This window comes from Cupressus sempervirens, chromosome 2, assembly GCF_028749045.1.
Source record: "Cupressus sempervirens isolate cs-2001-9-10 chromosome 2, ASM2874904v1, whole genome shotgun sequence".
Taxonomy (NCBI): domain Eukaryota; kingdom Viridiplantae; phylum Streptophyta; class Pinopsida; order Cupressales; family Cupressaceae; genus Cupressus; species Cupressus sempervirens.
Window position 1 is genome coordinate 287,229,176 of NC_143119.1, and position 144,179 is coordinate 287,373,354.

The window sequence follows — 144,179 nt, forward strand, 5'->3', positions numbered from 1 at the left end:
TGCAAACTTCTACAAGCCCTCAGGCTGGAAAGATCATAGCTCTGATACCACTGAAATGTCCCTTTACTGATTTTATATGAAATTTCAAGCCTCAAATCAGATCTTTAAAATCAAACAATCAATATTTCAAAGATCCACCAATTTCTCAATAAACCCCAAATCGGGTATGCCAGAAATATTGCCAAAAGCTTTACAGCTTCACCTATTATTAATAAATCTAAAAGTGGACATTTTTACAGAAATTTGAGCAGCATAACAGCTTATAAAATGAAATTTCCATATCTGTATAACATGCACACAATAGCTCCCAAACAGAGGACAAAAACAATGCTCATCGAGCTCCCGAAAATAGCACAAAATAGCTCGAAATCACAACAAAAACTTAATAATCTATCACAGAAGTATAATCATATCCAAATACATATATTAAAATCTATTTTAACACTTTAAAGTCTGATATGCAGCAGCAACCCAAACTGATATGAAATACTCAACCAGAAACACCAAACTCTTACAAAAAACACACCCGAAAACCCACAAATTTGCACTGTTCAACACAAAGGAAAACTCTGCATGAGCATGCACATGGAATGGCTTGAAACTCCCATCCTTAGCCTTCCTAAAAACCTGTAAACTCCCATTCTTGGGTCTCCTTCTCCACAGGTTTGGTAGCCTCTGAAGAATAACAAAGAAATGAGCAAAAATCAAGTTCTAGAATGAGCCCAAAATGCCTCCAAACTCCTTAAAAGAGGGCATAACCATAACTCATGTCCAAGAGGGGTTAATAAAACATATTTTAATAATAATTTTCATTTATTAGTCCATTAGCTTCCAAAGATTATCCCCTTTTTTTGAAACTTCACTTTTTTGGGCCTGCCTTCCTTAGAAAAGATTATTATTTTTTAATTATTTGAAAAGGGGACATGACAAGTCTGCACCTCTTTTATGCACATGTTGTCTACAACACAGGAGTTAGCAAACTAATTAAGCACATGGTGTCTACAACCTTGTCATTCTTATTCACTCATCTAGAATGTTGGATGAGGCTTGTGCTTAGTTGTTATGATGCTTATCTTACCTCCCAGTTCTTTCTAGAGACATTCTAGGTGCTTCCTGAGAGGTTTTTATATATAGGCACTCCTATTGTGTTTGCACATCATATACTAAATAGAGCAATGTAATAGGACATACTTTGAATAATTGATCATATCTATTTTTTGTCTACAGTTGTGCTTATGTTTGAGTTCTTAGTTCTGGATGAATTTTACCCTTAGGCAAATTCTTACATGGTATCAGAGCTATACCAAATTCTTACAAAAATCACTAAATCAAGTCATCCATTGGGAATATTATTTTTTAGAAATAGTGACTTTTGAGAGAACACGTCCACTCATATATAATCTCAAAATGGTTTATTAAGTTCCATATTATTAGAGAATAGCATTAACTAATTATATTGATTAAATTAACTTTACTTCCTTCTTAAGATTCTCATTCATGCATTCTCTTTTGAGCATCAACGAAGACTTCTAGCTTCACTTCACATTCAAGGGTTTCATCTTCTTTGTCTAGTACCTTTGTTTCTTTTGGATGAAGCCACATTAGTTTGATCGTTGACACAAGAGTTCTACCAATTTGGTGGGGGGCGGGGGCGGGGGCGGGGGGGGGGGGGGGGAGGGGCTATGGATTCTCAAGCCTCTATCATGGAGGGTTTGATTGTACTTATGGTTTTGAGAGAGTCTCTCAAGCCATATCATTTTTATTTTATTTTCATCTCTATTTGGAGTAGAGTTTTCTCTATTTCTCCATTTTATAGATATTTGATTGTGATTACCTCATCGGGCCTTATTGTCAAGACCCAAGTTTGCATTCAACATTGTAGTTCATTTGCTTTCTTTCTTGCACTATTTATAGCTAGAATGTTTATCATTTTAAGGAGTGTGTTAGAGTAAATTATTAATTTAATTATATTGATTAAATTAACTTTACTTTGTTCTAAAAAATTCTCATTCATGCATTGGTGGCATTCAATAATTATATTAATTATTTAATGTTTACCTCTTAGGGTTTCCCTATTAGGTTACTAGATATTCCATATTAAAATTGATCATTGCATACTTTATTAATTCATTTGATATGATAATATGATCTTTTATATTTTCAGAGTCCAAACTCTTGCTTTATTATTCCATTCTTCTAAGTAACATGTTATCTTTACATGCAGGTGATCTTGGCTTCATGGAGTTGGATTAACAACTTCTACAAATACTATTTCACTTTTATGTGTGCCTTTACAAATTATCTCTTCTTGGAAATACTCTTGTGATAAAACTTTCCTAAGTTCTTCAATCTTCCATTTCACTCACACATATTAATCTGACTTGGATATATGCCTCATTTTGAGTGAAAATAGTTTACATTTTCCTTGACAATTTTAAGAATAATTTTATCACTCCCACTAATGGGTTATCAAGGGCTAATTCTTTGGAGGAGAAATGAGATAATTGTTAGAATATTTAAAATAATTGAGAGGATGGGTGAATCAATTATCCTTGGGCCTAGATGTACCAATTCAACATTTACTATCTTTAAAAAAACTTTAAAAAACTCATTAAACAACTTGGTCCATATAGTAAATCATCAACAACTTAACATTCAATTCATTTCATTTATTAACTCTTTGTCTAGTATATGTATTGACCAATGGTAAAATTAACAATTGTAAAAATAGCATGCATAACATAACATTCACACAAGTAAATGACATCGGGACTTAATGTGGAAACCCAATTTGGAAAAAAAAAACTAGTAACATGCTACCAACTTTTCACTCTTCTTAATGAGCTCAATTAAGAGCCCAACATGTTAAAGGTTACAAAACACATTGTTAGGTGTGTTTTTAAAGGATTTAATCACCCTATTAGGAGTAGCCTGGTTAGAGGAATTTGGATTATTTTAGAATGTCACCTTGATTAAATGATTTACAGATGATTGTTAAGTCAACCTTGATTAAAGTATTTTGATTGCTGCAATGGTTAGAAAGTAACAATGGGTTTGATCTATAAAAAAATAACTCACTTTGCAAATTCAAATCTCCATTCGATGCATGTTGGTTCATTTACTAGCCTCAATCATGTTATCCTTCTTTGGTATTCTTAGAAACCCTTCCAGCAATCACACTTCACCAATCTTCTCACTTTTCCTCTACTACTATGTTCTTCATGGGTTCTCCATAAAAATCACCAATCATCAATGAACCAACCTTAGAAAATATCTCTTATGGCTCCTTAAATAAGTATCATTGATCTTTTGCCTCTTAAACATGACCATAGATCTTATGGTTAGGTTAGATCCATTGAAACAATCCATCATTTTGTCCTTCTACTCCTTTCTTGATAATTCTAGAAACATCTCTTTAAATCCTTGCCTTTGATCGCATAAAAAACTCTATTCTTGCATTAAATATACCAACTCATCAATTCCTATCTTCCACATGCTTTGACTAATCCAAAAATTTAACAATGTTGGCCTCAAACTTGATTCTTTCACAAACTATTACTTTTGCTGACACTCGACCATCATTGTGCTCTTCTTCTCGGTCATCACTAGATTGCTTGGCTTTCACTAGCTTGCTCGTAGTTCACTACTCTTGGTTGCTACTATAACTTTCTCGGCCATTACTATCACTCAGCTAACACTATTTACTCAGCTAACCTTTAAGTTCCTTAATCTTCTACTTCAATAGCCTTGTAAAACTGTCACTCGATCAAGCTTGGCATTTTACTCAAGTGCTTGTCTTCTCTTTTAGACAACAACTCAACTATCTTCCTCACTTCGTATAATGATTAAAGAACTCATTATTTTTTCAAGGACTAACTAATCAAGTACCCACTGTAATTCCATCATACTTACTCCTCATCACTCCTCAACTTCACTATTTCATCTAGTTATCTCTCATTTCAAATCATTTTCATCAATCAAATAGACATGACACTCAACACAGTTAGTTAATGTTTCTCCATTAGGTTTGACATCAATGACAACACACTAATTTTTCTAATTATAGTTCCCAATAATAACAAGGATATTATGAGAAATATGGAGGAAGGTTCGTTAAGGGTTCACTTCAATGATGCTTCAAAAGGCAATCTGGGTTGCAATGGAGTAGGGTGCGCAATATTATATGTAGACAACAATATTTTATCTCTAGGTGTGAATTCATTGCTATAAGGAATGAACAATGTTACAAAATGCTTGGCATCTTTATTTTCTCTATGAATGGCTAAGAAAAATGGTGAAAATAAAATTTATCTATTTGGTGATTCTCATATTGTGATCAATGAAATTATAAAGTGAAAGGTTGATACTTGGTTTCTAGGCAAGTATGTTAGAAGGATCCAAAGGCTTTTAGAGGTATTTGAGGATTTTCAAGTTAGCCACACAAGGCAGGAAGGAAATGCATTATCAGACAAGATGGCTAATGTTGCAGTTGATTTTCTAGAACATACAAAGATGGTGGAGGACTTTATATTGATTAACCTTTCATCCCTTTGAATTATGGTATTTAAATGATTTCCAATCCCTTTATTGGAAGTGATAGTACAATTATGAGGTAGAGATATTGGCAATTTGGGTATAGATGTAGAGGTATGCTAACATGTGCTAGCAATTTTAGACCATGGACAGTGATTACAATGATGAAATGGCATTAGTCCTTGTTGGTGTAAATATGTATTTACTATTTACACTTACTTAAGTTTACTTAGGTTAATGCATTATTTTATTATTTTATTTTGTGAGACACTTAGGAGTTTGTGTACCTTTTTGAGTTGTCATGTTGACAACACAAAAGTACGCAACTCTATTTTAGCACATGGTGTCTACAACACTGATTTGCGTGTTACACCCTTATAGGCTTATCCTCTCATCATCACACTTACTTCCATGTTTAAGGGAGGATAACCCATATCTAGTGGACATATGCCAAGTTGTATGACTTATCATGTAGCTGATTACGAGGCATTCTAGATGTATCTCAAAGCCCTTTATACACAAGCACTCCTAGTGTACTTTTACAATGCATATTGAATGAATATATCGTCATTTTGATCATACTCTCTCTTTTCGGTCTTTAGTTGTGCTTGTGTTTGAGTTCTTTATTCTTGGGTGGATTTTGCCCTAAGAAAAATCTTACATGGTATCAAAGCTTAGATATTTTCTCATCACATAGCCATTTGAGACCATTGTTGCTTTAGCACCTCAGCTTGAATTCGAAGTATTGCAAAAATTAGGAGCGTCTAGAGCCAGATTTGACCTCGCCATTGTGTTCGAAATGCTAAATCGGTGAAGACTGACTATAAACTCGGCTATCTTTGGCCAAAGTCGACCGTGAGGCAAAAAAAATTTGCAAATCGGCACCTGGAGGCCTCGATTTGCAATTTGGGTATGGTCATTTACAGATCTATTTTATTTATTTTTCAGATCTGTACTTTATTTCTCTATATTTTCAGATAGATTTTTTCAAAAAAAAAAATTCGTAGCCAACACAGAATTTTCTTTTTGCAGAATCGGGCTGTCAGATCCCAACCCTGTAGACAATTTATTATTTTTATCAAGCATGCCGAGTATCTCATTAAATTTGCGGGAATATTCCATTAGTGTATTACACATAAATCCACAGAAGCCATACTAGCAAACTGGTTGATTATTCCGACACTAAAAAGTGTTTTTTCGACCTGCTTGTTCTCAACCAACCCTTTGTTCAAACTTCCCACACGGTATAGCGACATCATGCGAACATATTTTGCATCTTCCATGCATCATCTCTTGGCACAAACACGTAGGCTTAATCTCCACATCAATAGCGACAACCAAGTCAAACAGCACCATGACAATTATTTTTCTAGCCTCCACATTTGCCACGTGGCCTCTGTAGGTCCTGCCATGTGGAACAACAGCTATGCCAATAGGAGTGACATCAGTGCCTACATGGATTGCCACGGTGGACACACAAATTTTAAATATTGAAATGTGCAAACTACACAACAGACACATCATCGATGCCACATCACATCCATACACCCAATCATCCTGACACATCAGCAGGGGGCCCAATTTTTTGCTGACATCAGCAGAGCATGAGTTTAAAATTGACGGTCATCTAACTGTCAAAACCTAGCCTTTTATAATTGTTGTGATGGTCATTTGACCATCAAATTTAAGCACATAGTTTTCCTGCTAGACTCCTCTCCAAGTTGCTTTTCGATTTGGCAACTTGACTTTGTGAGCCCATAACTTGGTCATCCAAACTCCGATTCAGGTGCAATTTTTTTTTAAATTGGGCAAAATTTCCTAAATTGTCTAGTGATGGTGTTATTTTCTAGTTTTGGTGCAAGGGTTTTTCAGAAATTGTAATTTTTGGCGATTGTACCTACATTTTGCAACTTCAAATGCTTCGTATGGGCACATCTGGTCACTTTTTCAAGTTCCCTTTTTTTGAAAGTGTGGTATTTTTGGTCTACTTTTTAGATCTATAGTCAGATTCTAGGGGTGTGTGGACAAAATTCTCAGTTTCATAACTAGGGCTTTTTTTGGATTGTAAAGCTTTGATTACTTTTCAGAATTGTTGTACATCTGAGCTATAGTGCTTAGTGATAGATTTAGGCCTCAAAAGGTAGTTGTAAAAGAAAAATTAGAAAGTCCACTTTGTTCATTTTGACAAATGGCCCATTGTACATGCACTACTTATAAAGTGCCAAAAGCATCTTTTTTTGGGGGTCTTTTGATTGAGTGAAAAGGGGGTGTGTGTACTGTGTTCTTGTGTCTCTCTGTTGTGCTCTTCTCATTTTTGCATCATGGGTTCATTTAAATGTCCACCTCTAACTTCATGCAATTATTCTACATGGAAAGATATTGCATGGAGTATATTAATGGAAAAAGGATAGTCTTTATGTTGATGGTACAATTACCAAACCTATTGATGCTAAAGAACTCGTTGAATGGAAAAGACAAGACCATCAAGCTTTAGGTGTTATTAGTAGTTGTGTACATAGAGATCTCTTCTTTCACATTACTAGTTGTACAGAATCCAAACCGGCTTAGGACAAACTTGAACCATTGTATGGTAAGGTGGATGAAGAAAAGGGATTTTAGATTGAGGATGATCTACTTCTCTTGGATCCAAAGAATTTTGACACAATTCAGGATTACATCACCAAAGCCAATGAGTATAGGCCACTACTTAAAGATTGTGGAAATCCCATGAAGGATGAAAAGTTGATTCATCACGTCCTAAAGAGGCTACCTTCAAAGTATGCTTCATTTTTTTTGAGTTTTAATACTCACAAGTTGACCATGGGAACTGCTTACCAGAAGCCTACATTTAATGCATTTGTAGAGATGTTGATTGTTCAACAATCTCACTTGATGGATTTAGGAATTCTCAAGTCATCAAAGACCAAAGCCTTGGGGGCTAGCGATGAGCACCAATCAAGTCAAGGAGGGAAAAACAACAACAACAAGATTCAATGGAAACATAAATCACAATCTGAGACACAACAATTCTCCTCACAACAAGGCAATTCTTCTTCCAAAAAGAAGGGAAGTAATGAAAAGAATGACAAACTTTTTTGTCCATACTACAAAAAGCCAAATCATGATGAGCATCATTGCAAAACTAAAAGAATCGATGAGTTAGAAAACTTACTTAGGAAGAACAAGATTCAAGTGCCAAGTACTTCAAAGGATTTAATTCCAACCTCTTCAAAGGGAAAAGGGCAAGCACTTATGGTAAACACAATTCTTCTTTGGAATGGATACTTAACTCAGGTGCCTCCTATCACATGGGTTCTTCAAAGGGAGACTTTTCTTCATTGAAGCAGTCAAAGGTACCACACATCTTCATGGAAGATGATACAAAAATGAAAGTTGAAGGGAAAGGACATGTGGAAATGGACAATGGAGAATTCAAAGATGTTCTCTACATTCCAAACCTTAGCTCCAATTTCCTCTCAGTTTACCAAATCACTCACCTTGGAGATGGTCACAAAGTTGAGTTCCTTCCAGATTCAGTGATGGTGCATAGTCTTAAAGATGATTCATTAGTTGCAGTGGGGAAAGTCAATCATGACAAGAGGCTTTATTCCTTCTCCCGCTTTGTTCCTAAGTCTCCTTCTCAAGCCTTGTTGACTGACTCTACTTCACACATCACACTATGGCATGAGCGGTTTGGTCACCTTACCTTTCGTCATCTACAACAACTTTGCTCAAAACACATGGTCAAAGGTCTACCTAACATCAACTTTTCTAAGGGATATTGTTCATCATATTCAGTGGATATGCATCTTAAAGAGAAGTATCATAAAGGGAAGTCTTCACGAGCTCTAGTTGTTCTCTAATTGGTTCACATGGTTTTAGCAAAACCCTCTACAATGACTTTAGTCAGCCAAGGCCACTACATCCTCACATTTGTTGATGACTTTTCAAGATTCACTTGGGTCTACTTCCTTCACCACAAGAATAAAGTGGTTCATAAGCTTCAAGCCTTCAAGACTCATGTCGAACACAAGTCAAGGAAAGCCATCAAGGTACTATGGGTGGACAATGAGAATAGATATGTAGACAGAAGACTTAGAGACTTTTGCAGACTTGAGGGGATTGATCTTCAAAATCCACCAGCATTCAGTCCACATAAGACATATGTTGCAGCTATGAGGATTAGGACTCTTAAAACCATGGCAAGTTGCATGATAAAAGCCAAGTCTCTTGATCCAACACTTGAAGTTGAAGCCATTAGCAATGCTACTCACATACTTAATAGGTCTCCTCATAATGCCTTAGATGGGAAGACTCCTTTTGAGGCATGGTGCAGTAGAAAACCAGTTATGAGTCACTTCAGAGTCTTCGGTTGTCCAACATGGGCAAACCTATCTTCCAGGGGTTGCAAGGCATCGGTGCCTAGGCCTTGTACTTTCATAGGATATGAAGACAATACTAAAGCTTACAAACTTATGGATCCAAAGACTCATGAGATTTTTGTGGAGAAGGATGTTCACTTTGAGGAAAGTTCACCAAACTTATCCTCTAATCCTCTTCGCACTTTATACATAGTGGAATCTGATAATGACACTAGCGATAATGCATTAATAAATTCAAACATGTGGGGTTCCATCGACAGTTGCAGTGAGAGGTCACATCATCAGTCACGTCCACATGCTTATATTGCCACAGTGAAAGGTCCAACACAACAAGGTACATGTCTTCCAGCTCTAGCTTCAATTGATGACTACATGGTAGACATTGTAGGTTTGTTCGTGGAGTCACACACCGTAGATTTGGGAGATAGCCTTGAGGACTTACATCTTCTCTTTGATGGAGATGATACTTCTACAGTTGTTGCAAGGGCTCACTCTGACCCTCATGTCCATTCTCTACATGATCAATCTTTACAGGTTGGCATGATTACGGATCCTTACGAACAAAAATTGTTAGAGGTCTCTTTGTCAATTGAGGAGACAGATGGTTTAGTGGAACAAGTTCAACAGACATCCTTACCAAATCTCCATTCATTCTTCTGAGCATAGTTGGAAGGGGCAAACACCAACATTAGCACAAGGATACTTGAGCAGGTTTCAAGGATAGCCTACATCTTTAGGATTGTACCTTTGCCTTTGTTTCTTCCAAAGGGGAGGAATGTCATTCTGCACTCTTGGACCAGCTTCTTCTTGGAGTGGCTTTCACTAACAAGCGCTTTTCATTTGTGGGGGAATTACCTTGTCTCTCTTCCTCTTCTGTCTTATGGGGGGGACTTTTTCCTCTTATGAGGTCTAGTTCTTCTCATCCTTCACTTTTGTATATACTAGATGTATGTCATAATGGGGGGGTCTTGATTACTCCATCCATCCATGCATCCCTTTTATCTCTCTTTTTGGGGGCGAGTTTTTCCCATGACGTTTTCCCTCTTTCTCTGCTTTATGAGAGACTGCATTTTCATTATGTACATGGGTACCTAACATGGCCTAGTAGTCGGGACCCATCATGCATTTCATCTTAGTTTTAAAAAGCTTAAGGGAATTCCCCTAAGTTGAACTTACGGGGGGGTGTTGGTGTAAATACATATTTACTATTTACACTTACTTAAGTTTACTTAGGTTAATGCATTATTTTATTATTTTATTTTGTGAGACACTTAGGAGTTTGTGTACCTTTTTGAGTTGTCATGTTGACAACACAGAAGTACGCAGCTCTATTTTAGCATGTGGTGTCTACAACGCTAATTTACGTGTTACACCCTTGTAGGCTTATCTTCTCATCATCGCACTTACATCCATGCTTAATGGAGGATAACCCATATCTAGTGGACATGTGCTTGGTTTTATGACTTATCATGTAGCTGATTACGAGGCATTCTAGATGTATCTTAGAGGCCTTTATATACAAACACTCCTAGTGTACTTTTACAATGCATATTGAATGAATATATTGTCATTTTGATCATACTCTCTCTTCCTAGTCTTTAGTTGTGCTTGTGTTTGAGTTTTTAGTTCCTGGGTGAATTTTTCCCTAAGGAAAATTCTTACATTCCTTATGATGCAAGGAAATTGAGAGAACTGTCTATATTTAGGAGAGTATTTAGAAGTCCTAGTGAGTCTTGGTTGCTGTCAAAAAATAGAGAGCGAGGAAAAATAAAAAGGGAAAGAATGGAAGCTAATTTTTATTTGATGACACAAAGAAAAAAAGACATTGGGATTCCATGGTGAATCACACCAAGGTAGTTAGGAGTGGTGTTCCATGTTGATGAGGAGGACTTTCTCCAAATTCTTTGTCAATTGTTTGGGAAGGAGCTCATTGGAGAGAACTTTTGTCCAAGGATGAATGTAGATATTTCATCCCTATTATGTACCCAAACCTTTCTATTAGCACTAGACGAAGAATAAGCAAAAAGGATGATTAAAATTAGTATTGAACATGAGTGGAATTTGGGCTTCCAAAGGTGGTTAAATTTAGTAGAAGTTAGGGCTGGCTTCCGCACAATGGAGAATTGTTAGAGGCACCTTGAAGAGTTGGTGGAGGGGGTGCAATTGTTCATTGTTTCTCAGTTGTGAGATGCTAATTTGGAAGCAAAATGGGGAGGTAAAGATGGCATGTATGGAGTTACTACATTTTATGGTGTGGCGGGAGGAAAACTAGCAGAGGATGGAGGAAGAGCAAAGAAGGAGAGGAAAATGACACCAAGCAAGTTGGAGAAAGGGATGTAGGAGTAATCCCAAAAGTGGTGTCACCTCATGTTCTAGGCAAAAAGAAGAGCAAGGTCAACACTATGGGTGTAATAATGGTCAACAAAACTAGGGAGGCAATGCTTAGCCACTGGGGTCACAATCAGTAAGCCCCTATATGATATCATGTTAGGCACCTATTTTCCTTAATAGGACCTATTTGTTTAAAGTAGTTTGAATTGATGTCTATGACCATTCTTGAAGGGTATTTTTTTTGTATGTTGCAATGTACAGATGTAAAGAGAAAATCAAAGCATTAAGGCCTTTGTTGTTGAAAATGTAAAAACTCTATGTAAATTTCTCTTTTGAAGTAATATAATAAAATATCACTTATAAAAAAATTTTTTTTTTTTATCACCAATTGGAGAATGCTCCTTATTATTTCATCTCTTCGCATGACACTTATTTTATATCATTTGCTTCTCTAGTGAAAGCCTCCTATCTCAACCCTTTTCTATTCATAGAAATATATCATATTCAAATTATCACCTTGTTTTATTTGTAAAAAAAAATGTCAAAAATATTTCACACAATAATTCCATGCAAACAGTTCTGCTATACCTATTAGAATATATACTCCACTGATATAAATGGTTGAGGGGGGGTTTGTGAATCAATTATCCAACTAATATCACAAATAACAACTTTAAACAATCTTTAACCATATGAGTAATATAAATTGAAACTATGACAAGATACTCATACACAATAACACTAGATATGTTAACTAGTGAAACCCTTGATCAGAGGGAAAACCTCAGTGGGGATGGTACCCACAAGATGATGTACTAATATAAATATTCCTCGTTAGAGGATAGACCATATTAGGAGTCTATTACAACATTTAGTACATATGAGTCCCTGTTAGGAGACTTTGAATCCCTGTTAAGAGTTGTGGAAAGTTGGACCCACTGTCCAAATGATTTTTGTAATATTCCTTGTAGAATAATAGAACTAAATTGTACTTCCTCTATCTCTGATTTATCAACCAAACTTTTGCTCGTTCAGATCTTGTAACCAGATCTTGCACATCTAATAATCCCTTGGATCGCTTGCACTCATTCAGAAAGCACTCTTTCAGAAAGCACTCTGCTTCTTTTCACATTTACACTTTAACACTGATCTTAATACATATCCTACTATTATAATTAAGGAAACCATCTTCCCTTTATACCATATCTTCATAATAATTCCTTGAATTAGCCTTGAGACTTTCCCAATTAATTAAAATAAGATAATTAATTTAATTACAATTACAATAACATTGTTGGCTTACAGTCTATACAAAACTTCACACGTGTGATATTAAGACTTGCGCACTCATTGACATCATCACCTAACTGTCCTCTATCACTTCCTGACTATGCATCACTTCATTACATCTGGGATGTAAGATAGACAACAATCATCAAGAACTGCTTCCTCAATACTTTTTCTCTAAATTGCTCTCTGTAAATTAGGTACAACTTCAGTACACCACTATCTTAGACTTTGCACACTTAAACATGTCATCAGTACATTGTGTTGTACATGTCCATAACTGTGCATGACCAAACAATCAAACCATTTTCCATACCATCAAGATCTCTATCTGCTATTCCATCAGTCTTTACAACAACAATGCTATGTTGACATCAATGACAAACATAGTCATGACTGCAACATATCAATACTCTCCAATGCTCAGGACACTCCCCCAATGTAGTGTCATCAACTTTCATGCTAACAATACCATCTTCTTATTTTGTTCCTTCTTGAATAAAATAATTTTATTTCTAGGAAATAATCTGTTATCTCATGTAAAACTTTCACCTTAAGGTGAAAATGTTTTCTATCCTTTTATTTTCCTTTTATTAAATTATTTTATTATCCACATAATAATTTTAGGGTTTTCTCATCTCTCCATCGAGAACACTTTGTAATATTGGGAAAATATTTCAAATGCCTCCCTGATCTTGGTTTCTCTATCAACAATCTACATCGATGCTGCTTTGAAATTTTCCAATTGTTATATTCCCATGTTGACATTTTTTTGCAGAGACCTTCAAATTAATTTACTTGGTTCACTTGTATAGGTTCTGCCAACGATTGTAACTTACACCAGCAAAATGCATTTATATGAAATCTTCTAAAGCCTTTACATCAAATTTTATCTTTATATGTCCTTTAGCCATGGAATCCCTAAGATGAAATCTAGTTGAAAGGTTCTTGTGAAGAAAATCAATTTTGGTGGATGTTATAATGATAATCATGAGCATTTGTTATAGATAGAGAAGAATTTCTAAACTTTGATTTACTTTTTGTTGACAAAACTAAAAGATATTTTGGGGATAATTATTTTTTGCATGTATTTCAAATATCATATCATGTTTCTACAAGGAATTATATTGAGAAATTCATGTATTGTATATACCATATGGTGTGTTTATTCAAGTTTCACATTGTGTTTGTTTATCCTTCTTAGATATTTGGGAGACATCGAACTATTTATTCTCCTTACTTCTATATATGTAATAATTTTGCTTCGTGAGGCCTTGTTTGTAAAATATTTACATACTTTTCCCACATACACCTTCTTTTCAAAATATTCCTATATTAGATAACTGAGAGGCATGGGAGGGAGGTGAATTAGTTACGTCGATTCATCCTACAGTCCCTTAAAATAATTTTAGTACCAACAAAACTTCACAAACATGAATAACAAACACTTAGTGTGCACATCCAACTTATCAGCTAACTGTTTCAACCAATTTACTTCAAAATATTAACTTATTATTCATTGCATAACCATTTATCAACAAAATAACTTAGTTATTACCTTGAAACTACTTACTTGTTACCGAGTTTCAATAATGTGTAAAACATGTAAAATAACTTGCAACATAAATAACATTCACACAATTAACACCAGAATTTTAACGTGGAAACCCTATAAAGAGAAAAACCACCTGGGGGCTGGCAAGCCAAAAAAATTCACTCTTTTGAAGTGAGCTCGACTAAGAGCCAACATTGTTACATGTTACATACACATTGTTGATGTGACCTTGTTAGAGGATTTTACCAAAAGATCATCTAGATCTTATTACTCCTTGATCTTGTCTAAAGAGTGGCTTGCTCTAAAGGACTTACAAACATCACTAATTGATTTTACCATGTAGGATTTCACAAAATTGTTAGGCTCACTCGATTTTTTGAGATTTTTCGCTACAATGATTAAAAAGTGATAGTAGAAGTGATTTGTTAAGTATTGAAACTACCTTTTCTTGTTTAGATCTATGTTCTTTGCTCTTTCTCCTTTTGATCTCTCAGTTGATTGATTCACACCTCCTCCAACTCTACTCTATGTTTTCCACTACTCTTCTTAGTTCACCTCACTCTATTCTCCTTCTTAATACTTTGTATTCACACATCAGTAGGTTTATAAACCACTAAATTCTTTCATCCTTCAATGTTGATACTCAACAATTATTAAATTTTCAACTCAACATCCATACACATCACTCAATTCACACTTCAAATATGTCCTAGTGCATTTGATCATATGCTCATTTGGACCTTTTCGCTTTCAATATTAGGAACTGATGTGGAATTTAGCAATTTTAAATATAGTTCCATACATACCTCTTTATTTAGTTTGTGATGGGGAAATCACCTAATCCACTGGATTGGGTGATCACTACTTCATCATTTGAACTGTTGCCTTAATTAGTTTTCTTCTTCCATATTTTATTCATCTGGTTTCTCACTTCTTCAACATTAACCTTTGCTTTGCCATTGTTTTCTTCATTATTGGATGTTGATGCTCAGTTCATACAATCTCTACTCAGGTGATTGATCTTCTAACAATTGAAACATACCAGACCAAAATTTCTCCAATTTCATGATCTTCCTTTGAGGTGTATCCTTTCACAACTTGTTGTAATGTGTCCATACTTTTCACATAATTGACAATTGGCCCAAGTATTGTAATAATTGTTTATTGCCTTGCCTATTTGCTTTGCCTCGACCTTTAGCTGTCCAACTATGTTTTTAATTAGATATGCAATCTTGTGCCTTATGACCATACTTCTAACACGTGTAACAATAACTTCCAAATCTAGATGTAGCATGTTTCGTACAAGTCTTAGATCTACATTCACGAGCTTGATGTCCATGTTTGTTGCAATTAAAATAGGTACCATTGAATTTAGGCTTAGGATTCAACTTACCAATTTTTCTCTTACAAACATTTGTTGTATGGCCTAGGTTTCCACAGAGATAGCATGTAGGCTTCTTATTCTTTGGTTTTGTGTTCCTTTTTCTACATGCTTTGATGATTCTCATTTCTCGATAGATGATATGAACTTGGTGTGGCCTAATATAGTAGTGTCATGAGGTCTTCATTGTGCTTTCAACTGTTCATCAAGTTATCTCAGAGTCTCTCCACATCTATTCATTCTTTCAATGGTTTCCTTTTCATCTCTTAACTCAGCTTTCAGTTAATTGTTCTCAGATCCCATATTTACAATCTCTACCACCTTCCTAGCAATCTCATGATCAACACTTAATAATTGATTAACCATATCAAATTGATTTCGAGTTAGCCTTTATACTTTATTGATCCTCTCATCGAGACTTGTAGCCATTTTCCTTTTGTATTCTTCAACCTTTTTCTTTTGTTCAATAACTTCACAAAGCCTTACTGGTTGTATTTCATGTTCTCTTTTCAGTACTCTTGCCTCTTCATTCAAGATGTTCTTCTTCTCCAATAGATCTGCTATTGTTGCACCAGTTTCACTAGATCTACCTTCATCACATAAGTCTTCAATGCTTTCTTCCTTGTATTGTCTATCATTTTGTTGTATTGTCATCTCCTTCCTTCTCTTCAGGGATTTCTTCATTTCCTCCTTTGTAGCCTTTCCTTGCACAAATATAAGTTGCAAATCAAGCTTTCGGTTCTCAATCACCTTTGCTAGTTCATAGGCTTCCATCTCCAAAATCTTTGACTCTCAAGTGGTTAGACTTCTTTCTTAGAGAACAAAGCTCTGATACCAATTGTTGGAAATCAAGTGGGAAAGTGAGATGTTGGGAGGGAGGTGGGGGTGGATAAGGATATATAAAACCTTTTCCATTTTAAACATAAATCACATTCAAACTTAATTCACTGCACATCATCATATATCAACATGTGATATCAGATCTAACATTTAATAACATGAATAACACATATAAACAATATATCAACACATAACACCAAATGTGGTAACACAAAAACCCTCCAAGGTGAAGGTACAATTGTGGTGGGGATGACACCCATATTCACTACAACAACAATAAAGCATGCCTATTAGGGCTATAAAGTTTGATCACTTTTGATGATCTACCCTGTGAGGGGTATGCTATGTCAAAAACTTACACGACTATTAAGTCTGCCTCAATTAAAGGATTTAAACATCATAATAAAGTGTGCACTCTATTAGGAGATTTACAATAGGCTTGTTAGGACCACTCTATTAAGAGATTCACATGATACAATTGTTAGAATGTAATCAATATCATGATCCTTCAGTTCACACTTGATTGTTGATGACAAATATTCTCCTCCCAATATGTAATCATCTCAATGTGACAGATATGCAATATCTCCTCTCTACATTGCTTGGTCACCTCGGTCCTTCAACCTCTAATTCACCTTCAACTATGCAATCTTCTTTCTAACAACTTCAACATCAACCAGATTTTGGCTTAAACCCTTCTTGGCCATCTAAATAAACTTCTAGATCTTGATCTATGATTAGGATTCATTCTTTTTGCTACTTAGACATTCCATTTTTCTAATTGGTTGATCTCATTGCATAGGGATTAATGAATCGTAGTTATAGGCCTTATTACCTCCATGATTACCTCCTCAATTATACAAACATGCTTCTATCTCAAAAAAATGTTTTACATATGAGTTTGTATCATTTCAAATTCAAATAAACAAATTGTGTTACTTGGTATATATATCTCTCGGTGCTCGACTTTGCTTGTTCTTTCATGTTGTCCCTCGACATGAACTTGACTCAGCTAAACTAAGTTTACCCTCTAAATTTCTCAGCAAATGTTACCTCTTGAATCAATCAACAACCACTTAAATGCTCAGAGAATATGGATTGCTCGATGACGCTTATGTGCACTCGACAACTCTAATTGCCTCGACACATACTGAACTTATTCATTTCTTTACTTGATAGCTCGACCTATATAGTGGCTTGGTCATAGTGATGATTGACCAACATTGCCTAGTAAATGACTAAGTATTTTGCACAAATAGACAAGTGCCTTTAGGTTAAAAACATTGGCGGTCTTTGCGATGAGCTTTGATAACATGGCACTTATTTATATTTGTATTGATTCCTTGTGCCTTGCATTACACTTGTTGCCTAGAAAATTTATCAAAGGAAATGTCAAACTCTATTTTCTATTTGTTAAAGTAGAGTAGGGTAAAGTGTAAATCATTATATGTTGTAAGCTCCATATTACACACCGTTGCAGGGAAAATAATTGCAAGACTATAAGCAAACTAGTCAGGAGCATTGATTTATCAATATGCTAAACTAACAAATCTATTTAACCCCACAAACAACATAAATGAAGGCATAATTATTATATATAAACTACAAAGATGAATGCATGCAAACCAATAATCCCTTCAAGCTTATGTTGCTTCTCTTTGTTTGTATGAAGTGTGCACTCAACTGTGATTTCAGAAGCACTTAGACTCCGAGCTTTGAGAAAATGATCAAAGATTAGGATTGTTAATGATTATGACGATAAAGTAATATAGATTTGATGCATAAATTCATGATGAAAATTTTCATAAGTTTGATATAGATTTGAGACAAATAGAGAGAAAGAGAGTGATCAAGATGAAGGAATGATGGTTGTTTATATAGAGAATCATGATTAAAATGGATGATCAAGATTAATCAAAGAAAATCAAGATCAATGGATAAGAAGCGATGAGACTGGATAAGATTTTAGTAAGTTTCCAATTTCTAATTGGAAAAACAAAGGATAAAATTTGAAGATATCTTCAATTTTTGGAGAGATATGTTTCCAAAAATTGAAAATGGAAAGACTTTTTTTTTCCTAATTATAAAGATTATTTGATTTTTTGGAAAAGTGATTTTCCAATTTGTGAGTATTTTTATTTTTTAGGATCGATAATTTTGTACAAATTAATTTTTTAGATATCAAAATAATTTGTTTTGATATGTACGAGGCCAAATCAAGGTTAATTATTGTTATTTTTTGTAATTAATTATTATGATTATTAGTTCAGCTCAAGTAGATTCAAACCCAAGACCTCCTAGATAAGAGGCTCACAATTTACCATTGTGTTGTAGACTCTTGCCTTAGATATTAAAAGAATTAATTGAATTAAAAATTCAATTCAATTAGGAAGATAGAATTAATTAAATTAATTAGAAATTGAAATTGAGGGAAATTGAGATTAAATTAAAATTTGAAATTAATTTGATTAAGAAGAATAAACTAGCTAATTTAAATAATTAATGTTTATTATTTAAATTATGGAATTTTAGAAATTTATTTTAATTAATCAACAAAGATAAATTAATTAAACATGATCAATTAAATAATATTAATTATTTAATTAATATTATAGAATGATTATATGATTTGAAAACTGGAATTTTAGAGGATGTAAGAAGATTACTTAACAATTAAAGAATCATTAATTGATAGAGGAAATAATTAGTAATTTAATGTTAAGTTACAAGCATGTTTAGTTTTTGGCATCTAGACACACTACTACAACTATCATCAATGCCATTTATGTACAGTGCAAGTCATTTCACTATCAACTTCAATGATCAGGGTGTTCTATTACTCGTAGAAGATACCTAATTGGAAGATCACTTACAATTTAATCAACTTGAGATAATTAATAATCTAAACAATTTTCAAATTGTTTAAAAATTCAAAGAATTTTCTACCAGATATAAGTGAAGGTTGAATATAGCAATGTGTTTTAAATTTTATTGTTAAGGGTTTCAATATTATTTTTGATTGATTGTGTGTTATAATTCTACTGAAAAACACATATATTAGAAAACCTTGCTAGTTTCTTTTAAAAAAATATCAGATGAGGAAAGGCAATAAGGCTTGCTCCTACTGCCTTAGTTAAGGTCTTTCAAAATTATGTTTTATTGTTTAATAGTGTTACTCTATGCTTTTGGGATAAACCTATGGACTTTGGAGGTGAATTTGTTTGAAGCATTTTGTCATTAAAATTAATCCAAGTTATTGATTTAGGTTTAAATTTTATTTTTCTTGGGGTACAAGTTTGGGTTGGTCTGTACACACATACTTGACAAAACACTATTATAAATCTTTATATACATGTTCAAAAAGAGAATTTGTATATATAAAAGGAAGAGTGATACTCTTAAATCTATGATTGTCAATAAAAGTGACTCAAAATTACAAATTCCAATGAATGTAGTTTCTTGAATATGATAGTGTATTGTGTACGAACCTTTAAATAAGAATACTCTTAACTACCTAACAATCACCATAAACTAGTAGCATTTGTTTGCCTTTGTGGTTCTATATAAATTTCCATATTTTGGAATGTGATTTCTAGTAGCCATGCTTTATAACTTCGAGACAAAACTTGATGTCTTGTAATGTCGAATACCAAGCTAAAGCATGAAAAAGACTAGTTGACCTCCAAGGTCCAATAATAACTTGTCATAGACTCAAAACATAATTTGTTAGTTGGGACAATGATCATGGACCTTTTAAGGGAAAATAGGAAAATGCAGATGCAGTATGAAAATAATTCTTTATATATTTACAAAAATAAGATACCTATGCAAGCCAACATCAAGCTTTCCACCTCTATATATATGAAAATCATTGTGTTCTATCCTCTTTATTATTTTTCAAATTTCTTTTTCCAAATGGCTATCTTCTATCTTATTTCTATCACGTGCAGAAAGGATATGTCCACAAAATAAAAATGCATGAGTTGTATCAACAGACAACAAAAGTTGTTTATTGCTTAATTGTTTAATACTTTGCTTGTATTATTCTTGAAGAAGTTACTCAAACTAAGATATGATTTGGTATAGATGTTAACTAGCAGTAATATTATTTTTCAAATAACTGGGAACTTGTATGAAGGATAATTCCTTTGTGAAACATAATACTAATATAAATATCCACTTTCACTCTCTCATCCTTGAGGTATTTGTCAAAGTCACCTTGTCTAAATTTGGATATTTTGATTGTCTAATTATTAAATATAACACTTTGACCCAGTAGCTCATCCCATTTTAAGATATGATATTTCTATTCTCTCGGTGTTCAAATGGTTTCTATTATAATTTTATATACAAGTGTTCTTTTCTTTTCTTCTTTGATTGCAACTCACCATCATTCACCCTTTACTTTCTGATGTTGTCAAAGTTTCTTTTCTCAAGCACTTTCTATTTTGGATAAAATTTTAAAATATCACTTGTAGTGAGAGTCTATAAGAACTACCCATCCAATGTTGCCGCACATTTACAATGTGGCCAACAACAACTAATTTTGTGCTCAAATCTCATTGGATTTGTATACTTTTCATCTTTCCTTGTATGTCAACATTTTATATCATATTTAGATGACTGCTATCAATATTTCATATTACATTCCTACCTTCTCCTATCTATAGTAGCAAAAACCTCTTCTTTTGTAGACATGCATCTTAAAAACATAATGTTGGGCCCAAGACAAATTGCTCCTATCGACTAATCATTGCACACACATAAACACACAACTTCTAGTCTTGCATTAGACACGACTTGATATGATATTGTGACATATGGTGTTTGAAGTGAATGTTATATAATGAAAGTAAATTGAACAAGGTCGAAGATATGAGCCTAGATGGACACAATTAGCTCTTCATTGGAACATGCTATCTCATCCCAATACTTATCTTCTACACAATTTTAATAAGTGATGTCACATCAATGCACCGATAAAAATTACTTAGGTTGGGGTCACTAAGTTGAGGTAATTGAGAATTTTTAGGAACATTTTAATGTGAGTATCTTGTTGTCCTACATTTTGTCACCACAAAATGTTGGTAACAACACGAAACTTTTCCAAGCTAGTTTTATGTTTCTCTAAGCTTGAATTTGATATTCATTTGATTAATATTGATCGATTGATCTATTTCAATTCGAATATCAAATTGTTTTATTGAAGGCCTTAGTTAAGTCATTTTTGTTTTGCTTTTTGTTGAGCCTTTGCTTGATTTTTGAAGCCTTCACAGTCCATTCTTTGACTTTGAGTTTTTGTTTGCTTGTTTTTGGTCCTTTGGATTTGCTCATGTCATGCCCTTCGATTTCCTCTTCGATTCAGTCTAACCTAGGGGTCAATCAGAGTTGTCAGTCAAGAGATATGGTCATTTTAGTGCCTCAAAAGTGAACATTTTAGGTGCAACAACACGAATTAAAATAATGATGTTATATTTTCATTTCGACATTCACTTTTTCAAAAATATAACATTTACTCATTTTTTGTTATGTTTTGAAGTTACTTTTCATTTAAAATTATAACTTAAAGTGACTATATGCACTTTAAGTTATAATTTTAAGTTGACTTACTTTTTAATTTTTCACTTAAAGTGACTATAGAACTATATAGTTATTTTTAAAATTTTTTATTTTTAAATCAAATACTTATATAAATGTCACTTTAACTTAATGTTTATGAATTATATTGATTAATATGATGCATAAATATTTTTTTTGACCCAAATTGTTGACATTTTTATAAAAATAAGTGAAATACATAACAAAATAGCATAAGTGGACTTTTTATATGCATATGCATGTAAAATTTTTATAAAAAGTGGAAACTTTTCATGCTATTGCACATAAAAACTCACTTTGAGGACATTTTTCATGCCATTACATCAAAAGCTTGTAAAAGTGGACCTTTTTGATGCAATGGCATGAAAAGTTGAGTTTTTATGCTTGAGCATCAAAAAGGTGAGATATGTTTATAAAATATGTAAGTGACTCCAAAAAGTGAGATTTTAGAGTCTTACACATTTTAAAATATGCAATGAGTCTTAAAAAGTGAGATTATGTCTCAAGACATATTTTAAAACATGCAATGGACTCTAAAAGGTCCTAAATTGCCTTCCAACATGTTTTAAAATATGTAATGAACATAAAAATGTCCTATTGTGTGAAGAAAACATTTTCTTGCTCCAAAAACCTCTGATTTTGATCATAACTCTTGATTTTCTCCATGGATTTGGATGAAATCACTTGCATTCAAAATTTTTTGGAGTGGTGATCATTTTGCCCTCATCAAAAATCATTTTATTACACCCAAAAACATGTTTAAAACTCCCAATCTAGGGCATGAATTTGCATAAAACTCCATAAATCTACAAAGTTTGATCACGTTTTTGTATGGAATCAAGTTGTTTTTACCTCATTAGCTGATTACATTGCTTGAAGATCATTATTTTGGTGTTTAAACATCTAATTGTTTTGGTTGGAAGATCACGTTTTTTGCTTGTTTTGGCAAAACCGTCTCAAGAACATGTAATCTTCAAAACAGTGGAAGTTGGAGAAGATTTAGGGCACGTTTTGGCATCTTGCTAACTAATCTCCTTGTTTGTTGCCCTTCATAATTCGAATTTTGAAGATTTGAAAAGTTCTCACCATTTTTGAAGAAGATTTCAAACAAAGAGCATCTTTTCCTTCATTTTTGGCACATATTTTTCATGTAAGTGGACCTCTTCTTTCTTGCATTTTAATTCATGCTTATCCTTACTGATTTTATGCATGAAATTGTTGAATGTATGTCATTTGTAAAAATCTTTGCCTTGGAATGTGCATTTTTCATTTAAATATGAATTTCTCCTTCATTTTGATGTTTTTGGTTCTTCCCCAAGTTCCAAATTCGAATTTCATCTTTGGAGTGCTTTGCATCTTGGTATGTTTTGAGTTGTTTTGAAAGATTTTTTTTTTTTTTTTTTTGGGTTTTGTGTGTTTGTTTGCCAGTTTTTCTCCATTTGGAGAAGTTGCAAATTTTTTCCAAAAACTTGTTTTTCCTTCATTACATGCGAAAGCATTATCATTTTTTACATTCTGTTTCCATGTCATTACATCTCACATCTCATCCGACAAATGCGATTACATGTTTTTCACTTCATTCACCATCCACACACGCATGTAATCCCATTTTCCATTTCTATTTTCATCCATCTCATTTTTCACTTCCATTTGCACAACACAATTACACGAAATGCCTTACGTGTAATTGCATCCAAAAGGTCCGATTTTGATCAAAGTCATATTTTGAAAAACAAAAAGATGTCATTTTTGCTTTCCATGTACTTTGACTTCTTTCTTCCTCCAAAAGTGACTATATAATTCATTATCTCACCTCCATTGTTTCATTTCCATCTTCATATACGTATTCACACTTACATGAATAAGTACATGTTTCCACCTCATAACATATTTTACATGTTACCCTTCATTCGCATCTGCATATACATGTAAAGTGTACCTTTCATTTGCACTTACACCTAATTTCACTTTTCATAATCCATTGCATATTGCATTTACATATATGCATGTTTCATTCAATAAAGCCTCGAAAACTTTAAGTCACTTTTGAAATCAACAACTTTCACTTTGTATGCATTTTCATGTGTTTCACCTTCGAACATTTTCGTTCCATTCCATTTCATTTTCCATATCCACACTTTCATTTTATTTCATTCCGCATTTCGTTCATCCATTTCACTTTTCATTCCATTGCACATGCATGTGCTTTCTATTTGAAAGTCATTCCTTTTCGAATCTTCACTGTTGCTCCGGAATTCATGTGCATGGAGATTCCTTTTGATGATGTATTTGTGCTTTGGGATTTTTGTGTTGCAGTATGAGCACAAGAAATGTCCTTGCCTTCCAAATTGAAGGGTAAGATGAAATACCAATATGACAAAGAATTGGCACATGCAGTTCCTTCTTTAGTTACGTTTGTTCTTAATATGTGCTAGACACCAAGATTGGTCACATAGATGTGGCTGATTTTCTACAAAGGATTGAAGCTCCAACTACACATGAGATGAAACGTATTAAAAGAAGCAACATTAATTTGGTTTGTACATTTCTCATGGCAGCCATAAAACTTGATTTTGTCTATGGATGTGCTTGACACTTCACTCCAAAGACAATGAATATTAAAGACGATGGCAAGGTTATCATTAGCCTTGATCCTAAAGTGATTGAACAAATCTTCAAAGTTTCTCAAAAATTAGAATGTGCTAATTTGACCAAAGAATCGTCATTAGCTTGCTGGAATGAACAAAAAAGCAACTATCAGAAGTATGTCAACCTTTACTGGTTAGACAATAAAAGAAGTAATTTTTCCAAGTGGCCAAAGACTCTTCATTGGTCAAATGTTAAACAAGAATACAAGGATCTCATCATCCTTCTCAGAAAAAATTGTGGTCTTAATGATTCTTCCAATTTTGAGCCATGGATGTATAAATTTATGTTTCAAATCATAGAGAACAAAGAACACATCTTTTGGGGAGAGCTTATCAGTACTACGATCTGTTAGCAGATATGCAATGTAGGAACATTAGTACCTTTTTACATATGAATTCATATCTAGTTTGCATTGTTGCTGCTATGGGATCTTTTTCGAGTCTTTCCACCAAAGGTGATCGTCTTCAAGTACCTATTTGGGAATGCTATGACCAAATCACTTTGGCTAATAGTAAATACCAATACATAAGAGTCCAAGATGCCTTCTTTGGACATTACAGGTGTTTGTTTGACAAATAGTTGTGTATCAAAAGAGTATCTGATGCAGCATGGGAAAAGGCAAACTAGTATGACTGCATTTTTCTTCAATTTCACACTTTCACATATTTGAGAGTTGGATATTTCAAAGGAGAGCCGTATACTTTACCTAGGTATGCTACAAATTGAATAATTCTAATAGAGTTAGCCAGACAACTCATGGACGTGCAAAATGATTAGCATGTGTCACATAGGCCCGGATTTGGCATCACCTCAGCTAGGCCTTTATCTATTGGCAATTATTCAATTTTTTGTGTGCCTAAAGTGAAGAATATGGAAGCAAAGTTACAATTGATTACATTGAAGAAATTCAAAGCTATGTTTGATTTTGATTATCAAGAGATGAACTCTTATATAAAGAGGGCCTATACTCGTGTTCATCACATTGAAGATATTTGGATTGACATGAGAAAAGAACTTGATATTATGAAGATGGATTATTGCAGGTTAACCTTGCAATAAATAATCGATCTTAATATATTGGAAATTCCTCCAGATTTCCAAGTTGAAGATGATGGCGACATCCTTGATCCAAAATTCCATCAAGCTGGTTTTGATAAAATGTGCCTTTTTCCTATTCAATGTCAACAAAAGGAAAGTACATCTATTATGGACAAGTTTCAATCCATCTTAGCAAACACTAACAAGTGGTTGAAAAGTAAAGGTCTAAAAAGAGTAAATCCTAAAATGGGTCTGGATTGTGGAAGCTTTGGTCCTCTTGGCAGGAAGTCACAACTAGAAATTATAGGGAAAGATGGTGCTTCATCTTCAAATGTTAAGAATACTCTCAAATTCAAATTAAAGGGCAGAAGAGGAACTAAATCATCCCAAGTTCTTGAACCAATTCAAGAATCAGTGATAGAATCAGAAGAAGAATTGGAAACAAAATTTGAGAAAGAAGATTTAGATGAAGAAGGAGAAATTAGAATCACATCTCCTCTAAAGCCTGCACGAGCTTGCACGTCTTTTCCACATGAAGAGGCCTTTTTGCATGAGGTTGATGATGATGTAGATCCATTCTCTACTATTTTCACTCACTCCATTCTAGTCTTAGAAGTTAACAACATGGCTCTTCCAATTTCATCAGATGCTCCTCATGTTCCTACACATGATCAATTTGAACACTTAGCAAATGCGTTCGAAGATTTTTCGACTCACACTAGTGGTCAAGTTTCCCAACTTGATACATCTTTGACAGGATTTAAACTTTTCATGACAAAATCTTCACAACATGTTCCTATGCCTACAACAGTGCAAACTGAATCCTATTCAGTCACTACAAATATACAATTTGGATCAATGCCAATGGTCTCCACTGTACCTGCTTCTATATATGAAAGTTTCACCCTACCTGCATGGTTGAGTAGAATAACAACGAATAGAAGGAAGGTGGTTGTTCCTCCTGACAATCTTCTTGTGAAGAAGACTAAATCCAAATCTTTGAAAGACAAGATTGTTTCTAGAATTTTGGTTGATTCTGACAAAACCAAGTATGTTGAGGTTGCTGAGCCCTTAGTAGATAAACCTGTTGAAGAATTTACTAGCTCTAATTATAAATTTACTAAGATTGAAGCTGAAAAGCAATCTCGTTTGAGTTCTTTATAAGATGCTCATGATGCATTGGCAAATGTATCAAAAAGTAGTCATGAGCTTTGGGAAAAGAAGAATCAATTGAAACAAGAAATAGCTCGTTTGAATGAGGTCATCCAGAAGCAATCTTCTCAAAATGTTGTTGTTACATCACAAACATCTAAAGAGAGAAGGTTGATTGAAGCTGCGAAGTCTTGAATATAGGAAATCATTGTTTAAGGAGTTCAAGCTATCACAGAAACACTTGTAGTTCTAAGGCGTGTTAAAGAGATGAACATAATGGAACTAAGCTTAATTTCTTCTCTGACTCAAGAGGTAGATAACCTGAAGGAAATCCTTGAGGATTAGGATGAAATGATTAAGTTTGATCTGAATGCTATGGTCTCATGTGACGTTCTTCCGTGATGTGAAATGTTTTTCAAATTTCAAGGACTCATTGGTTACAACGAAGAGACCTTAATAAAGTTGATCACAAAATATGGCTCTTGAAGATTGTCAAGCAGTTGAAACAAGCCTTACTTGTGATTTGGAGCAATTGGGATGCCGTGTTACTGATAATCTTGGTAATCTTTTGGCAACAAAGAGAGTGAATTCAAAATATACAATCAGGATCAATGCTGATGTAGATTTCCAAGATTTTGGTTCACACACAATGAACAAGTTCGTTTTGTACAAATCCCTGACAAAACACTTGTTAGATAATACAACAACAAATAGCAAAGTTGTGTAATTAGCATATGAAAATGCAGTGAGAATCGAAGCCATATCAAAGACTATGGAGATTGCTGATCTTCCCATAGTGCATGACATCATTGTGAAATTCAAGGCATTAAGAAGCAATTTTTAAGATTGTTGTGTAATTTCTATTTCATAGTTGTTTAGAATGCATTACATGAAAAAGTGTAAATGCATGTAATGCGAATTGCATGTATGCAAAAGATGTAAAGCGAGTTGCATGTAACCCTTTAGTTTCTGTAGTTAGACTTGATCAAAGTTGGTTGAGTTGCTCCCACTCTTTCCTCCCCCCTTTTCTCAACTTCTTTGCCTATATAAAAGAGTACCCCCCTCATTGTAAAATCATCTTTATCTTTATGCAAGAGAGCTCTAGAGAAATTGTGCTAGTAGAACTTTGTTTGTGTTAGCATTATTTTTAGAGAAAGTTAATGCAAAGGAGCATTTGAGACTTAACTTTGATTAAGTGAAATTGTTGCTTGTACAAATTATAAGCTTTGTCTATAATTCATTCAAGTTATCTTTGATTCGTACTATCTTTTGTTATTGATATTGTATCTTGTGAATTGATAGAAGAGAGTTAAGAAACAATTGAAGCCCGAGCTTTGACTAGGAGCAATTGTGAAAATCCATAGCTAGAAGCTTTGTTTGTAGCTTGTATTTTCATCTTGATTCGCAAAATAGTTAGATTGTTCTTACTTTTAGGAGTCTTTGTGCCCTAATAGTAAAGATTTTACCATATAGAAGTACATCAGGACTTAGAGCCAAATTGGTACGTTTTGGCTAGCCTTTGAGTTAGTTAAAATTAATTGGTATCACTGTTTCCAACTCGTGATAGAGGTATAATTAGAGATTCACCTTGCCCTTTATTCGCCTTACAAATAAGCAGATCCTTTCTTGAAAGTTAAGAAGAAAGGATACTAGTAACAATCTGTTTATAAATCTCTCAATTTCTTGCTTATTTTGAGTTGATCCAAGGAACGGTGAGAAGGGGGAGCCTTCCCTTTAAGGTAGGAGATACTCTGTCTCACACGCTGTGGCTGGTCATCCTATTTTGCGACTGAATTTTTACCCAAAAACTGTTAGTTGCAAAATATCCACCCAACATATCCCATGAATTTTTATATTGTATTTTACCTTAAAAATCTTAGTTCTTACATTTATGGACTTTGTAATTAATAAAATATTTTAAAAAATAAATTTGATTTTATTTCTAAATTCTTGATTTTGTGAAGAATGAAATATACAAATCTTTGACATGTGCCAAAAATCTCCTAAGCTGGTGGGACAATTTCAAGCCCCACCCTATTTTGGCGAGCTCAAGTATATTAAAAAGTGGGGTTCCAATAGAACTATAGAAGGGGCCTTAGTATATAACTACATATCTCATTTAAATTTTTTATAGATTATTTTAAATAGCTAAATCTAAAATAAAGAATGTGGCATCATATTTGACTTTATAGATTCAAAACCAAATTTGATATAAAAACAATTTTACCAATTTAAAATCTGAAAAAAATAAAAAATAAAAAATAAAAATCTAAATCTGCAAACAAGATTTTAAAAGGCTTAGAGTGCTCCATATTTTGACTCTCCATGAATAGATTATCCGTAAGTTTTGAATTCTCATCTCTTTAAAATTATTTGCATTGCTGTCTAAGAAGAAGATATTCTTCACCAACATCAAGATACATATAATTACTAACTTTTAAATATTTTAAAAATTAGTATAATTAACGTTGGAAACCCCACTTGCTGAACTATCATGAGATATATAACATCACGAGATATTCACATCTGTCAGATCTGATGTCTATAAATATACCTGCCATAACGGACGACAAATGAATATTTAAAAGTACACAGCCCTAAATTTTCATTTACTCAGTCCAACTAAGCTATAGAACAACCAAGCCGGTCCACTTTTTGTTGGTAAAAATTGTGGCAAAGAAAGAAATTCAACGACAAATCAAGTCGGAGACCATCGATTTATGCACCTTCAGGAAGAATTTAATGTCCACGTCGACTAATGGAAACGGGTCGGCACACGGACCTTCTTCTACAAGTCACGAATCTCGAATCAAAGCCTACTCATAGAAGGCAAGATCCAGAAAAAACTACAGAAAAAGCCGCTCCACGGAAAGTTCGAGTATGTGGACAGTTTTGTTTTGCTTTAGAGTATTTCTCAACGCACATTATACGCGTAAACGTGTCCAACGGTCAAAATTCCTTCTCGAATCAAACGACAAAGTCTAGATTTAATCTCGGCCACCAGTACAGGAAGAATTTCCTTTTACCTCGCTCACAAGTTAAAAAGTTAAAGTTGTATGGCGGGTGAATCTTCTTCCTCTATCTTGGGATAGCCGACACAAGCAATGGCAGATTTGAATTAAATTCTAAACAACCATTCCTCGCTGCAAATCAAAGAGAAACACCCAACAGGGCCCTGGAAGTACACACGTTCCTTTCTTACTGATTTCGCAAATTATAAGTGAAAAATCAGCGAATCGAATCTGTTCTGCATAGACCGACACGAAAGGGAATATTTGCTTATATTGTTGGATGGTTTAGAGAGCAAGGCTCTGAGCCATTGTTGTTGCCTGAATTGTTTTGATCTGCATAAGAGAGTAGAAGAAGAATTGTGTGGTTCTGGTGGTGTGGAATTGAGATTTGGGTTCCCTTCCTAACGATGGGATCATCGATGGGATGGGATAGCAATGGCAACAATTACTGGATCTGGGACGCCATTTTTGTCCCCCGCGTGATGGGCGGGCTTATGCTCACTGCAGCTTTGCTGGGGCTTTCTACTGGTTATTTGGGGCCATTCTTGCCTGTTCTGCCGCCCATGCTGCCCTCGTCGTTTGGTCTTTTTCCCAAGAGGAAGGGCGAAGGAGAGAAGAAGAATAAGAAAGTTAGGGTTTACATGGACGGATGCTTCGATTTGATGCATTACGGCCACGCTAATGCTCTCCGGCAGGCGCGGGCGCTTGGTGATGAGTTGGTTGTTGGGGTGGTCAGTGACGAGGAGATTGTGGCCAATAAAGGTCCACCTGTTTGGACCATGGAGGAAAGGTATTTCCAGTCATTGTTTTTAAGTAGTAAGTTTGTGGGTTTAGTTGGGGCACGTTTTTGTATTTCGTAGCTTATTAATTTTTCATGATCAGCATTTTGGATCAGAGAATTTTTGTTCTAAATATATGAATTGTTTTTAAAACTGAGATCGCTGATAGTATGTAGAACAGTGTGGAAAGGTAGTTTGAATCATGACCATCTTAACCAAGTTTCTAGGTCGTCTTGAATCATTGATCCTGAGGAAAATTACTTCAAAAAGCTGAGAGGTTGCCAGTAAGTTACCGTTACATGTGCAGAACGACGTTTTTTAGTTGTTGTTTGTTATGTTTCGTTTTATCGTTTCATCTAACTCTTTGTAAGCTAGCAATTATCTTAGATTTGACACATTATAATGTTTCTTGAGTTTCTTTTATGAATGCCTCGACGCTTTTATAGCCAATTTACCATATAACACTTTATTGCAACTCTCGGGCTTTTTTGCCCTGAAACTTGTTGGTTGCGATAATTTACCAAAAATCAACACTTAACAGTGCTTGTAAGGAAATAAATCCATGTACTTTATGATAGCTTTGCTGCCCTTATTTCTTGTTGAATGCTACAGTTAACCCAAAATTCAACACTTTATTGAGCTTACTAGGGCTAACCCTGATCTCCTTGAATGAAAGTTTCAATGCCTTTCCTGCTTGTGGTTATCCTTTTAGCGTGTAGAAAGTCTTTTTGATCTATCATGATTTTGTTTAGTGTTGCAGTCTTAAAATTCCAGGATTTATAGAGGAAACTTAATTTCAGATGTGTCCTTTTTTGGGAACTTTTTTTGACAAGAGATATGTCCAGAAGCTTAATTTTTCCCCTGCAATTGCTTTCATTCTGATGATGGATCATGGAATGCAATCTAAAATGTTGAAGCAAAAATTTACACATAGTTGAATCTAGAAACATTTCAAGCTATCAATCATGGACTGTGTAAATCTAATAAGTTTAACCTCCAGAAATTGTCGAAATGAATACAGATTGTTGTCACAAGGTTTTGAGTATTTCAAATTAGTTTCCTACTTTATGTGGATCACTCCGTGCCTCCAAAATCTGTGCCTCCAAAATACCTTTGAAGCTGAAATTTTAGATTGCTTATAGTTTACATCAGGTGCAGAAGTGTACTCGCTGATTTAATTATTGAATTGTTGAATCAAACTACAATTCTAGAAGTTAAAATTTTACCAACAGAATCCTATAGAACAAGTTTTGACCGATTTGAATTGAGAAAGCTTCACTGCACTTATGTGCTGAATAGGTTCAACATGTCAATTTATTTTGTACTTATTCCTATCTCTTTGGTACTTATTCCTATTCCATTTTCTTGTTTTCGTTGGTTGAACTTATTGGTAAAATATCTATCTCTTTGGTACTTATTCCTATTCCATTTGCTTTTTTTCGTTGGTTGAGCTTATTGTTTGCATTCTTCTGTTCTTTATTAGTGGCACCTTTTTTTGGAGGCTGTGCTCTAAACTTGTGCTTTTTCTCAGCTTTTATGGTTGACCATATTTATGGAGAACCTGCGATAGTTCCCAAAAATAAAAGTTTGCCTTATTTCTTGTTAGAATTCATTGTATTGGTGATATTTTCAAGTTCATCCCTTCTTTGATTTAATAATTCTTCAATTTGAATTTTGAATGCAAGATGTATAGTTATTTTTAAAATCAGTACAAATTTAATCAACTAGAATTCAGTCATTTACTCCATGTGTTACTGTTTTAGGTTACTTACATTATTAAGACTTTTAAAGGTTTTATAAAGTCTAGGTTTTTGAACTTGTGTTTAATTGCAGGATGGTAATGGTCAGTGGTATAAAGTGGGTTGATGAGGTTATAGCGAATGCTCCATATGCTATTAATGAGGAATTTATGAAAAAATTGTTTGACGAGTATAACATTGACTATATTATACATGGAGATGATCCTTGTCTACTCCCTGATGGGAGTGATGCATATGCCCTTGCCAAGAAGGCTGGACGTTACAAGCAGATAAAGCGTACTGAGGGTGTCTCCAGTACTGATATTGTTGGTAAGTAGTTTATTTCTTGTATAAATTTATTGCTAGCAATAGCCTTTAGCCATTCAATTATGGATTGGGTAGGATAACACGAAAGATCTATTCATAAATAATTGGGCACATCATTTATTAATATCAGTGTGACACGAGGACTCACACCCCCTCTCAAACCTCAAAGTACCAGTCCTTGAGATGTGTCCCCACACATTGGGTACTTGACTACCCGAGTACCCCCACCCTCTGCCATTCTACAACCATGGGGTCATTGGGATGGGTATGTGAATTTTTATTTTTGAATGTTACTATTGGGTTTGTAATATGTTACTATGTTAAATGTTTAATGGTTCTAGTTCATGTTGCAATTTCGCTATGTTCAAGTATTTTAATTTGCTATGTTCTACTAAAACCTCATTTCAAAACTAGCATTTCAAGTTCTATATGTATATTATACAATACCCCTCCCTGCCTCGTCCTCACCTTGTCATCGTCCCCTGGCCGATCCCCCTCCATCCCGAAAATGAGGCCCATTTTCCCTCGTCCTAGAAATTTGTCCCGACGTCCCGCTGTCTTGACGTACCCAAGTACTGGTGTTACACTGTTCATTATTATTTGAATTTTGAACTCACATTTTATGCGAGTAAAGACTTTGGGTTTCAACTTTTCATATCTCAGGTCAACTTGATTGCAAGCTTTTGAATTCATTCCATCTTTGTCAATGATACATTTAAGAGTTCCATCTAGTCAGTAGCTAAAGATTTCTGTAATGGGTTATGTAAGAATGCACAATGACTGAAAATTATCTAAAGAGGCTGGTGACATCTTTATTAGTGCCAATGTAAATTGGTCATCTCTCAGAAAAAATAGGTAAATGTTTTAAGTGCATTTATCACTGGTAGGTGTAGACTGCGGTTTGAACAATATAGTTTAATAGTTTTATATGGTAGTTTAGTACAGATATTTGTAATTGGATGAATTATTTTACAGATTGTGGTATTTTTTTATTCATATTTTTTTTAGAGAGGCACAGAGCCTAAACTTTATTAACAAATTGTGCCTTTATTACATTTGATTTAATGCATTTAGAAATTGCCTAAGAAAGATTTTTGAGCAAAGGTTACCTGTATTGGTATTGGATAAGCTTAAGAATGATTTGGTCTTATTACCTTCTGGTACTATGTTAATAACAGGATATGGTACTAGGAAGGAATTCAGCAATCCAATGATTTCAAGATTAAAAATAGATGGTTGAAATATATCTATGAGAGATTGTAGTTGACATTTTAGACTACTTGAAGGCCTGAAGCAGTGAACTGTTTAGATGGTTGTTTCATATGGTTGGTACAAATTTTGTTGTTGAAACTAGTTTTCTAGTCAGTCAAATGCGGACGAAAAGCTGCATATAACCAGTTCTCTTTATACCAATGTTTTTAGGAGTGAATATGGCAATGTTTGTGACCCTTTTCTCATGAGGCTATTGCTTTATTATATAAGAAGGGGGACAATCTGACTATGTTATTAAAATTACATTGGCTTCTTTACCAACTGGAAAACCTAAATGAATGTATTCATTTGAACTAGTCTGCATAACTTGGGAAGGGATTTTTCTGCATGATATTTTATCACTGAACACAACAGAAGCTGAATAGTTAACCTGAAGATGCACTGAAGGATCATTTCACATTGCTAAATATGTAAAAAATATTTATATGTTTACTTTGTGACATATTTCGATGTAAATAAAAGAGGGTTTTCTCTTTTTTATTTTTAAATTCATTCACAATCACTTTCTTGGCTTGACATAGGTATCAGAGCTACAGAATAAAGATAATTTTCTGTATTTTTTCAATCATTCAATTCTTTCTGTTTGAAATTCTCATCGCAGTGACATTACAATGAACAAAATTTATCACTGTAAATATGCATGTTTGTTTTGTGTCAGTAGCAGTGTTAAAGGATTAAGAAGAGGGTCAATTACAAGTTTGATAGAACATTTTTCTGCGGCTGATTGGAGTAGCAGTGAACGGATGAGGATTGTGTGCTATTTTCTGAGGTCACAATAGCCATGTCAATAGCATGCCCTACCAAAAATAATATTAGTAGAAAAGAGATGTTTGCAAGGTGAGAATAAGTCTATACTTTTAATCTTTTGTTTTAATGCCACAAAAAGAATAGTTATAATACATTCAATAGCACCCATGACCATTTTAACCAGGAAAGGAACTCGGTAAGAATGATTACACAAGTTGAAAATACTTTTATTTTCAATGATGTATGGTATGATACTTGTGATGCAAATTGACAACCTGTTGAACTTCTAAAAGGAAACAAAATCCACTACTAATTTGGGGATATAAAAATGTAGAAGTCTTTGCATTTACAAGAATAGTGAACCTCTATTGCTGGAGAAATATTTTGTCAGATATAAGGATGCAACTTGCTACAGGAAGTGTTGATGTGAGTTTGGTGATCCCTTTGACATGTAGAATAAAATACTAAGTATCTTATCCTCTCTTGAACAAGGAAACCTCAAATGCTAAACAATATGGCAATGTGTGATTGAGTAAGGAAACCCCATTGTTTGCACTGCAAAATAGCAACTTTGTGTTTGGTATAACCCGGTGAATAGAATGTGATCTTGCTGGTAACCAGAAGGGGACTTTACTATTTTTCCTTGACTTTATCAATTGTTTTCCCTCGAGTGAGTTGGAAACTGAATTAAATTGACTTACTCCAAAAGAAATGATAGAAAGGACAGAGTTTAAATGAAATCCTAAGGACAACGGTATCTCAATAGCTGATGCTTAGATCAGTGATTTCCATAGCCAAGCTTTGCTTTGCCAGATGAGACAACTACACAAAGATGCAATTTCTAGGGTTAACAAAGGATTCTATATTGTAATAATATATCCAAATGTCCAATAGTAGTGTAATCCAAATGAACTTCCATAATTGAATGAATGCTTAAATTGGGTTCAAATTGTAGTTCCCAGACTCGGTCTTGTCTCGTACTTGCCAAGGCCGACTCAACTTGAGACTTTTAACGATTTGAAACTTGTTTCAGGTACACATTATTTAATAAATCTTAAAGACACTATAGCATCATCAAATAGAAGCTAAATTGATCACATACATAAACATACATCCATCACATAAGTACAAATGTAAATTGCAACTAAAGGAAATAGAAAACATAGATATACAAAATTATAAATATTATAAAATGTATATAAAATCTATGAGATCCGTGACATCAAATGGAAGCTAAATTGATCACATACATAAACATACATCCATCACATAAGTACAAACGTAAATTGCAACTAAAGGAAATAGAAAACATAGATATACAAAATTATAAATATTATAAAATGTATATAAAATCTACGAGATCCGTGACATCAAATGTTCCAAACATGTGTAACTGTAAACAAAAACAGGTCTATGGCTTAGGCTAGCCTAGCCTTAGCCTCAGTTTGTTTGCCTCCTACAAAGGAATTTAAGGTAGGTCTTGGATGAGTAGCTATAGTCTCTGCCTTTGAGGTGTCGCAACGATGAACATCAATTGTGCTTGATTGTGCTCTATCCTCCTCCTTAGCCATAGCCACAACCTCAACCTCTCTGTCAACTTGGTCAACCCACTCATTGTCCTCCTCAATGAAGTCAGAATTGGCAAACTCAGTGAGCCACTTAGACTCTAGATTGTTTCCGCTAGAGTGATCATAAAGGAGTTCGTGTCCAAGAGTAGTTTGGTCCTAAGATGGAGGTTGTAATGAACAAATACAAGATCATTCAATCTCTCCACAAACAATCTATTACACCTTTTCGAGTACATCCAGAAGTGCTTCATGGCTGACTCAAAATATCGATGACAATTTTTTGAAGTTTTGGGGCTCTAGGCCCAAACATTTGCCCCACCTATCTGAAATAAGGAAAAGAAAAGCAATATCAGTCTCATTTCAAACTTTAAGGTAAGATTATAAAATCAAAATATGTAATGATCCCATCTTTTGGCCTTCACATTCTCCAAAGTCTAAGTGGAGGATAAGAAGAAATTAAATTAATTTCTTATAAAGTCATTCAATTAAAAATTAAAGGTGACTTTGTAGATAATTAATTTAATTATTTACAAGGGAGTAGCTTCTAGGGTATGTATTAATTATTGGAAGGATGGAAGCCTCTCGTGATTTAATTAATTATTGCCAGGGGGGAATTTTTGGGGTATGCATTAATTATTGGAAGGAGGAAACTTCTAGCTCTTGCAATTAATTAATGTTTTAGTTCCTTCCAGAAGGATGAAGAAAAGGATAAATAGGGCTGAAAGTTTTATTGGTGATCATCGGATGATTATGACTTGCATTTGATAAGAGCTTGGATGTGTGAATCACACTCCCTTCTTTTGGCAATAGAGGACGTTCATTCTCTGTTGTAACATTCTAGACATCATTCCCTTAGGGTTTGGCCTTTGGAATACATCTCTTTGTAATTGATTGCAACATTCTCAACACTAATATAATTTCAGCTTTGGTTCAGCTTTGGGCATTCCTGGGTGTCCATTACAGTGGTATCAGAGCTTGCTTGCAAAGTGTTTCACAAAGTTATAATTGATAGGTGTCCATTACAGTGGTATCAGAGCTATTAGTCTTATAGGGAATTTGGAACAACGAGATAAAGGGAAAAGAGTTTGACAGTCCAGATCAAGAAAATGCAATGTTTAGGTTACTGAGTTCATTAGAGGAGGGGCAACGGATGCAACAGGAACATAATAGGCGAATGGATATGATGTTGCAACTTATGGCTAGATAGATGGGCATCAATATTGAAGATTTATATGTTGCTCCAGTGCAGGAGGTAGTTGCTTCCTTAGGTGGGATTGAGACACATATAGAGCCACCCATCTATGATGTTGGTGATATGAGTGTTTTAGCGGAATCAATAGAAACATGTGTGCAAAGTCAGGAGACCACATATGAAGCTTTGTTGGGAGATGGTGCTGCAGTAATAGTGGGATTAGGAGAACATGAGGATACTATCATATCAGCAGCCACTTTTGTGTCAGTTGAACCATCAAATGAGGAGTTTAATGGTATAAATGCAGTGGTTGATGTATTTTCTAATGAAGCCACACATGTTGATGATTATGAGTTTTCATCAACTACAAATTCGGTTCAATTTTCTGTTGCAGTAGTTAATGTTGTTCCTATGTCCATATATTTCGATGCGGCAACACCTATTGTTGATACAGTTAGCATGAGTACATATGGTTCACCTGCAGCTACATACATCTTTTTCAATGCATGATGGTGATAATATGCATTCCAGTCCAATATATATTATGTGGATGGATATAGGGAAGAAGACATTTCATAGATCTTCTATGGAGTTGTCTTATGGTGACATTCTGACTTCATCAGTACACGTTTTGAATGCTAGGCTATAGGGGTTGGTCCTGATGATGCGGGTTTGCAGTTGGTTTAACTTCCATATGGATATCACATATTGGGATCCAGGTGGAGGTTGGAGTTCATTATGTTAATTGCTTGAGGACAAGCAATTTCAAGGAGGGCGGATTTGTAATGATCCCATCTTTTGGCCTTCACGTTCTCCAAAGTCTAAGTGGAGGATAAGAAGAAATTAAATTAATTTCTTATAAAGTCATTCAATTAAAAATTAAAGGTGACTTTGTATTTAATTAATTTAATTATTTACAAGGGAGTAGCTTCTAGGGTATGTATTAATTATTGGAAGGATGGAAGCCTCTCTTGATTTAATTAATTATTGCCAAGGAGGAATTTGTGGGGTATGCATTAATTATTGGAAGGAGGAAGCTTCTAGCTTTTGCAATTAATTAATGTTTTAGTTCCTTCCAGAAGGATGAAGAAAAGGATAAATAGGGCTGAAAGTTTCATTGCTGATCATCGGATGATTATGACTTGCATTTGATAAGAGCTTGGATGTGTGAATCACGCTCCCTTCTTTTGGCAATAGAGGACGTTTATTCTCTGTTGTAACATTCTAGACATCATTCCTTGAGGGTTTGGCCTTTGGAATACATCTCTTTGTAATTGATTGCAGCATTCTCAGCATTAATATAATTTCAGCCTTCGTTCAGCTTTGGGCATTCTTGGGTGTCCATTACAAAATATATAAGCTCTAAACTTAAGATTCTTAACACATATTTCTACCTAGTTGCAATTTTGTCCAAGCCTCTTTGTACATCTTGCTTGCAAAAATCAACCCTTCATTATTGTATTTATCCATCTTGTGTAGTGTAGTTGTGGCTGTGCTATCACTCGACATCTTTTATATCTCTCTTTATAGGCCACTAAGAGCCTTCTCATCTGCCTTGAGGTGATTGCGGAACCGAAGTGCTAGAGAGGAAATAAGATGGTGTATGGATGGGCTTGTGAAATTGGTTTTGCCTTCTATTAATTATCTTCCAAATTGGGCCATAGTTATCCTCAACTCTTGTGTATATGGATCTAATAGCCTTCTTGGCCCTATCCATGCCCTCATATATATAGACCATAAAGGGCTTCTCCCAATGAAAAACTCCTAGGATAACTACAAGGGGCTCAATAAACTACAAATAATGTTCAACAAAAACAATTAATACAAAAAGCGCAGGAGAATAAGCAAAATTGCAAACAAAACAGAAAGCTGCATATAAATTAAAAGTAAATACTAAATGTTAAATTGGAATAAAGTTACTTGCACGATTATAACAAAAGGGGTAAAAAATTTGTCTCATCAAAAAATGAATTTGTTACATCTCTCCCTGTAGTGGTTGTAGCATAGGATGAGGAAGTCCACTTCTCACCAACAAATATGCAGCTTAAAGCTGCCTTTGATTTTATCATGGATTTTAGTATGAGGAAATTTGAGGCAAATCTCATGATATGAGGATATGCCAATTTCTTTTGCTCCATGTATTGCCTCATAATGCTAAGGGCTAATGTATGATTGAGACAAATTTGCAGATGTTTTTGGCTCTTTTAATGCATGCTTTCACCTATTCAAGCTTACCAGTATCCTCCAACATGAGGTCAAGGCAATGTGTCGTATATGGAGACCAATTTTTTTGGGTGCCTATCCATCAAGACTTTACCTGCAATAATTTTAAGTTAATTAGAAATTCAAATGTGATAAGACAATTTAAAAATTAAAATAGATTCATGGATGTCTCTTCATCAAAAATTTAAAGTTTAGCCTCAACACCCAAGTTGTTGCTTTATTTGTCACCACTTGCACTGCATTTTCGTTCCTCTCCTCACGCATGACCTCACGTAAGTATGTGACATTTTTCACATGTGAGGAAGCATCAATTGACTTATAAACATGGTGTATCCTGAAACTAAATCAAAATAATTATTAAATATCACAGATCAATCAACAAATCAAAATTTACATTATTTAATGTATTTAGGGAAGTAGAATGATCAATCACCCCGTAGGAAACAAGAAAAATTAGGAGTGTTCTATTCCTCCAATTTGTCCAACCATTTGTCATGATGGTGCAATCCTTTTGGCTTTGAGACTATTGGTGGTCCTTTAGGTCAACTTTCATATCATCAACCATTTCTAACAAAAGGGGGGCACTTAAGTCAACATCAAGAGGGGCGTCAAACTCCACCCCACAAATAGTTATCTCTGCCATGCCTTGCTAGTAAGGAGAACTGTCACAAATAGGTTAATAACAAGGTTGCATGGGTACGTGGGTACGGGAACGGGAGCGGGTACGGGTACGCATATTTTTCAAAACAGGGGATGGGGGTACGTGTGTAAGCCTAATTTTTTCTATATAATTAATATTTTATAGAAAATATAAAAATCAAAATATCTGTCATGAGTCATGACATTGAGCATTCAAAACAAGAAATTTGAAAATATAAGCCATAAGTCAAATATATATATATATATATATATATATATGTGCTATTGCTGAATGTTTAAAGTATTTTTCATAATTGGGGACGGAGGTACTTGGGTATGTCAAACTTACTTAAAAATTACACTTTTATATTTATAAAAAATCTGATTTTATGAGTCATGACAATGGTTTTTCAAAACAAGAACAGTGATAAAGTTTGCAAATGTAATGTACTGTTTTCAGTTTCATATGTTTGAAATAATAATACATGATAAATGCTTAGATGCATAACAAAGAAGGCAGACTTTAAACATGAACAAGAAGATCCTAAACCATATGACAATGACATATTGCAAATGATAAACTTTTAACTTGAACAGTGAAAGTTTATTGTTAATGAGTATCAAAGTTTCAAACTGATTTGGTATTGAATTAAGTTTGATAAACAACAAGCTAATACAAAAACAAAAAGCCAAAAAAAAATAAATTAGAATCTTAATCAAGGTCCTTAGCTATGATGCTCTCCACCGAGTACCCGGTACGTGGGATACGTGTACCCGGTACTTGGGTACATGGGTACGAGTACCAGGGGTGTGGGTACGAGTACCCATGCAACCTTAGTTAATAATAAGTTAATAAGTGGGTGAAAGGGGCTAGATTGATTGGAAATCAATCTACTTAGTGGCAACTCATGGAACATTGGTTTAACTAGCCATGCATTGTGGTTTGCAACTAGCAAACAACAAATGGTATGAACATGAATTCATTAAGAATCTTCACATTTCTTCGTATTAATCAAAACTTGGAGAAGTAGAAATCATGCACCATTCTGAAACATGGTCATTAGTACAATTTATGATTTCCTCCTATTAGTTTCTTGCTCCTATTATTAATGACTAATTAACTAACTCGTTACAGAGGAGTTAGATGATGGGTATCTTCAAAAATACATTCATAAGTGGGTGGAAGGGTATCTTAAAAACTACATTCAAGGCAACAAAAGGAATGGGTAAAATGGTTGCAAAAGGAATGGGTAAAAGGGTAACATCTTGGCAAGTTCTATTACAATTCTACATGCCACATGTCAATTAAGAAGTCACTATTCATGGCTCTCTATGGTTATGAGCCTCTGAACTTCATGAATTTGTTATTTAGAGATAGTAGGGTGCCTAATGTCATGGATTTTTACAGTAGAGTTAGGATGTCATGAAATTCTTGAAGAATATTTCGAAACATGCCCAATTCAGTAAAAACAATATGCAGATCAAAATTGCATTGAGCAACTTTCAAGGTTGGCGACATGGTTATGTGAAATTACAACCCTACTAATAGTCCACTTTCAAGAAGAGTGGATCAAAGAAGCTAAAGCCCCAATTTTATGACCCATTCATAATTTGCGAGAGGATTGGAGAAGTGGCTTTCAAGTTGGAATTACCAACAAACAAGGTGTATAATGTTTTTCTTTTGAGTTGCTATTGTTGGACAAGGAAGAAAAACTAATTCTTATTCTAGAGGTTGTCAATGACATCAGAGAGTTTTGTCAGTAAATACTTTGTTAAGTGGATGAACTTGCTAGCTAAGGATACTACCATAGAGATCATGTTGATTTTGTAGCATTCGGAGGTGATTTTGCTTAAGGACAAACAATTTTGGGAAGGTGGGATGTAACATTCCCTTGTTAGGCCTAAAGAATTGGCAATTGTTAGCTTTTCATTTAGTTTCCCCTAGGTTAACTTGTTTAAGGGGGCTCTTGGGTTCTCTTTGTTGTGTAGTTACTTTCAAGTTTTTGTGGTTGGTCAAGCTTGGGCCTCAATGTGTAATGCAATGATGTGATTTCAGATGGGTTTAGCTCCACCTTTGTTGGAGCTCATACCTATTTATAGTCTGTCACCCTTTTCAACTCAATTTGAGTTCCTTATAGTTGACAATACCTCAACACCTCAACACCTTCAATTTCACAATTTATTGATCAATTTCCTATTCTACAATATAATGAGGTAAAATTTTAATTAAATGCTAAGCCTCTAACTTATGTATTTTAGCATTGAATTATTAAATATAACCTTGGAAAGCATACCCACTTTGATTAAATTAAAATATTTCAATATTTCTTGAAGTGAATGTCTGATTGGGTTGTGGATATTGTGGCCTTAATTAATTAGGATCTTTGTGATCGACTCATACACGTGCATGAGAATTTCATATATGAGTATGTGCGATTTTTGTGGGGCTTGGGTATGTGTGTAGAATTTTTATGTACAAAAAAATACAAAATTATAGAACTAATCATTTGATAATGATACTCCATCATTGAATCTTGATCAATGCCAAATGCCAAAGCTAAATATTAAATGACAAGTGAATAAACCTTAAAGACAGAATAACAACATCGAATACACACTATGTAAACTCAAAGTTGTAGTGTACTTCAAAAATCAAATGGGGTTTTAGGAGCAGCACCTCTCGTAGGTCTTAGTTGCAAGACAGGGCAAGGTCGAGGGCCATGCTCCCACCACCAAGGTCAAACTAAGACTTAGAAAACCACATAGAACTTCATGGTGTACATCATTTTATGGCCTCATAAATGTTTGTTTTAGGTCCACGAATGATCCAAAAAGCACTTGTCCTTCAAAATGCCAAAATAGAGAGAAAATAAGTTGAGAGCAAAAGAGCAAACAAAATGATATGTTTTTAGGTCGAATAGTCTCATAAATAGTTGTTTAGGGTTTTTAGCAAAAAATAAATCAAAAGACATTTTTAATGTTTTTTGAGTGCACATCTTGGACGCATCCAAAGTGCATCAAACCGGTGCCCATTTGGACTTGATGCACAAGGGTAGGGTGTGCATCCGACAACTAAGATTACTATCATATTCTCCACTTGGGCATTGTAGTTAAGGATAAAACTCAATTGTGAGAATATTTGGATGGGAATATTGCATAATTTTCTATTGGAGCTCTTTGGAGATGAGGATTATCATCTTTAAAGGTGAAAGATCCTTCCAGGTTGATTGCAATTAGTCTTATTTAGAGGCTAATTGAATTTGTCATTATGGTGATATTGTGAAGATTCAAAGATCTTTGGTTTTGAAAACACTGATGATTTTAAAATGGTTGCATTGTTCTCTAAGTTTTAGGTTTGTTATGATGGTTTTTGAAGAGATTTGTGTGCTTAGTGATTAATTTGTAGTTGTTAGCTGTCAGTATAGACATGTATTGGGTTCTCATTTTCGCTTAAGGGTGATGATTAGCCCAGTTATAAACTTACCAATTTGTGAAGGTTAACTAGTATTCCCCAAACCCTCTATAAGGCAAAATAGTACTCAACCAACTTGAAGACTTCCCAAATGATTAGGATGGGTGACCTAGGCCAAAACAAGGTGGATTCAAAAGGTTCCAAATTATTTTTGTTCCTCAAGCATCTTCCAACACCTAAATCTCTTCAAACTGCATTCTAGGCCTAGTTGCTCCTATTAGGTCTCCAACGAGATAGAAGCTTGGATTTCTCTCAACTTTCCAAAGTACTAACCTAACTCTATAGGGTTTCAGATACCCTTTTGGCCCTACTACAACATATCCAAAGCCAAGTCTAGGTTGTTTTAGACAAAACCCAAATTTCTTAGACTGTCCTCAAATAAGCATGAAATAAGATGATTTTCCAAAGCAACTACAAGCAATACTTACTTTCTGCCTACGAGACTTTCAACAGTCCCTTCATATGACTTCAAACTACCAAATCTCCGATCAATTTGGTCCTTGGATGCCCCAAATTGCTCCTTAAAACCCTATTAGACTAGGGCTTTCTAATTAGGTGCTGTCCCAACACTTCTGGGATTAAACAAGGGTGGATTCACCTTGTATAGGGTGTGTCTAGATACCTCAAAACATAAAACTTACCCCTCTTCAGAGAGATTCTTTACTGCTGCTCCATACCTACCTTTCCATTATCCCTTAACACTTCCTTCTTGGGTGATCACCTTCAAACAAACTCTCATCTGCACATGTAAGTGTTAGAATAGTATTGTACAAGTCAGGTATGAGTCATTCCATGAGAATCAGTAAGGTCATCCATGGAATGATCATCCAAACATTAGGTCTTGTGAAAAACTAATCAAAAGAGCACTACTTCTAATGGCAATCAACACTATCTTGTAAAACCAGAGACAAACAATGGACTTCAAAGCATTTAGAATGGATCCACACAAAATACAGTGTGCACCTAGGTTAGAACATCCTCTATCACAAAACTATATGGAAAAACCTTTAAAATTGCATCAAAATGGAGTTTTTATTGATTTTTCTTGCAGAGTCCGTACAATGAATGATTCCCAGTGCTGCTCTCTGTACAATGCCTCCAACTTGACTGAATAACCTCCCTAACAACCACCCCAACCGATTTGGATTGGTTTCCATGCTTAGTTATGCCCAACACTCCTTAAAACTAATTTCCCTTCAAAATGAACTAACTGTTGGGATTCAAACATATGAATTCTCCAACTTACAATTTATTCAATAAAACAACTATTTAACTTTTCAAACTTGTCCATTGGGTCCTCAAGACCGATTTAACCAATCCTAGACCTTCGTAAGATTTCTCAAAACTTATTTGAATGCATGTTTCCTTTCTACCCCTATTTCATTATTAAAGATTCTACAATCCGTAAAAGGCCCTTTAGGATTCATTACATTTTTAACATCCTTAAAGCCTCCTAAGGCCATGATTGGCTTCAAAACATGCCAATTTATTGGTTCACACTCTTCCTTGCCTTTAATCCATCCTTTGTCTTCTTTATGGATCCTTGCATGTCTTGATGCTCCTGCATCATACTCCCCTCCTCCATTGAAACTCTTGTCCCAAGAGTTGATCTTCTTAGCCAAGCACTAATCTTTGGTGACTTCTGGTATGCAGGGGTGAGGTATTCTCCCAAGGTGACCTGCCTCTTCATAAATGTCCTGCATTCACACACAAAGAATTAGTAAAACAATTTCCATTTGCTGACTGACCGGATGAAGGACAGTAAGATGGTTTCAATGCCTTCACTTCTGATTCATTCCTTGGAGAAAACATCTGTCTCCCCATTTCTTCTTTAGGTCTAGGTGGTGACTCCATTATAGGACATTTAGCTGCCCCAACTTGCTCAAAGGTCAGATCCCAAAACTCTCCCCTTTTAGGACTGTTTTGACTGCTCTGTGACTGCACTCCCTTACTGCTGTACCATCCAGTATCATACTGTACCTGCACATTTATTTCCTGCCCAAAACACATGACAGCTGGTTCTTCTTGCTCTTTTGACAAGGGCTGTAACTCATATCTCCTGCCTTCATGATGGACCAAGTACTTGTTTGTGAAACCATCATGGATAACTCTCTAGACCATCGCCAAGGTCTTCCTAAAATCAAATGTCCACAACTCATATTGAGAACATCACACCATACCTTGTCCCTGTACTTTCCAACTGAGAACTCAATCATGACTTGATCACTAACTAGCATATTCTGATTCATGTTCACCCAAGTTGCATAATATGGTTGAGGACGTGGAAAAGTTTTTAGATTCAACTTCCTAACAACTTCACGAGACACTACATTATGACTTGCTCATAATGAATTGACATACTTTACTTTGGATCAAACAATTGGATCTGAAGATGCTTGGATTGTGTGGTTTTCTTTTTCCCATTAGCAAACATTCTTCCTCTTCAGGTAAAACCAAAATGTTTCTGGATTCCTCCTCTTCTTTCGGTTCCTTGGGTTAGATTGACTCTCTTATCCCTGCCCTTGTCTTCAATCCATTTAGGACACCTATATAACTGATGGCCCACTTCATTACAAGTAAAGCATCTCCTTGTGAACACTCCATCATCTCTTCCTCCACATCTTCCTCCCCTACATCCTCCTTTATAGCCTCCTCTGGTCTCTGATGTGTATGGTTTATCCTTGTCTTTATCACTGCTGTTTTGAAAATCAGTAGAACCTCTACCACCTCCTCCTCTCATTGATGAACCTACTCTTGTGTTACTTTGTCTCTCTTGCCTTCTTGTGATCTTTTCCTTAGCCTTGATGGCCAATTTGTAACATTCTTCAACTGATCTAGGGGTAGCAAGACTAAGTTCATCTTGGGTATTGAACCTAAGCTCCCCCATGTACCTTGCAATCTTTTCTTCAACATCTTCATCATGACTTACCCTTATGTCCAATTTATGAAACTCCTCAGTGTACTTCTGTACATCCATGTCTTTTTGCTTAAGACCTTGTAAATCAATAGAAGGTAGAATATTAAACCCACTTCATAACAAGTAAAGCATCCATGTCTTTCTGCTTTACTTCCATGCTCACTCATAGAAGGTAGTGTACTTTTGTACATCCATGTCTTTCTGCTTTACATCCATGCTCCACCGATTTGATGAAAGTAGAATATTAAACCCTTCAAGAACCCCAAATCAACCATAGATTTCAATATCAACACAATTTCTTCAACATGATAGAGGCATTAACACATTTGAAATAAACTCTATTCTGGTCATGAAAATACAATCATAAACAGTCATCAATAACTCTTCAAATATTCATAATCAAGTAAATCTCACCGTTCATATTGTAGAATGGGTAATAATATATCATTTCTCCAATTTATAGCAAGCTCCAACAGTGCAATAAAAAAGTTATGATTGTTTTCCCAAAACTGGTCACTGTGAATCAGAGTTTTGGGCAGTTACAAACAGTTTTCACCGAAATTTTGATAACTTCCCCAATATTGCACGAAATCATCTCAAACCAAAAGTAATGGAAAGCTTATTCAATGTACTAAACTACCATAATAGAAATGCACTTGTTTCTAGGCTGTACATGGCCGTACAAGACCTGAAAACAAGAGGACAAGCTTATATTTTTGGAAAGGCATTTTAGTTAGCTTTCTTTTGGTTTTAGTTTGGTTGAATTCAATTAATTGTTGCAGAAGTTATGGCCGTTTTGGTGAATGCAGCTCTGAGTCTGTCCTAGAGTTGGCAGTTTTAGTAAAAGTTTAATAACTTTTGTTCTATTGAATGAATTTGGCTATAAATGTGGAGAAACATCTGTAGTTTATCATTACTTAGTCTCATGAAAGTATTTTTATTCATTACTTCATTTGTGAAAGTTATGATCATCTCTTCTCATGTGGAAAATTCTGTCCTAGTTTGTTGATTCGTTAAAAGTTTGCAAAATGTGCTATATTGCCTAGATAAGTTATGAAGTTGAAAACCATTAATAACTTGCAATTTGGGAAAACCACCAAGTAACATGCTATCTCTTTTCACTCATATGAAGTGAGCTTGGTTAAGAGCCAACCCTGTTAAAGGTTACAAAACACACTGTTAGCTGTGATTCTGTTAAAGGATTTAATCACCCTATTAAGAGTGGCCTTGTTAGAGTTCTTTAGGTCATTATTCCATTAGAATATCACCTTGATTAAAGGATTTACAATATGACTGTTAGGTCAACCTTGATTAAAGGATTTTTACTACCACAATGGTTAGAAAGTAACAACTAGGTTTGATTTGATAAAATACAACTCACTTTGTAAATTAAGATCTCCATTCGACTTATTCCTGGTTCATTGACTGGACTTCATCACATTTTCCATCACTGATCTACTTAGCAACCCTTCAAGCAATCACTCTTCACCAACTTCTTACTTTTCGTCTGCAACTCTGTTCTTCACAAGTTCTCTCCAAATTCACCAATCATAGAACATCTCCTGTGCCTCCTTAAATAGGTAGCTTTGATCTTTTGCTGCTTAAACATAACTGTAGAGCTTAGGGTTTGATCAGATTCCTTGAATTTGTTCATCGTTTTGTCCTACTTATTTCTTGAAACTTCTAGAAACTTTTCATTAAATCCTCACCTTAGATCGCGTAACAAACTTAATTCATGCATTAAATACACCAGCTCATCAATCCTTAACATTTATTTGTTTTGTTTAATTCGTAAATACAATTATGTCGGCCACAAATATTCATTCTTTCACAAACTGTTAATTTGTTGACACTCGGTCATCACTATGTTCTTCATCTCAGGCATCACTTGGTAGCTTGGTCTCTATTGTTTTGTTTCCCTTGGCTTACAATGACTTGCTTGGCCTTCATTGCACTCGGTCGTTTCTTCAGTTTTCTTCTTCATCTTGCTCAACCATAACTATCACTCGACTAATATTGTTCGCTTGGCTATCTCTTATGTTCCTTAATCTTTTGCTTAAACTTCTACATTGACCTAGTATACTGTCACTTGATCAAGCTTAGTGTTTTACTCAATTTCTTGTCTTTCATCAAACATCTCTTCTACACTTCAACTCATCTGTCTTCTTCACTTTATACAATGATAAAAAAAAAAACATTATCTTGTCAAATACTAACTGATCAAATACTAATTGATCAAGTGCCCATTGTAATTCCATCATACTTACTCCTCTTTACTCAACAACTCTACTAGGTTCATCTACTCTACTATGTTCATCTACTCTACTAGGTTCATCTAGTTATCTCCTATTTTCAAATCTTCTTTCAACAATCAACTAATATGACAGTCTATACTGTTAGCAAATGTCTTACCAGTAAGGTTTGTCATCAATGACAATATAACAATTGTTCCAATTGTAGTTTCCAACATCTACTATTCTTAGGTATGCAATCTATTAGAACTCTTAAGGCATTTTGTAGGTGTTCGGATTAATTTTCTAGAGACATAATATCAGTATGGGAAATTTTTGTGAGTTCTAAAATACACTTTTGTTCCATTATTTGCAATAGGTTTTGGGTAGAGCTATGTGGCACCTCTCTTAAAGGCTTACAAATTGAAGCATTCTCTTGTTGCTAAGGGACCATGACCAAACAAAAACATTTTAAGACCTTCCATTCTGATATGTGCAAACAAAATCTTTTGTGCCTCACTGAATTGATGCACACTGAAGCAAACTATTTGTTAAATTTACTTGTCAATATCTTAGCATCTATTTGTCATAAAAACAGTCTACTAGCTTATATTGTTCCAACTTAAAAGGGTTTCTATTGGGCTCCTTAACCTTACCTTTTTTAATAATATTTTGGAGCTTTGTTTGTTTGTCTTGGGTTGCTTCTCACTGAACCGATCCTTATTCTTGCTTCTTTTGTGCACGGTCTTTCTCCTCTGGGTTTCTAAGAATGAGCATATATCACCTTATTTATGTATTATTGATCTTAATGAGCACCTAATGTTATTTAATGAGGCTTTTGTGGATTTGCATAAAATCCTAGTGTTTGTTGGATGAGCCAACTCTTCTTGTAAATATTCATCTTCTTCAGTTATCTTCCTCAAGTCTTGATTTCACCTTAGGATGAGATTCCCCTTTTGGGATCTTGTTTGCCATCATGCAAATCTACAAACAATTATCTTTAACACTGGGATATTAAACTGTGTTGTTGCTGATATGAACTGGAAACTTACAGACATATATGTTCTTAGATTTTACTTTGAATTGACAAACCTGAATGCAGTTGGTGCTAGAATAACTGTAGTTTATGTTTCTGGGAATGGAGGAGTTGTATTGTTGCATGTAACAAAGATGGAACAAGCATAACAGAACCACCACTATTCAATCAGCATAAAGCTTTTAACCAATAAAATGTACCGTGGGGAAATCAATTGGATTTGGCAGATACTCAATTAACTTCTTTTGGCCATAAGTAGGTTTCAGGAGCTTGGATAGAGTGTGTATACTAATGTCAAATTATTCAACTTGTCTATACTAACACCGACTGAACTCTGGCTGAATTCTTCAATCCACTCACTCCTAAAAAGCCTCTTACAAATGTCATTCTTGGAAGTGTCCTTTCATATGCCAAAAGATTGACAAGCTTTGAGGAAAATGAAATTTTCCTTCACTCTGGTTACTTTGTCTTCTTGTATGTGATGTGGAGGATTGCCAGAGACATAGACAGAACTGCATTATGACTAATGAAACCACCATGTCAGATAGGAAACTGCCACAGTTGCAATTGAAACAACCATGATGCAAATGCGATTGCCAGTCTTTTACTTCTTACCAGTTCGTCTCCAAACAAAACAGTTAATGTTTCGTCTTTGTTTTTTATAAGTATTGGTGTTTAATGAAGTGATCTGTTTTTTATCCTCATGGTGATTACTACCAAAGCATCCCTACACAGAGAAAGGCTTATGCTTTATTTTGATGATGTGGGGTGTTTACTCTTCGAACAGCAGAGACAGGTATCGATAGGGTTTTCACTACAGCCTGCATTTCACTGGATGTGCATGTTCAGGAAGTTATGAGGGGGAATATTGGCTTCCCTATTACGATTGTCTAGCCTAACCCCACTTATTATTGTTTGTGTTCTGAGGAGCATTATTGAACTTTGCATTGGCCCTTTTAGATACTAGAGGATGATGTGATTGGTTCTCTAAGCTTGCATTTTTGAAGGAGCAGTATTGAACCTTCCACTGGCGCTTTTCAATAATAGAGAATGATGTGATTCGCTCTCTATAACTGTTCCTTTCTATAAATGTGTGTTATAGCTGGCTGTCATTCTAATTGCCTCCTTTAATTTTCATCAGCTTAATGTACCCACTTCCTCAATCATAGCTATCTGATCACAAAAAGTAGACCTCTTCAGTTATATTTATGTCTCTATATTTTACAAGAACTCGTTTTGAGATTTTTGACATTGTTCAATTAATATATTACTCAAGCATTTGTATTTAAGATTGGAAATCTTTATATGTAAGTATGATTTAATTAATATATCATGCATGACTTAAATAATAGTATATTTAAGCATGATATCATATTGTGGGCTAAATGCTTATATTTTGAGACCAGGCCGGATGCTGCTTTGTATGAGGGACAGGCCAAATGGTGATAGTTATGGTCATGCTTCTTTGCAGCGACAGTTCAGCCATGGTCATGATCATAATGATGAAAGAGGAGGTTCTTCTAGTGGAACCCGGGTTTCTCATTTTCTTCCTACTTCTCGCAGGATCGTGCAGTTTTCAAATGGAAAGGTAGATGAAGCTTCCATATTTGAGTCATTAGCATTTTCATTTTATTAAATTTGTCATTGTCTCTCTATGGCTTAAATTTCAACTTGGGATTATATTTTATATTGATTTGAAAGGGAAAAATATATTATAACTTGATGTTTCTATCATGTTAAATTTCAAGTAAAGGATACGAGGCATATGAACAGAAAACTTAAAAACTAAATCTTCACAAAAAAAATCCTTCTAAATGAATGTCTGGTTGATTTGGTCATCTAATTGCAGCATTATAGGAGAATAACTTTTTAGTGTTCACCTTGTGTAATGTCCCCTTGTTTTGATTTTTAAGAATTATAGACTATTAACTCACAAAATCAATTGCAAAAGGCTTCTTTCCAAACCATACTCTGAAAATCCTTTATAATACTTAGGTTGATAATAATTAATGCTTTGTAATGTAAATGATTATATTATTGATACCGCTTATATTATGACAATCTTGAACACATTATGATATAGTACTTGTTACATGATCAATATCAAAATATGCTATAGTGAATATTGCGGTTATTGGAATCTGCAATAAGGTAGAGAGAACTCTGCTATCTCCAATATGGATTGTGAGGATTATGCAATGAGGGTCTCTTGTCTGCTTAGAGGAATTCAAACTTATCTAGAAGAAGATCTAATTTTGCTGAACAAGAGGAACAAAGTAAGGAGTGGGAAAAGATTTAGAAGCCAAAAGTGAGGGATTGTGGGTTTGGCTGAAAAATGGGAAAGCTCAAATCAATGAGAATATCCCAAATAAGTAATAGGAAATAGGGGCCCCATAGGATCACTTAAGTGTAGTAAGCTGGAATTGTAGAGGTTACTTGTGGCTAAGAGGTGTTGGGTTGGGGCCCATAGCTGAGGGGAAGGATAATATTTATCCTTATTGAAAGAAATGAAACATGAAGGGTGCATGGTTCCAAATTTCGATGGTTACAAGAAATTTTCAGTATAATAAATTTGGTAAAGGTCATGTAGGAATCATAGTGTTTATCAAGGAAAAGTGGTACGACTTTGTAAAAGTGGTAAAAGATATGGTGTTGGGTTGGGGCCCTGTTAGCCCTATTTTGAGGCACCATTATTCTTGATTTTTCTAAGCTTTCTCTAAGCATGCTCAATTCAGTTATCAAAGTCTCTTGCCTTCATCGCATGTTTTCCCGGTCACCAAAAAACATTGTACAAAATTACCCGTGCTATTTGTCACATCTTGTGTATTCTGAATCCCTTTGAACCTTGGTTCAAAGTAGTTCAAAGAAGTTCAACCGAAGGGATTTATACTAACCATTTTCCTGCAGGTAATGTGCGCCAAGGACTACAAAATGTTCCTTTGAACTACTTCGAACCTCTTTGAATCTCGGTTTGAAGCAGTTCGAAGTGGTTCTATAACTAAGGCTTTTCGGAAGAAAGTGTTTATGGTTGGCTGTAAGCTCCTGGTTCCCAAGGCATTAATTGACATGTTAGGAGGTAATGATTAAAAGGTGCGCCTTAATTTCAAGCGGGAGGAAAGCTGTCATCATGACTTAAGATGGGAAATCTTTCGCTCGAGAAGAATATTAAGTGTTAGATGAAAGTAATCACTGTCAGAACAACCACAAAGGGAAGTTATTTAATAAGAGGTCTTGTCAAAGGGTTTCAAACATGCGAACCCAGCTGAAATTGATATTGACACTGAAGGTCTTAAGGTTACTTATGTCGAATTAGGAACTATTAATAGGAGCACAGGTATTCAATTTTTCAAATTCTCTGCGGACCACATGCTAACCCGGTCAGAAAAAGATAGTAAAGAAAAGAAGGAACTCAGGGCATTGGTAGTGACCATGGCTGCCTACATAGATTCATTGATGAATCTTGGGGCCCTTCCAGTGGTTCAGACCCCATAGTCCTTTGATCCTAATTCCGTAGACAACCAACAATTGGTTAAACAAATGCAAAAAGGGAAACTGCTTTCGGATGCAATGCAGGACTGGATAACTTCAATTCTTAATGAGGGCAACAAATTTATTCTAGATTTCACTACTACATATGTTGAAGGGGAGACACTTTTGGGTGAAATTCAAACTCTTACACTAGGATGGGAGTTTGATCGAAACCGATATCAGGCCATTGTATTTCAGATTACTGAAGTTGAGAAATACGAGATTCTCAAATTTTTGAGCGAAAACCCTATGAGGACTGTAGATTCCTGTATGTTGTTTATCCTAAAAAATAATATGGGCTAGAAAGAATCAATCTACAGGGAGGCTATTAAAGAAATGCAAACCCTTGAGAATAAGATTGCCGGGATGCATGAAGAGCTTTTAAAGGATATGAGCGTGGTAAACCCTACAGGAATTCCGCAGTTCGATGATGGCAATATGGATTCTGAGGCACTGACAAAAAGCTTCAATGATGCAATTATGAAGATTAAAGACACAGACACACCTATTGCTAGTGATTTCAACATGCTAGCAAATATTGAATCTATGCTGTATTTGAACAGAAATGTCATGCCACGGCCGAGTCTAAAGATCAAAGAGTTCAGGTGGCAAAAAGATGCCTGTAGATTCAAGTTGCTGAGTTTAAAGAACCCGCATTCTCATTCGATGCAAGAGTTCATGAACACCTTCAAGAGCTGGAAGTTGGTGAGGCAAACCGTGGGCGAGGAGGAGAAGATCGACGATGAAGCCTGATCGGAATGGTTACTTTCCATTGTTTCTTTTTGAAACTGTTTTTATTTACTGTAACTATTTTAACCGAAAGGTTAGGCTTTAATGGACGCCTTTTCGGATATGCTTAAAAATTATAAGTGCTGGGACATTTAGGGGTTAGAATTTAGTAAGTTAGAATATATACTTTGATAAGTTAGTTCTTTTAATATAATCAAAATAGCAATAGACAGATAGAATATGTATAAACACTCTTTTGGATGACTGTGTGCTGAAGATTTTTTTTTTTGAATATATATATAATCCTTGATTGTGCTTTAAAACTTGAGTTTGAAGCAACTTAGTCATTGTTACTTTGTGAACACATGATCTATTGTATGGGATATCTATTGCTGTTTTGCTGCTGTTTATGTTAATTTTCTTGAATGATTACTTTGGAGTTACTATAACATTGAGTTTCTTTCAGTTAAGATTGTTTTTGGTGAAAGGACTATGGGCTTTTCATTCTTTCTTGTGAACAAATAAATGTACCATCACCTCACTACCTAAGAGTACCTTATGCACTTTCTGGTAAAAGTGTGCAATTGATTTTTGATTAGTTTCCTTGAATTCATTTATAGATTTTACAAAGGGAGCTGTACCTATAAATGTAGAGAGAAAACAAATAATATGAAGTTTTCTCAACTGTTGTAAACATTATTGTGTTTTCTATATCTTGGGTATAGGGTAAATTATTGTGTAATCGGAAAAGACAATCTGTTCACTAATAGGCCCATAGCTGAGGGGAAGGATATTATTATCTTTGTTGAAACACATGAACATAAAGGATTCATGGTATTAAATTTCGTTGGTTAGAAGAAATTTTTAGTTTGGAACAAAGGGAATGAACTTGGTAAAGGTCATCGAGGAAACACAATGTTTATCAAGGAGAAGTGGTATGGCTTTGGAAAAGTGGTAAAAGAAGATTCAAACAAACAATACATATGGTTGCAGGTCACTGTAAATGAAACAATTTTCAGTTTGGTTGCTTGTTTCTTTGTTCCAAAAAACTGTAATAAGCCCAACAGGTTGTAACTTCGTCAAACACAATGTCTTCTCTAATTCATTTGTTTGACATTTCGTCAAACACTTTGCAAGCAAGAGATATATTGCATATCTAAATTCTGATTGCTTTCTAAATGCGAAACTTTAATAAATATGCTTGCAAAGAACACACCAAACATCCAACATTGAAGATGCAATTGTTTTTGTATAACACTGATTACAAATAGGAAAATATGCATCTACATCAATAAGACATTAGGGCAACAAATTCTGATATAAAACTTTGAACAGATTTTACAAACCCTACCAATGCCCTAAATATCTACTCTCAAACAATGCAAAATGTAGTAGATAGAGACCTGGAATTGCTCCAAAAATATGAATTTTCTTATAGCAAATCACTGTAATGACGACATTGTTGCAATGGTACTGTAGCAATATCCAACTTATTCCTTACTTTACAAATCTGGCCCTAGGCCACAAATTTGGCACAATGAAAAGACTGATTTGTCTTCTCCAACAGTCACAACCCTTCGGAAGGTATTTCGCCATCTCAGTTATGCAAATCAATGGGAGCGTTCGTTCCCAACGATCAATATAACAATTGCAAAAACCCTTGGCTCCACAAGCTATCCGGAAGAGCAGATGGCAACACATTCCATGCTCAACAATGAGGCTATTTATTCTTTTCCTCCAATAGTGTCATGCCCAACTTTACAAGGCAAAAACATTGCCAGCAATTTTTTTTGAAAGGTGAATTAATGAATAATACATGTAGGTCTATACTAGTTTTGGATATAACATCGAACTATGGAATGTACAAAATATAACTACTCATGTCTCGTCAAGAACACTAGGATATTTCTTATTCAATCGTTGAGTTGGAGGTATTACTTAGCACTATTGAGGATTGTTTTGAACATGTTTAAGATACCTAAGAGGAATGGTGATATTTCAGGATAAGTTTGAAGGAAGTCAATTCTAGTTAATTATTATATAGCTATAACTATTTAACGGATTTCTTACATTTTATCCTTTATCAAAAATTTATATTTTAAATTTTAATTTTTCTAACACTAAGCTTACATGCTTTTAATAACTGTTGCTTACTAACCAAGAATCTCCTCTAGCCTCTTTTATAATATTCAACATACGATCTCATGTTTAGTAAACTTATTCGTACTTAATTGAAAGATACCTAGTACTAATTAGAGGGATTATAATTTCATACTCTAAATATGTATATCCTCACATATATCATCAAAGTGATGTACGTATTCATATTTTTACATGTCTTAACTAACATATTATTTTTCAATCTCATATTTTACTTCCACATATAAATCCGATTACACATTACTTATAGTGTGCTACGTTCATTGGTCATAGTTTGTGGGGAGATTAATTAGCGAGAATATATATATATATATATATATATATATATATATATATATATATATATATATATATATATATATATATATATATTATTTGATGTATATAGTAATACACAATAATACTATTTATAATGAAATAATATAATATAAAGAAAATGAGTAGCACATTGCCTTAATCATATTACTACTAACCAATATTTACATGAACCAAATGTGATTTCACTTTATTTAAGGTTGCAAATTAAACTATTATATAGATTTATATGGAGGCATCCTAAAATATTTAATCTAGAGACTTATCGCACACCAAAAGATATATAAGCACTCCTACTTTCCTCATGACTAGTGTACCCTACGTTTTCACTAATAATTTTGTTGATTTATATCAACTATTTACCCTCCCACACTTTACTATTTAATCGATATATTTTGCTTTACAAATAAATGAATCTAATTACTAACATTTTTGTATCACTACTTCATCATCAACCACTTTATTTACTAATCATATGATAATATATTATGTAATTCTATTTGCATAATCCCATAATATGTGAAAAAAGGCAAAGGAATGTTTGTTTAATATTTATATAAAATGACACATTGTTTAATATGCAACATTTAGTAAATTATTTTACATCTATCATAGTTATATTAAAGTATTCATTAATTATTAGCATATGTTAACTATACAATCTCCATGTGTATTGTTATAACTTACTAACTAGCGAATTTAGGTTTCTAACTACTTGTCAACCTAACATCACTAATATTAGTATCTAACATCACTAACCATTAATACTATTACTATTACTTACTAACAATCTTACACCACTAAATTATGCCTAATTCTCCTCCATCCTCCCTTCTACTTCCTACATCCACGTGGCCCAACCTATACCTTTGTTAGCGCTAAAGACAAGGCACTAAACCTAGCATTCCTAACCTCCAAAATTTGTAATTAATGACTTCACCTAGAAAGGAGTGCATGAATGACATGAAAGGTAATTTGTACTTAACCTTTGGTGGCTCTTTTTTGGCGCTTAAGAGGGAGAGGGAGGGAACGGTGGGAATCACGTGATTCCCCCTTCCCAACACAATTTCACATGCACTATTTTTTTATAAGTTTCGGCTTTGATTGGCACTAAATATAGTTTGCTTTATTTTATTTGAGGTGCCTTTTCCTATAGACCTAGGCGGTGGATTTGTTGGATGACATAAGGTGTTTGCACAAGTTTTAAGGTGTTATTATTTTTATTTTTATTTGTTTCTCAAGGGACATAATGAGATGTCAATCTTAACTCACGGGCTTTCTAATCTTGACACCCTTTTGTTCACATTATTAATAGTTTATCATTGCTTTTCATGTAAGGGATTTATTTTATGGGTTTTATATGAAGGAGATTTCAGGTATATTCTATCTGATTTTTATACGAGTCTGTAATATTGTTTTGACTGTAACTTTTTTTTCTTCACTCTCATACAAAATCCAGAGAGTGATTTTGCACTTATAGGCTATTGTTTTTAAAGTGATTTTATACCATGTTCGTATTCTTGATGTTACAAGCCTTTAGTTTGATAGTTACCTTACATCCCAATGAAATGTCTAAGTAATTATCCTACCAAACTATTTATATTAATAATTTGAACACAAGCATTCTTATATTGAGCAGGATCAAATGTGAAGCAATAGTTTATTCCATCTATTACAAGAGAACTAAATCCGACACCTTCTATTATGCCAATGCAAATATACTTTTTTACATTGAACCATCCTTGAGAAAGCCCTCTTTTATATTCTATATAGGACTACTGTGATACATAAAACTTCCCATCTAATTGCAACTAAATGAGTGACATTAAATCTTGCAATAGCAATACATATGATACTACCCAAAACTTCTTCACCACCTTCATGGGTTTATTTTAATAGTAATGCACATGAAATGAAGGTATCATTTTTATATCACAGTACACAAATGATGAAACATAAGGACCCATCTTACAATGCATAGAAACATGGAGAATGATCTCATCTCTCCAAATACATTACACAAATAACATCTCCCTCCCTTGTTCCACCAACACATGAGTGGTACCAAACTTCTCCTTTGGATTAAATGAGCACATACCTGCAATACATCACAAAGAAAATAACGAGAACAATGGAGGCTCACCTCCCATCCTAGGCTTCTATGAAGCCACCCACTGAGCAGGGGAAACAAGTCCAAACGGGATACACACATACAACATTTGATAACGCATGAAAACTTACAACACAACACATAACAAATCCCTTCCAAGGTTTGCACATTGATTCACCATTGGAATCATTACACATTGGGTGAAGGTGGGCTCTCCAAAGAGGAGAATGCCATATCCATATACACATTTACATTTGCAATTGTACAATGCCTCTTCCAGGCTATCAAAATACATCCTTTTCATCATATTAATACACTTATACCTCCCATGATGCAAATGCCTCTTCAAGGCTATTAAACAAGGCATATGGCTTTAATGGGGCCCACACTGCATGAAAAAAACAAAACCCTCTCCAAGAGGAGAATCTCTCAACTTCAATGTTGAGCCCAACTAACCCCTTCACCCAAGGCTTCTCTTCCCTCCCAAGGGTGAGTGAAGCCTTCACACCCATAACATTTTCACATTCAACCAAAACAAAGAGATCAAGAAGAAAGCCAAAGTATGCATGAAACACAAAGCACAATCACAACACAATACAAGATTACAATAACAACACATGATCCCATAGCAACACTCCATACTTGCAGATTCATTATGCAATACTAAAACAAAATGGACATGGTTTGAGCACCAACCTTGGTCCAAGCTAATGGCAATTATAGTTGATGAAGAGCTCCCTTAGCCTCCCTCCAAAACCCTAACTGTCTCTAAACTTAGAGAGTGGGTGAACAACCCACTAGTTTGTCCAAGACTCTCGAAAAAGGGCTTTCCCACTATCTATTTTGACAAAAACACCAAGCCACTTCCTCTTACAAGCTTGTCTCCCTTTAAGTTTGCTATATTTGACTTAGTGGAAACATGGGAGAGAACACATGTGACAACTCCATTTTCGAATTGGTGGAAGAAGGCATTGGTAAAGGTGCCCCCTAGGCTCTCTAGTCACTATCATGGTCAAAATTAGGTCCCTAACATGTTATACTATTATATGGGTAGCTCATTTTCACATAAAAGACACTTTGGGACCACCTAATGGTTCCTCAAAACCCTAGTCAAGTCTAAATTCGAATTTCCTTTGATTGTGATCCATCCTATCCTTGTCAAATGGGTTTACTTAGTCATTAACAAGATAATTGGTTTTAGGGTAAAATGCTACCATGACCAAAACCCTAGGTGACATGTCATTAACACACAAAAATCCACGTGTGTCAAGTGACACATAAAAGTACATTCCACATCATCATGACATGTCCCTAATGCATCTTTGAGATTAGTAATTTCACACACAAGCAAGCTTACATTTACGAAATAAAATACATCACAACAAGGCTTTTGAATCTTCCAAAGATTCGCCTTGGCTAAACCGTGTTCACATAGGTTTGGAACTTGTTTCCCCCAAGAATTTCCATGGTTCCACTTCCTGCACATTAAACTTGAGCATCAGTAGTCCAAGGAGCTCATATAAAATACACATCATAAATGCATATGAATTTAAATATTATGTAATCCATATTAACATAATTCAATAGCATTCCTTTTCTTAAGCATTTCAATAAGACATTCAAAACATTAAAATATCAAAATCTGCACATCGCATATAATTATAAATCATATAATCAATTTTAACATACTTAATTGTCATAATCAACTTTTATTTCTCAATCATTTTCATGAGTTTTTGAAACATTAAAATGTTAGAATTTGGATAGCAACATTAATTTTCTAATCAAATGATCCAACTAACATTCTGAACCACATTCTAATCCATTTCCTATCAAATGACAAAGTTTTGGATCTATATTGTATTACGAGGTAATTGGTAAATACTTGCTTATTAATAACAGAGACCGAAAGGTCAATTTATACAAAAGGAAGAGACGATGTTTCCTTAGGAAACGATCGTAAAGAATAGAAACATTCTATTCCAGAGAAAGCAAAAAACGAAAGCAAACTAAAGCTAAAGATATTTACAAGATAACCATTAACTAATAATAGATGTCTTATTTATTATTGTAATACCCTCCCTTAATGGTTAATCTATCTAACACACCAAGCTGTCCTCTGAATTTGACAAACTTATCAGGACCAAGAGGCTTGGTGAGAACATACTGCAGATCTATGGTCCCGTCTTCAACCAGCTGTCGTATGTAATGACAATGAACATCCACATGCTTGGTTCGTTCATGGAAGACTGGATTCCGTGCTAACTTGATAACGCCTTCGTTATCAACAAACAGAGTAGTCGGTCCTGCTGGTGACATCTGCATATCCCCAAGCATCCAACGAAGCCAGACAACTTCACATCCTGCCTTAACAGTCCCTCTATATTCAGCCTCTGTAGAAGAGAGAGAAACTGCCTGCTGCTTCTTGCTGGTCCATGTGACTGCACCGGATCCCAAACTGAACACATATCCAGATGTTGACTTTTTATCATCAACAGAGCCTGCCCAATCTGAATTTGTGAACCCACTGAGTTTAGGATTAGAACTCCGAGAATACAAAAGTCCATAATCAGAAGTGCCTTTCACATAACGAAGCACACGCTTTGCTGCCATCCAATGATCAGCGTTAGGAGCTGTCATAAAGTGTGAAATATAGCTGACTGCGAAGCTGATATCAGGCCTAGTAGTAGATAGGTAAATGAGGCTGCCTACTAGTTGCCTATACGTAGTATCATCAACGGAAGGAGAATCAGACTTGGCTGATAACTTGAGACCTTTCTCCATAGGTGTAGATGCAGGTTTGCAATCCTGCATTCGGAATTTGTCTAACAAGGCTCTGGTATATTTGGACTGAGAGATGAATATACCAGAAGACTGTTGCCAGACTTCAACACCTAAGCAATAATGCATGAGCCCAAGGTCAGTCATATCAAAAGACTGGCATAAGTGTTGTTTGATTCCCTGAATCAAAGATGCCGAACTGCCAGTGATGATCAGATCATCCACATAGATAACCAGAAGGATGATATCACTATTAGTAGTCTTGATGTACAGATTTGAGTTTGAAGAACTCCTCTTGAAGCCTTGATCACTGAGGTACGTATCAATCTTGATGTACCATGCCCGAGGGGCCTGCTTCAAACCATAGAGAGCTTTTACCAATCTGAGAACCTGATGGTCTTTACCAGCAACCTTGAAACCAGGAGGCTGCGTCATGTAGACCTCTTCATGGAGATCACCATTCAGGAAAGCACTCTTTACGTCCATCTGATGGACCTTCCAGCCAAACTGTGCTGCCATGGCTAGGACTAATCTGATGGTGCTCATCTTTGTAGTAGGAGCAAAGGTCTCCTCATAATCAATGCCCTGACGTTGAGAAAAGCCCTTTGCCACTAAACGAGCTTTGTACTTATCCAAAGTACCATCTGATTTGTATTTGATTTTGTAGACCCATTTGCAGCTAATGGGTTTCTTCCCTGGGGGAAGATCAGAAAGGACCCAAGTGTTGTTCTTCAGCAGGCTCTGGTGTTCAGATTGCATGGCCTGTTCCCACTCTGGAATTCCTTTAGCCTCGGAATATGTTTGAGGTTCAAACACACTGTGAATGTTGGCCATAAGAGCAAAGTTAACAGAATCTATAGTTTTGCTCTTTTTCCGAGTAGTTCTCCCATCAATGAGCTCATCATCATGAAGATCAGCAAGTGTCTTAGCCCACCACTTAGGCCGGAGAGGAGAATGACCAACAATAGTACTAGGAGATGCTTGATCAGCAGGATCCTGATCAGAAGAATCTGGATCAAACTCAGGTGAAGCAGCTTCAAAACGAGGTGATCCTGCAGGAGAAGCCGGAGGTGGCTGTACAGGTATCACTGGCAGGACTAGAGCTGTAGGAGCTACTGGAGCCCTCCCATCAGGTGGACCTAATGGAATCCGAACTCCCAAATCATGAATCTGCATAGGCTGGTCTGCTGGATCAGGAACAGGAGAAACAGGCATGAATGGTCCTCGCTGCTCATCAAAGACTACATCGCGGCTGTATATGAGACGAGATGTCTCAACATCAATAAGGCGGTAGGCTTTGTGAAGACTGCTATATCCAGCAAGCATCAGTTTCTGACTCTTGGCATCCAACTTGGTGCGTGAAGCATCAGGGATCCAAACAAAAGCAAGAGAGCCAAAAACCTTCAGGTGACTGATTTTGGGCTTGCGACCTGACCAGGCCTCTTCCGGAGTTTTACCTTTGACCGCCACTGTGGGTGACCGGTTCAACAGATAAACTGCAGTGTTAACTGCTTCTGCCCAAAAACGCTTCGGAACATGTCTGTGTTCGAGCATGGAACGAGCCATCTCGGTGATTGTCCTGTTCCGACGTTCAACTACACTGTTCTGTTGTGGCGTGTGGGGTGTGGTGAACTGGCGTTGGATGCCATGTGTATCCAAGAAGCTGGAGAAAACATTAGAACAAAGTTCCCTCCCATTGTCTGATCTAAGAGTAATAATAGATTTTCCAGACTCTTTTTCAACTAAGGGTTTAAACTTCTGAAATACAATAAATGCATCGGATTTCTTTTTAAGGAAATACACCCACATTTTTCTGCTGAAATCATCTACAAACAACAGAAAATACCTGTACCCAAGAACAGAAGGAGTGGCCATAGGGCCGCAGATATCAGCATGAACAAGCTGAAGTACTTGAGAAGCTCGCCAAGAATCGCCACTGGGGAAAGGTGTGCGATGTTGCTTCCCAGCCTGACATGCGTCACAAACTCCAAGGTGTTGGGTTTGAATCTTTGGCAAACCAAGAACAAGCTCATCTCGAGCAATTTGTGAGAGATAATGCACATTTAAGTGCCCATATCGCTGATGCCAAAGTGTGCTGATGGAAGATCGCCGAGCAGCCATAGCTAAGTCCTGAGAATCACCAGAATCAGTAAGTCTGAAAAGACCTTGATCCTCAAGACCAACTGCAACAGTAGACTTAGTCGCCCGATCAATGATGGTGCACTGATGTGAACTGAAGGTGATTGCCAAGTGTGGAGAATGTCGCAGCAACTGACTGACCGAGAGTAGATTTAGTTCCATCCCTGGAACGTAGTACACATCAAGGAATATGAGCTTCCTCCCAATAGACTGAATTTGAATGTTGCCTTTACCAACAACCGTGTACTCTTCTCCACCACCAAAGATAACAGAATCTGAATAAGGCTGGTAGTCAGTAAACCAGTCTTTGCGGTGAGTGAAATGTCGAGAGGCACCTGAATCAATGTACCAGGCAGATGACTGTACATGATCTGCGGGTCTTTTAGCCATGAAGGCGTAAAAGGCAGATTCCACCTGCTCAGTGTGCTCTGCACTGTTCGCTTTGGGTTGCGAACCTGATTGCTTAGACTGGGCAGCTAAGCGTTTCCGACATGCAACCTTCATGTGACCATACTTGTGGCAATAGTTGCATTGAATGTTCTTCTTTTTGGTACCATCGGATGCTGGAGCAGAAGACTTCTGTTGAGATGGTTGCTGAAACTTGCCCTTATCCTTCTGAAAGGATTTCGCAGCAAAGGCTTGCTCAGTGGAGGTGGAACTGGAGCTGCTACCGAATTGTTGTTTCCACCGATCTTGCTGAAGTAGCAGGGTGCAGAGATCAGTGAACTTTAGATCAATACCAGAAGATGTGATGTTGAGAGTCTCAATAAAATGCTCATAGGAATTTGGTAAACTCCGAAGAGTGATTACCACAATATCCTCTTCCTCCATCTTGCGACCGATGGCAAGTAACTGATCACGGATTTCCTGAATCCGATTCAGGTGTGCCTGGAGCGAGGTGCGCTCATCCATGACAATAGAAAACAGAGTGTTTTTCAGAAAGAAGGCTCTGCTCTTGTCGGAAGTCTCATGAAGACCTTTTAGATGTGTCCAAATTTCGGCCGTTGTCTTGCCGGATGGAATCTGAGAAAGCTGGTCATCAGCTACGGAGAGTTTGAGAAGCATTATTGCCTCTCGATTGTTCAGATCCCATGTATCTTGATCAGGACCCGGAGAATTCGGACGATGCTCAACACCCAGAACAAGTTGATCGGTGTTTCGATATTCGAAGATTGCGATGATGCGCTGCTTCCAGGTTCCATAATTGCGACCATTGAATTTGGAATTATGCTCGAGCAGAATATTTGTCAGAGATGCCATGGCACGTTTTTCAATGAAAACTGTGAAAATTTGTGAAGGCACGTTCTTCGAGGCAAAAATACGGAAGACCCAGAAGAATCAGAGAATGACCCAAAAGAGAGCTCGAAAAACCTAGAAAGAATTTGCTGTCGTTTTCTGAATCCGCTGGCTCGAAAATTGAGGCACCCAGAAAAAACGGACGACAACCCATTTGAGCTCTCGAAAAACCCACCAAGAATTTGCAAACAAAAAAATTTTTCGACCCCAAAAATTAGGGTTTCGAAAAAAAACGGCCCTAGCTGAAAAAAGCTTGAAAAAACTTCAGATTTCTTGATGAAAAATGGTCGAATCTGCTTCCCAGAGCACGATGACAGACTAAGACGGCTAAGAGCATGAAGATTTGATAATAGAAACATGCAGATTTTCACCCCAAAAACGCGAGTCTCCAAAAAATGGCCACGATTTCCATGCGATTTGCAAACCCGTAATTCAGGAATTTCTCCAAGCAGAAAAACCCTAGGTGGGTTTTGGAGAAATTAGCTGAAATAATTTTGGAAAAATTTAAACAAATAATTTCAAGAAGAAATTATAATTTTTTTCGAAAAAATTTAAGTATTTAGCTCTGATACCATATTACGAGGTAATTGGTAAATACTTGCTTATTAATAACAGAGACCGAAAGGTCAATTTATACAAAAGGAAGAGACGATGTTTCCTTAGGAAACGATCGTAAAGAATAGAAACATTCTATTCCAGAGAAAGCAAAAAACGAAAGCAAACTAAAGCTAAAGATATTTACAAGATAACCATTAACTAATAATAGACGTCTTATCTATTATTGTAATATATTGCTAAATCAGCCAATCATGAAAATTAGTTGTGATTACATACCTTAGGTTAACACCACAAAAATGAAATCATCACAGCTAGTATTCTTTAATTCAGTTACATATAGTTTGATTACTAACACTATCTCGTTATCTTTATGAGATATTACATTATAAGAGCTGGTGTTAATCCCTAAAACAACTATCCTAATAGATCATAACATACTATGAACCCATCGGCATAGTTTTCTAAGTCACAACATCTCGAGTCTTTATTCCATAGGGTCTTAGCTCACCATCCTAATAAAATTTGCATACGATACTTATGACAATAATGACTACAATGTAAATTAGTGTTAATAAGATCTCAGGTCCAATATTAATAAGAAGGATGCCAATCATGACATACCTAAATCTCGAAACGTGCTTATCATCATTCTATCATAAGGTGTATGGTAACAATCTATAATTCACGTGCCATGCATGAGAGACAAAGACATGACATCTCACCTCCTTACGCTTCCTAGTTTTGACCATATTCGTGTTATTTAGGGTTTATAATATGGTACTAGGGAAGGGGTCTTACAAAAAGATAGACCTTCTTCTAGAAGAAATAAAATAATATATAATTCCTCCTTCTAGAAGATTATTTTAATTTAGTCACTTTTAATTAAATTAATTAAATATAAAGTCACCTTTTAATTTTAATTTATTTAATGACTAAGAAATTAATTTAATCAATTTCTCCTTATTCCTTCACTTAGCCTTCAGAGAATGTAAAGGCTAAGAACTCCACTAAGAGGCTAAAAAGATGGGGACACTACAAAAACTCTAAATTCTACAAGAGGCAGAACTTAGACAACGAAGACCCGTTTGCTTCGTTAAAAAAGGATATATCTCTATTCAACAATTTGGGGGCAAAAATGCTTGTTGGAGACTTTAGTGCTAGGATGACCCTTTATGGTTAGAAGAAAATCAGGATCACTATTGGAAAAGAACCTCTTAGGACAGCAAGGGGGGCGTTTCACATTTTGGGTCAGAACTATTGGGGACGTGTAGTCTCTTTGGCATGGTTATCTGGAATGGCATGGGCAGCTGGCCAACCTCTGGGGATATCACATGCAAAACTTACAATGTCTCTATATCAGGTTGAATGTGGTCCCAAGTAATTTGCGTAACAAAGGTGGCCTTCACAAGAGAAGGAAGCAACTAGCAATGGGAGAATACTCATAAACTAGGAAAATAACTAGGAAAATAGGGACATATTCAGTGCTACTCTCAAACTACAATTTGTTAAGATAAATAACAACAGAGTTACATTGATTTATTTCTGGATTCGATTGTGTTAAGATTTTTACTATCAAGGCTTCAAATCACACTACGTGAACCATCATTAAGATGAAAGAGAGCAAGAGATGCAAAACAAAGTGGAAAGGATCATGGTTGTAGAAAGGATCAATGATCTTGAACATGTTCACAATGGCTTCTTGATTGCTATTCTATGAAAAGCGCTAAATGCATGCAAAATATCTTGCAGTAAGAAGAGGGCTGCAATTACTTTTCTGGCTAATCCTCAGTATGATGAAGAGTGCAATGTGGTCAAGAGAACTATAAAAGGGAAAATACAAGCATAGAAGACAAGGAGTATATATAGTTGGTTCAATAAAAAAAGGGAGTATGTGAATGCAAGATAGAAGGAGGAAATATCTCTGAGCAAACACAATCCCAAAGACTTTTGTAAAGAACTACGACAAAGGAAAGAACAAAATAAAAATAGTATTGTAGGTGCTCAATGGCTAGAATTACTTTATGAGCAGATTGATGAGGACTCCCCTCCTATTGTGATCACTTCTTTTGAATAGTTCACAATGGATGATATCAAACTAGGAATAAAGAAGTTAGCAAATGGTAAGGCATGTGTCATTGATGGACTTCCAAGTTCATTTTCTGAAGTGGGAAGTGGATTTCCTCACCCCTCACATTAAAGGGGTCTTTAACAAGGTCATTCAAGATGGTTTTCCGGAGGGCTATGCTACTAGTATGGTTATCCCTTTATTTAACAGTGGGGATTAGAAACCTTCTAATTATCAAACTATTATGATTAACCTCCTATTTGGCAAACATTTTGGGAGCATGGCGAAACATAGAATTCGTAGTGGGGTGGAAAGGAAGGAAAAAAAGCAAAAGGGTAAGCAGGTTTTGGACCTAAACATTCTACAATTCTTCATTGCGCCACTTTTAGGCATTTGATAGAGAAAATTTTGGACAATCCGGGGGAGAAGCTTATTGTTGTTTTGTGGACTTCAAGAAAATGTTTGATACAATGCCCAAAGATAGCTTTGAAAAAGAATGGAAGAATTAGGCATTCTGGATGTGTATAGAGCAACGATGCATAGACTTTAAGAGATAGTTAGACCTAAAATGAGAACTAAAGAGGGAATGTCCAAGTGTTTTGGTAGACATTGGTGTGAGCAAGGGTATTCATTGTCCCCCACGTTGTTTGGCTTATATATTGATAAATTGGAATCGTAGCTAGATGAAATCAATGGGGAGGGGGTCAAATTAGTTGAGCATGTGGTGAAACTCCTTCCCTATGTCAATGATCTAATGTTCATATTAAAAACAATTGAGGGATTACAAGACCATTTAAAGGCTTTGAAGCGCTCTTGCCATGAAGGGGATGCAGGTTAATAATACCAAGATGAAAATCATGATTTTTTCTTTGAAAAGGAAGGAGGAACATTTTGACTCTCTTTTCGAAGGCAGTCCGGTAGAAATTGTGAAGGAATACAAACATTTGGGGATTGAATTCCATTGTAGGCTTAGTTGGGAGACTTGTGAAGTGTCCTATCTGCTGCAAAATAGATGTAGATAAGGTCTCTTTAGTCTGCTGGTCACATTGGTTGTTCTATATAGATGCAAGGTTTTGGGGGTGGGGGGCATGACAAAGTGAGGGTGGAGACAATTAGAGAGGATCTAGAAACACTTAATCACTAGCAATATCAATGTCAAGGCCTCAGTACTATATTAAATTCTTTTAGTGGAAGTCGATATATACCCATTGGATGCTGTAATGATAACTCGGTTGGTAAGCTATTTAAAGAAACTTGAACACACGAATAACCAACATTGGCCCAAAATTGCAATGAAAGAGGGCTTGGCTTGTAGGAGGAAGACTTGTATGAAACAAAACATTAAGTGGTTGAGCACATGGAACATCAAGTTGTAAGATTGTCCTACCACCAATGTGAAATAAAGAAGTTTCTAATGGGAAAATTTCAAAGTACCATTTGGTCTCATAACATGGGGCGGAAAAAGACACATTATATTGAAATGTTCAACTCTTGCAGGGGACATGGGGATCAAGCTTATCTTGGGTCAGCTATTAATGGTAAGGCTAGGGTGTTAGCGGCTCAGCCGAGGACCAATTCACATCATCTTAGATGCAAGATAGGTAGATGGAAAAGGCCTATAGAGGAGTGGGAGGAGAGGATTTGTAGGTTTTGTGAAAAAGTGGTTGTTGAAACTGAACAACACTTTCTCATTGAGTGCATGACGTATGAGGACATCTGAGCCCATTACGGGGTCATCTTGGAGGTGGGCATAAGCATGCATAGTTTATTTGAAGAGAATAAGATGAGGTAAACTGCCAGTTGATAGATCCATAGCAGAAGATCAGATCTGGAAAGGAATATAGAGTTAGTGTAACGTTTTTGACTTGTGGTTCCATAGTGTTAATTCTGTAACTTGTAAGCATACTGATCTGATAATAGATCGATTTGATCTGATATGGCATCAATAAATATTGATCTAAGTCCTTGCCTTGTTCTCCTTAAGATATCGACGCCTATCCTTGTGTAATAGTTTAAAACTAATCTAAACTCCTTTGTTTATGTTTGTGTTAAACTCATTTAATTCTTGGAAAGTCATGGACTTCTAGAGGTTAGGCAAAAATGGACTTGGAAGAGACATGTCCTTTCTAAGGACATGTCCCTTGATTTCTATATTTATAGAGGGTAAGGTTGAAGTCTAAGAGCACACAAGAATAAACATAAGTCTGCTCCTTAGTTAATATTGCCCACATGCGATTTGCAGAATTAAAAGACAAAATTCTGAATCATATTTGTAATTCAATTGAAGGCAATACTTTGAAGTTATTCTCAGCAAATCACAAGGAGAGGAAGAAGATCAAATCTAGTCTATATTCAGTCATAGAATTTGTAGAAACTTTACATGTTATTAGAGCTCTGGTAGTCGAACCTAGGCTTTGCAAAATTCAGTAATCAGATTTTATATATATCTAGCAACTATCTCCTATCTTCAATGGCATACACAGTCAGACTTGAGCAGAGGTTTGATGGGAGAGAACACTTTGATGCTTGGAAATTCAGAATCATAATGATTTTTGAAGAAAATGATGTAAAACAATTTGTTGATAAATCATCCAAACAACCTTCAATTGAACCTCATAAATCTATCTGGAGCAAAGGAAATAGAAAAGCCATTCAAATCATATTAGATAGTCGAACCTATCTTCAATGGCATACACAGTCAGACTTGAGGAGAGGTTTGATGGGAGAGAACACTTTGATGCTTGGAAATTCAGAATCATAATGATTTTTGAAGAAAATGATGTAAAACAATTTGTTGATAAATCATCCAAACAACCTTCAATTGAACCTCATAAATCTATCTGGAGCAAAGGAAATAGAAAAGCCATTCAAATCATATTAGATGGAGTAAAAGATGATATTGTACCTATGCTAACAAAACATTAGACAACATTTGATATGATGAATGTATTACTAAATGCATATGAGGTCAACAATGCAACTAGGGTTCTCGCATTGAAAAGGCAACTAAATCACATACAAATAAAAAAAAGAGAATCATTTAATTCTTACTTCCTAAGGGTTGCCAACATTAGAGATGAACTGTCAAGTATAGGAACCATTATTAGTGACACGTAACTAACACTAATGACTATAGATGGATTACCAGATTCGTGGGAAACTTTTGCACAAGGAATAAGTGCCAGAGATAAACTTCCCAACTTCAACAGACTTAAGGGGGAATTCTCTTCAAGAAGAATCCAAAAAATTAAAGAAAGGAGGGAAATTGAAAGCATAAGATGAAGAACTTCATGTTCTTAATACAAAGTCCTATAAGGCAAGAAGAAGCATTTCAAGAAGAAAAAGGGAAACCAATAGAATGACAAACCCAAGAAAGATCTATCCAAGATAAAGTGTTTCAGATGTGAAAAGTTTGGACACTACATATCTAATTGTCTTGAAAATTCTAACCAAGCAACAAACTGTACAAATGTTACTAGGGAAGAAGATAACTATGATCCTGAGAATCGTGTATTGTATTCGTCACTATCAAATGAAATCTCAAGTAAAGCATGGGTAATTGATAGTAGATCTTCTAGACATATAACAGGATGCAAAGAAACACTAGACTCTATTTCAGAAAAGGTTAATGGCGAAGTTACCATTGGTGATAATTCATCACATTTCGTTGAAGGAATTGGAAATTGCACCTTGAAACTAAAATCAAGAAATTCTCTTCTTCTCAAAGGTGTACTCTACGTACCATGAATAAAAAGAAATCTAATCTCAATTACAACACTTGAAGATGATGGGCATAAAGTTGCATTCGTGGACGGTAAAGTAATAACCTGGGCAAATAACTCCTCAATCAAGAAAGCGAAGTTGATTGGTCAGAGAAAAGGATATTTTTATGAATTGAATTTAGAATCAAGTCGACCTATTAGAGCCTTAATTCATGAAGCTGCAGACATAAATGAAATATGGCACAAAAGATTAGGACATCTAAATTTCAAAACCTTATCAACTATGGAGAAGATGGTTATTGGTCTACCTAAACTAAATAAAGACCACTCAAGCATAGGCAAAGGGTGTGCACTAGGTAAGAATACCAAAAGTCCATTTCATGATAGCACTAGGAAAACAAATAATGTTTTGGAATTAATTCATTCAGATCTATGTGGACCTATGTCGGTTCCTTCTCTCGGAGGATTCTGGTACTATATTTTTGTTCATAGATGACTTCTCTAGGAAAACATGGATTTACTTCTTAAAGTGCAAAGAATCAGAAGAAATCTTGAAGAGATTTAAAGAATTCAAAATATTAACTGAAAACTTATTAGGACATAAAATTAAAACTCTTAGAACTGATAATGGAGGAGAATACACCTCATATTTGTTTAAAAGGTTTTGTAAAGAAATAGGAATTAAGAGGGAGTACACCGTTCCTTATAATCCAGAACAAAACGGGGTAGCGGAAGGAAAGAATAGAACAATTATAGAAGTTGCTAGGGCTATGATATTTGATCAAAATCTAGAATATTATTTCTAAGCAGAAGCCTCTTGTACTGCTATCTATATTCAAAATCAAAGCCCTCACTTTTACCTTAGAGATAAAACTCTTGAAGAAGTCTTTACTAAGGTTAAACCCAATATAAGTCATCATAGGATTTTTTGGTGCCCCATATATATCCATGTTCCAAAAGAAAAGAGAACCAAGTTAGAGCCCTCTGGGAGGAAAGGTATTTTTGTAGGGTATAGTGAAACATCTAAGGCATATAGGATTTTCATACCTGGACAGAAAAGTATTGAACTTAGCAGGGATGTAATTTTTGAACAAGATTTAGCATGTAAGTTTTGAAGAACCTTCTTCTTTACCTATTTTCGAAAGAAATAGTGAGTCTGAGTCTCAGAGGGAGAGCATAGAAGAAATTGAAGATGAAATTCAAAATCTAAATCTTGGAGAAAATCAAAATTCAAAGAAAAGACCACTTTGGGCCATTAAAACAGTAGAGGAAGCACAAGGCTTTGCTGCACCTTTCGGAACAGTCAGAGAAAGCAAAAGACCTAAAAGATTTTCTAGTTATACAGCAAACATGAATGATTTGTCCAAAACAGAACCAACCAATCCTTCAGATGCTATTAAACATTTAGCCTAGAAAGAAGCTATGATTGGAGAATACCAATCTATTATGAAGAATGATGTTTGGGAAATTGTTCCAAGACTTAAAGGAAAATCTGTTGTTTCTTCCAAGTGGTTATTTAAAATAAAGCATGTTGTTGACAGTAGCATTGAGAAATATAAAGCTAGATTTGTAGCTAGAGGATTTTATCAGAAAAAAGTGATTGATTATGAAGAAACTTTTGCTCGTCACCAGATATACCTCTGTAAGAGCAGTCCTAGCAATTGCAGCATCGAAGGGATGGAAAGTACATCAGATGGATGTAAAAACAACATTCCTAAATGGAAAGATTGCAGAAGACGTATATTTGGAGCAACCTGAAGGATTTGAAACTCATGATCCTAGCGTTTTTGTTTGCAAGCTCAAGAAAGCTCTCTATGGGCTTAAACAGGCTCCAAGGGCTTGGTATGAAAGAATTGATAAGTATCTCATTGGCTCAGGATTCTCCAAGAATGAAGCCGATCTAGATTTATATTATAAAAGAGATAAAGATGATATGGTAATTCTGATATTGTATGTTGATGATTTACTAATAACAAGTGATGATCATCTTATAGATCAATGCAAGAAAGATCTAATTAGAGAGTTCGAGATGAAAGACTTGAGACTACTTCATTACTTCCTAGGATTGGAAGTACCACAAAATTTTGATAGTATCATACTTAATCAAGGGAAGTATACGTTAGACATTTTGAAGAGATTTGGAATGTGGAATTGCAAGTCTGTCTTCTCCAATGGAGACTAATCTACATGAACTTAAAGAAACAGCAACAGGATTGCCTTCCATAGATTCTACTCTCTACAGACGGATGATTGGTTCCCTCATGTACTTAATACAAAACGTGATATTTGTTATGGGTCCCTTATGTACTCAGTAAATACAAGACTTGATATTTGCTATGCTGTTAATGCCTTAAGCTAGTTTATGTGTGAGCCAAAGGAGATTCACCTAGTTGCAGTTAAACACATTTTGAGATACAAGACTCTTAATTTTGGACTCAAATATGAGAAGGTTGGCTTAGATTTACATGGATCCACTGACTCAGATTGGGGTGGAAGTGTTATAGATAGGAAAAGTATTTCAGGATGCTGTTTCAGTTTAGGATCAACAATGATATCTTGGATATGTAGAGCAGTCTTCAGTAGTTCAAAGCTCCACAGAAGCTGAATACATTGCAGCAGCAATGGCCTCTCGAGAAGTAGTTTGGCTAAGGAAATTACATGTGGGATTATTTGGGCATGCCATGAATCCTACGATTATTCATTGTGATAATCAGAGCTCCATCAAGCTTTCAGTGAATCCAATTTTTCATGACAGGTCCAAGAATATTGAAATTCCTTATCATTATGTAAGAGATATGGTAGCTAGGAATTCTGTAAAATTAGAATACATTTGCACTGCAGATCAGTCACCAGACATATTCACCAAACCTCTATCTAGAGTGAAGATAGACCTTTTCAAAAGAAGACTTGGTATGGTTGAATTGTAATCCATTTGTATTCTTTAAATTATTAATAAAATAATTTTTTGTCATGCTATTGACTGTTATGGGCTACTCCATTTTTATTCATTATTTAAGAGGTGACGATCTTTGAGATAATGAACACTTGTATAAAAAAACATTATGAGAGAAGACGATCTCTTAGATAACGTGTTGAAGAATAGAGTTCTACCGTAAGATCTAGGTGAGTTCAAGATCATATTGTGATGTAGGCATTGTTATGTGTATAAATCACAAATTAGGTAAAGCAAGAATTTTATTATTCTTTGGGGTTTATCCTGTATTCTGGTAGATCTTAAATTCAGGATCTATATTCTGGTAGATCTTAAATTCAGGATCATGTTGTGATATAGGAATACCAGTATTTATGAGTCACAACTTGGATAAATGAAGAATTTAAAGAACTCTTCAGATTTATCGTATACATTGTTTTCTTTGCAATACTGTAATCACTAGTAACATTGATTTATCATATTATAGGTTTAGTAATATGACATTGTATCATGTGTTCTATGATACCACATGTTAAAAGGATTCAGATAGATATAGAGTATCAGTTCTTGCTTGTTCATCTTTATTGATGTTGTTAGATATGATATCTCTCAGTATGATTATCAAGTTAAGAGGGAGTGTTAATTTTGTAACTTGTAATTATACTGATATGATATGGCATGAATAAATATTGATCTAAGTCCTTGCCTCGTTCTTCTTAAGATATCGGCACCTATTCTTGTGTAATAGTTTAAAAGTAATTTAAACTCCTTTGTTGATGTTTGTGTTAAACTCATTTAATTCTTGGAAAGTCGCCGACTTCTAGAGTTTACGAAAAAATGGACTTTGGAAGAGACATGTCCTTTCTAAGGACATGTCCCTTGATTTCTATATTTATAGAGGATAAGGTTGAAGTCTAAGAGCACACAAGAATAAACATAAGTCTGCTCCTTAGTCAATACTACCCACATACGATTTGCAGAATTAAAAGACAAAATTTTGAATTATATTTCTAATTCAATTGAAGGCAATACTTTGAAGTTATTCTCAGCAAATCACAAGTAGAGGAAGAAGATCGAATCTAGTCTATATTCAGTCATAGAATTTGTAGAAACTTTACACATAGGCTGTTGGTAAGTGGACGTCATTAAAATCCATTGCTATTCTTGGATCTGCCATTCTGCTATTCCTATTATGTCAATGTAAATTATGTAGCAAGCTACTTTTTAAACGCTTATAGCCACACCTTATGTGGTAATGTTTTGATTAAGTAAAAGTAGGTTTTAAAGGACCTGAAACCTTTACAACAACAGAGTTTTGGAAACAAGCAAGAGAAAAGAACTACAGAGAAAAGAAACCAAGACCAAGCATGAAACAGACCTCAGACAACAAAAAGAGGTCACAGAGGATAGTGCTGGAAAAAACAGCAAAAGTCCAGCAAAGGAATAGCAACCGACCAGCTAAGGAGTATTGATCAGATTCACAGCCTGGTCCACTAGAGAATGCATGGTTTCAGCAGTAGCTTTGACCTTGTCTTTCCTACTGGTTTCCTCAATCTTCTTCGAATGGGCCCAAGTATGCATACTTGATCCTTGAGAATTAGCCCCCAAGGGAGAATCCTGGTCTTTACCTACCTCATTTTTCTTAAGGAAGGTAGAAACATTTTCCACCATCTGCTTAAGCTGTTTGTCCATGTTGCCCAGTTTGGATTCAAGTTTTGACACCTTCCCTTGGACACTGCTAATATCCTTGTGCATAACCCTCTGTTTAGCTTCCATCACAGGAATCTTATGCATCAAATTTTTAACTTCTTCAACATTTCCTATGACCTCCAAGAGCTTGTTAATATGCTGTACTAGGGTTCTTTCCCCTTTGGCCGTTTTGGATAATTGTTCCATTTTCTTGTTTAGTAGAAACATTTTATGCTTTAAGATGCCAATGCCCTTTTGAATAGAGCTTGGGTTGCCAAACATACCTTTAGAGAACCCTAAACCAATATCACCCCCGTCAGATTTAGATCCCTGCTCATCAATATTAGCATCATAATCATCTTTAACTTTCTTAGCATTTTTATTGACTTGACACCGCATAGGCTTCCTTTTCCTCTCCAGGCGTTGAGCCAAAGGCTCATCATCAGAATGCATAGACACTCTCTCATCTAGACAACCCTTGCCTTTACCTTTACTGTCTCCCTTGTTTTTGATGTGCTCGTGAACAATTTCTTCAACAAAATCACTTTCACTCTCCCGGTCAGAATCCTTCTTCTCAATTTTCTTCTTCTTTTTCTTGTTGCTACCACTGGAACCAATTTTAGGGCTAGCCAAACCTCCTTCAGCCTCATCTTGTGTATAAGAGTCATAGCCTTTTTCTTGAATACTCCCTTCAGTATCTTGATCTTCCACTTTAAAATTCCTTGGTTTCTAGATTTTTTTAGATTTGAGCACATTCATGATCAAAACCATAAGCCCTTCATGGCATACATGTTCCCTAGTTGGGTCACGCTGAATGGCTTGAGTAGAAATGGCAAGAGATTGCAATAGGTAGGAAGGAAAATTCACCCTAATATTATGTCAAAAATGGTTTGCAAGCACAAAGTGATAACCATACAATTTGGCATATCTACCATCCAAAGTTAAATATTCCATAATGACAAAGAAAACAAATCGCCACGGACGAGACACAGAAGCCGGGTTAAAGTAAGAAGTACCTATCTTAACCAGACGGTTTCTTTCTTGTTCGGTCTCAACAAAGTCCTCAATTGCCTTGTCTGATATCTTCCTTTCCCTGTAGAAATTCATCCCATCCAAATCCAACCCAGTAGCCTCCGCAATGGTCTCAACCGTAACCTCCATCCTCTGATTCTTGACCAAAATTGAGCCATCCTTCCAAGATTTTACAAACTGGTGCGAGATAGCAGGATCATTTCCTTTAAGTCTCTCCATGTAGCCGGTAAAATTGCCACGCCTGAGGATATCCCAAACCTCTGGTTTATTCTTCCATTCCGCTCAACTAGGCGGTTCGACCCGTTTCCGCTCTCCCCCCATAATCTTTGCAAGAGACACCCTAATTTGCTCTGACTGAGAAACCCCAAACTCTCTACAAGATGAAGCTCTGGTTTTCTCACACTGAAGAACCCCAATCACCTTGCAATCACCACAACCTAAACACTGACAGAAAGAAGTAACCCATAATCTGTGCGAGCTACCCACATTTCCAAAAATAATTGCCCACTTCACTACAAAGAGGTAAAAATCATAATTCCCTGACAGCATCATTATTAAAAGATGTTTGTTGGGATTTCCATTTGTCATGCTTGACAAACTCGTGGCCATCAGTAGGTAAAGTGGCATATGAATCCCATGTGATTTTTTGATCATTATAACACGCCATATTGGAAGCCCAATCAACTAAGCCATTTACTTCCCTATAATTATGGGAAATAATGCAATTTTGAAAAGAATTAATAATATCCCCAACCTTAGATACAATGTTACTAATGCTCCATGATGGTGGGTATATCTTCTTTAAGCAATTTATAATGTTGAGTGAATCACCTTCAATCCAAATATTTACCAGATTCAAGTCTTTGGCACACAGAAGACCATAAAGAGCAGCTGAGGCTTCCACAACATGATTGGTTTGACACCCCAAAGGTATAGCCATACCACCAACAAAATCACCATAAGAATTCCTAATCACCACTCCACAACCAGTAGTGCTTGTGTTCCCTTTCGAGGCCCCATCGAAGTTCAACTTAAACCAATTAATCGGAGGACAATCCCATCTAGCACTTTCCCTTGGGTTAGGATCCTTTGTATCCAGAATCAGGCTCTTAATATTCCAATTATTCATCACCCCCACATCCCAATCATTAGAAGGTTGCTGTCCCTTACCGCAAGTTTTGATATTTTCATGCAGAAGGACCTTGATTTTATGGAAGACTTGAATAGAGTTGGATTCCACTCCTCTGAAGATCCTATCATTACGTTCTTTCTAGACCCCCCAACAAAGATAAGGAAGTATAAAATTCCACAATTTAATAATCAGAGGGTTCTTAGAAGGAGCTTTCCAAGACAAAAAGAACAATTGGATAGTAGCATGAGGGACCTAGTCCATATTCATTAAGTTCCAAATTTTATCCCAAACCTTAGTAGTAAAGGGGCAATGGAGCATTAAATGATTCGCCGATTCCTCATCATTCTTACAAAGAACACACCGATTAACAATGAAGAATCCCCTCTTCTTGAGATTATCAAGGGTTAAAATTTTGTTTTGCAAAAGAATCCAAAAAAAGATATTAATTTTAGGAGTCATACCTTTTACCCAAGCCATTGCCCAGTAGGGAACCTCACAATCTTCAAAAGAATTAGCAAAAGCTGATTAGTTGAGTACACACCACTAGGATCCTTTTTCCAAATCAGAACATCATCTTCATGGTTCAGACAATAAGCATTCAAGCATTTAGCGAGCTTAGCAAGATTCAAATCCATGCTAAGAAGATTCACCTATGAGTCATTCTTCCAGTAATCACTAACTAGAGTACTAAACTGAGTCTTGCACTACTCCATAAACCCATTCCATCTTGGATCCTCACAAAAGGGGTAATCCAAAATCCAAATATCTTCCCAAAAAAGTATCTTCAAACCATTTCTAGCCTTCCATTTGACTCCTTTCCTTAAAATGTGTTTAACTTTCTGAGCATTCTTCCAAATCTGAGATCCCCCTTGATCAGAATCAGAGAGAAGGAAATGCTGAAAATCAAAGTTATTCCAATTATATTTATAATCCCAAATATTCCTCCTTTGCCCCTCTTCCTTATGCCATCTCCAAAGAAGTTTAGCCAATAAAAGTTCATTCATAAAAGAAATCCTCCGAAGCCCAAGCCCTCCCTTCCCCTTGGGAATGCAAACATTCTCCAAGGCAATAAGAGGAAGTCTCTTTTTAGTCTCCATACCTGTCCGCAAGAAAGTTTTCTTTATTTTCTCAATAGCAAGTGCAAACTTTTTGGGGATTTTAAAGACACTCAAAGCATAGAGTGACACACTTTGGAGGATAGATTTCAAAACAATGACCTTCCCAACCTGACTAAGGAGGAATCCCTTCTAGCCAGAAAGTTTCAAGTGAATCTTGTCAATCAGAGAGTTCCAAAAATTATCAGGGGGAGATAAACCCAAAGGTAGCCCCTAATAAGTTCCAGGCAAGATTCCACTTTCACACCCAATAATCCTTTTAATCTTTAATTGTCTAGCCTCACTAACATTAATAAAATAAATCACACTTTTATTCCAGTTAATGGTTTGGCCAAAAGCATCCCCATAGTCAGTCAAAGCCTTCTTAATATTCCTAGCATTTCTCATTGAGGCCTCCCCCATGACAATAGAATCGTCCACAAATTGCTGATGCAAGCACACTAGAGCAGAGGAGGAAGGGCTAAGACCAACAAAGTCTCCTTTAACAACCATATTATTAATAAATCTTCCCAAGCATTCAGCCAGGCTAATAAAAAGAATAGGAGAGATTAGGTCTCCCTGTCTAAGGCCCTTGGAGGCCTTAAAAAAGGAGGAAGGGGAACCATTAACCATAACAAAAAAGGAAGCCGAAGAGATGATCATAAAGATAATATCCTTGAATCTCTTATTAAAGCCAAACGCTTCTAAACACCTAAGGAGGAAGTTCCAGTCAACTCTATCATACGCTTTAGAGAGATCAAGCTTAAGCAGAAACCCTTCCTTCTTAGACGAGACAAGAGAATGGATGTTTTCATGAACCTTATGTGGTAATGTTAGAATGTTGTGAATCTTTCCTTGTTCATCGCTTATGGTGCTGAAGCTAAGATTGCTGTTTCTGACCCAAACTCTAGAAGTAAGTGATTAACTCCTCAATGTCGTTTACATCTGTCTTAGATATGACAATATGAATTATATCTAAGCCTACTATCTATCTTTCATGGTGATGATGTATTCTTGCAAAAGTAGTGCTGTTGTCTTTGATGGGTAAGTAAGTGTCCGTAAATGGGTTTGCAAGCTGCACAAATTCTTAATCCAAGCAGATCCATGTAGGATTAAGAACCTATTTTAATTTGTTATATTCCCTAAATGAAGGACTCCAATCTCTAACTATATAGCCCTCCTTAAAGAAAGGAGGCATTCTCAAGACATGCCTATTCTCTTATAAGAGATCACACTCTTCCAATATACTACTATGAATTATTCAGTTCTTAGTCAATGTGACTCTTCACCAATGATTGGTTTATCATTGTCTTAGACTAATCGTTATTTATTAGTCTATGTTCTTTAATAATCTTCATTTATTATGCATCGGTAATATCCTAGTCAGCAATGGAGTTTTTATATATTAGTTGATTTTTAATTCAAACAATGGTATGTCCGCTGATAGATCATATTCGAGGTAGTCCTATTACACATTACTCATTGATTAGTCGACTTACTATTCTGGTAGGCTTGTTTTTATAATATCATGTACAACTCTAATAAAAACTAGACTCCGAAAATAATATCCACACCTAAATTATGCTCCACTCTATGCATTAGCAATTTCAAAACCACCGTTCCATTTGCTCTATCCAGAATTGATTAACAGTGCATAGCTTGTAACATTTTTCCTGCTCCACTCCCTTCACTCAAGTCAGTAACATGGTTCCACAGAAAGACATATCTAGACTTCTGAAGTATATGCTCAGTCACAGCAAGAGTATTATCACACCATCACACAGGTTTTGTCCATATCATTACATTCAGAAGCATACACCAAATTTCTGCTAATACCCACACATCCTGGCTCCATTACTTGCTTAAAACATCAGCAATGTTCATCCTCCTTTTAAGAGAAATGATTTTATTGGCATTTGTCCAAAGCACCCAACCCTTGTAAGATTAAACTACAACTGATTATTTCCAGGGAAACACATCAAGAAGTAAGCAACACTCCCTTCTTTCATTATCAGTCTCAACACGAGTTTTGTGATACATGTGACACCGTAGCAATGATACTGCCCAGCCCATAAAATCCATGACTCAGAACCACACAATCATGACAGATATTATGTATTGCTAGTTGGTAAGAAAATGTGTTGACCCCCAAATAGAAATGACTTTATATCCATCCAACTCCACCTTATTCAAATGGACAATGCATTCCTCTTTTTCCTTAAAAATCGTGGCTTAGCTCCACCATAATACTATTCAGTGAAGGCTAGAATAGTCAAAACACCATAAAAGAATGATTCTACTCTAACTAAGGTGTTACACAACTGCTACTTGAAGTTGACTTAAAATAGCCACTTGAAGTTGACTCAAATAGAATAATAAATTTGTTCGCAAGAAAGATGCCAAGTATTTATGAGTGTGTATCCTTGATGGAACCATATTTAGATTTGCGGCTATATTTGAAATGACAATAGAAGCCGCTGCAAATGAGATTTCATAAGAGTCATTTAAAAAAAAAAATACTCGATGACATGTCAATCCCAATTGGCACGAGGAAGGATGAAGTTGACAAGCAGCCGACACAAGTATAGGTAGACGACCAACTGACTCAAGCAAACACCGAAGGAGCTCAACTAGACAATCCAGCAGCTCAAGCACTCAACCAAACAGCTCAACTAGACAACCAACCAGCTCAAGCACAATTAAGTAGCTCATGCAAGTAACCAAGCAGCTCAACCATAACCAAGTAACTGAAGAAGACAACCAAGCAGCTTAGTCTAATTCTCTATTACTATGAATAATCCTCTGAAGTTTATAGCACTTTAATCATCAACCTTTGACATCAATAACAACTTATTCAACAATCTTCCCATTTTTATTCATAGCAATTGGATCTGAAACCAACATAAAACAAATAAGCTTTGAAATAATACTGCTCTCCTTGAGTTACTCTGAAATAAAGCTGCTCTACATGTCTTATTTCTCCCCTTTTGACATCAATGACTGAAATGTACTTGGATGAGTGAAATGGGGTTGAATGAATATGATAATGAAAACCCTTCTTGAGTCCAAACAACAAATTGACGACAGTAAATTCACTCCCAACTTCTCCCCAAGAATTTAAACGTTTCCTTTGGTGGAGGCTTAGTAAACCAATCTACAATCTACTCATTAGTACAGACATATTTCAATGCAACTTGTTGGTTACGAAGTTGTTCACTCAGGAAATGATATGTAATAGGAATAAGTTTAGTCCAGGAGTGCATAACATGATTTTTAGAGATATTAATTGCACTTTTGTTGTCACAAAAGATGGATATTGGATATCCAAAGTCTACCTTAATGTCTTTCAGTGTTTTCTGCATCCATATAACTTTGCCCAGCAAGATAGGGCTGCAATGTACTCTGCTTCAGCTGTAGATAATGAAGTAGAAGCTTTCTTTTCACTCAACCAAGATACATAGAGTCACCTAGAAAGAATGCACCTCTACTTGAGCTCTTTGTATCATCAATTTAACCATCCCATTCTTCATTTGTATAAGTTGTGAGTGTAAAATCATTGTCTTTAGGATACCATAAGCCATAACATAGTACCTTAAGATTCTGGAGGATCCGTTTAACTGCATGAACATGAGTACTCTAAGGTGTAGCTTGAAATCCAGCAGCATAACCAATATCTTGCATAATATCAGGTCTAGTAGCTGTAACATATAATAAAATTTGTATATTAGTAGCTGGAGACTTTCATCTTAACTTACATCCTGTCACCTTTGGAGTGTTTACAGGATTGTAATCCTCCATTCAATATCTCTCTAATATACTTCATTTGAGAAATAAATATGCCTTTATCTGTTTGATGAATTTGTAAACCAAGGAAAAATGACAACTCACTAGCATGGACATTTCAAAATCATTCATATTAGTGGCAACAACTTGACACATTTCTTCACAATCACTACCAAAAACCAGATCATCAGCATAAACAACAACAATCAGCATATGATTACCTTCTTCTTTGACATACAGATTGATGTCCACTATCCCTTTTTTGAATCCTGGCTGTCTGCAAATGACTATCCAGTCTATCATGCCGAGAATGCAGGGATTTTTTAAGATGATAAGAATGCCTTTTACAACTTGCATACATAGTTCTGATCTTCTGATATAACCAACCCTTGAGGCTGCTGTATTTAAACTTCTTTATTCAGAATACCATTTAGAAAATGCAGATTTAACATGCATTCACAAAATTTTAAAGCTTTTGAAAGGAAGCAAATGCTAAGAACATTCTAATTGCCTCTAAAAGTGCCACATGAGGAAAAGTTTCTTTGAAATCAATGCTTACAATTTGCACATAACCTTTGTGCACGAGTATTGCCTTGTTCCTCAACACTTTACCATCTTCATTTAACTTATTTCTATGCACCCACTTCATACCAATCACATTTTTGCCTTGGGCCTTGGGACAAGTTCCCATGTTTCACTTTTTTGGAATTTGATCAAGTTGTTCTTCCATGTTTGCCAGCCAATGTTTATCTTCAGCTGCTTTTGCAAAACTTTTAGGCTCAATCATGAACATCAATATCTCCGTTTTCAGAATAATCAACAATTCTTGTGGCTTTTGGTCTATCCTCTTGCAAAATCTGATCAATAGGATTATTTCTTTGAACAAATTTAGAAGTCTCGAAAAAGGTCCTAGATATGTTCTTACCTTGGTCATTTGTAGGTGTCCTCTTTATAATTTCATCTCCTGCCACCTTTTGAACACATGAAGGTGTATTTCTAGAATTTACATCTGCTGTCCCATGTTGTATGCTTGAAGGTGTTTGTTAAACAATACTTTCTTCTTCATCTACTTGACAAGCAATCATTATCACTCTGCATCTCGTCATGAATGTTAGTTTTTTCTTGAACCTTCACATTAGCACTTTCAACTGTCTTCCACAATCTTTTGTTAAAACATGTTTTACTTTTTCTTTTAGAAGAATAACCCAAGAATATACCTTCATCAGCCATGGGATCAAACTTACCATGTTTGTCTTTATCTCTCTTATTATAACAAGGACTACCAAATTTTTTGAAATTTTTCTAGTACCCTATCATCAATTTAGTATAAAGGAGGATTCATCCCAGCCACTGAAGGGGTCACATTGTGCTGTGATTCAAGGGATAAATAATCATTACTCAATCAGCCAGTTGGTAGTTATAAAATGGCAGATTAGAGTTTTGAGGCATGGGCAGATCATCTGACAACTAATACATTCAGCAATCCCTTGCAGTAGCAAACGTAATCATCATGAGAATGATTGAAGAATATAGCTTAAGAAATCATCGAGGAAGAATCAGACACGACAACCAGCAACAAGAAGAAGACTTAAAATCTGAAATTCATACAAATTGCAATCATCAGATCAGAAGCAACTATAGGAATTAAAGAATAAGATAATATTGAGATCAGGCTTAGGAAAGCACCAGACTCTTGGGTATTTCACAATTGTTATTACTAGCATTCAATAATCTAACAAATGTTCGTTTTATTATCATCCCCTCTACATCATTTGTCAATCCATTATCTTTATTTATGGTTTGATATAGTATGCATGTATCAATTATCTGTTTGTAAACTTCCATCATTATAGAAAGGAGGTGGTGTAAGGGAAAATGGACTCAGGGCTTGGATTTACTTCCATTTTGCTTGCCGCTGGGGCCAAGAGGGCCAACGCTTTGCTCTTGGACATAGAGAGGACAATCATGGAACCAAGTACAACACCCCACTAGGTAGGGACCTTAGGTGGATGTCCATGTTGCCTTCCACCGAGTTCAAGAGGGCCAAATTTACACACTTAGGTCTGGTGTGGGATGACTTTAGGTGGGCCTAGCGTGTTTGTTCTCTAATGTGTTGAAATGATGCTATAAATATTATATGAGTAACATGTGTTATGGACAAACACTAACACTAATAGAGGATGTGTGTATGTGTGTGTGTGCTTATGATTTACAAGATTTAAATCTAGGATCACCTTTTGAAGAGATCTTCTACTTGGTAAATTATACTTCTAACCCTATTTTGTTGCAATTGTGATTCTAGAGCAAATTAGGAAGGGGACATTACAAACAACAAGTTTCATGAATAAGGCTTAGAAGCTTAGCTGAGGCATAGTGACTAGAGAAATAGTACAAAGGACTTCAAATAGATGGATAAGATAATATAAGATAAATTTATTAATGTCCAACAAGGGACCACAAGGGTCTAAGGGATTGGAAGACATACAACAAGGCAGTAGGCCCTTTGAGGGTCTCATAGACCTAGTATGTCCAAAAGGCGAGTTGAATGGTCGCTTCGTCCCTCAAATAGGAGATACTGGAGTGAAAAGGGAGATGATGAGCTCATCTGAAGTCGGCCTAGGCATATACTGAATTTGCATGGACTCCTAGAGATAAAGTGCAAGACACCATTGATCAATGTATCTGAAAAATGAACAAATGGACGTGCACTCTCTGTATAGGTAGTATAATCTTCTCTTGATCTCGTAATAAATGGGGCAATGGCGAACGAAATGAGCAATGGATCTCATTGGATTAACATGATTATGATATAGAAGGCTATGATGTTCAAACATTGGCTGAGAAACTATTTATTACATGCAAAGCCATTGATTAGGACCATGACAACATTGATAAATAAAAAACCAAAATAAAACTCTAATTTTTCTTTCTCCAATAGGCTTGAAGTGTACAATGTACAACCATTAGACATTACAAACATATAAAAGATCTATTTTTGTTAATTGTCGTCAAATGGTTTCCATCATATATAAGGTTCCTAGGAGGCAAACAAAAATTTAAATTAAGGGTGTTCACATAGAGAACAATATTTTTGCACAAGGAAACCGAAAAATAAAGTTGCACACATTCTCATAAAGTTAAGCAAGTAAGATGTCTCCATTAATTTGAATAACAAATATGTTGTAAACCGATCTTACTTTAAAATAGCTGTAAAGTTCCATTTCCCTTCCGACACGTTCCAATGGTGAAATGGCTATCAATTGTTCGCCAGATGCACATTGAAAAGACCGTACGGTGGTGTATGATAGGCAATGAACACAATAGAGGCTGTACGATGCTATTGGGGTGCAATTGGGAGCCATATGGAGCTTCTGATATGACTATACGATATTAGGGAGATGCTATAAGGACTGTGTCCGTACGGTGTTGATCTAGAGCTGTGGGGAAGGTGGAGTGCAATGTCATACGGTATGTGGAGTGGAAATTGTGAGATAGGAGGGATGAATAGGTTGTACGGTAGAGCAACTGCTGATTAGGCCGTACGGTATAACCGTATAGTAGGTGTTGTTTAGACCAAGGAATTGGTAATGGGTTGTATGGTATGTGAGATTGAGCTACACATACACCAACTATGCTAATTAATGCCAAAGCAATTGATTCGGTCCGATTCCAGAGATGTATATATGAATCTGCAACAAGGATGGTGCTCCGATTTGCCAGATCCGAGCAAAGTAATACACAGACGGAATAGGGTGAGGGTTGAATCGCACCAAAACCAAAATAGTCAAGAAGTGAAGATCTTTCACTTCCGAAATGGCGAACAATAGTGAACTCTAATAGGAATTTGCATTCAAAGAGAATAATCAAAATTGCATACCAACTACTTCTTACATGCCATGCTTAAATACCCTTCGGAGAAACTTCCTGAGGGTTTACAAAGATAGCCGACAGCCACTCCTACGGAAACAATTGAATAAAAAAGGGGTCTGAGATATACTAAATCAATCGGTGGCCCATAAACAAAGGTTTGATTAATTATTTATTTTATGATGGAAACATTACAACAGCATCAGACTATGCATGCATTTATGTGCAACATAAATCCATGGGTACTTGGAGGCCTGACTTAGAGATGTTCCAATATCGGAGGCGTCTAGAAACTTCTTGATGCAGAAGGTTTTTTTGGCTGTTGTGTTACACTATATTCAGAGTCTTTGATCAGAAATTGACGTCTCTGGCCAGAAAACTTAGCCTGCATAATGTTTCATGCTGAAATTTTGGACGATACAAAAGTTAAAGTGATCACATTTACCGACAGTATAGACATTTTGAGAGGGACATAAACAGTTGAATGTCTGATTTCCTGTCATTGTAATGGTCTAAAGAGAAATGCCTTTACTATTTACAGTTAGCTTATGACTGATTTACTATTCTTGCTTTCAAAGTTCTGTGTCATGATATCTTGTGGAATTTATTAAAATATATTAAAAAAATGTTGTCTCTATGTATAATTAACATAAATCAAGCATTTTGCTAATGTTCAAAATGACAATCTTATAACATTATCTGCTACCCCTTTGTGTATCACTAATAGTGTTTAACTGAAACAAATATACCAAGTCTACCCAAAATAACAAAGTATTTGTTGAATTGTGACAACTTTTAAATGCTTCTCAGTTCTGTGCAACTTAGCCTTGCATTTGGCTTTGTTATTTGGTATGCTTTGATGCCTAACAGATTATTTTTTGGCTTGTTTTTAACTGCATGATTATAGGGTCCGGGGCCAAATGCACGAATAGTCTATATTGATGGTGCATTTGATCTTTTCCATGCTGGACATGTAGAGGTATGCTCTACACACTGTATATTCTTTTACAAACTTTTAAAACATGTACAATGGGATCAGTATTTTTGTTTGTAGCCATTCAACTTATGATCTGAAGTTCTCGTAACATCTGAAATTTAAGCCACCACCACTAAAGGGAAAACGAGTTGTTCATTGTGTAACTTCACTATTATCTAAATTGAGATTGCATACACATGCTTGAGAAGGCATGTTTCATGCTTCCAAATTTTTTTCTGGAGGGCTTGGATTATTTCTAATTTTGGAACTGTTATTATGTTCTAGTCTGCTGTGTTTATCTTGTTGCAGCTAAATATCAAGCTTTATTAGTTTCATATAAAATATAAGCATTGTAGAGTGCAGTGTGATGAATTCACACCCAAAGAGCATAGAGATGAAGTGATTATAAACATCGAGGGATTGAGATACTGTAACTTCTCCATGCTCTCAAATTTTCTATCATTACATCAGATGCTCATTTGTATCATGGTGTTCAGAAGCCTGAGAAATATGATGGCCTATGTTTTTGACATACTATATGCATTTGTTCCACATGAAATTAATGAGAATTTATCTTGAATTTCATTTGTCCTGGACAAGTGATTTTGTTCGTGAAGGATCTATCTTGAATTTTGTTTGCCCTGGACAAGTGATTTTGTTTGTGAAGGATTTATATTGAATTTTGTTTGTCCTGAACAAGTGATTTTGTTTGTGATCTTGAATTTTTTGATTATGGTGTTTTATATAGTTTTGAAATATTTCCAGTTCAGCTCATTTGAATATTTTGTGATTATCAGATACTAAAATGTGCAAGAAAGTTGGGAGATTTCTTACTTGTCGGCATTCACACAGATCAAACTGTTAGGTAATTTATAAAAAAATTGGAACTTTTTTCTTCAAACCTTCTATGTCAGTTATCTATTTTTAAGTGAAAAGAAGTTCCATTGGCTCATTGAAATTTGAACCATTTTACTATATTCTTTTGTAAATTGTGTATACTCTTTGACATATGCAGTATGTGTGGTAAACATGAATACATGATTTATAGCTGTGTTTTGTATTAATAATGTTTTCATTTTCTAGTTGGTTATTACATTTGAACGAATAGTTTCTTGTTATCTTTCCTTTTTGTTTGACAGTGAGAGCAGGGGACCTCATCATCCTATTATGCATCTCCACGAGCGCAGCCTTAGCGTGTTGTCATGTCAATATGTGGATGAAGTTATTATTGGTGCACCATACGAAGTCACTAAAGATATGGTTTGTGCTGCGTATCCATTCGTTCCTGTTTCTAATTTTATGCTTTGATAAATATTTTTTGTTTGAGGCAACTTTGAAATCAGACAATCACATTATTATTTTGTATAAACTCTAAGTTCCTTGTTCTTTATCATTTTTTGGTTACATTTGCATGAAACAGCTGTGGGAGGCATTTAATATTGAGCTTGAATGCAGACAAAACCTCTTTTAATGCTACAAAATTGAAAAAAAGTCTCTCTTTTAGTTTTCTAGCAAGTTGAATGTTTTGCTTGTATGTATTGCTTTTGTGATAGGCATAAATGGCTGGTACAAATATTACAATAAGGTGAACTGATTCCTTTGCCTGGTCATAATTTAAACATTGTATTTTTGCCACTCGAATGTGGTGTAGTTTACTTGCTAACTTCTTGATTCAGAACTTTAACAAAAATAATTTATGGTAAAATGAGGGATGTAATTAATCATTTCAGTTTGAATTTGTAGTCAGGATCAGTCCAGAAGTTATTTTATACTGACGAATTAATGATCTTCATTGATATTTATCTTGACATAAGGATCTTGATAATTAGCATTCTTCGTAGTTTGATTTTCTTTGAGTGTATTTTTCTTTGATGATAACTATAATTTATATATATAAATTATACAACTTTTCTTCTTGTTTGAAATGATTGGATGCAGGTACAGTCCATGGCTTATTTTAATTTGGTCATTGATGTTTCATAAGTTGTGTACCCAAAATCTTATTGATTTTTTCAAAATCAAATGGTTACTTTTTTTGATATGTGTTTATGTTTAAAGACCATTGTATATTTGCTTCACATAACTTGGATTAATATATATTCTTTATCAATTATCATGAAATATTTTGAGTGTTCCTGTCTTTGAGTGGCGCTTCCTTGTAATCTTCAAATGCATTTTTCAATAGATGTTGTCATGAATAATGGTTTTGGAATTAGGAAAATAGGAAACACTACACACTGAAGAGGATACTATACGTTGTCATGATTTTTGGGTCAGGTAACTAGGAATTTAAATGCACCACATAATGAGGAAGCATTTTGGCCAACAACCTGGGGCTTGGATTGGACTTGTGGGTGACACCTAATGTGAGGAGCAAGTCTAATGGGTTTTGAACAAAGAACCAAAAATTGGAATCGGATCGGAATCGACAAGGCCTACTTGAATCATGAATCGCCTATGAATCAGCTACGAATCAGCAAGTAAAAAAAGCCTTGAAATTCAAAGATTTTAAAATTGGTGATTTTTTACCAATTTGTTGATTTTGGGGCCGATTTTGCCGATTTTTGGTGATTTAGACGATTTTTGAGGCAACGCTCAGCGATCCGATTTGGTGACTCGGAAAAAATCGGCTATATTTCCTCTGATCGCAAAATCGCCTGATTTGCAATGATTCTCGTTACTCTAGTTATAAATGCAAGTCACATAACAGTTTCTCACGCGTTACCACCTAAGTTAGTGGTTCGAGTTAGATTCAAATTTCGAGTTCGAAGAACTGGTACGACAAAATTTTGGTAAGGGATTTGGGTTTGTTTGTACAAAAACATATATATATATATATATATATATATATATATATATATATATATATATATATATATATATATATATATAGAGCCTAGAAGCATAAGTCAAAATTAGAATGTCACATAGTATCATAAAATCATATGGTTTAAACAAAAAAAACCATAAAACTATGTGACATTCTAATTTTGACTTATGCTTCTAGGCTCTCTCTCTCTCTCTCTATCTATATAGAGCCTAGAAGCATAATTCAAAATTAGAATGTCACATAGTATCATAAAATCATATGGTTTAAACAAAAAAAAACCATAAAACTTCAAACTTGTAATCATAGCATCATAAATCGTGATCATACCATCATATATTTTAAGTTCAACGTAAAAAATTCAAAACTTTAAAATGAAATCATGATTCATAACAACAAGTTCAAGTATCATTGTTTCAAGTTCAACTAATGGATTAACAATTTGTTAATATTCATCTTCTTCTTCATCATCATCGTTGTCATCATCATCATCATCTTCTTCTTCTCCTCCTAGTTCTTTGACATTAGTTGACTCAGCAACCGAGCTAAGGCCAATGAGATCAACAACAACAATAAGGGCTCATTTGGTTGCGGGGATAGGAAATAAGAATTGAGAATTGCTATTCTAGAATAGAAATTCGATCCCCATGTTTGGTTAGACAAAATAGAAATGGGAATTGCTTCAAAATATTACAGCCAAAGCAATATCAGAGCAAGAAATATGAGAACAAGAGAAAATGTAAAACAATGGGAACAAGATTGAGACTGAGAGCTGAATAGGGATTGGATGCTGCCACTCAATCTATTCTTTTGATGAATGCCAATTATTTGTTCATGTATGTCGTTTGAGTGCAGATAGGAAGAACTCCACCAAGGATTAACCACTGCAATCGAGGTCTCGAATGTGGCTGCCATTGCTTGGAGGTTTCTATTGGAATGCTAGATCGGGGCAGAATCGTTGCTTCAACTCAAACGATTGGAACTCACCAGCTACTTTTAAAACTCACCAACTGCTTTTAACCAAGTCAAACAATAGAGACCATGATGAAATGAGTAACGATCAGCTCAAACATCCAGTAAAACTCTAGATGCTACTAAACAATGCAAAACTAGATTCCAGGAGATACTAGGACAAAGTTTAAAAACTTGACATTGTGCCAACAAAAATTCTAATAGAATGTGGTAACAAATCCAACTCAAAAAGTAAACTCAATGTTTGTAGTTTCATAAAGAATGGGGAATCGATGCCTACATTATTACGTGTTATTAATCTCCATGCTATTCGATCAGAATTGGGATGTTCTTTTGGGTTTATAGATTGGGCAAAAATGTTTGCTTACAGATTATCAGTTTGAAGCGGATCTAAAAACATTATCAAAAAGAGAAAGTAAAAATGGGAATAGGAATAGCTATTCGAATAACAAGTATTTTTCGGAATAGACATATGCTCATTTTAGGGGCAAATGGGAATATGTATTCCTATTCTCAATTCTGATTTGGCGCACCAAATGAAGAATACAAAACATATTCCTAATTTTCCATTCCTATTCCAACAACCAAACGGGCCCTAATAGTACTGGCATCAAAATCTTCAATTGAAAGTCGAGAAGTAGAAGCATCAAAGTTCGCCAATTCTGAATTTACATCCCACCTCTTCGTTTCCCCTTTGTATTCTTCTTCTTCTTTTGCATCATCATCATCATCATCATCATCTTCTTCTCCTCCTAGTTCTTCGGTATTAGTTGACTCAGCAACCGAGCTAAGGCCAATGGGATCAGCAGCAACAATAATAGTATTGGCGTCAAAATCTTCAATTGAAAGCCGAGAAGCAGAAGCATCAAAGTCTGCCAATTCTGAATTTCCATCCCACCTCTTTGTTTCCCCTTCTTTGTATTCTTTAGTCTTATGTGAGAGGAGATGTAAGTTGTAATGCACAAATACCAAGTTCTTCGCTCTTTTTGATTGCAACCTATTGCGCTTCATTGAGTGGACGAAGGATTTTGTGCTCCAAATTTTTTCCAATGCAGATGAAGTAGTAACCTATGAAGACATCACAAAGTAAGCAATTAAAAGACAATTTGAATTATTAATCTTGAAGCTTATAATTTCTAGCAATTTATGAAGAGTCAAGACAAAGTAAACTAGTAGTAATTTAAAAAAAAATTAAACTTGTGATATAACTTTGATTGCAATGGGCATAATGTTTGGAATCTTTGGCTGTGGAGGTACCACTAACTATGGGCATCGTTCCTAAATCGATGACGAAGAGCATCATTACTTAGAGATTTTGCATCCACAAACTGTATGAACTCTTCTGTAATCAAATCTTGCATATCGTCATCAAGAAAGAGTTTGAAATGCTACCTTGCATCCATCAAACACTTTTAAATCTCTATAGGGTGGTTGCCTTCCTGGTAGATTAGTATATTGGGTGCTATATTTGAGCGTCAATGCATATGCAAGCAAATGTAGAGTGGTCAATTTTTCTCCTTGATCTACAATAATTGCTTGCAATTGTTTGAAGAAGGTCCCTTGAGGATTTTGCTCTTTTTCATTTACAATTTGCGTGATCTTCTCAAACATTGAGTCTATGCCATCATAGATGTCTCCAAGGCAAGGCCTATCCATGTTAACGTACCTTGGCATGATCATAATGGGCTTGATGAGCTTAATGAGATATTTCCCATGTTCCCACTATAAGTTATCCAATATCGTAAGCTTTATTTTGGATGCCATCTTTTACTTGCCCCTAACAATCCTCTCCTTTCAAAAACATTGCCCCTTTAGGGGAAACTGACAAAACATTAATCAATGGACGATTTCTAGCATCTTTCTACCCGTCTAAAACAATTGTTTCCCTTTCTCAATCCATGAATCCTTTAGGGGCTCCAATTGCTCATCAATCAACTTGACCTCTTGATCCAACAAGGTGTTTTACACTTTCTCAAAATGGAGACCTAAATACCTTATAGGAGCTTCATTAACACTTGTCAACATCCTCTTCCAATATGGAGAGCTAACAAGATTAAAAGACAACCCATTTGCATTCAAGCATCTTGCTGCATCAATGTCAGCAATTTTTCTACTTTGATTTTGAAATGCAGTTTCTAGTGGTCCCTTTCTTTTGTGTGTAATGAGTGCTTCATTTTGAGAATTAGGGGCAACTGAGGTAGTATAGAAGGGGTGATCTTCTATCACAACATTGTGGTGAATTTCATTCCCTTTGCTTTTTATAGGTTTTTTGCTACTACCATCAATAGTATTCTTCTTATGTTCTTTTCTCTCTCTTCAACCAACAAACCAAAAGCTCTATAAATTTTTGCGTTGTTCATTACAACTTCATTGTGGAAAGCTTCAACAACCTTCATGTAAGCATGTCTTTTATGATTTCCTTGTAGGTTTTTGTTGTCATGCTATTGCATCAACACTTATAATCACATTCCAAGAGCATTTGCACCATCAAGGTACAAGACATCTTATTTGTCAAATCTAGCCTATGCTATATATCAACATGCTTTATTTTGGCAACTGAGGTAGTATAGAAGGGGTGATCTTCTATCACAACATTGTGGTGAATTTCATTCCCTTTGCTTTTTATAGGTTTTTGGCTACTACCATCAATAGTATTTTTCTTATGTTCTTTTCTCTCTCTTCAACCAACAAACCAAAAGCTCTATAAATTTTTGCGTTGTTCATTACAACTTGAACAACGTTTCTAGCACCATTTCCTCGATGGCAGAGATGAGAAAATTAACAATAAGTGGCCATCTTTTACTTGCCTCGAACAATCCACTACTTATAATAACATTGCCCCTTTAGGGGACATTGCCAAAACATTGATAAATGGACGACTTATAGCATCTTCCCACCTGCCTGAAACAATTGTTATCCCCGTCTCAATCCATGAATTCTTTTGGGCTTCAATTGCTCATCAATCAACTTGACCTCTTGATCCAACTAGGTGGTTCCTACTTTCTCAAAATTGGGACCTAAATACCTTGTAGGAGCTTCATTAGCACTTCTCAACATCCTCTTCCAATATGGAGAGCGAACAAGATTAAAAGACAATCCATTTGAATACAAGCATCTTGCCGCATCAATGCCAACGATTTCCCTACTCTGATTTTTGAAATTCAGTCTATAGTGGTCCTTTTCTTTTGTTTGTAAGGGGTGCTTTATTTTGAGATTCAGGGGCAACTTAGGTAGTATGGGAGTGATCCTTAATCACAACATTGTGGTGAATTTCATTCCCTTTGCATTTTTTTTAGTTTTATTGCTACTGCCATCAATGGTATTTCTCCTATGTTCTCTCTCTTCTGCTTCCTTGTGCTCTTGAATGTATTTTAACATTGTTGAATTTGACATAAAAATATGAACTATTCCTTTCTACATCACATTCCTGACATTTCAAAGGGAAAACACTACCTCTTGGAAGAGGACGTACAATATCCACATACTTCCACAAAGCAGAATCAAAATGGGATTCTATTCTTTGTTGGGTATTGCCCACTAAGGAAGAGGTAGATCCCATTGTAGTTCCTTTTCCTATAGCAAGAAATTGTATACATATTGAGAATGATATTTCAGGGAAAACGATGGCTAGATCTTATTGGCAATGAAAGATGAATGAAGAAAATAAAAAGGTTAAACAAAACAAAAAGAAATTGGAACAAGGACCTACCTCTTCCACTCATTGTAAGCTTGCAAAGGTGTAGGTAGGAGGCAAAAGCACTTCAAGATAACTCACAAACCAATCTTCCAACTCCTTGCACAAGCAAACTCTTCCTCAAGACATTTTAACATATTTTCACACCATAAATGAGAGTTGGAAGCCAACATAAGCCTTTCACTTACACTTTTTAGGGTTAATGATTTGAAAATATTATAAAATTTGCGGCAAGCCAAATTTGCCTGGGTTTGAACAGAAGAGACACAAGTTCAAACTGAGGCCCAATTTTTGAACCATGACCAGACCACTAGGCAAACTGTACTTGGACCAGGTAGCAGTTTGAACCCAGGCCTGGTCCGGAGGGGGTTTAGGGAAATCAGGGTAACTAAGGTTACCACCAGACCATGCCTACTGAACCTTAATTTCTCACCATTTTGTACATGCATATTGGCTGTAGGACAAGTCCATTTTCTTCATACCTATTCTTTATTTATTTACATATATGCTGCATTTGGTATGGCATCAAACAAATGTACCTTCATAACTACATACCTCAGATGGGTATGTTTAATATTCTTGAGTTATGTTCTATGCATTAAGGCTTCTTAATGTGGTTATATCATTTCTTGCCAGTTCTATTGGTGATTTTGCCTTGATTTTTTTTGTACCGTGTTTTATATATGCCATACTTGCAAATGTTTGCCTATCACCTTTTTGTCAGTTGTGGTTGTAATCAAGTAATGATGGTTGAGATGATGTTCTGAAATCTATAGCTTCTATTCTAAAAAGTACTTGGTACACAAGGTCAAAATGTAACATATTATTCTAATGCTTTCCCTATAAACAAATTATTTCAAATTCCAGTTTCTTATAGTTTCAGTTCTGATTTGAACAGATAACAACATTCAATATCTCGATAGTTGTTCATGGAACTGTTGCTGAAAGCAATTATTTGTCACACGTAAGTTCCTTATGATTTGTAAACATGTTTAAATAATTTGATTATGTAAAATCAGTATGCTCATTTTATGGCATAGATGTTCATTGTCTAATTTTTTTAGTAGAAATGTAGCTCTCCTGAATAGAAGTTTGAAAACATTTGGTGCAGGGAGACGTTGATCCGTATAAAGCTCCCAAGGCCATGGAAATTTTTAAGATTGTAGAAAGTCCTAGAGACATAACAACTTCATCAATTATTAGAAGGATTGTTGCTAATCATGAAGCCTACAAGGTTTTATTTTCTAACCCTTCATCTGTTCTTTGTTTTATTTAGCAATCATATCATTTGTGCATCCACTTATCCATTGCATGGTAATAATTTTTTGTGTATTTTTGTGTTCGCTTAGTTGTTGCATGAGGCATTACAAAAGTATGATATTATTAGAAATGATCTATTTGTCTAGTGTTCTCATCTTTTGCAACTTGCTTCACTGTAATTAAATAGGTCGGTGAGGTAAGCTTTATTATGTTTGTTTATGGCATGATGAACATCGTCTTTGTTAGAATCAGAAGTTTAGCCTTTGCTAGGATAATTGCTATCATTTTCAAATATGATTCTAAGAACGGTATGGACATTCCTACAGAACCTTCAATTTATGTGTAATCTGTAATTTAAATAAACTCAGCATTGTACTGGACTGTATTATTACACAATATTCTGATAGAGAACTGTTTGACCAAATAGTAATTCCTTTCTGAGATAGGTTTGTAATAAATTAAATATAAATAATAAAAAATAAAATACAACAATTTATAAAATACATAATTAAAGTTTAATTTATTAAGGATCACGGGGCATGTGAAGAATCTTGAATAATTGATGAAAAAAGATGTATAAGAGGACACACAAGGAGAACTGGTAAATATATTTAGAGACATCTTTTATTATCTGGTTATTATTTCTCCGGAGCATGGAATTATGTTTCGCTTGAGGAGGAAGCTCCTCATCTTAGAAATTCAAAGGATGAAGGCCCTCATGACAAAATGTAACTATGGAAAATCCCTTTAATTTTTTTTACAGAGTTTGTGATGAAAGTTCCTCAATCAGGCAGATTAATTAATTCTTTTGTAGACTTGCCAAAAAAAAAACAATGCTACAGAAATTAATACCTGATATAAGTCTGAATAAATTTCGGATTATATAAAGCATAGTTACACTGCCCTGGGAGACGGGGGGACAAGTTTTTGAGATGGGGGGATAGAGGGGCCTTGATTTGGGGATGGCAGGGGGACGGTGGCGGGGGATGGGGGGGGTGGCGGAAGGAACAGGGGTGTATATACTATACATATGGTACTTAAAATGCTAGTTATGAAAAGATGCACTACAATTATACAATACAAGATACAAAGATGTAAAAAACTTAAACATTGAACATTGCATTGAAGTTTTCAGTTGGAACATCATGACTCATGATCAAATGACAAACAAACAATGAACATTGAACACCAGCAAATAATAAATATTAGTCTAGACTCTATATTTCAGCCTTCAGATCAATAGTATGAGTATCTAGATTCTACTATTTGATAGTAATCAATGATCATATGAGTCGTGACATAAAGATGATTACAATAAGTATCATGTGCCATGAATCATGATATCAAAATAAGTATATAATGCAAACAAAAACTACAAGTCTCCAAGAGTCCAAATCAAAATGTCAAATCAATGAAGGAGACTCCTTGGCATCCCCTTGCACCCCCACACTCGGAGACCTCTAGCCGTCTCGCCGTCTTTGGCGGCGGTGGCGCTCTAAGTGGCGCCGCCTGAAATGCCGAGACGTCATCCCCCCGAGATGGCCGAGTTTTGGGGGGGATGTGTTCCCAGTCTTGTCATCTCCGACGGCGGTGGCGCTCTAAGTGGCACCGCCCGAGACGGCCCAGTTTTGGGGGGGGGGGGGGGAGGATGTGCCCCGTGTTACACTAATATAAAGTAATAAATAAAATATTGACAACAATTATTTAATATTTAATCAATAATTTACAAATCAGAAATACTAATCAATAATCAATTTTGCAAAAGAGCTTGAAATTATAACTAAAAAGGGGACATTACAAGTGGTATCAGAGTTGTGATCCAGCTAGCTTTCGGGGCGAAGCTATAATATGTTGGATGCATTCTAATGTAATTTACCAACCATAAACAATATCCAAAGAAATTTCCCCTCTCATATTATTGTAGGGCGTTAGAAGGAAATCATTACAATGCAGAGGATCTTCTTACAATATCCTTTGCATTGGGAATCACAGATGAATAGTGTTGCCCCAAGTTTCTAGGACATGGACAGTAGTTGACAGGTGGGACGAATTTTCATGACAACAATATTTTTTGCCGAGTTTGAGGATGGCAAGGCAACTTCAAATGGGGCAGGTATATAAATAGAGGTAAAATATAAAATTTATAGGGAAATTTGCATAGATACATTACATTCATACGAAAACATGGATATAAAGCATGCCATTCAAACATCATAGAACCTTAACATACATCATTTCAGTAGTCAAACTCCATGTGCATTCATTATTCAAAATTCATTGTCTATATGCATGTAATATTAAAATAATAAAATACAAAATTGAAATACACCCAAGAACACAATTTGGAATTCATTGTCCACAACAACAATAACAGTAACAATAGTCCACCTTTAAAATTGAATTACACTACTATTATTCAAGCCTGACATAAATTATTGGTGTACACATTATAGGCATAGTGTTACATTTTCTTTGGAAGATATTCATTCACACAGGAGTGCTAATACATGAATTAACATTCATATGAAATACTAACAAGACAAACCTTGAAAGCTGTGTTGGGAGTTGACTCTTGCAGCTTTGACATTGAATAAAAAAAGGGCTGCTAAGATAGTGGTTCAAGCATGTCTGCCAATGCTTTTCTAACTGTAGACCACATTCGCCAATGATCTAAATTGGGTTTACACTGTACACCCCTAAAACTACACCTCCAATTCATTGTAAGTGGACTGATATTAATATGAACAGCTCTGCTATACAGTTCCAATCATGACATAGGTCTGTTATAGCAGGATGACATCTTGATGCAACCATATTCACCAAATCTTTCATAAAAGACCCAAATCAACTCAAAACCAACCTAGCACTTATGAATTGCCACAGAATGACATAAAGATGCTTGTTCTAGGTTCGTAATGCACATTCAAACTTTCTCAACACCTTTAGAACACGTGTTCAAAAATAGTTGTTGAGAAAGTTTGAATGTTGCATCTATTTAGAACACGTGAAATTAAATTTGATGCAGAGCATCTCGAGTGTAAGAGCAATCTTGCATCATCCAAAAATATTTCTTTAATAAGGGTCGTCTCAATGCAGAGATGTTGTCTATGGAGGCTTGCTACTTAGTAAGTCGGTCATACAAGCTTGAAATCCCCTAATTTCAAAGGTGGAGATTCACTTTGGATATATCAGCCATCCAAATGAGGCTCAGTTCCATATTATGAGTATTTGTGAAGTTATTGCAGAATTTTGGTATGAAAATTTTGTATAAAAAATTTAGGCTTAGTTGTGAAGGCCTTAACGGCTTTGGATGGGCTCCAAAATGAGGCTGATTAGAGCTTGCATAATTAAAGTCCTTTCGATCAGAAGTTGACGATTCCAGAATGGGTTTATAATAGCCAATTGGGTCAACGGTTCACAAGTTATGGTCTCCCAAAGTTGGGCCAACTAAAATTTTAAAAATAAATGTGAAGATTGTATTGGGCCAACTCTATATGTATTTATAGGGTGGTTGCACTCAAGGGTTAGTATTTGATGTCTAGAAACTTCCTATGTGGCATAAAATTGCCTATATAAGAAAGACACGCAAATTGTCTAGGATACCTTTGGGTGATAGTTCGTAGCTCTGTCTTGCAATTGTAATGAAGATGCCCATGTGAGTTTGCATATTGTATTTCAAAATTTTATAATTCCGCATTTATGGTGGTAATAGAAATCCCATATTTTTGTTCTCGCCTATTGTTGTTGTTTCTTTGTTTTCTGCTATGTGTTTATGGTATTAAGGGGAGCACCCTTCATCAGTAAATCAAACAATATCATTTTTCTAGTTGGAGATTATATTTTTATATAGTTTAAGTGAAAATACTTTCAAAATTGTAGTTAAATTAAAGATTTTTTTTAGTATTTTAAATGAAAATACTGGTTGAGGAATAATACTTATATTATTTTTTCAAAAAAAAAAATTCTTGGGCCAAATCAACTTACCTCTAACTAGTTTATTTTTATTGTTTTCAATGTCAAAACATCAAAATTGTGTATCCAAGACGTGTATAAAATGACACCATTCCAAGATCATTTGGAGCTTAAGCTATACTAGACCCATCATTAAGATAATTCAACATAATTCATATGTGACAAGGGATCTACATCCTTCATAATTTAGTCATTCCATTTCATACTTCAACCTTTACATCAACAAATAAAACCTTAGCTCTCTTACTAGGTCACTCTAACATACATTGCATTGTATTTGGTGCAAATCTTTAGCATTAAGTATTAAACACTTTTTTTTTTGGCAAAACATTATATTTATATTAATAATAATTGGTTCAAAAGAGCTTCCAGAGAAAAGAACCAGAAAAGAAAAACTCCGGTCATCGCCTGATACAAAAAAGGGATGTAGAAGAAGAAATACTGCATCAAGAGAGAATATCTATCAACACTAATGAATCTTGTCCTATAGATTCTTAGATTGAGAATATAGTAATTACAAAGAGCCCAAAACTCATTTGAATACAATTCATTGATTGGTGCCAGAGACAAGACCCAGAGCCCAGCGAAAAATGTCACAAAGATTACCATTACTAATCTACATCCAAAACTTCAATTAAGACCATGATATTAGAAAGCCATCTGATGCAGGTGTAATCCAAGACCTTGACTTGCATATAGAATCTCAAAAGAACAAGTGAGATCCATAAAAGAAAAAACATGTGAAATCAAAGAGAGGTCATTGTTTACTATCAAATAAAAAAAGAGGACTCAAGCTAATTCTAAACATATTCTTTTGTCATAATATTAACCAAGTTGGGGAGATCAAGGAGGTTAAGTGGGGAAAGTAAAGAGTTAATATAAACCTCTTCAGTACCCAAATTAGCCAGACAGTCAGCTAAAAGATTGCCTTATCTATAAGTATGCATGATGTAACATTCAAAGATTGAGTCTAGAAGAGACCATACTTGATGCAATATATACTGAATGGACCAATTATATACATGACATTTATTACATGCATTAATAATAATTGATGAATCCCCTTCAACATGTAGCTTAGATATAGCAAGTGGTTTTGCAAGTTCCAAACCAAAAAGCAATGCCAAGGCCTCAGCTTTGTTATTAGTACACTGAGGGAGAGAATATGCTTTTGCTGCAATCACATGACCTTTAAAATGTCTAATGACTATGCCATAGCCAGAGTTGCCTGGATTTACTCTAGAGGCCCCATCAAAATTGAGTTTGAAATAACCCTCACTTGGAGGAATCCACTTGGTTTGTGCTCGGATAAGAGGAATCTTGGATGGGCACAATGGAGCAGGAAGATGAGGGAAAAGTAAACCCTTCCACCGCTGAATAATATAGCCATCCCAAGGAGAAAAAAACATGTTTACCCTTATATTTACTTACTGAAGCACTAACAAGCTCAACAATTGATCTCTCTAATGCTTCCAAAAATTGAGGAATTGGAGATGACGTTTGTCTAAAAATTTTCTTGTTTCTTTCCCACCAAATTGCCCATACTACAGAATTGGAGATGCAGGGATGCACTTCCAAAAACATGAAAACATTGATTTAGAGTATAGGATTGGCCATGCTTGGAATAAATCCCATAGAGAATTAGGTAATGGCATATGAAAATTAAGCTTATCAATAACAAAATGCCAACAATCTTGGGCAAAGGGGCAGTTTAAGAGGAGGTGGTCTGTTGTTTCTATAACTTGCAAACAGAGCACACAGTTAAAGGGATCATAAATGTTCAAATCTGTGAAGACGATCACTAGTTAAAATTCAGTTCTTAAGTGCAAGTCATGCAAAGCATCCTGCATTTGGCAGAATTGAGCTATTCCAACAGAATTCAAAAGCACGATATGTGGTCTGATTATACTGGTTGTGTTGGAGAGCCAAGTATCCTAGTTTAATAGAGTATTTACCATCTTTAGTTGGAACTCAATAGAGGCAATTTGGATGATTAGACATAAAGACATTCCTTTCAGCTAGTACTTGTTTGAAAGATGTAGCCTGGTTGTGGGATATAGGAAGAGATGAGGGGTCTTGCCAAATGACTAGCCTTGTGAACCTATGAATAGTTGAGACATAAGTAGAAAAGGATGTCCCTCAAGCTTGAATCACTATGTTTGAAAAATCTTTTAGAGAATCAATAGTGGCAAGGGGGGGAACCCATTCCACGAATCAAACCAAAAATTAACACTATCCCCATTGTTCACTTGCCATGATATAAATGAAGTAATAACTTCTCGAGAGGCCATCATGAAATCCCAAATGACAGACCCCTTTGGTGGATCTAGCACAGTAATAACTTTGGAAGGTTCCAAGTAATCTAAATATTTCTCTTGCAAAAGGTGACACCATTTGGCGGAGGGTTTTTCATACATTTTCCAAACAAGTTTAGCACGAAAAGCCCTATTCCTATTGGTAATGTTGGGAAGTCCAACACCTCCTGTTCTATAGGAGGTTGACATGGCATGAATAGAAATTAGCAGTACTTTCTTCTGACCATTCATATTATCTAACCAAAGAAAGGTGCAGATTAAAGTTTCAATTTGAGAGATGATACCTTTGGGGGCTTGTAGAATGGAGAAGTAATAGTTAGGAATGGCAGAAAGAACAATTTTGATAAGAAAAATTCTACTCGAGAGGGATAACCAGCGAACCTTCCAAGCACTAATTCTACTCTTGATACAATCAATCACAGATTTCCAATAAGAGGGTTTTTTTAATCCCATAAAAAAGGGAACGCCAAGATAAGTAGAAGGTAAATGATCATGGGGAAAAACCAAGAAGACAAATTTTTCTTTGCGAAACCAATTGGGATGTATTGAAAACATAAATTTTAGATTTAGTTGCATTGATACATTGACCTGAAACTTGTGTATATAGGTCAATGGCTTTCTTCATACTCTGTGCTTCTTGATATGTAGATGATCCAAATAGTAAAGTATCATCAGCAAAAAGAGAATGGGTTATGGACAAAGATGTACCAATAATATTGATACCGTTCCACAACCCTTTTTGATTAAAAGAGTTAATAAGTCTGTTGAGGGCCTCCGCCATAATGATAAACAAGAATGGAGAAAGAGGGTCACCTTGACAAACGCTTTGGGAAGAGGCAAAGAAACCTGTTGGTGCACCATTAATGAGAATAGAAAAATGTGCACTTGAAATTCAAGCTTTAATCCATTTACACCACCTAGAAGAAAATCCAAACTGATGAAGGACTAGAACAAGAAAAGTCCAACTTCAGTTTATAGTAAGCCTTCATGATATCTAATTTGACAACAAAGGCTGAAATATTATGTTCTTTGATGGAATGAAGGGTCTCATGGTTTATAATAGCTCCTTTAGTTGTTTCTCGACGAGGAACACAACCCCCTTGTTCTGATGATATAATTTTTGGAATAATGGGCTTAAGACGCAAATAAATAGCCTTTGTGATAATTTTATAGATAGTGTTACATAAAGAAATAGGACGGAAATCAGCAAAAGAATAGGGATTATTAACCTTTGGGATGAGAGCAATATTGGTGGTATTAAAGTTCTTCAAAATGGAGACATTTTTTGTGGATTCTTCAAGAGCCTCAAGCAATTCAAAACAAATTACATCCCAACATTTTTGAAAAAATAATGGAGTGAACCCATTAGGGCCTAGAGCCTTGTCGGTAGGCATAGAAAAAACTACACCATGAATCTTAGAGAGAGTAAAATGGGCCATAAGAATCAAGTTGTCTTGTTGCGCAATCAAAGAAGGAATGGAATCCAAGATCTCATCCACAAGGTGGGAAGAGGGGGGATCCTACTGTGGAGGGGAAAGAAGATTAGAGAAGAACCTTACACTCTCAGTTTGAACGCCATTAGCGTCAGAAATCAAGTTTCCTAGGTGGTCATGAATTGTACAGATTGTGTTATTAGCCTTCTTTTGTTTGGTAGATGTGTGAAAAAACTTAGTGTTCTGGTCCCCTTGTTGAAGCCACAATTCTCTAGATTTTGTCTCCAGTACTCTTCTTCTCGCTTACATGATTCAGCCCACTCCTCTTGCAAATTCTTCTGTCTTGAATGCATATCAGCATTTAAACCATGGAGTAAAATATGTTCATTAATCTCAGCTAGTTTTTCTTCTACCACCTTTTTCTCCTCAAAAATATTTTTAAAAACATGTTTATTCCAAATCTTGATAAGCCCTTTAACATACTGCATTTTCTTGTGAAATTGAAACATTTTGGTGCCTGGCTCTAGTGGAGCATCCTTCCACCATTGTTTTAAGAGGCCGTCAAAGTGGGGATGACGATACCATACACTTTCAAACTTAAAAAGATGGTCTAGAAAAACTAGTAAGAGGAGAATCAGATGGAAGAATGGACAATTGAATAGGGAAATGGTCAGATTCTGAATATGGAAGTATATCCAATTGGATAGAATAATTCGCCAATTTCCAACATTGTGAACACAAAAATCTATCCAATCTAACTACATTATGGAGGAACCCAACTCTTCTATTAGTCCAAGTGAAAGACCCAGCTTGTGGGGGAACATCAAATAGAGCATTATTGTTAACAAATTCATTAAAGTCCTGGATAACTCTAGGTGGGGGAATAATACCTCCATACTTGTCCCTAGGATGAAGAATAGCATTAAAGTCACCAGCAATAATAAATTTGGCACCTACTGATTGCTGGATAAAGCCTGTAAGAGTAAGCCATAAACTTTGTTTATCAGACGTAGGGGTAGGGCCATAAACATTAATCAAATGGAATGAAAGCTCATAATGTTGAATGGCTAACATTTGCCAATTAGTTCCTTGATGAAGAAGTTGAGCCTTGATAGTCTTTGGATTCCATAATACAGCGAGGCCCCCAGAAGCACCTAAGCTAGGAACATGTGAAGACTTCCACGTAAACCAAAGTCCAACAGATTTCTGAAAGTTATTTGTTGATAGCTTAGTCTCCTGAAGCAAGACTAGATCACATTGGATAGAATTGAGACACTGCTTGATCCTATTACGCTTGTCAGGGGCATTAATGTCCTTGACATTCCACGAGAGGATCTTCATAACTGACAAGGAGCACTCTTGGCGCTCCTTGTTGATCTTTTAGAGGTAGGAAAATTACCGTCCAAAGTTGACTGGATCCCTGCATCAACTTCTATTTTAGCTTTTGATGCTTTCGATGGTCTACCCCTAGGCTTAGAAGATTTCTTAGTTATAGGAGATGATGAGAGTGGGGATTGCAGCATAGACAATTTTTGAGAGAAATCAAAACTAACATTAGTAAAAAGTGGATCAGCAAAGAGGGACCTAGACTAACTAGAACTATTTGCATGAGCAGGAGACTTTTGGACTCCCAAGCCAAGATCTAAAACACTCATTGAGTCTTCCAACCTAGGTGAAGGGGGATCCAATTTAAAGTGTACATAATCCTCATGTGAGTCATGGAGCATGTTATCTTCGTCACAAAATTTGGGAGGAATTGGAACACTACACTCTATTGCTAAAAAAATGGGCATATTTAGAAGACAATGAATGGCCTTGGGAAACTATTGCAGCTTCTAATCTAGACAAGAAAGAAAGAGGTTGATCATAAAAAATGAGCTCATTAACAACAACATCCATTTGAGAGGGATGAATAGCATCTTCTTCATTGGTAGTCGGATATGTAATTGCAAGTTTAGAAGATTTCAATGACGTGAAAAGAGATTGATCTAGACTAATATACTAATCTCGATGAGTATTCCATTTAGAAACAAGATGGGTCAAAAACAACAAAGTTTTTAGCAAAATCAGAGGAGAAGGACCCTAAATTGGGGGAAGCCATAAATAAGAGGAAAAGAATTCCTCGAAAATGAGCACAAAGATTTATTAGGACCTGAACAGTCTCTGAGAGATTAATCTTCTTGTGTAGAACAACGACCCTTTAGTGAGTGGTAAACAACTGGATTTACAAATGAGAAATGATAAGAGTCACTTGACAGTTTAGCTTGAGATACACACGCATCATTACGGGCAAAAGGAACGTATTGTGTCTTAAAAGTGCACTTCAGTGGGTCAGAGTTATGGTTACTACAAACTATTAGATTAGAGCAACTTGGATCTTGACATTGATTAGTAAAATGACCCAAGCAACTTGCCATCTTAATAACAGTTTGTGCGCCTTGAATAATAATTGTTTGGTTCCATCAACCATATTTAGATGACATAATTAAGGAAGAAGGTAATGGTTTATTTAGATTTAGTAAGGTACAAAACCTTATAGAAAGAGATGGTTCATCAAAAGGCACTAGATCATGATGGATGAATACCCAAATTTTATTTGCTATTAATTCAATAATTTGTAGATCTCTATATTCCATTAGTAAACTAGGAAGCTCAATCCAAAATGGCATAAAATCACAGGTTGAATGACAAGGTTTGAAGTTTGGAGACCAAGCAATGGTATATGTTCCCAACACTTTACAAAACCAACTCTTAATTCGAAGAACATTATTTTGAGCAAGCTTAGAATCAAATATAGCAATAAGAAAAGAAGACTCATGATCAATGTAGAATAAATCAGTAACACCGTACTAGTAACGCTTCGCCCAAGAAAGAAGATCTGCAATCGGGAGGAAGGACCAAATCTTACCAATGATTGCTGTGTCGAGCATGTAAGTGATCTGTGGTTCGAGAAGTCCATCTTCAATCACAAGAAGTTGGGCATCACCATTTGTGGGTGTGGCATTTGAACTATCCAGATTATTATTGGGACCAGTTGATCTTATTGAAGATGTAGACCCCAATTTTTCCTTCCAAGTTTTGGCAGGCTGATTTCCCACAAATTTTTTTCCCTCCAAGTGCAATATTATTGGGATAAGACAAATTTTTTCGATCGGTAATGGAGACATTATTTGGCCATGATATATAAGAAGGGAGTTGGTAGTTGAAATGTCCAATTTCCTCACTAGTTTTAGAAAAGATAGGTATGGGCTGCTGAAGTGGCCCATGACAAATGTCAAAAGTTGGCTGGATTTGGGGTTCGTAGTCTTGAGACCATGTTTTATCTTCTTTGCACCTCGTCCACTATGGCCAGAGCCATATGATATGTTGAAATCCCTTGCACCTATTTTTCCACCATGATGATGAAGAAGAGGAGGATGAGCTTGGCTCGAAGGTTTCCCATGCACATCAAAAGCTCTAGTCCTACCACCTCGTTCATGCTTAATAGAAAACTCAACCAATTCTCCTTCTGCCAGAGATCTAGATCCATTATAGTGAATCAATGTCTTGTGAACAAAAATGTCTTTGCTACCATCATCAGGGGTAATAAATCCATAACCCTTTTGTGAGTCGAACCACTTGACCTTTCCAGTCCTTTTCCCACTCTACGTCATATAGGGCTTTTGATGCTTGAGAAATAAAACCCTAGAGTAGGGTTTGCCAAAAAGACTTGAATGAGAGCGATTTTGAACTAGGAAGCTTCAAACCAGCCTCTACTTATTGCAGATAGATGTCTGAAAATTTTGATTTGCATGCTCAACAATAAAGAATAGGATCGATCTCCCACCTGATATACTTCTCGATCCCTTTTTGGCTCTCTCTTTATTTGCCGTATCAATCTCAACTAGATTGTAGGGTTTTTGAAGCCGATTTCAAAAATGATATGATATGTTATGATAGATTTTAATGACGTCCACGAGACTAAAGTAGTCTATGGGACCCATGCAATCGCCCTCCCGAGTCAGGAGCCAAACTAGTCAGTTGCAAAGTTTTGGTTAACTTGTCTCTTCTTCTCTGAATTTTGATAATCAAATCCGCTGTTCTCTTCACTTGATCTTCCTCAAATAAATAGTTGAAATCCTTGTTCTGCAGAATTTTTGTATAATCAGATTTGATGTCGTTGTAAGCCAAGCATTCCATGACAAAGTGTTGCTCTGTCTCCACTGTTCCCATATTGCAGAATAAACATGTTCTGTTTGCCCACTCTTCCTTTGGAACTTGCCATCAACCAGTTTCACATCGCAACTGATGTGAGCTAGTTCTAATTTGTGCCATCAACATTTTTGCTTTCTAGTTAATAGGTGCCCTTATATAGGCCTTTTCATCATGACTAGAAGTGGGATTAAATTCTTTAATGTAATAAGATTTTTTCCTCCCTATGTGTCTTGTCCATAGAATATTGCAAAATTTTTCATTGACAAACTTTTTAATTTCTTTAATGTTATCCGGGCAAGCTTGGATATTGATATCCCATTTTTGCATCCATTTGTCATTTTGTTTCATCCATGTGCTTTTCCGCCTCACAAGTTTTTCCTCTATTACCAACTTGGGCCAACGATGTGTTTCTAGACCTTGGGTTTTCTTTAAATAGCTTAGCATTCGGATCAATGCGACGGCTTCTAATGGAAAGGAACCTACCTCCGCCAAAAGGATTTCATACGGAACTGTGGTCTTGACTTTAAGATTGCATGTGATAAAGTGTTTTTGAATTCTTTCTACTTGCCACCATTTCTGTTTGGACATACTACTGCCCCACACTTCACATCCGTATAGAATAACCGGAGTGACCAGCAAACCAAACAGAGTTTTCATGGTCGTCCAATCCCATAATTCTGCGTTCCTGCACTTGTTTTGTAAAGAGTATAACGCCTTCCAGCCCCCTTTTATCCTTTTCGATTTACAAGTATCCCAGTTGAGTTTGTTATGAAAATCGATGCCCAAGTATTTGTACTCTTCCACAATCTCAAGGGGGCTATTTTCAAATAGAAACTTGTCTTGTATGCCCCTATTCTTCTTTAGTGAGAAGATCATAATTTTGGTTTTGCTAGTGTTAACTTGCATTCCTACCTCATGACAAAAAAATTCTAGAGCTTTCAAGTGCTCTTTCAAACCTTTAGCTGTTCTAGCAAGAATTATGAGATCATCTGCATATAAGAGCAATCTTATCACGAAGTGGGCCAGCTGCACCCCTTCACCATTGGTCTTGTTTATCCACTCTTCTAACTTGTCAATATAGAGCCCGAATAGCGTTGGAGAAAGCGGACACCCTTGCTTAACCTCGATGTTGCTGTCAAAATCTTCTGATATCCCTTCTGTCATTCTGATTTTAGCTTTGACCTGCTCATATAATCTGTAAACCGCTGACCTAAGTTCTTTAGGGACATCCAGCTCTACCATTCTATCCCATAGTTTATTACGTGGCACTGTGTCGAAAGCTTTTTTAAAGTCCACGAAACAACAAAAAGCCTCGTTCCCCAGAGTGTCCCAAACTTTCTCTATCAAATGCCTGAGAGTGATGCTGTGATCTATAGTAGAGTGTTTCAGACCAGCAATCAAAGCAATCAAAGCCACGATCAATCGGACCATCAAAAACACAACATATCAGCGTCCAACTAAGCGAATCCAAAACCGTCGGAGGCCAAAAAATCTGCAAAAGCCTTCAAATCGAGCTGGGAAATAAACCCAAAGCCACGCAGTGAATCTCCAGGGGCAAATTGTAACACAGGAACCTTCAATTAGTCCACTGAAAATAGAAATCCAGACCAGCAATCAGATCGAGAAGCATCTAATAATAATGCAAAAACAAGGTAAATTTAAGCACGACATTAAATCTGCTGAGAGAGGTCTCCATGGTTGCATAACCTTGAGCAAATTGGAGCATCCCGGTGCCTCTTAGAACAAGAATATCTCTATGCGCCTGCGAATTTCTTTTGCGCTTGCGAAATGATCAATACATATATCCGTATCTCTCTGTACCTTTGAAATCCCTCTGCGCCATGCGAAATCCCTTTGCGCCTTCTCTTCCGATCACCAGCAGTATTAAACACAATTGAAAGCCCCTTTTTTTGGGCAATTCTAAACCCCCTAATATAAATGTGAGGACCTCATGTTTTTTTGTGCTAAATTTGTTTGTTAAAACATATACTTCACTCATTAGAATATGTATTTGTAAATGATACAAACTATAAGATCCATGTGATATCTCAATTTAAGAGATTTAAATACTAGCATTACCTACTTTAGAGAAATATAGTAAAACAAGCCCAAAGATATCATATATGTTCATTGTTCCACTTTAAAATTATATTATTATTTTGTAACTAATATTAAATTGATCATTATTTTAGCACAACATTCTAATTATTATTATAATATTATTTTTTAAGATATGATTCTATTATTAGTTTTAACTATTTTCTTGTTATTATATTTTTATATTTCTTTTTAGCACTTTAAGAAAAGAAAAAATCATTTAACGTCAAACTATAATTATTATATTATTATATCTTCATATTATTATTATATTATATTATTATATCATTATATCTTAATTTTATATTAAAATTGTGTATCCAAGACGTGTATAAAATGACACCATTCCAAGGTCGTTTGGAGCTTAATTTATACTAGACCCATCATTAAGATAATTCGACATAATTCATATGTCACAAGGGATCTACATCCTTCATAATTTAGTCATTTCCATTACATACTTCAACTTTTACATCAACAAATAAAACCTTAGCTCTCTTACTAGGCCACTCTAACATACATTGTATTGTACTTGGTGCAAATGTTTAGCATTAAGTATAAACACAATTGAAAGCCCCTTTTTTGGGCAATTCTAAACCCCCTAATATAAAGATGAGGACCTCATGATTTTTTTTGTGCTAAATTTGTTTGTGAAAACATATACTTCACGTATTAGAATATTTAGTTGTAAATGATATAAACGATAAGATCCATGTGATATCTCAATTTAAGAGATTTAAATACTAGCATACCTACTTTAGAGAAATATAGTAAAACAAGCTCAAAGATATCATATATGTTCATTATTCCACTTTAAAATTATACTATTATTCTGTAACTAATATTAAATTGATCATTATTTTATCATGACATTCTAATTATTATTATATTGATAATTATTTTATCATGACATTCTAATTATTATTATTATATTATTTTTTAAGATATGATTCTATTATTATGTTTAACTATTTTCTTGTTATTATATTTTTATATTTCTTTTTAACACTTTAAGAAAAGAAACAATCATTTAACTTCAAACTATAATTTTTTTTGATCAGTAAACGACCAAGGCTTTGATTATATTTATTAATATAAATCAATAATTTACATAAGCGTTTCCTCGTTCAAATGGGCACTGGTAGGAAAGAACAGAGAAGAAAACCTCCAGTCTAGCCCAGGACTATCATCTTTTATTATTACATCATAAAAAGGGCATACCCTAGTCAAATAACTACCTATACAATGATTACAACGGGAAGGGATTGAAAAGGATCGATACAATCGTTGATAAGTGCTTGAAAACAGCTGTGCCCAATTATATCAGAACCAGTCATGCCATAGTTCTCAATATTCCTCCCATTGCCAAGTAAATCACTCATCCTTCCTTCTAGACTACACAATCAGCATGGTTAGTGAAAAAACTACAGACATCTAAATAAGATAATGGTAATCCTGGGAAATGTCCAAATGTTTCTAAAATCCTGCATGAAATACAATTCTTACTTCATGATAAATATATTCAAACCATCATAAGATCCTTCAAACTTCTAGATTAATGAAATCTGATAATTTCCTAACAGTATCTACATCCAAGAATGTGAGTTTGAAGCAACACTTTGGTGTATAAGATCATACACCTCACCATTACTTGCAGAGGGGACTCGCAAGAAACAACATATAAATAAGGCTACCAAAAAAGCAGGGGGCACGTTGTTAAGCTCGAGCATAGTTAAATAAACAGAGTAAGATACTATTTAGCATCATTCAACACCTTTGAACTCAAGACCTCAAACTAGAATGCTTGTCCTCTGTCATTGGATTGATAAATATCTTAATCATCTTTGATAACCAAAGAGTTTACACCATCGGCTAAATGATCTGCCTTCTGATTGCCTTCTCTATAAATGTGACAAATCCGATAATCTACAAAGCGATCTAGAAGTACAAGAACTTCTTCTAGCTTAGAGTTAAGGACCCAATTCGGGGTCACACGTTTCCTAATTGCATTTAGGATGATCTGAGAGTCACCTTCTATGATAATTCTTAGAAGACCTAACTTATGACAGAGCTGTAGGCCTTGATCTAAAGCCTCTAATTCTGCCAGATTATTGGAAGTAGGATGTATTGACATTGCTTTTTTGGCTATCCAATGACCTGTATCATCATAAATGATACATCCAATACCTGTCGTACCTGGGTTGCCTCTTGCAGCACCGTCAAAGTTGAGCTTAGCCCATCCTTTTGGCGGGGGAGACCATTTGCATCTTTCCCTAGCCTCCTTGCTTTTTTTAACATAGAAAAGAGGAGGATTAATCAAGTTTGGCCACTTCTTTTTCATGTGACCATCCCAGATGGAGAAAGAGGCTTCTTCTTTTCCGGCGTTTTTGAGATGGGAGTTAGCTGTTTCAACTATGCTAGCTTCAATTCTAGATATTAATTCTTCTAGCTTCAGTTCTGAGTTTCAAAAAATACGTCTGTTTCTTTCTTTCCAAATTTCCCACGCCAGGACGAAAGGGCAGATGTTCCGAAGTTTATTATAAATGCCCTGAACTAAGTTTGTAGGCCATCCTTTGAGGAGGTCAATAAATGATTTCGGCAAAGGCGTTGACCATCCTAACATATGTCTGAGCCATTCCCAACATATTTGGGAAAATGGACAGCTAAATAATAAATGATCTGAATCCTCGCTGTTTTGCTTGCATAAAAATCATTTAACGTCAAACTATAATTATTATATTATTGTATCTTCATATTATTACAACATTATATTATTATATCATTATATCTTAATTTTATATTGGTTCTTCCTCTTATTCTCTAGGAAAAAAAATCACTAAACAACCAATGGAATTTTTAAGCCTTCATTAATCACATTTTAAAATATATAAAAATAGAAAAAAGTTAACAAACTTTTCAACTTTTTCTTGTCATAGACCTTAATTAAAATTGAAGGCAAAACTGGTACGTGAAATCATTAGAGTCAGATTGCTAATTAAGTAACAACTTATCAATAAATATCTTAATCATACAAAATTTCTTCATTTCATAATATATAGATGTTTCTAGATTAAATTGTATTAAAGATTTAAAAATATGAATAATATTATATTATTATATCATTATATCTTAATTTTATATTGGTTCTTCCTCTTATTCTCTAGGGAAAAAAATCACTAAACAACCAATGGAATTTGTAAGCCTTCATTAATCACATTTTAAAATATATAAAAATAGAAAAAAGTTAACAAAATTTTCAACTTTTTCTTTTGTCATAGACCTTAATTAAAATTGAAGGCAAAACTGGTACATGAAATCATTAGAGTCAGATTGCTAATTAAGTAAAAACTTATCAATAAATATCTTAATCATACGAAATTTCTATATTTCATAATATATAGATGTTTCTTGACTAAATTGTATTAAAGATTTAAAAATATGAATATAATTTGATAAAGAAACATCATTCTCTCAATAACCATAACATATTTCAAAATTGATGTATTGCATCTCATTTAACTTGTATTTATGGAGGAGCCATGTCAATTATATATAGATAAATGCACATTCTTACCGACAAAGTTGCACCAATAAATAATTGGCACTTTATTGACAATTTGTCTTTGATGTCCTTGGAGGCATCATTCTTTCTTTGCATGTCTTTTAGGACTTTTTGACTTGCCCATCTCACATCAAAATTGATCAATGTTGGGTCATAATTGAGTAATAAGAATCTTGTTTCTCCATGTTATCTACATTTCATAATATATAGATGTTTCTAGTTTAAATTGTATTCAAGATCAAAAAATATCAATATAAATTGATAAAGAAACAACATTCTCACAATATCTAGATAAAATATTTCAAATTTGATGTATTTCATCTCATTTAACTTGTATTCACGGATGAACTATGTCAATTATATATAGATAAATGGACATTCTTACCGACAAAGTTGCACCAATAAACAATTGGCACTTTATTGACAATTTTTCTTTGATGTCCTTGGAGGCATCACTCTTTTTTTGCATGTTTTTTAAAGACTTTTTGACTTGCCCATCTCACATCAAAATTGATCAAAGTTGGTTCATAATTGAGAAATAAGAAAATTAATTTCTCCATGTTAAATTAGTTGTTCTATACATTATTGTTGATGAGCACATAGTGGGTTAAAATTTTTAGGTAATACTTTTTTTTTCCTCCATAGCACATCATCCCATATACACCTACAAATTTTGAGTGAAAAAAAAGCTTTCAACTCTTTCTTATTTATGGAGCAAGCATTCAAGCGTATATCCCATCTGAATATCCATTTATTTCTTTGTCATGTCTATATCTTTTTATCTTTTGTGCATGTGTCCAAAAAACACCTAAAGCCATCTACTAATTGGATATTGTTGTTAGGATTCAACTGTGTAGTTTTATAATCACATTTATTGATCCACACATATCATGAGTAGTGGTTTGCATGAACCCATCTCTCATAAGAATGAATGGGACACTTAACACTCATTGCATCTAGGTGATGCCAATGGAGCTTAAGCACAGAGACTTTTTGAGAGGTCTCCCATCTTAGTACAACTCAATCTCAAGCACACTTAGCCAAGAAGTTCTCTTCAAGGTTAATTCCTCTGCTTGCAACACCTTATCTACTAACTTCAAGGTTATTTCCGCTCTGCTTGCAACACCTTATTTACTAACAATGTAGAGTGCCATATCAAATGATTGATGAAGAGGATTTGAAAGGAGAGATAACTAGATGAACTAATGAAGTTGTTGAGTAAAGAGGAGCAAGTATGTTGGAATTACAATGGGCACCTGATCAGTTAGTCTTTGACAAGATAATGTATTGTTTAATCATAATAAGAAGTGAAGCAAACAATTGAGGTGATGTTTAGTAGAGAAGACAAGAAGTTGAGTTGATGTTTAGAAGAGAAGACAAGACGTTGAGTAAAACACTAAGCTTAATTGAGTGACAATTTTACTAGTCTAATGAAGCAGAAGATTAAAGAACCTAGAGTTGGCCGAGTAAACAACATTAGTCAAGTGTTAGCTATGGCTAAGCAAGATGATGAAGAAAATGTAGTAGTGACCGGGCGTAGTGAAGACCGAGTGAGCCAGTGAAAGTCGAGTGAGACAAAACAATATTGATTGAGCTACACAATGTTGACCGAGCAGAAGAACACAATAATGACCGAGTGTCAACAAAATTATAGTTTGTGAAGGAATCAAGTTTGAGGTCAACATAGTTGAATTTTTGGATTAGTCAAAATGCGTGGATGATAAGGATTGATGAGATGGTGTATGAAATGCACGAATTGAGTTGTTATACAATCAAAGGCAAGGATTTAAGGAGAAGTTTCTAGAAGTATCAAAAAAGGAGTAGAAGGATAAAATGATGGATAGATTCGTTGAATCTAATCAAATCCTAAGATCTACGGGGATGTTTAAGCAAAAAAACGATCAAAGCTACCTATTTAAGGAGGCATAAGAGATGTTTTCTAAGGTTGGTTCATTGTTGATTGACGGTTTTGAGGAGAACCTGTGATAATTGAACATGACATAAAATATATTCGAATCAAACTAACAATTGAATTTTACTAATTACAATTTACCTTCCGTAACTCCAACTTGGAGAATGATCTGAATATGGATTGTGATGTGGTGGTTTGTCACAAACATTTGTATCTCCTCTCCCTCTTGGTATATTTGCTTCACCCAATCTATTTGGGTGCCAATTTGTTGCATGGCCAAGTTTAGGGAGTGTATGGTGCATGATATCCTATGTTCCCCCAAGTTTCCGGGATGGGGACAGCAAGGGACAGTGGGACAGGTTTTCGAGATGGCAACTTTGGGGACGGAGGGGGACGGTTATATAACAATAGAGAAAATTAAAATATAAAGAGAAATTTAAAATATTTATATGAAAACATGGATAAAGCATGTACTTTTACACAATAGAACCCTAAAATATAAGAACCAACACAATTCATATGACAAATTTGTATTACTTTAAGACCTAAAGACTAATTTGTTCTAGAAGCCAAAGTCAAAGTCCACCTAGGTGCCCCCAAGTCTCCGAGACGTTTCCGGGATGGGGACGACTGAATATATATTGAGGATGCGTCCCTGGGTAACATTGATGATATCCAAAAAATATGGTCTTATCAGCCCTTAACCAAAGCACTTGTACCCCTACAATTTTTTGCATTATCTGTAATCACTTGGACTACATTCTCACTACCGCCCATCTCTATGGCCTCAATGAGAATTTTGGAAATGAACTGTGAATTTTTCTCTTCCCCTTTACAATCATCTGCCTTCAAAAACACTGTCGCTTTGGGTGAAGTTGCAATCACATTAATCCATATTAATGAGAATCACCATGAAATCGCCTGAATCGCTGGTTTGGCAATTCGATTCATGGTTCCTTGAGGCAGTCATCATACACGATTAAATCATTATTAAATCTGGAGAATGAAGGTAGAAATGTTTCAAGAGTATGAAGTGCTGGAAGCATCGAACCAGTGGAAGGAAAGGCACTTGCTGACTGAAGGCAAGAGAAATAAAATATACAGCTGAACTATCAAGCAACATTGTATGAAGACAAAAAAGAAAAAGTTGTTCAACAACACTTAGCATGGAGAGGCAGCTAACAAAATACACTGCATCGTTACAGAGATTCATAATAATTCCAAGACCAATTTGGGAACTTGATATCTTCAAAAAAGATTCAATCAATTGAAGGAAAGTTCTGAAGTATCCTAGTTTGTGATTGTTTGAGGACCAGCAATCTTGGGAAGGGTGGATTGTTATGTCCCATTCTGAAATGAGATTTGTTATTATGGTCAGGGGACATGTTCCCCAATTGCAGGAAAAAAGATATCAATGAGACACCAATCAAGGAGGAGGGAAACATAGGACAATGCATATTTTATTATCTGATTAGTTTGGAGCATGAATTGCAGTTCATTTAACCTGAGGATGATGCCCGTCATGACAGAAATTAAAGGACAAAATCCCTTTTACTTTCTTTACTGAGTTTGTGTATGATAACCTGACCCAGGCAAATCAATAAATATTTTACCAAAAACATTAAACTACTGCAGACTTGAAAATTGACAATATTACTGATGATAATACCTGATATAAGTCGGGGGAGATTTAGAGTATCCAAAACAATTTAATAAATTTAATTTTGATAGTTATTATAAAATCAACAAGATTAAAATAAAAAATTCTTATTAATAACAAATTGATTTTCTGCGGACGATAATTAATAAACACAATTACATTCATCCTTCAGGGTTCTTATGTTTGGCTGTTATTATGTTTACACTGTAGTTTTTGCAGATTTTCATGTGTGTTTTAATCCTTTCATTATCAGTGCCTGTTTCCGGATGACTGTAGTCTAAAATGGTTTCACTACATTACCCTGCTGACCGATGACCCTAGCTGATTAGGCAGTTGATAATGAATAATGAATTTCAAAAATATGCTGGCTTGCTTGGTGATTGTCAAATTGGCGAGCTTTTATCTTAATTGTTTTCTCTGCTGAAATACAGTTTTTCGTTCATTAATTGCTTTTGCCTTGATTAAACCAAGGTTGCATGGGTACTTGTACCCACACCCCTGGTACTCGTACCCACGTACCGGGTACTCGGTGGAGAGCATCATAGCTAAGGACCTTGATTAAGATTCTGATTTTGTTTTTTTGGTTTTTTGTTTTTGTATTAGCTTGTTGTTTATCAAACTTAATTCAATACCAAATCAGTTTGAAACTTTGATACTCATTAACAATAAACTTTATCACTGTTCAAGTTAAAAGTTTATCATTTGCAATATGTCATTGTCATATGGTTTAGGATCTTCTTGTTCATGTTTAAAGTCTGCCTTCTTTGTTATGCATCTAAGCATTTATCATGTATTATTATTTCAAACATATGAAACTGAAAACAGTACATTACATTTGCAAACTCTATCACTGTTCTTGTTTTGAAAAACCATTGTCATGACTCATAAAATCAGATTTTTTATAAATATAAAAGTGTAATTTTTAAGTAAGTTTGACATACCCAAGTACCTCCGTCCCCAATTATGAAAAATACTTTAAACATTCAGCAATAGCATATATATATATATATATATATTTGACTTATGGTTTATATTTTCAAATTTCTTGTTTTGAATGCTCAATGTCACGACTCATGACAGATATTTTGATTTTTATATTTTCTATAAAATATTAATTATATAGAAAAAATTAGGCTTACACACGTACCCCTGTCCCCTATTTTGAAAAATATGCGTACCCGTACCCGCTCCCGTAGCCGTTCCCATTCCCGTACCCACGTACCCATGCAACCTTGGATTAGACATACCCTATTAGGAGATGAGATTTCTGTGTGAAAACCCACAATATTTTGTTAATACTGTAAGCTTACTGTTGAGTGAATATCCTCTTAAAAAGAGTGTAGTTTGCACTGACAGCTATGGATAGTTGTTATTCAGCCTGCCATTGAAGCTAATTTTTTTTTTAAACGGTCATACCTAATTGACCAACAACTTTCTCAATGAAAAGCTTTTCTATTCAGTAACGAGCATAGATGAATTGCAATGAATGGTTTTGTGGCTTACTCAAAACAAGCTATTGAATCATGTAGTACTTTGTAAGTTTGTAGGAGATTAATTGTATGGCAGTAACTAGTTTGAAATTTATTACATTGGAATGATTTGTGGCAAATGGGTTCACGATTTTTTTGAAAAAGTTGCATTTTCTTCAAACCCATGAAATTACCATGGTCTGAAATGGGAAAATACGGTCCATAATGAAAAAAAATCTATATGGTCAAACCCAGAAGAAAATATTTGCACATTTCCATTTTTTCAATTTGTATATTTGAATCTCTAGGCAATGGCTTTGCTTTCTGACAGGTAAGAAGCTAATTAAACCAGATCATCAATTTATTGTGCGACTTTCTCTAGAGCTAATCTGGAACAATATATTGTAATATAGATAACCTGAAAAATGATTAATCATAATCCACATAAAAAAGCTGGTTGCACAAATCTCTGTTGTTTATACCACCAGTTTACCAACAACTGTAATTTTGTTTACTGCTGATTATGATTGTAAGGATATGTGTTACTAGTTTTTACTTCCATTATTCCGTGTTTGGTTTTGAAGGAATTGTTCTTGTGTGCAGAAGCGAAATGAGAAGAAGGTTGAAAGTGAGAAGAAATACTATGAAGGCAAAACGTATGTTGACAGTGATTAAGTATTGTTTATCACCATCCTAGCTCGTTCCTATACTACCGTGCACTACTGAGACGGCTTGTAACCTTTTGCCCATTTGTTTTACACCTTATTAGTAAAACATTTTGGGGCCATGGGAAGTTTGATCTACATAGTTAAACTTGGTTATATTCAAATTTTTCCAATTAACCTAAAAGAATCGGCAGTTACTATCCTCAGTAACAATTTGGTTGATCTCAATCCTTGTCTTGAAGAAGCTCCGCATGATTTTTAAGCATTGGGGCTCCCAAGTCCTAACGGTATGGAATAGTTGTAGTTGGCATTGTATTTTCATTCCTTCCGGAAAAGCTGTGCAGAGTTGAAAGTTAATTTTGTATCATATATAATGTCTTACACTATGGGGGACCTAGTAGTGGATTTTGATCAAAGTTTGCATCTAGAGATAGATGAATTTGTTCAGATTAACCTTAAAATTTTTTCTGGTAAAAAAATTGTCCAATTGCGTTGGAAGTGTCTGCTACTAATAGATGAAATCTATGGAATTCTCTGAAGTTCTCAACTATATGCATAATTGGTATGATCTGTGTCACGTGTTGAAAAGTCACGATGCCACGACAATTGGTTACAAAACCCACAAAAAAGCTCCACTATGCAACCATGGGTTCTTTGATCATTTGCTCCATGCACGATGATGTTAATCTTCCAAATCAACCTATATTCCCATAATCTAACAGTTTCACGGGTTGGCTATGACTGATCCAGATGTCTTTCCCGAATTTGTTCATGACTAATTTCTCTGATTCAAATTGTTGAGAATTAAAAGTAGATAAACAAATAATAAATACATTTAGAATTTAAGAAAACAAATAAATGCACAGAGAACACAGAACACACCTTTAATGACTACATCCACGGGCAGAGCACTGTAAATTATTACGTCTTTCAGGTTTGGTTACAACATATAAGGATGCATATTACAGAATACGCTTAAAGTGAAAGTCTTTATAGAAGGATTGAAGGGAACTGTGGGGATTTCACACCCAATAATATTGACATGCTTTTTTTTGAGGTGTTAAAAAAGCCGGGATGTTAAGACTGGCTATTATATGAACTCGTATTGACTGTTGTGCTGAAGTGACAAACGCAATGTTCTTTTTTTGTGTGGATCTGAGTGATTACTTGATTCGGTTATGAATACTCATAATCAACACTAAGAACTTTAAATATACAATTTTTAATATCATTATTAAAAAATGTTAAATTATATGTTACCTTAATTATTTAAACATGCACAACCATTGAATATTTTCTTGTATTTAGTTTCTAATGCAAAATTATGATCCAATACTAAGCATAGTATTGTTGGGGCAATTGTGCCAATATCATCAATGAACTTAGTTGAGCAGTGTGGGGTTAATTGAACTAATATCATCAATGAAGTGTGTTAGGGGATTCTGGATAAATCTGTGTATTTTGAATCAAACTCCTTGATCCATCATTTCGATAACAAGAGGTGAGATCAAGAAGTTGCTGAAACATTGGGTCAGAAAACAGCTCCCAACGCATATCATTATAGACTGAAAATGTCTTTGATCGTCAATGAAGTAACTTGGTTTGATATCCTTCGTTATTAATAAAACTTCATACAGGGGGCGTTCCAATCCGATTGGTGCCACCTCAGGTATTGATCTCGAAACCTAAGACGAAAACGAACTGAATCTACAATATTGTTTTCCATATCCTTTATTGAGCGGGTGAGTCTTCTAGGAGAAGTAGCCATGTCCGTTTTAGAAAATGTTGCATAAACTGCGGCGACTCTTTGCTTGTGCCCCAGAACGAAAAAGCAATAAACTCAATTTTGGTAAAATAAATCTAGTTCGATGGAGATATCGGCCCTTCAGAACATTATACATTCTTTTCCTCCAATGGTTTACCACTAATTAAATAAATATAATATCGACTTAAAACATCATCGGATCTATATTTATGTTCTAGGACTAATGTTCGATAAAAACTTCTCCCTGATTAGCATGGAATCCATTTGTCAAAACTAAAGAGCCATATTAACACATTTCGTTCATTTTGACCATGCCCCTTGATTTGGCAGCTGCGTACTAAAGTGATGGTGATGTGAAAGAAATAAATATAACTAGTAAATCATGAAATGAAGTGATACTGCAAAATCATATTGGGTTTGAAAGTGTATCGGATCTTTTACTAATATTAGTCAAGAAGGTTGATCTATCAAATCCATTGGGTCTGTAAGTACAGTGAAGGCCATTTTGCTCCAGATACTTGCATTATTCTCCGATCAATATAAATGCTTGTCATAAACCCGCGTATATTAACAAAGTTTCGGTTCTGGGTACTTATATTGATAGACGAATATTGTACCCATACAGACTCGATAAATATAATATTAAGCAGGTTCTTATCTAGTAATATTAAAGAACTTTGGTCATATGGATTTCTATCGACGTTTGTGATTGGTTTCTAGATTTGCAAGTTTTGGCTCTCTTTTGGATCTGCATCTGGCAATCCGTAAGTCTTATCGTAACATTGAGTGGTTATTTTGTACACAAGTTATTATTTTGTACACAAGTTGTTTTTCTAGAAGACTAATTATTTGGTGTCGAGTAAGTTGTGGGTTTAGGAAAATTACTCTCTTTTTGATTCAAAAATCACACAGTTAAATCCTGATATTCACATCACAATTTGACTAGCTGTGGAAATCATCTCCTACTTATCAATTGATGAGCTTAAGGGGCTTTCTAATGAATGGTTCATAAGGCACAACACTTGGTGAAGGTTTTGCAAATGGGGTTGCAAGCTTTGGGTTTAACTGTGGAGGAAACTCCGTAGTTAAGCGCGCTCAGGCTGGAGTAGTACTGGGATGGGTGACCTCCCGGGAAGTTCCGGTGCTTCACCCCTGTGAGCATCACCTAGATCCAATGAGTGCTAAGTGTTCCATTTATTCTCATGAGAGATGGATTCATGTTGAATCACTACTCATGAAACATGGGTCATCGAGTTTGACTCAAAAATCACCCAGTTAAATCCTGATATTCACATCACAATTTGACTAGCTGTGGAAATCATCTCCTACTTATCAATTGATGAGCTTAAGGGGCTTTCTAATGAATGGTTCATAAGGCACAACATTTGGTGAAGGTTTTGCAAATGGGGTTGCAAGCTTTGGGTTTAACTGTGGAGGAAACTCCGTAGTTAAGCGCGCTCAGGCTGGAGTAGTACTGGGATGGGTGACCTCTCGAGAAGTTTCGGTGCTTCACCCCTGTGAGCATCACCTAGATCCAATGAGTGCTAAGTGTTCCATTTATTCTCATGAGAGATGGATTCATGTTGAATCACTACTCATGAAACATGGGTCATCGAGTTTGACTCAAAAATCACACAGTTAAATCCCGATATTCACATCACTACTCTCTTTTTGCCAATCACCTTTTGCCAATCACCTTTAACCCTTACTGAGCTATTAATGCACTTACAATGTCAGTTCATCTTTCATAATCTTCTCTATTTTGAGAGATTTGTTGTTTGCTTTGAGAACAATAGAAATTCTATTGGTTGTTTCTTGAAGGTGGATGAGGCTATGACCTTGTTTGGTTGCTCTACTCTTTCTCCCATTTTGGTTAATATGAGTATCTTCACAACACTTTTAGAAGATGTGGTGCTCATAGTTGGAGAGAGGGCCTCAAATTCTATCGTTAGATTATGAGGACCTTCCCCTTTTATGTTGTTGATTCATTTCTACTAGTCATATGGTTACATATTGTTCTCATTTGCATTGTAAAGGTGGCGTTACTTCGTGAAAGGATGCGAATCATGATAATTTGATGGTTTCGAGTTTTTTGGTCTCTTTGATTCCACCTTTGAGGATTCTTCATAGGTTGATGAAAATGTTGAAACTACTACAAATCTGGATGGGGCTCTTGCTACAAATTTAGGTCATGATCTTGCTACAAGTTTGGGTGATACCCTTGTAGTAGACCATGTGGATACCACCTTTGATGTAAACCACTTGGACACCACATCTATTGCAAATCCACTTTTGCACCTACAGTGCGACCCCCTCTGCTATGTGGACCATTCTTTGCCTTGAGCTCTTGCTTTGTTCAAGCTCCACTTAGCACTCTAGCCTCTGTGCTAACATATGCTTGAATAGAGCTCCATTAGTTTTTCCTTGTGGTGGGGATCCTAAGGACATCATCGTACAGACAATTGTTTGAGGGCAGAGGAAAAATAGTTATTCAAAATCACACTCTTCCCCACAAATGGGGAGCGACCTTGCTAGTCTTAATGAGGGCTACTAGCCTTTGTGCTAGTGTACCGCTTATTTTATATTGTCTTTGACAACACTTGTTTTGTTCATCATGTTTTTGGATAAACCATTAGTGGCTTATAGAAGCCAAAACCCCCTTTTAAGTGTTGTACTCTTTTAGCCCTTTGGAATGTGATTAAGGCTCAACCCTCTTGTTAGGCTAATAGTTATACAAATTATATAAGGATATTTAAAAATATATAGAATTTGATTAAATTTTATATTATTTTTCAACGGTGATTATTTTGGAAATTACTCATCTCTTTTATGAAGACAAGATACATTAAAGAAGCTTAATAATAATCACACAAATATGGCCATAAAGAACAAATGTAATTAATGTTTGAACTACACCCACACAAAATATCAGCTTAAAAGGGGTGCTAAAAATAATAAACAAGGTATCTCGCTTAGGACAACTAACTACGCTATGTATAAACATTGAAGCCTTTTTCTATAATTATAATTTACAAACAATACAAGAAAATATTATTAGTGTTATCTTTACAATAGATGCAACAAATATATCTCAATGTCTACCAAATATTACAATAGCAACCACTAAGAACTAGTCATGATAACAAAAAGAAAGGAACCGCAATACTCATCATCCATAGTGAACCTCTCCATTTGAGAGTTGGCATATCCATTCTCTTCTCCCCACAGTCTACCCTTGTGGGTCTTCCATCCATTTTAGTCCCTTCCCATTGAATGAGATTTAGGCAGGGTTGAAGAATCTTCTTTGCAATCTCTCTCTCTCTCTCTCTCTCTCTCTCTCTCTCTCTCGGATAGACCAATTTTAAAAGGTGTTCTCTTCTTTTCTTCGTGGTCCATGTGATCCCATGGGATATTTCCCATTGGAACACACTCACTAAGTCTCAAACTTCTTTCTCGTTAATATCATGGCCATTGTAGCTTACCAATCAACATCATGGAGTATGAGTCTCCATAGATATCTTGTGTCATGTCCTTTCCACTAAACATGTTATCATTCCTAAATTTCCAATGTAGCCATAAAATTTCATAGGAAAAATAGACCAAAGAACATTGAGACATTTCTTGAGGCTTGAGACAAAACTAACTACAATCTCTCACAAGTACTAATATTAAAATTTACAAAAGGTTGAAGATGTTACAAAATTCCTTAGCAAATAGATGTTCACGGGAGACATGATGTATGGTTTTTGGTAGTCTTTAGGAGGTACAAATACTAGGCTCCTTACTAGGTAACTTGTGCAAGATAAAATCCAACATAGAGCACTTTTTTTGTTCAAAATGCTTGGTTTGGAGACTGAAAGGCTTTTTGCCAAAAATGAGGAGAATGGTTCACATCCAAACAAATATTCAAGTGGCTAAAGATATCATCCTTATGAGTGAGGAAAGAGAATCTTTAAGATATCATCCTTATGAGTGAGGAAAGAGAATCTTTTTAGCTTTGATATGAGGGAGTATAGACACATCAAACCACTTGTAGGGGATATATCTGGTATTATCTAAATCACATTGGCTAGGGAGGGAAAGGGGGTTGCAAGCCTCCCTAAGCACATAATAGGTTCTCCATTGAGTTTGTAAATTTCATTCCAAGTCAATTAATGTTCTTATTTAATGACATTTGCAAACCTTTGAATATCCTTTGAGGCCCATCTTTTGGATGAACAACCTTGTAATAGAGCCAAGGGATTATCTTTATGTCTCAAATTTTACCACACATCTCTTCCCACATATCTTGCTGCCCTCATTTATAATCTCATTAGGCAAGGTTAGATGCCTCACATTTTCCTAGGCTCTCCAAATAGATTTGAAGACTATTGATACTTAAGGTTTAATAGAAAAATGTCTAGTGATAAGATCACTAAGATGTAGACCCTTTTGGAAAGGGCCTTTTTAAATAACAAATATAGCTATATTATGTCTTTCAAATATAGCTTTTAATATCCATTTGGTTGTAGGTGTCAACTCTTTTACTCCTTAAGTCCTTCAACCTTAATCCTCCTTCACTTTTACCCACTGTGCACCATTGCCATCTCATAACATGCATCTTTTATATTTTCCTTTCCATCACACCATAGCAACTCTTTAATATGTTTTTGAATGTAGTTGAAATGAAGTTATTAAACAACCAAGCATATGCATATTATATATTATACAAAAAAAGATTTTTTTGACACACTTGAAATGTTCTAGCCAAACATATACAATCTTTTTTTTGTTTCCTCAATTTCTTAGCTATTGTCTCCTTGCTTGATTCTCACATCTCCTTTAAGTTATGGTTGATAGAAAAGAATTTACCCAAGTATCTCACTTGGTAGTTTAGGCTCTCATAGATTAGAGAGTACTCACTGAACTAGGCAAAGGGATGGTTGTCACATCATTTCAAAATGGATTTGGGAAGGGGCGCTTTGCTTCTAGGAGCTTTACAAGAAATGTCCATCGTAATCATCAAGACATTAAGGTATAACTCCTCCAATTCAATTAAAATGGATGTATCATTTGCATATTGGATGTTTGTAAGGTATGACCCATTAGGAAGAGTGATTCATTGTACTCTAGGTGATAAAGAGTCCTTTAGGAGGTAAAAGGCATATGCTGCAATAACAAAAATAACATGTGCCAAGTACCTGCCAAATAAAATTGGATAGATCAAAACTTTTTGACTCACAATCATTTGCTTCGATACAATCCCTTGAATCCTTCCTAAGTGTCTCCACCTTTTCACAAAATAATCTGAGGAAGCCAAGACTTTCCAACATCATCAAAATGAGGCTACACTCAATCTTACCATATGCTTTCTCAAAATCACCCAACATCATGCTCACTATTTGTTAGATTTCTTTTCCCAATTCATGGCTTTCCAATATGTGAGAAGGTTTTTCAAGATGCACCTTCCTTTTACAAATCTTGTTTAGGTATATGAAGGATCTCCTCCAGTCTCTTTCCCAAAACTTTAGCAAGTATCATATAGGAAATACCTAACAAAGTGAGGCCTCCAAATTTTTTATTAAGGACCTATCCCCATCCTTGGGGTTAAGTTGATATGCCCTCTATTGATTTTACTACTTTGTGATCCCCACTCAATGACTTCTTTGTAAACCTAAATAAAATATTCCCCAATCTTATCAAAACTACTTTTGTAAAACTCAATTGGTAAGTTGTTCTCGACATGGTGTCTTGTCTTTGTTAAGTACCATAATGACTTTATTTATTTCCACAATTATTTCTCTATTTAACATGTTATAGTCTTCCTCATTGATCATTTTAGGGACAATGCTATTGATTTTAACTTTAGTCCATTCCTATTCTTGAGCATTATCCTCCAAGGTGAATGAATGCTTGTAAATTGGGCTGCAAAGACCTCAAATACATCTCCATGATTCATGAGGATATCACCTCCTTCCCATACACTATCAACTATTTCTTTAGCTTCTTTTCTCTTGATGAGTTGAAAGAACTTGGAAAATTTATCCACATGATCTAGCAAGCTCATACTAGCTCAAGTCTTGGCACCTTAACTTTTAATATTTTAAACCCTTTTCAAGACATCTCTTTCTTAAGACCTCCTTAATACTCAAACTAGAAGAATATTTTTGCGTACATTCTTCTTCTATAACAAGTCTGTGATGCATCTTTTGTATTCCTTTTCCCCATAGATTGAAACATAGATGTAATGTTTCGACGATGAACTTGGCCTAAAGGCAATCTCAATCTGAATGCAATATCGGCCTGAAGGGGATTTTGTCTTGAAGGGGATCTCTGTCTGGAGGTAATCTTGACCTGAAGGGGATCTCTTTCCAAATGCAATCTCAATCCGAAGGTAATCTCGCCTCAAAGGGGATCTTGACCCGAAGGCAATGACTTCCTCAAGGGGATCTTGACCCAAAGGCAATAAATTCTCGAAAAGGATCTCGATCCAAAGGCAATGACTTCCCAAAGGGCATCTAGACTTGAAGGCAATGACTTACCGAAGGGGATCTCGACCCAAAGGCAATGACTTCTCGAAGGGGATCTCAACTCGAAGGCATTGACTTCGCGAAGGGGATCTCGACCCAAAAGCAATGACTTCCCAAAGGGATCTCGACTCGAAGGCAATGACTTCTCAAAGGGGATCTCGACCCGAAGGGGATGTTAGCCCAAAGGAAATGACTTCCCCAAGGGGATCTCGCCCCAAAGGCAACGATGTCCCGAAGGAGATCTTGACCCAAAGGTAATGACTTCTTGAAGGGGTTCTCGACTTGAAGGCAATTGCTCTGATACCACTGTAATGTTCTAGAAGAAAACTTTGAGATACTCTAACTTAGCACACATGTTGCAAGTTGAACGCACTTTGAAACAACACTCAACATTGTCCATAAGGTTTAAAAAAAATGTACTATTGACCCAGGAGATTGTACGACTAGAGCCAAGGTAGTTCCTATGGTGTGGAGTGTAGGCCATACAATAGGGTGATCTTGTGCAGTGTATCAAGAGGGTACGAAGAAGTGAAGAGAGAGTGGCATACAATGTTGGGTGAGAGTCTGTATGGAAGTGACTTTGGTAGTTTGGTGAAGTATGTGGAGCGGCACAATGCGTTTATGCGAATGAGTTTGCCAATACTAATTTTTATGCACATATGATTCCAAATGATCAACGATATTAAATATGTACTCCAGATTGCAAGAAGCCAACATAATTGAGGAAGTTCCACAAACAATATTTATAATTGCAAATGAAGATGGTGCACGGATTTTCTAGATTTGAGCGAAGTAATACATAGAATCAAAATAGGGTGAGGGTTGAATCCCACCAAAACTACACTAGCCAAGTAGGGAAGATCTTTCACTTCCGAAATGGCAAACAACAAAGAACTCCAACAGTAATTCGCAGTACAAAGAAAAAAACTCAAATCGCATGCCAACTACTACCTACATGCTGTGCTTAAATACCCTTTGGAGGAACTCCTGTCAGTTTACAAAGATAGCCATCGGCAACACTTACGAAAATGATTAAAATAAAATTGGTTTGGGATATACTAAATCAATCGGAGCCACAAATACAATTTTTTAGAACTTGGACCCCATATTTATTAATTAAAGTAACTAATTAAAGGGACCTTTTATTATATTATTTAAATTTATTTAATTAATTAAACTAAATTATTACATTAAAATTTGGGGACATGACAATAGATTTTCAAACTTGTTATTTAGTTATGTTTACAAGAAATCGATGCTTAATGTCGAGGTGGTGAAACCTAAAAAGCGTTGACATTAATCATTAGGGTAGACACATCACTGACTTAACTCTATGGGTTGCAAGCATTTTCCTCTAGATCTTGTGTTAGAGGCCACAATCAGTGGCCCCATCAATGATTGGCACAGGTAAAGGCCAAAATGTTAATATCCCAACTTTCAAGCTCGTGACTCCCATAAGGCCCCATAACTTTGTACATCCACACAAGGTCGATGGCTTATCAAATGATGATAAAGGTTGGAAGGGACAAGGGTGAAAAATATAAGACCCTTGCTCAAATAGAGGTAGTACAAGAGGGAGAGATTACCGTAGCTCTAAGAAGGCCATCACCATAAAATTCAAACGACCTTCTACATGCACATCTTACTCAGGATGAGCTATTGCAAAATAGGGGCAAGAGAAAATTGTGAAAGGGCATGTCTATAAGAGAAAGGGATCAACCACACCTTAACCACACATGTTTTTTTAGGAAGATCCCAAGGAAGAGGAAACACCAATAATTAGAACTAGGCAAATTGTCATTGTTGAGGCAAGTACAAGAGGTAAGAAGCAATCCATCATCCATTTTTAAGAACCAAGAGAACCCATCTAGGTGGATGAGTCTACAAAAGCAGAGAGACAGACTAGCAAGGAAATGGGCTTGATGAATATGTCTTTGATTTTGTCTTTCTTCCACCTCCTTCGAGCTAATTCCACAACTTGAATTATGTTCCTCCTATTGGTGCTATAATGCAAGGTTCACAAGGACTAGTGGTTGAATATGTATTTTCCCAAGGGAAATCTTAGGATCGAATAAAATTTCAAAGATTGTTGAACAAACACTAATGTCAGTTAACCCTCCTTAGTGTTAAATTAAACTTAACTTTCACTCTACTGTTGGTGGGTTTAGGTCACTTGCTTCTCATATTGGTTTGTTTTAGTTCACCATCAGTGATTTTAGATTACTTCTTGCTATCCAATTTCTTCCAATTTTCAATGCCTAAACTGGTGCCTTAAAACTCTATTTTGGCATGGTTAACAAGTTCCACCGCTCCTATCTTTTGTCATCTACTAGTTAGAGCTCATTCACATGCGTAAGGTGTAAAGGGGATTTATTTACATAGATTAGTATCCAATGATGTATTAAGATCTTCTATTATAGTTATGAGAAGTCTTTTTGTTTATAAATTATAAAATTTTGCCATTTTTTAATTCATTAGCTACTCTGTTTTAATTTTGTATACAAATACAAAGATATTGTTGTTTTTCCTCTTCCTGCTGCTCTGTGCACTTACAATTGCAAATTTCATATGGTATTAGAGCATAGGTGCGGGAAAGGAAAAATACAAATTTTGTTGTTGCAGGTATGGAAAATTAGAATTGACAACAGAATCTCCACTTTGTATTATTCTCACACCATACAACTACTTTGATTGGAAGCCTAAAATTTTACTTTAGCTTCGAAGTAAAGGCCTCTATCGAATAGTTAAGAATACAAAGATTGAACCCAATTCAACAATAGAAAAATCTAAATACTTCAACTGTATGGATGAAGCATTCAGTCTGCTATGCTTGTCCATATCTCCGGCCATGTTGAGGCATGCACAACTCCAAAACAAAATTTGGAATACCTTGAAGACTCTCTTTGGAAAGCAAGACAACATGTAGGGTCATAATGAGCTCAAATTAGATCTAAGGAGTTTTGACAACATCTAAGATTACTTCACAAAGTTAAAAGCTTTGTTGCTTCAACTGAAAGGATGTGGTATTGACAAGTCCAACAAAGAAAACAAATTAATTCTTGCCATTCTATCAAAGCTGGGTCCAAACTATGTAATATTTGTTTCTTCTTTCCACAAAATCAGACTCACAACATGAGTGAATTGGAAGATGTCCACACTCAATGCCTTCGTCGAGTCTCTAATACATGAGCAAGACAAGCTTATTAAGATGGGTACATTGAAGAGTTCCAAAGCTCACACACTTATTGTGCATACAACTGGGAAGAACAACTCTAAATCCAATCAACAATCCAAAGGAAAATGGAAGAAGGATTCAGATCCAAGAGAGGAAGGCAATCCAAAACCTTTAGATGGGTCTACAAGCTCAAAAGAAAAAGACACAAAGGGAAAATTAAAGTGCACCTATTGCAACTGTGGGTACCATCCAACATTATCATGCATGAAGAAGATCATTGATCTCATGGTACAGACACTCCAACAACATAATCTTGGTCGTCTCATTCGTGAGAGTGCCAAGAAGAAGCTCCAGAGACAAAAGGCAATGCTCATGCATTGATTGCTATTCATTCTTCTTCAAGTGCATGGATCATTGACTTTGGAGCTTCACACCACATGGTAGCCACAAAAGATGCTCTTTAACCTTTGAAATCATATTCTGGCTCTCCTATTCTCATGGGAGATGGATCTCCTATAGAAGCAACTGGAATTGGGAAGGTGGAGCTTGGAATTGGAAGTTTTGAGAATGTCTTGCATATCGCAATTTTTTTTGTGAATCTACTTTCTGTGTATCAAATGGGACATAATGGAACTAGGAGGACAATTTAATTTACACCAGATTCAGTGAGCATCTATGATATGCAAGACAACTCCAAAATTGTTGTTGGTAAGGTGAATCATCAATCTCATTTGTACACTTTCTCTTATTTTGTTGCAAATCAGATTTTACTTTACTTCTAACACATGCACATAATGAAAGTAGAATTTGGCATGAAAGATTTGGACATCTGAATTTTAGATACATGCAAAAGCTTAGAAATCAGGGGATGGTGAAAGACTTTCCTACCATATAATTTTGTAATGGAATTTGTGAAGGTTGTGCTCTCAGAAAACATCCAAAAGAAAAGTTTCCGAAGGGAATCTCATGGAGAGCCTCCTCTCCTTTAGAGCTTGTTCATAGTGATTTAGTGGGCCCTTTTCTTGATCCATCCATGAGAAAATCAAGGTAAGTCCTTACATTCATTGATGATTACTCAAGGTACACATGGGTGTACTTTCTCAAATACAAGTCTAAAGTGTTTGAGAACCTCAAGTTTTTCAAAGCCCCCATAGAAAAGAAATCTAGAAAATTGATCAAGATCCCCCGCACAAATAATGGGGGGGGAGTATGCCAACAATAATGTCCAAAATATTTGTGACAAAGCTGAAATACAAGTGCAGAACATAGTTCCATATACTCCACAACAGAATGGGGTAGTTGAGACAAAGAACTGATCTTTGAAGGAGATGACGAGTTGCATGTTACATGCTAGATATCTTCCCTCAAAATTGTGGGTTGAAGTAATCATTAGCGCTTCATATATTCAAAACAGATCTCTTCACAAATCTGTTAAAGGAAAAACTCCTTTTGAAGCATACTCACACAATTTCATAGTTTCAAATCTCGTGCATGGGCTTGCATTCCTATTGATAAAAGAAAGGCTTTGGAGCCTCAAAACAAGGATTTTATCTTTGTTGTTTATCTAGATGGTGTAAAGGGTTATAGATTGCTAGATCTAGAGAAACTCTTCATTGAGAAGAGTGTATATTTTGATGAAATTCCTATGCACACATCTCAAGTGCAACATGCTACCACTTCTATGCTTCCTCCTCTCATCGATCTTAAGGATGACAAAGATACCACAAATCTGATTTTAGATTCATTTGAATTTGAATATGATGAACATGACCATACATATGTAGGTCCAAATCTCAATTTTGATTCTAATGATGATTCAACATCTCCTAGGAGAAGTCAAATAACATGGAGCTTGGCTGCTATATATGATGCTCCTCATGCATTTTCAATGACTAATTCCATTATTCCAATGCAGGCTTATCTAATTTAGGCATCAAATCCTCAAACTTATGTAGAAGTTATAGGGTATCCTAATTGGGAAGCTGTCATGGATGAGGAGTAAAATTCTCTTATTGCAAACCAAACTTGGGAGCTAATTCCACTTCCATCTAATCACAAGCTTGCCAGGTGTAAGTGGATCTATCAAACAAATAAATTATTAAATGGCCAAGTGAGTAGATACAAAGCAAGGTTGGTAGCCAAATATTTCAACAAGTTCAAGGCATTGATTATGATGAAACTTTTGTTCTTGTGACAAAAATGGATTCCAATTGAAATGGGTTATGTTTGATTGGCTCTAGCCATTGTAACAACAAATAGGTGGGAGATTCATCACGTGGATGTGAAGAATATTTTTCTTCATGGCAATCTTGAGGAGGAGATCTACATGGAACAACCACAACGATATGTACATATTTCCTCATTAGTATGCAAGCTCAAGAAATCACTCTATGGCCTCAAGAAGGCACCTCATGCTTGGTATGATAAAATGGATTCTTATCCTTTCTCTCAAAATTTTATGAGATGTAAATCTTATCCAAATGTTTATATGTTGAGAGCATCCGACTCTTTGTTTCTCATAGTACTTTATGCAGATGATCTACTAATCATAGGTGATTTATGTTGAACAATTCCGGCAACCAAGGCAACCTTACATGATACCTTTTCTATGATAGACATGGGCCTTCTCAATTTCTTTCTTGGCCTTGAAATCAACCATAATGAATCATATGTCATAGTTGCTCAATCCAAGTATGCAAGAGATCTCTTGGTTTGATTTCACACGAGTGATTGTAAACCAACACCCACACCTTTTCTATCAGGGGTCAAGCTTGAAGATGGAAAAGATACACCATTGGCTGATTCCACACTTTATTGTCAACTTGTGGGAAGTCTTATTTATCTCACACATTCTCATCTAGATCTATCATATACAGTGGGTGTTATTTCCAGATACATGAAGGAGCCTCATGAATTACATTGGAAAGTTGCCAAGCGTATCCTTCGTTATGTTCAAGGAACGATTAGCTATGGGATTCATTATTCAACTACATGTACTTTGGATCTCATTGGCTTTACTGATTTTGATTGGGTTGGTGATAGCATTGATCGTAAGTCCACTTCAGGATATGTTCTCAATTTGGGTCTTGGTCCCATTTGCTAATCAAACAAAAATCAATCTTCCATTGCTCTCTCATCCACAGGAGGTTGAATATAGAGGTATTGTGAATGCTACCATTCGTACTATTTGGGTGCAAAATTTTCTCACTGAGTTGGGTATCTAATTTCATCAACCAAAAATCATTTGGTGTGACAATCAAAGTACATTGAAGGTTTGCAAAGATCCAATACATTGATAGCAAACAAAACACATTGAAATCCATATGCACTTCATTCGGAATCTGATCCATGATGGAATCATTGATTTACTGTACTGTCCTATGTCTCATTAGATTGCTGGCATTTTTACGAAGACATTCACTGAATAGAAGTTTAAGTTTCTCCAAGATTTGCTTGGGGTGAGAAACACTGTAACCAATTAGCTTTCTTGTCTTGTTAGCTTTTATTTTGAGGGGGGGTTTTATTCCATTCGGTTTCCCCTCTTTCGTCATTATTTCCTCACTTTCTAATTAATTAAAACTTAACTTTCACTTCAGCATCGATGGTTTTAGATCACTTGCTGCTCTTATTGGTTTGTTTCAGTTCACCATCAACGACTTTAGATCTCCACTTGCTATTCAGTTTCTTCCGATTCTCAATGCCCAAACTGGTGCCTTCAAACTCCATTTTGGCATGGTTAACAAGTTCCACTATCTTTAGTCAACTACTAGTTAGAGCTCATGCAGATGCGTAAGGTGTACAGGGGATTTATTTACATAGATTAGTATGCAATGATGTATTAAGATCTTTTATTACAGTTAATGAGAAGTTTTTTTTTGGTCTGTTTTAATTCATTAGCTGCTCTATTTTAATTCTGTATACAAATACAAATACAAAGATATTTTTGTTTTTCCTTTTCCTGCTATTTTGTGCAGCTACAGTTGCAAATTTCACACTTAGGACACAATTAATAATGTTCAACAGGAGCTCGAGAAGGAGATAACCTAGAAGATCCAGCAGGAGTGAGGCAAAGCCCTTGGAAAGGGAGAGATAGAAGCATATCTGGCTATGGAAGACCCTAAAGGCGATGAGTCCTAGTAGATGATTGAGAAACAACCTCAAATAATTGTTGCCCTTCCTTCTGTAGTACCTCAATCTCAGACACAACTTGCCATTTCCACAACCGAAAAATAACAGGTACACGTGCAAGAACCATCAAAATAACCAAAGAAACCCAAGAATAAGAAAATAATGCGAACTTCTGGATTAATTTACAAGATTATGCCAGAGACCCCACCATTTAGGGAGAAAGAAGTAGAGATTGATACGGGTCATACTGAGGAGAAAATTGAAGAGAAGTATATTGCTGTAAAGGCTTTAATGGATAATTAATGTACCACCTTTTCCACCACCATAAAGAGAGGACTCTCGAGGTTGAACAAGAGGAGATCAATACAAAAAGTAAGCAACAAGAGGCTCCATCCACAAGCAAGGACCCCATTATCCCCTATGACCCACTGATTGCTTTCACAAAACTAGTCAGGTTGTCAAAAGTAGTACAAAAAAGAAAGAGATCTTACATAATAGATGAGGATGTAGATATGCTCACATTAGGAAGGTCCTTCCATTAATTAAACAATGTCATATGCCATTCAGAACATGACTAGGCAATAAGAACATGCCTGAGAAATCAAGGACACACGTCTTAGTCTTGCCTCAAATGGCCAATATTGAAGATATAATGACAAAAGACTGCATATTGGAAGAAGTAGACTTGAGAGATTTGACAAGAGAGGGTGGTAAGACTTTAGAAGCAATGGGCTTGAAATACTTGTTCAAGTGTATACATTAGGATGAAATCCAAATCTAAGCATGTCAGAGACATAATGAAGCATTAAAAGGGTTTTCTTCCAAAATGGTGGATCTCATTGACCTTTAGAATCTGGAAGCCACATTAAAGATCATGCTCGAGAAGTGAGTCACTCTGGATATTCTTTCATGAAAACACGTGTATAGTGGAAGACCAATTTTGCAACATTTGGTGAAGAGTGCATAGGCATACTTTTGCGGTTTCATCATTTCATTATTAATGACAAGGCAATTGTCTGAGAGATGGTACAAGAGGTGGATAGTATTCTAGATATGACCATGCATGGGAAACAACTAGGTTGAATTTGAGAAAAATAAGAAAGAAAAGCTTCTACAAGTTGTTAAATCTAAATGAGACCAAGGAGCCGGAAGAATTTGATGAATGGCTCAACATGATCTCGACTGGTACAAAGGAACTAGTGTCCATGTTCAATGAGATTGAAGAAATGAGAAAGGACACATTTTAATGAGTAGCTAAGGGTGACAAGTTCTTCAATAGAATTAGTGTTGAGATATATCACAAAAAGAGGGGTACAAATTTATTAAGACAGAAAGGAATACAACAAGGAGAGCTCACTAAGGAGCTCGATCCTGAGCAACAAGATCATCAAATTCTTGCACCATCTCAAAGGACAGTTGCCTCCTATCCCTAATATTCCAACCCGGATCATGACTAGAAGCCCATTTGGCTAAACAATTAGCAGTTCTATTCCATTCACGAGGAATATACGTGAACCTAATGAACTGAAAAGAGGAAGAGAAGAAAAGAATCTGCTTAACAACAATGGCCAGCTGCCAACTAACATCCTCAAGCTCTTGTGAAGAAAGCATGTTCACCACCACCTGGGAATTAGACTCACAGATAATCTTACTCCATCCCCGCAAGCAACACTATTCCACATCATATAAAATAGCCTGAGCTTCCATGAGATTGTTAGTATAATCACCCTTATGCACTGAGAAGAAAAATTTAACATCCCCAGAACTACAACGAGCCACTCCGCCAATACCAGTCGGACCAGGATTCCCACAGGAAGAACCATCAGTGTTAATTTTCAGAACTCCACAGGGAGGAGGAGTCCAGTGCCCATCCTGGTTAACCCGACCCTTCCTCTGATGGTAGTGTTGAGATATATCAAATTGATAACAAAATTTAGTTACACTTAGTGGAGGCAACGATTCAACATTTTAGAGGCACATTGGAAGCTGTAAACATTGAGGATGATCTTTAAAGATTATTCAAACATAAGGAATACGTCTAGAGCATAATGGACAATGTCGATAAATAGGAGGAATTTGCAACAAAAATAAAAAAAAGTTTAGAAGATTCCAACAAAAGAAGCTTAAGTCCATGCCCATGCAGGAATATTAGGAGTTGATGAGAATCATTGAAATATTTGATGCCAAATACATGAGAGTACTGCCAGTCCCTCAAGTTTAAAGTGCAAAAAATTTAGAACTCAAATTTTTGTGGACTTTGAAATTTGTGTAGTCCTGAATTGTGCAGTTTTGGATATCTGACAAATTTGACAACTCTAAGAAGTCTAGAAAATGATCAACACTTGAGAAACTTTGCACTCCAAAATTTTAGAGTTGTAGTAATGCTTTAACAATTTCATCCAGTTACACATTTTTGCAGTTTTCTATGCCAATTCTAATTTTAGGCAATTTGCATGCAATTTTTTGTTCATTCTTGCATGCCGTGTGCTTGAGTAATGGATATGTTTTAAAAGTAAGTGCTCAACTAGAGCTAAAGAAAAATTTTGTTGCAATTGATTTTCCTTCATTTATGGATTTTTTTTGAGTTGTAATGCATACACACATAATGTAAATGGATAATATTCCATGTATAGTAGTTGAAAATTAGTTTAGAAGTGGTTTTGCGTAGAATATTATGGATGTCTATTGTATTTTCAGCTAGCTACAAGTTTCTCTTAGTTTAGAATTGGAGCACTATATAAACTTATTTGTATAATGTAATTAAGGTCAACATTTTTTTTCCAACAAAGCTATATACAATGTAACACTCTGTCAGGGAACCCAAAAGAAATTAACCTAAAGTTTCATTAAGTTTTCCATCCATTTTATTTGAAATATAATAAGCAAAAAGAGATAATATAGCGGAAGCAATAACTCATATACACACAACCAACATAAATAGATTACAGTTTCTAAGGGTTCCATGATGTTGAATCACATGTAAAAGTTTATTACTATTAAATCTAACACATAACCAAAATTCAAATAACAGAATAATCATAAGTACGAATCAAATAAATAATACACAATTACAAAGGATGCCACTTGGCATAACCAGAATGCATAATCATCCACTATACAAGTCTCAACATATGAAAAACTCAATGAATATACATCATCAATAAAATACATCATTTCATAAGATCTCTGATAAATCAAGTACAATACAAAAGAATAATACTATCCAATAGAATACAAGATCAGAAAGAAAGGATCATCTACACATGAACATCCAACAATGACATCCAACTGTCGGATCTCAATGGTATAAGTAAAAAACACTACCACCTGATCTTGTGGAACCTATATGGCTCATTCCCACCATACTGAGGAGACAAACTCAAGTCCCATGCATATATCAATCCATAAGTCATAACCAACATCTAAGTCAAGGAAATCCTAATAGCTATCTATCTCAAAGGGTACCAAGGCACAAGTATCATCTAATCCAAGAAACAACAAAGACACATAGGAAATCTACTATGCAAGTGGGGAAGTGTCATCGCATGAGCCAACTTGGCAGCCTCTCTAGACTCCAACTCCAAGTGTCTCTATGAAACACAAGTATCCTTTCATACATACTAGGCATACTAACGAAACAAGGTCAAAACGAAGCATCCTCTCTACTCCCATCCTAGCCTGTTCTAGCACTTGAGGCATTGGTGAGGAAAAACACCGACTCTTATTAGTTCATTTTAAACCCATTTAATGAAATGTTATCACTTATTAAAAACAACTTACAATGGTTTACCCAGGCAACCACTTAGGGCTTCGACCTCCATTGCAAGCCACTTCTCAATGTACACACAGATTACCTACTCTAGGCTCATAAAAAGTAAAACTCATAAAATCACAATTTTCACCTCAGTCCTTTACAAGCAACTAGAAAGAACCTATAGATAAAACATAATATTCACCTCAGTCCTTTACAAACATTTGGAAAGCACCTAAAGACCAATCTGAAATCACCTCAATCCTATACAAGCAACTGGAAAGCACCAAAAGATAAAACACAATAATCACCTCAGTCCTATACAAACAATTGGAAAGCATCAAAAGATAGCTAATTGAAGACTCAAAAGGTTACACAAGAAAAGTCACACCATTCACCTCAGTTCTACACGAGAAACTGGGAAGCACCGCAACCATCTGAACAAACTCATCATAGAAAATATGTGACACATCACCATGGTCGGGTATAAAAGATCATATACATAACATCATCAAAGAACAAAACACTCCAAGCCTCTCATAAAACATCCTATTTGTTCAACATACTAAGTCAAACCTTGAAACCCCAACATGAAATACAACATACATCTCAACAAAATTTTAACAATTGTTTTCATAGTTCATTTGGTTTTGAAAACAACGATTTTGATTAAACAAGAGAGTTCAAGTTTTGTACTCCATTTAAAATATGACCCTAAAAGTTCATAATGTTCATTTAGATAAATCAACATTAGGTTCAAAATAAATATTTCAATTATACTTAGTTGAGTTAACACTAAAATCCCCAAATTTTTGAAACTCCTAGTTTATTTAACTAAACATGTGTTTTAACACACACACACACACACACACACACACACACACACACACATTTAAATTAATTAATTATTAAAATAACAATCATAAACCACTAATAAACAATATTAATTTATTTAACACTTATAATTACAATTACTAATATATATATATATATATATATATATTTCATATTACCAAAACTTTAAACTAATTTAATTTATTATTATTATTTTTTTAAAATTAAAAATTTATTAAATTTAAAATTTAATAATTTAAAATAAAATAAAAAACTATTAAAAAATGAATAAGTGTTTTAAGGCTTGCCGACCATTCGACATGGTGTCGCAATAGTAAGGTATTGCATTAGTAGTACTTGCCACTGCTACAACAGTACTACTGTGCGCAACCCCAAATCAAAGGCCACCGAAATAAAGGAGGGGAGGTGGGGGTTGTGGCCCGCCTCCCTAAACATATTCAATTTTTTAAATTAAAACAAAAATGATTTCCAATGCCCTCCCATTAAAATGAAATTTATCAATCAAAATTTTAAAACTTTTTATATATATATATATATTTAAATTATTACAATAATTATAAATTACTGTGATAATTATTTAAATATATGTATTTTTGATAATTTTCCAATCTACATCTGATAGGGCAACAAAATTTAAACAATTAAATTTAGTAATTATAATTGGTTTTCTCTTCAAAACCCCTATTCCAAATTTAATCAAATCCATTACGAATCACCCAATTTACCATACAAGGATTTCAAATCTTAGATTTGTTTATAGACATTTTCGACACGAAAGACAATATATACACAAACAAGGGTTTCAATCCAATTGAAATTTTGAATATAGATCCACAACAAACACAGAGAAGAGAGACAATTCAAAGAACAAAAACTATTGCGCAAAACCCACAAGATCCTACCTAGATCTAATGCTAAAAGCAACAAATGAATGAAGCTCACATGCAAATTCTCCTTCTTTTGAAACACTCTTCTTGGAAATTGGTTCTTGCAAACCTATGTGTGGAGAAATGAGCTCTAATTTCTTAACAAACAACTTTCTCCAATTAGGGCTTCAATTTTGCAATCATGCGAAACATTTTTTCATTAATTTATTATATTTTAATTTTCATGTGCAATCATTTGCCATTTAATTAAAATAACTTTATTAAATCAAATTCCTTTCTCTCTTTTATTCAATCTTGAGACGTTTTTAATAAGATATTTATTAATTTAACTAATAATATTATAGAGTTTATAATAAAAATGAAACTCCTAAATAAATTGTTATTATATTAATTAAATATGATTATGCCAGAATTAGAAGTTTAATTAAATCTTTTAATTTAATTCTTTTATTTAATTAATTTTACAATTAATTAAATACAATTAAATATTTAATTTTCTTTATAAAATCTTCATTAAATTATCTTTTAATTTGATTTAATTATAACTGGAAATCACATAAGATCCACAAGACTAATTATGAAAACCCATTATAAAGTACGTAATACTAAATCAAACTCAAGGGTCAAAAGCATGAATTCACATCACTCGATGAATTCAAAAGGGTAAATAAATCGGATACTTGTCCTACTTTCTAGGACAATTAGCTTAGGCTTAGGATTTGGACTCAAGAATTATCTCTCATTTTTTGTCATTGAGATATTGCGATAGGGCACGCTGATCCTGACAATTCAAGAAAGTTGATCCCTGATACCTGCAATCTACATAAAATTTGAGCATGTACATTCACATGTAATCTAAACTAAACAGACAATGATGGGAACTGGTGCATCATGTAGATCCCAACTAGTAGGAGACTACGACTCCCTCCCTCAACCACATTAGAAACATCACGCGTAAAGTAAAACATACAAGAACACCATACATATGCAAGTATGGGGTAAGTATCCATAGAAATTGCATATAAATCATTTGTCTAACTAACGTTATGAAATAACTGAAATCACTATATGAACATACATATATAAACATCAAAGAATAATCATGAACACACTAAATAACCATGTATCAAGTAACTCATCACATACATCAATTGAATATGAAATAACATCTAATCAAATCTAGTAACCAAGTACCGCTAATCATAAAAAATGTTCATAAAAATGACCTAGAAGAGTTCAAAAATACTAAATGAAAAGTCAAGTAGGGGTATGCATTACATCTTCCCCCAGACTTAGGTTTACTCGTGGAAGCCTACAAGAAATATATAAACTCTAGTACTCACTGTGCGGGTCCCATTGGACCCTTGCCCCTCTAGGAGACTAAGAATCCATTGAAAACACTCTTTGAGATTTACCGATATCTCCAACCATGGATTCTGAAGTTGTAGATCTCTGATCCAAGAATAGTGATTTCCATTGAGGACAATGGGACAACTTGTGTCTGCATTGTCTACATGCAAAACACTCTCTGTCAAAAATCCTCTGCACTCTAGGTGCACTAGACTGCTGAAAACTTCTCCCACTAGCATAAGAAGGAGTACTTTGTGATGGCTAGTCAAACTGGTTGTGCCTATTGCGCTGATAATACTAAAAGGCCCTAGAGTGTGAACCACTGCCACCACTTCATGCTAGAGGATAAGATCCTACCTATTGCTACTGTTGATTGCTTTCAGAAGGAGAAGGCTTCCTACTACTACCCATTCCCTGGTTACCTTTGGACCTTGTTTTTGCAGGTGCTCCCACAAAACTACCATGTCTTAAGGTGACACTCAACTCTACAAGTATAGCCCATTGTATTGCTTCCTTGAGGGTTTTAGGCTGAAATACCTTAATACCCCCAATGAGACAGTTATTAAGGCCTTGAATAAAATGTTGTGCCGTTAATAGTGAGCTATCACTGATCCTCACATAAGGTATAAGATCATAGAATTTATGCTCATACTCCGTTACAGTCATAGTGTAATATCTCAGATTGGGAAATTGATCTGCTCTCTGCTACTGCCATTCTTCTAGTAGGAAATGCTTGTGAAAATTTTCCAGAAATAACTCCCATGTGACAATATTTATGTTCACCCCTAGTTTCTTCCCCTCAATGTTCCACCATGTAGCTCCAAAGAGTTTTAGGTGGGTGATGGAAAATCTCGCTTTGACATTAGAGTCAAAGTCTTGTATAGAAAAACACCTATCTAGAGTAATTAGGCACTACTGTAGCACATATCCTAAACCCAACCCATTGAAAGGTTTGATTTTGGACCTCTAAAGGTCCTTCATATGAGCAGCTTGAACAAACCTCTATCTATCACCATGAAGGTCTCTCCGAGGACTCCTAGACCTATGCCTCTCCTTATTCCCTGCATGATGTGACCCCTTGTGATCAACACCCCGAAGAGGTGCTAGGAACCTCTTAATGGTCCTCATCATCTGCCTCAGGTCAACCTCCCGTGAATTAGCCTGGTTCTCTCCATGGTGTTCCTCCCTGTTCCCCTCTTGAACATGACTCTCATGATCAAACTCATGCACAACGATGTCCCTGCCTCACCCAAGGCCTCTACTACGGTCTGAACTATGACCTCTCATTGAAGATCTCATCCTAGATACCATCCTACAATAATAACCAAGAACAACAAGATGAAATAATATCCATAAGAACATACTACTGTAAAACATACACATAAGAAACATGTTTCGAATATATTACAATTCCAATTTATTTTTTCCCATTTCTAGGTTTAAGTATGTTTCAGTTTGAAGTTTAGGTGTTGAAGTTTTTAATAGATACATATAATAGTTTAAGTTTTGTCTCAGTTAACTTGTTGACAACTAGTTGCGTTCCAATATATCGAGAGCTCCTAATGTGGAAACTCGGGCTTTGGTACCAGATGTGATGCCTCATCAGTGAACCCAAAAGAAATTAACCTAAAGTTTCACTAACTTTGCCAAACATTTTTTTTTGAAAGATAATAAACAACAAGAGATAATATTGCAGAAGTAACAACTCACATATATACAACCATAATAAACAAATTACTTTTCCTAAGGGTTCCATGACATTGAAGAACATACCAAGGTTTATTAATATTAAATCTAACACATAACCAAAATCCACATCATGGAATAATCACAAGTACGAATCCAATAAATAATAAACAATTACAAAGGATGACACTTGGCATAACTAGAATGCATAATCATCCATTGTACAAGTCATAG

The 144,179-nt window shown here is 35.4% G+C and overlaps 1 protein-coding gene across 1 annotated transcript; it reads left to right on the forward strand.

Annotated features, from left to right (window-relative positions):
• The first annotated feature begins 30,059 nt into the window (after positions 1 to 30,059).
• Positions 30,060 to 120,337, forward strand: LOC149572186 (ethanolamine-phosphate cytidylyltransferase-like). Its single transcript, XM_089813452.1, has 9 exons — positions 30,060 to 30,547; positions 32,370 to 32,605; positions 51,306 to 51,487; positions 87,739 to 87,810; positions 88,605 to 88,672; positions 88,947 to 89,067; positions 96,199 to 96,264; positions 96,412 to 96,534; positions 119,778 to 120,337. The coding sequence occupies exons 1-9, from the start codon at positions 30,165 to 30,167 to the stop codon at positions 119,847 to 119,849; spliced, it is 1,323 nt and encodes a 440-aa protein (XP_089669578.1). The 5' UTR covers positions 30,060 to 30,164; the 3' UTR covers positions 119,850 to 120,337.
• Positions 120,338 to 144,179: the final 23,842 nt, after the last annotated feature.

Coding starts and splice junctions, on each gene's coding strand:
- LOC149572186 (XM_089813452.1), top strand. CDS start 30,165: ATGGGATCATCGATGGGATGGGATAGCAATGGCAACAATTACTGGATC. Junction 30,548..32,369: donor GTTTGGACCATGGAGGAAAG/GTATTTCCAGTC, acceptor GTTTAATTGCAG/GATGGTAATGGTCAGTGGTA. Junction 89,068..96,198: donor ACGAAGTCACTAAAGATATG/GTTTGTGCTGCG, acceptor TGATTTGAACAG/ATAACAACATTCAATATCTC.